Source organism: Callionymus lyra, chromosome 19, assembly GCF_982586985.1.
Source record: "Callionymus lyra chromosome 19, fCalLyr1.hap1.1, whole genome shotgun sequence".
Taxonomy (NCBI): domain Eukaryota; kingdom Metazoa; phylum Chordata; class Actinopteri; order Syngnathiformes; family Callionymidae; genus Callionymus; species Callionymus lyra.
Genome location: NC_141836.1, coordinates 14,156,511 through 14,299,122, shown reverse-complemented (window position 1 = coordinate 14,299,122; position 142,612 = coordinate 14,156,511). Strand labels below are relative to the sequence as shown.

The 142,612-nt window shown below is 42.5% G+C and overlaps 8 protein-coding genes across 14 annotated transcripts; 3 read left to right on the top strand and 5 right to left on the bottom strand.

Moving 5' to 3' along the window:
* Positions 1–11,514: 11,514 nt before the first annotated feature.
* On the bottom strand, positions 11,515–19,810 carry slc6a1a (solute carrier family 6 member 1a). Its single transcript, XM_087781414.1, has 15 exons — positions 19,566–19,810; positions 18,549–18,886; positions 18,339–18,470; positions 18,164–18,264; positions 17,470–17,579; positions 17,244–17,376; positions 16,603–16,737; positions 16,414–16,517; positions 16,062–16,186; positions 15,870–15,982; positions 15,295–15,426; positions 15,115–15,217; positions 14,825–14,925; positions 14,539–14,706; positions 11,515–13,816 (listed from the first exon to the last, which is right to left on the bottom strand). Exons 2-15 carry the CDS (start codon positions 18,778–18,780, stop codon positions 13,388–13,390), a joined length of 2,118 nt encoding a protein of 705 aa, XP_087637540.1. The 5' UTR covers positions 18,781–18,886; positions 19,566–19,810; the 3' UTR covers positions 11,515–13,387.
* A 39,919-nt stretch (positions 19,811–59,729) lies between these two features.
* On the top strand, positions 59,730–68,124 carry tnnc1a (troponin C type 1a (slow)). The gene is made up of 8 exons (XM_087781415.1): positions 59,730–59,782; positions 62,094–62,152; positions 63,368–63,657; positions 64,284–64,314; positions 64,380–64,526; positions 65,136–65,250; positions 67,046–67,182; positions 67,248–68,124. The coding sequence occupies exons 3-8, from the start codon at positions 63,634–63,636 to the stop codon at positions 67,277–67,279; spliced, it is 486 nt and encodes a 161-aa protein (XP_087637541.1). The 5' UTR covers positions 59,730–59,782; positions 62,094–62,152; positions 63,368–63,633; the 3' UTR covers positions 67,280–68,124.
* A 5,450-nt stretch (positions 68,125–73,574) lies between these two features.
* Positions 73,575–77,608, bottom strand: LOC148059631 (dual specificity protein phosphatase 7-like). The gene is made up of 3 exons (XM_087781413.1): positions 76,957–77,608; positions 76,024–76,452; positions 73,575–74,670 (listed from the first exon to the last, which is right to left on the bottom strand). Exons 1-3 carry the CDS (start codon positions 77,333–77,335, stop codon positions 74,357–74,359), a joined length of 1,122 nt encoding a protein of 373 aa, XP_087637539.1. The 5' UTR covers positions 77,336–77,608; the 3' UTR covers positions 73,575–74,356.
* A 2,148-nt stretch (positions 77,609–79,756) lies between these two features.
* On the bottom strand, positions 79,757–83,390 carry LOC148059630 (5-aminolevulinate synthase, non-specific, mitochondrial-like). 2 transcript variants are annotated; one of them, XM_087782378.1, is made up of 12 exons: positions 83,301–83,390; positions 83,194–83,238; positions 82,962–83,125; positions 82,769–82,891; positions 82,611–82,691; positions 82,322–82,532; positions 82,061–82,245; positions 81,811–81,990; positions 80,889–81,053; positions 80,549–80,817; positions 80,312–80,474; positions 79,757–80,250 (listed from the first exon to the last, which is right to left on the bottom strand). In XM_087782378.1, the coding sequence occupies exons 1-12, from the start codon at positions 83,327–83,329 to the stop codon at positions 80,102–80,104; spliced, it is 1,764 nt and encodes a 587-aa protein (XP_087638504.1). In that variant the 5' UTR covers positions 83,330–83,390; the 3' UTR covers positions 79,757–80,101. The 2 variants fall into 2 exon arrangements, with proteins under 2 accessions (XP_087638504.1, XP_087638505.1); XM_087782379.1 differs by having other exon boundaries at positions 82,769–82,907; positions 83,194–83,367.
* A 58-nt stretch (positions 83,391–83,448) lies between these two features.
* On the bottom strand, positions 83,449–112,569 carry spo11 (SPO11 initiator of meiotic double stranded breaks). Of its 4 annotated transcripts, none has more exons than XM_087782384.1 (14): positions 112,440–112,569; positions 88,734–88,818; positions 88,056–88,169; positions 87,525–87,613; positions 87,151–87,217; positions 86,956–87,064; positions 86,228–86,314; positions 85,971–86,007; positions 85,793–85,902; positions 85,605–85,704; positions 85,250–85,287; positions 84,728–84,804; positions 84,297–84,408; positions 83,449–84,139 (listed from the first exon to the last, which is right to left on the bottom strand). In XM_087782384.1, the coding sequence occupies exons 2-14, from the start codon at positions 88,760–88,762 to the stop codon at positions 84,020–84,022; spliced, it is 1,089 nt and encodes a 362-aa protein (XP_087638510.1). In that variant the 5' UTR covers positions 88,763–88,818; positions 112,440–112,569; the 3' UTR covers positions 83,449–84,019. The 4 variants fall into 4 exon arrangements, with proteins under 4 accessions (XP_087638510.1, XP_087638507.1, XP_087638508.1 ...); XM_087782381.1 differs by having other exon boundaries at positions 88,734–88,881; positions 112,440–112,559; XM_087782382.1 differs by having other exon boundaries at positions 88,734–88,842; positions 112,440–112,493.
* Positions 94,571–117,654, top strand: bmp7b (bone morphogenetic protein 7b). Its single transcript, XM_087782380.1, has 7 exons — positions 94,571–95,319; positions 110,411–110,603; positions 112,430–112,578; positions 113,772–113,975; positions 115,710–115,786; positions 115,973–116,083; positions 116,794–117,654. The coding sequence occupies exons 1-7, from the start codon at positions 94,938–94,940 to the stop codon at positions 116,941–116,943; spliced, it is 1,266 nt and encodes a 421-aa protein (XP_087638506.1). The 5' UTR covers positions 94,571–94,937; the 3' UTR covers positions 116,944–117,654.
* A 1,225-nt stretch (positions 117,655–118,879) lies between these two features.
* irf10 (interferon regulatory factor 10) lies at positions 118,880–122,037 on the top strand. 2 transcript variants are annotated; one of them, XM_087781096.1, is made up of 8 exons: positions 118,880–119,241; positions 119,447–119,636; positions 119,718–119,761; positions 119,839–119,863; positions 119,939–120,031; positions 120,096–120,482; positions 120,562–120,680; positions 121,467–122,037. In XM_087781096.1, the coding sequence occupies exons 1-8, from the start codon at positions 119,077–119,079 to the stop codon at positions 121,554–121,556; spliced, it is 1,113 nt and encodes a 370-aa protein (XP_087637222.1). In that variant the 5' UTR covers positions 118,880–119,076; the 3' UTR covers positions 121,557–122,037. The 2 variants fall into 2 exon arrangements, with proteins under 2 accessions (XP_087637222.1, XP_087637223.1); XM_087781097.1 differs by having other exon boundaries at positions 121,445–122,037.
* A 117-nt stretch (positions 122,038–122,154) lies between these two features.
* LOC148059626 (uncharacterized) lies at positions 122,155–139,149 on the bottom strand. Of its 2 annotated transcripts, none has more exons than XM_087781094.1 (3): positions 138,960–139,149; positions 123,817–125,463; positions 122,155–123,539 (listed from the first exon to the last, which is right to left on the bottom strand). In XM_087781094.1, the coding sequence occupies exons 2-3, from the start codon at positions 125,302–125,304 to the stop codon at positions 123,120–123,122; spliced, it is 1,908 nt and encodes a 635-aa protein (XP_087637220.1). In that variant the 5' UTR covers positions 125,305–125,463; positions 138,960–139,149; the 3' UTR covers positions 122,155–123,119. The 2 variants fall into 2 exon arrangements, with proteins under 2 accessions (XP_087637220.1, XP_087637221.1); XM_087781095.1 differs by lacking the exon at positions 138,960–139,149 and adding an exon at positions 128,339–128,741.
* Between the last annotated feature and the right edge of the window lie 3,463 nt (positions 139,150–142,612).

Below are 142,612 nucleotides of genomic sequence, written 5' to 3'. Positions count from 1 at the left end.
ACTTTTATTGCGCTTGTGCTACTACATTTTTGCCACCATGACATTGTGCCGTTGAGCAATGATCCATATATAAAAATAACATAGAGGCTTGAAAAGGTATTGGATTATATTAATAAATAAAGGTAATTTATGATCATCTTATATTGTGTTATCTCTAACAATTTTTTTTTTTCTACTTTTGGTTTTGTGTTAAGGGGTCGAGTGAAAACTACACGGGAACTCGACGTTGAAGCACTTTTCACACAGTAATGGGAGTGAATTATGCTGCCGAGGTTCGAGTCGGAAAAGTTGACCTGCGGTGAATGTTGGTGGAGCGATGACCAATCGGAGCGCAGACTTTCCATTAACCTATGATGTCGTGTGAGAGGAAATCCATTTGAATCATGGATGGAGGATCTGACTGTCACAGTTTTAGCCAACAATGTTGTTACCACTAGCTTTAGGGTGTAAGTTACAGAAACGTTTGGGGATTTTTGATTTGAATGACTTTTTTTGTAGTTGAAGGTGTAGAATCTTCTTGTCTGGATAGTGAGTTGAGGCGGTTCTGTGTACGTTGTCGAGATAAAACTGTCTTTTTCTTGGATGAAAGTGCATATTCATTTAAGCCTGAGCAAAGCATCATAAGTTGACCTCCCACCACTAGATGGCAGTGTTTCAAAAAACCAGTGCGGAGATGAAAAATTGTCTGAAATGAGTCGGTGATGATGGATCTCTTTAGTTTACAATTGTTTTTTTTAGTCCTGTTTTTAACTTGAGTTGAAACCCCTTAAACTGACTGTTTTATCTTGATCTTTAAAGTATATACTTAATTGAATATTGTTTTGATTGTTTAAGCGCTTTGTGACCCTGGTCTGGAAAAGCGCTATACAAATATAAATCACTTACTTACTTACTATCACCAAGAACGATATAAAAAGACAAAAATCAAAAGTGCGTTGAAAATAAATCTACTAAACGATCATTATTTTCCATTAATCCTTGGCCTCGCAAAAGCCACCAGGGCAAATGATTTGTGTTTAATTTAAATATTTTTGGGCAGCGAACATGGAATTCTTTAGCCCGCGGGTCACGTCTCATTACAGGGCCCGGTCCAGGCCCCCGGGATTACAGCCCGCTCGACTGGGCCGCCTTAATAAGGAAGGTGACTGAGCACCAATTTGTGCGGCAATATTTCCTTCCTTACAAATCCAAAACATGGCCCCCACTCGCCTGTCTACCCCACCACCACCCCCTCTTTTTTTGCCACCCCCCCACCCAACCCAACAGCACCACCGCCACCACTACTCCCCCTGTGTGTTTGGCAGTCACACAGTCGGCCATGTGTGTGCTGAAGACGTTACATAATGGCCCCCTTTCACTGCACTCCAGATCAAAGAGAAACAATCCAGCACGGAAAAAAAAATTGCTCCTTTTACTGATTTATTCCTCTTCCACCATCCATTGTTATATCAGCGTTCAGCACCCAGAGACTCCAGTACAGTAGTCGGCCTTATTACCCGCTCCCGCATTCCCCCTTTTATGCTGGAAAAACCAAACACGGCAAATGGGAACCATCAGAGGTTCACTGAGCGAGGGAGGGGGAAAAAGAAAAAAAAAAAAAGAACGTAGTTTTGATAAAGAAGCTTCAGGCGCCTCCGTTTTTTTTTTTGAAGTGTCTCGGCTCGCTCGCACACGTGTTGCAAAAACTCTGAGGGGGGAAGATTTCTCGAGTGTAGAAATCAAAAGACGGAGGAATTCAAGTCGCTGCCGCCCGTGACATTCGTCCTTTTTTTTTTTCTATAAGCAATGGGGAGAGAAGTGTCATCACAATCGTGATGCAGTTATGATGAAATCATTTTTCTGGAAGGGCTTCCGCTCCCAAAAGTAGCTCCACTTTTTTTCCTCCGAGTGTCTTCATTATTCTGCTGCTTCCTCACTCCCGAGTACACTTGCTGGACTCGAACGAGCGAGAAAAAAAAAAATGGGCCTTTAAATTTCAAGAATGACTTTTATGAAGTGAGACTGGACTGGAGTTAAATATATTTAACAATAAAGACTGAAGGCAACTCACTTGTGAATATAATAAGAACGTAATATCAAAAGTGTCGAACTATAGCATTTATCTCAAGAGTCCTTACAGTTTAAATAACACTATATAATAGAAAAAAACATCGATACAGCAATACATCGCAATTTCTTTTTCTTGACGCCATTGTATCGATATTTGACAGCACTCTATTCATTTAATGAAATATATATATATGTCAGAGTTGGAACTTCAAGCTGTACTAGTAGAGATTGGAATCCTACTACTGAACTGGGTTCTGAATATTGTAATTCCAATCTGTACTAGTAGGATTCCAGATCCTACTGGATTCCAATCTGTACTGTGACATACGTATATGCATTTATAAAAATAAAGCTGTATATTTTTTTGGGCTCATGTTTTAAATTCCCGAGCGTTTATTAATTTTCGTGTTGCAATTAATCCACCAGCCTCTAGATGGCAGCAGTAATTATGCCTATGCCGCAGCTAAAGATAAAAAACAAAATCCTTTGAAATCTCGATGACTAAGGACGAGAGGATGCAGTCGACTCAAGCAGCTTTTAAAGCTTATATTTGGATTTATTTTGTTTTCAAAACAAATGAAAGCAGTTACGATTTAGATAAGTAAAGTATATTCTTGTTCCCACAGTATCACTATCTTGTCGTTCTGTGATGTGTATCGCCTGATTCTTGCCAATAACCGATCTAGACAGTAGTGTAGAAGGTGCTCTTTTTCCAGAATCATCTTTATTTCTTTTATAATATAAATTTGACTGTACCTCATCCAGAACATGACTAACATACACAAAGTTAAGAAAACATGACAAAAAGAGAACGCACAGTAAATCGGGGAGATATGAAAATCTGACAATCCAAAGTGACTACTAGTTATGGAGTTGGACAGTTATTTGATTTTAAAAGTATGACCAAATCTACTGGTGAAATTTAAACTTTATTTACCTAATCTCATCTCCTTAATTGACATCTTACCTCGTTTTTTTAAATGAACGAAAAACTCAGAATCCTGTTTGACCTTTAGAATTATAATACTGACACCTGCCACACAAGGAATTGACCACCTTAAGTTCAAACCTTTGACCTGAATATATTATCCATTGTATTGCTTTTCATACCAGCTCCTTGTGTTCTCTCTTCACAAAAATTACATCTGTTTTTTTAATGTAACATTAATAATATCACATTTTTTAAATACATTTGCTGAGTTTAATTTGGATTGTTTTCCTTTACGATATTAGAACGTTCATGTGAGATGATAGCGGCTTAAAAAAAGTAACAAAATGAAGGTTTAAAAAAAAAAAAAAAGTGTGGATACTGGTAGGCAAAAATTAATTTTACTTGTTCATAAAAAAACCCTGCAGTAATGAACAAGTTCTCTCTTTTGGATGCTAAAAAGTCCGGTTGTGGGCGTGAAATGTATTATTTTGAAAAGACCTTTGGAACGTTTGTGTCGATGTCACGTCAGTGCCAGTTCCTCTGAATCGGGGCATGCTTAGGAAGTCGCTATGTTTATTGTATTTTATTCTTTTAAAGCATGGCTGGACTCAAATTTAAAGACGTTGTTGTTTCTTAGTTCAGTGTTCAAATACTTAACTTAAACAAGAAATGTGTTTCACATTGACTTTATATGACTCTTTATCTTGTGACACCTTTTATTGACTTGAATTCTGTATTAGTTTCCAGTTATTTAAGTATTTAAAGCCTAGAATTCTAAAGGGGTTAATATAATGCATGCCACAGACTCGGCGGCGAATCTGCCAAAAGCTTCTTCCTCCAAAGATCTTGTGCAGGTAACAGATAAGTCGCGTGTGGTCTGCAGCTGCATTATGGACCTGAGGTGGTCCTGTAGGTAGCATGTTCATTCCATTATGCATGCAGCCTGTGAGGAACGCTTTCATTCCCTCGTAGGAGACACGATCAACGCGGGGCCCTTATCTCAGACCCCGCAGTGATGGGAAGTGGATCACTGGTCCGTAGCACCCTAGCGACGGGGTTATCTCCAGCTCTCAGCTCCGGGAGGGGTGTGAGGAGGTTCATGCTTGCAGGGGTGCAGAGAGAGAAAAAGTGCTGCTTCGGCAAAGCAAAAAAAAAAAAAAAAAAAATCAAAGTAGGTTTTTGGTGCCGAAACCGTTATCACACCTGACAGTGTCTGCTTGGGAATCCAGCGGTGCACGCGGACTACGTGAGCGGCTGGTCATCTGTGCACGGGGTGATCCGGTGTGACGTGTCACACGCCACATTAGGCCGCGCCAGAGGATGTGTTTGACACGCCGCCGCGTCCCCAGATGGGCTTCACAGTTCAGGGCTCCCGTGCACACCGCCTTGTTCCGGCGTGTGCGTCTGAGGAACGGGTCAACTGTGGGATTTTGTTGAATAGAATTAAACTTCGGTTTATTTCTAAAGATGACAGTTTCTTTATTTAATCTACCAAATGTATTATTAAATCTGGCATTTTTATGCAGTTCCATTTTGGAGGAAACGTAGGTGAGCTAATGCTAGTAACAACAACCAACAGTGAAACTTTGCGACTAATGTGTTGATTTAAGTGCGTCCTAAATAGATGTTGGACTCTATTGTATCATCAGTGTCTGTTTGAACAAAACTCTTTTCATTTAAATATTTACATTAGAAAATGTGCTTAAGCTCCGCCCACTGAAGACACTGTGTTTCCTGGAGATTAAATCTTGTTTATCATAACCATGACCACCCTGCTGTGATTGGTCAAGTATTGAAGTTAGTGACCGCGCATAATCAATCCCGGAAGTCTCCACCTCCAAGGGACTCGTTGTATAAACAAAGCGGGGGGTGATTAGAGCTGGCTGGAGGAGTGAAGCCATTAACACGTCATGATGGACTCTCGTAAACTCCTGTTTTACTGGATTTCAGATGACGAATAACTTTATAAAGTAATAAGTTCAAAACATGGTCATGATGAGGAATATACTGCATCTTGGAGATCAGGACTTCAACATTTGAAACCTCAGGAGAGTTGGGTTTTGACATTAAATACACTTTGATTAACCACCAGTATATTAAGTACCTTAATAATCATATCCAACAAAATGTTGTTGCCCTAACGAAGTGACTGAAAACAACGGAAATTCCAGTAAACGTTTTAGCTTAATTGCTAAAAAGATGCATTTTGGTCCAAAACCCCCAAAATAAAATATCTTAACTTTTCAAAAATGTATCCCTTTTAACCAAATAAGGGCAACGTTGTCTGTCTTTTTATGGTTGGGATTGTATATCAATGTTGATGGAGAATTGGAAGCTCAACATTATTTTTATATCTGGATGGGTCAATTAAGGCACTTTTTCTCTGTTTAACACCATTAGAATGTCATGTTAAAAGTTGGCAGTATTTTATTTCACACATCTGTAGCTCTACCTCAGTCATTCTACATGGATCAAGAAGAAATACAACTCTAAATGTGCTTACCCTGACTAGAAGTAGTGGAGAAGGTGTAACTCTGAGGGAACAAATGGTTGCCCATGAATCAGGATTTTGTATTTTGTTTGCTATAATCTAAAGATGGACTATTGTAGATGATGTTTTCTTCAAATATTTGCAACACTTCATGATGGCCACAAATCAACTCAAACATTGGAGTGTGTTCTTAGTGTGTGTGTGACGGCGCGTGCAGCCAAATGTTGACTTAATTATTTTTGGCAGATAACGGTATGCAAATGTGACCGAGTGACCTCTGCACGTGCCTGGCGTGTATTATCATCACTGATGTGACATTTTCACTCTCACAGTTTCACCCTCCGCTGCACAATATGACTGTGCAAAATGAGACGCAGATATTCAAAGTGGCTGAGACGCATAAACAAACCCCCTCTGCTCTGCGAGGACAGACCCGGTCTGAAGGCACATAAGAATGCAGTTTACTTTTTTTTTTATGACTCACTTATAAACACTTTTTTTTTTTTTTTTTTGGAAGCACTTGTCATATGTTAAGTAGCTCATCCAGTCCCTCCGTTGCTTATGATTAAGAGGTCCGGGCCCTTCAGGACACACTCGGGACTCGCGGCGGCGCTGAATCATGGCTGTGATGTGGTGCTCGCTTTCCATTCTGATCCGTCAGGCAGGTTCAGGATCCGTGCTCGGTTCCTCACAAAAGCACGACAGGCTGCTCGCTTCGGAACCCTTCGTTCGGGTCAGTCGCCTTGTCTCTACTCTTAATCCACGGAGCGTGAAACCCAGACGGGTACACCTCTCAGCCGACTGTGTCGAGGAACTTCACGATCGTAGAAACGTCCTTCTGTCTCTTAAAGAAAAAAAAGGGTGTTCTGTTAACTTTTAAAGGTGGGGTAGATGTTCTTCAAAACGCTCAAAAATTCAACCGCATCTCTTCAGAATGTTCGGTTAAAACTACTCCTCCAGGGCTCCAGGAAACTTTTCCTTGTGGTTCTGTTACACTTTTTTGAATCGATGTTTCAGTTGTGAAGTGCTGTCACTTCACGCCAACGATTGTGACTCGTAAGATTTTACATCTTTCCTCGGTTCATAAATTGAATGCCTGTATAATTTCTCCTACATTTTCCATAGATATTCGTAGCAGTGTTTGTTACTTTGTTGTGACATATTTTGGTTGTAAGTCCTCTTAAAACCTCTTCCACCTTGACCTACCCTCACCACGGTGTTTAAGTATTTGATATAAGAGACAAATTATGTCAACACTTGTATAGAGACTTTATATTTAATTATTTTAGTCAAGGAAGACAAACTCGGAGATAGTTAAGATAATCGAAGACGTATCGCATTCAGACTCCTACTTTCTTGTAAATATACATCTTGTTTGGCCCATGAATTTGTCTGTGGAAATACTTTGGCTCCCTTTGTGATCGTTTCCACACACATGGCTTAGAAAATGAAGGTTTTATTCAATTTATTGTAGACGTCGATGTCAGGTGCAACTAGGTACGTTTGTTACGACAAAATGAACGATAAAAGTAGCTCAGATTTATTGAAGCGCTCATATCTAGAAATATCTTTAATGTTTTTATTGATATTTAGGTTATTCAATCATTAGCTATAACTTTGTAATGACAAACAGTGCTTTGATGCTTGTTTTCGGTATGTTATTCACATGATGCACACATGACTTACTACTGCAAAACCATTGATTGAAGAAAACTGTTTTATCCTCCTTTATTTCATACACAAACCCAATTGATTTTCTCTCTCTTATTACTATACATCATCTTCTTCAGTCGTCGTCCATATATGAAGTATAAACTTAAACAGATTGTTCAAGTGTACGAAAAAGGAAAACATGTACGATGTTATTAAAACTTCCAAATATATCAAAGCTGATGTCGAGCCGAAAGAAAGTCTTTAAAAGATAAAAATCCTTCTGAATATTGAGGGAAAATCAAAATTATAAACCGAACTAGCAAGAGTTTGTTAAAAATGGATCAAATCATGTGTTTATGTTACGAAGTGAAATGGTAAAGATAAGCTACAATACTATTGCATAATTATTTTTAAATAAAGAAATAAAATAAATATAGAGAAACATGTCGATTTCTTGTTAAGTTTCTTTACTTAAAAAACATTTTTAGGGACAAATAAAACCAAGAAAATGAGAAAATAATTTAGTTGTTTATTGGGAAAATGCTAGTTATCCATAATAAAGTATTCCTAGTTTACTCTAACCTAACAAGGGCCACATAAAATCATTCAAAGGGCCACATGTGGCACGCTCCCTTGATCTACTCTAGATATTGTCAATCACCTGAAGGTATAAAGGAGCGTAAATTAAAAAAATATAAAATATCAGCTGAATAAGAGCGACGGGATGCAGAACATAATTTTCGTCTACAGATCACTGTTGGAGCCATTTATTTGTCATCTGTCGTACGCTATCAGGAGAAATGTTCCAGCATGTGGAGCACCGGGTCTTCCAGCCTTGGGGCCCGGAGCGAGACCATTAGAAGAGCATCAGTGTCCCGCTCGCTCCTTCCATCGTAACAGCAGATGATGCTAAATATAGCCTTTTCCAATATCCCTCTATGGTCTTTGAAATAGTTTGGTTCCGTTTTTATCCGGTATTGCTCAGTGTTATGAATGGCGGCTCTATGTAGGATCATCCCGTATGTGTATAGTACTCTTTACTCTGAAAAGACATATTTGGTTTACCAAATATAACTCTTAATATGATTTTGGGGCGCTAATTGTTACAATACATAACGGTATTAACATTCACACAATTGAGATCCTGTTTTCTTCTGACCTAAACTTTGTGTCGCTTCTCCTCCCACAAATTGTATCCAATTTGAACCGTTTTATCAATTCAGCTTGTTTCCAAAATAAGGGTTATCTTGCTTTCTTTTATCTCTTCCACTCTTTCTTTTATTCCTCTTTTTCTATCCCATTCATTTTAATGGAGAAAATCTTCAACTCATGTTTCAACTCCTTCCACTTTGAACTACTTCTACTTTTACTACCAATTCCACTACTACTTCTAATACAGTGGTTCTTAACCTTGTCGGAGGTACCAAACCCCACCAGTTTTATATGCGCATCCACCGAACCCCTCTTAGTGTTCCTTTAGTTTTTCCGGTGCTAGACTAGAGTTGCGCAACTTGGCGTTGCAAACCATTCAGACAGGGCGCTCACTACAATCAGTTCCGTGATACATGTGAATCCATGTTGTACATATTCGTCCGACCACTTTCTTCTTATGTCCGACATAGTTAGTGTGGATTAAAATATTAAAAAGGAAATCACATGACGTACTACCACGACAGTCGCACGTTGACTACTAAGCGCACTAAATTCCCCTCGGCACTGATTGGCCAAGCAGTGTAGTGTGTCATAACAAATTTACACCATAATTCTGGTGCTTTTCAGAACCTCCGCGGCGGTGGCTCTGCCGAACCCCTTAGATCGACTCACCAAACCCCTAGGGTTTAATCGAACCCAGGTTAAGAACCACTGTTCTAATACTACTACTACTTTTACTTTTACTACTAATTCTACTAGTACTTTTACGTTCCTACTTATTTTTTTAAGACTAATTCTACTTCTTCTACCAAACTACCAATTCCACTAAAACTTCCTCTACTACTTCTACTTTTACTACTAATTCTACTACTACTTTTACTTTTCTACTACTTCTATTTTTACTACTAATTCTACTTCTTCTACTTTAACTAGTAATTCCACTAATACTTCCACTACTACTTCTACTACTAATACTACAACTACTTCTACTTTTACTACTAATTCTACTACTACTTTTACTTTTCTACTACTTCTATTTTTAGCTGCCAATTTCCACTAGTAATCAATATTGTCCAAGTTGAGACTATTTTCGACTGATTCTTTAGATGGTATAGTCAGGAAAAGGTAGTGGAAAACAGCCCCACCTAGAATATTTCTCACCAGCCGCCCCTGGTTTTGAATATGGTTTAACCTCTGTGCACGTGGTGTGAACTTAGCCGGAATATTCGCTGTGTCATAAAAGCACACCGGGATCGATGTAGGTTTTAAAAACCGACTTGCATGAACCGTGTACCAGCGGCAGTGCGGCGTGTGACCCTTTAAATGTGAACTAGTAAACAAGTGAATTTCCATCAGGCATTCAGGAGCAGGGAAAAAAAATGGAGCCCGATTAGCATATATGCAGAGCGAGTGTGCGTGCCTGACTTCCTCCCTGCTGGAAATAGCCGAGCACACAACATTCCCTGATTACATTGATATGTAGATTCATGCATCTGCAAAGATTAGTTATTCATTAATGTATTTGCTTTGAATCCTCGGGTGAGCGTACCTCAGACAGAAGTCTGGGCCAAACCGTCACCAATGATCACACAAAATGTACATCAAAAAATACGTAGGATCGCTGACCCACGACGGCATAAAAAACGAACGTCGGTCGGTCGGGCGGGAATAAAAAAAAAAGTACAAACGTAATTATCCGGGCGTTTCATCTACAGTTTCTCGGGCTCTAAGTGGAATATGAGGATTAATGGTTGCAGCCGGTGTGAGTTTATAAGCTGTGCTGTTCTGTCATCCTTTCATAAAAGCATCATGGATCACCAGCTAGTGTCCTCTCCTACGGCCACACCGCCAGCACTTTCCTCTTTTAAAAATAGGCTCGCGACAGCCACTGCCAACGAATGCAAAAACACCAAGCGATGTCCCCTCGCTCAGATCTGGACTTGAAACAGAACCGGGGCGTCCAGAGACTCTGGGGGTGGGAGGAAAAAAAAAAAATCACTATCATCACTCTTTGATCGCTATTTATGTCAATTTTCTGAGTCAGCGATGATGCAAATGGATACTTTCATTGATGCAGATTTATTTCTCATTCTGGTTGGAAATTCCAAAATCAGGTCACGCAGTTTGATACAGGATTCTATGGAGCGCTGGGATGTCAGCAAGTGTTGGTCACTGGAGACGGCATGCGAGGGAATAGAGTGTGGGGGGGGGGGGGAGTTAAGAAATGGGTCATCTTTATTAACAGAAAACAATGATTTAAATGTGGAGGTATTTGAAAAAAGTGTGGCCCTTTAAAATGGTTGGATAGAGATGTATATTTATTTATATTGATACATTGAATTTAGGGCTTTTTGTATTGTAGGTTGTTTTTTTTTTTTTTTGCTTGACCCTAACCACGGCAACCACGTGGTCCCTTTTGGTGAATTAATGTCTCGCCCCCCGGGTTCCGGACTAATAGAGATCTCGTGGAGAAAAAAATGATGATTTATAGCCGAACCTGGACGTGAGACATCAGTTTGCTATTGTCACGACGGCGCCCGGGTTTTCATGGGTAATGATGCTAAATGACACCGCCGGGGAAATAGGGAGGCTCGCTCGTCATCCATCAGGTGCTAGTTGGTGTATTGGGCGGCCATCGTTCGGACATTACTCAAGCGGCGGCTCCGTCCCCCAACCCTCGCCGACTCCATCCCTCTCTCTCTCTCTCTCGCTCTTTCTCGCTTTCTCGTGCAATTCGCCACGAGCTACAAAAGGGGAACATCTCATTCTTTTCTGTACGGCGAGTCATTGTGGTGGTGTCAGCTGGTGCCGTCTCCTTTATCACACTGGAAGCTAATGGAAGCAGCGACTGTGGGAGGTGGAGGAGGGGGTCGGTGGGGGGGGGGTAGAAAACACACAAGAGTGGAAGGGTAGATGAGGCGGGTGGAGGCCCCGGGGCAAAAAGCTGTTTTGTGGTGATGTTTTTCTTGCTCGTCGAGGCCTCTCAGTCTCGGGCGACTGTTTCTGACACTCCATAAAAAAAAATTCCCGACGTCTTCCCCGAGTCCAATTAACCTGCGTTTATCTTTCCAATCCTGTTAGTTTTTTTTAATATCTGATGGCGTGTCCTCAAATGTAATTATCTTCCTCTGGATGGAGACCGTCAGGGATTAGAACCGACGCCCCAATCACGGCAGAAGAAGAACTCCGGATTCGAGAGTAACCTAATTTTCTCCGAGGATGAAGGAAGAAGGCTTGCTTTATATTTTCTATAACTCTTTATTTTTTTTCAGGGTCTTTTTCTCTTTGTATAACATAACAATCGTGCTTTTTATCATAGGACACCATTTAAATACATATCATGTTTATATTATGTTTTACATTAGGCAGTGAGACAGTTAGAAATATACAAAACAAAATTGCTTTACTAGACATAGTTTCTATTTTTAATATCAATATCTTTCATTTTTCATCGCGTTTCTGTAAGATATGTGCTTTAGCTTCTGTGGTCAAAATATTATTGCAGAAAACAGCAACTTTTCCATTTTTTCAACATTTAGACATTAACTTCCAATGTGTTACAGACATTCACGGTTACATGTTTTACACAGTACAGTTTTACAACAAAGTTCCAGAGAAAACTGCGGTAGAGTAACTTTATACAAAATTTCACAGAACATGAACCATTTTCGCTCCCTTTGTGTTGCTTTTTTTTTCTCTTTTTTTAACTCTCAACCCTCAAGTAAACATGTTTTCCGTCCGACCCGATGCCTTTGTCACAGTAGCTGCCATAGAAGCAAACTAACATTGTCCTAACACGCCATGGCAAACGTCTGGAGAAATTAAAGCTCTGTGCTTTTTTTTTTTTTCTTTCTTTCCTTTTCTTTCCTTCCACATGTAAAGCAAAGACAACGGAAAAACAGGGAGTGGACATCTCTGCTCAAACGGCCCACACGTGTACACCACATATGTATTGCTGGATACATATCGATCAAACTATGATTGATCGTGAACACACAAGAATGACGTAAACACAGAGTTGGTCCAGCTCTTTTTTAGTCGTAGCTTATAATCTACTCTCCTGTCCAGTCATGTAAACAGACTATGGCTAAAGTTGGCGTAAGGCCTTCTTCCCGAATCCATAGAATTCCTTTTTTTTTTCTTGTGCGTAAACAGGATTGACTGTCAGCGATAGTCGACGTTTTGGGAATGAATTCTCAAAAAACCTGTGCTTTTAGTTGTTGTACGTCTTCGTACTCTGTGCTTCGCCAACCGACACGTGATGCTGCATCCAGCTCTAGGGTCAGAACCCCGTCCTCGCCTCGTCTTTTTTTTAAGGGTCGATTATTGTTTTTTTTCGTCGTAGTCACGCACACACAAATATGTAAACGAGCAACAAGCCAGAATGTGAAACGAACCTTTACAGGCATAGTTTTTGCTTTTGTCTGAATATTGATTTTGGTCCCCCATCACAACACATATATAGTATAAAACATCCAAAAAATAACTTCTAAAAATGTCTCCATCACATAAAAGATTTCTTTTTTTTTTTTTTTTCCTTAAATACTCTGGAATAAATGTAAGGGAAAAATAACAGTCTCTCTCACGCACACAAAATCTTTAGCGACTGCTCCAGATTTCCTAGACTTCGGCATTGTGCTTTATCGGAGCCCCCCCCCCACCCCCCATGTTCCAGTGTGGCCTCACAGAGTGCAACGTTTGGAAAAAAGACAACTGTGTGAGGTTTAGTAAACATCCACAATTAAAAATTGACGTCATCCCTCACGCTTTTTTCTATGTCAATTTTTGTTCACTACTTAATCTACTATATTCACACGGTATTGACTTGATTCATGAAGATATTTAACTAGTCTAGATCGTTTTTTCTTTTTTTTTTCACAGTAATACACAGTATGTTTACACCTTTTTTTTTTTTGAATTTCAGATTGAATTTGTGAACAGTCTCTACTTGGGACGCAAACTAATGATACGACTTTTGTCGTCTTGGCAGGAAATTAAACGCGTTTGGATCACATGTGGCCCCTGGAGGTAGGTTGAATCAATTGAAATCTCGAAAGTCCTTTTTGAATGTTCTCTTTTTTTTTTTTGCTCCATGAGGGTTCGTCAGTTGTCTACACGTTGGCCTCCACATTGGTCAGGTTTGAGGTCGGACTCGTCGGGTTAGGGGGACTGATGGGCTCCGTCGGGCTCACCGGGTTCGGAGGGGGGCTGGTCGGGCTGACCGTCGTGGTGATGTTCGCCGCACTCGCCGTGGTGGTGATGGTGGTGATGGTGGTGGCGATGGTGGGACTAGTTACTGGGTTCACCGGGCTCGCGGCCGTTGCGGCGGCGGCGGCGACGGTCACTGCTGGCGCCGGGTTAGCCGGGCTCACGGGGCTGGCTGAGTTAACCGGCGCCGGGCTGGTCGGGCTGGCGGGGTTGGCGGGCGCTGGGTTGGTCGGGCTAGCCAGGTTAGCGGCGTTGGTCTCCACCTGCTGCTCGGGTCCATTCACCTGAGATCGCTTCACCACGGCAGGAGGCTGGAACATTATCCGCAGGCGCTGCAAGAAGACGGCAAAAGGGTAAGTCCTGGGATGGTTTTTGGTGCAACAAATGTGATGTTAAGTACATACTGAAGTACCTCAACTAGGATGTCTATTATCCTTGCTACTAGATGTCGCCAACATTTACTAGTTTAGTCATTTACTTTATGCTTTATACTATAACTTTGGTTGGTTTTAACTTTACTGTTGTCTCAATCTCAATTGGGCGGGCTTCCATTTCTTATCTTTATGTTTCACTTTGAATTGGTTTTTGAAAATACAAAATGCGAAATTTGACCATTTTTGTTTAACTTATTTTTCTTTCATCTTAAGTTTATAGTCAGTTATGCAGACGGTAACATTTAATACAGTGATGAGTTTATAACCCTAACCATATGTCTTGCATAAGTGTACGAGTCATCACTAGAGGACTGCAAAAAACATCATCCAATGGGCCATAAATGATCTGGTGGCTGCAAGTTTTTGAGCAAAGCCTAATCAAAGTGATCACCGATACAAACCTCATATAATTGGTTGGATTAGTTGACATTTGCTTGCATTAACGACATGTTTTTAGCACAATAGTTTCTTTAACAAAGAGTAGGGACTTGCAGAAACCCATTTTATTCTCTCTCCATCGCTAATAAAGTGATGACCAGGATGTGAACATATGACCTTCTTCTATTGTTCGCTAACACTCGTGTCGTTGAAAAGAAACAAGTGTCTGTCGTGTGACTTGCCTCTTTGAAAGTGCCCTTGAGTCCTAGATACATGTAGACCATGTACCCCGGTATGAGGACCATAGAGGACAGAGCCATGAGCCATCCAACTCCCTGACCCCAGCTCGGAAATACGTAGTCTCCCATTGTGAGAGGAACCATTTGTACGGCGCTGAACAGGAACACGCCCTGCGGGAGACACAAGCAGCGTTACACATCCTGACATCTCCGACTCCAGGCGGCGCCGGCGAGCGTCATTGATGGTCATGTAGTGTCGCGTGTCGTGGCTTGAGACGGTTGCACTCACAGCTACAATAAGAGGGGTGAAGACCACCCAGCACAGCTTCCACCATAGACAGGGCTTGTAGCCGATCATCTCCTCGATGTTCTCGTAGAACTTGTTCACACCTGCCACACAAATGTGCACAGTCACAAGGATTCAAAAAAGGCAATGGTATCGGTCATGAGGATGAAGATGTCTAGGAATTGAACCGGACAGGGTGTGATGTCAACCGTTATCTGGACAACGGGGTATGAGCGTGGAGAGAGATGGATACATGTACAATCTATCTTGGGTGGAACAGGAATGATACACACCGTAGAACCAGGATATGGAGATGCATTCAAAGAACACCAAGAACAGCAGACACATTCCACTGGCAGAGTAGTAGTCGAACAGTTTGAACACATAGATTCCACCCTGGTTACAAAAAATTCAATCAGTACAACAAACATGGACGGCGTGACAAAAAAACGAGCTGGAAGAGTCGCTGTTACCTGCGTGATGTTTGACAGCCCGATCACATAGGACACCAGGCAGACGGCCGCGATGAAGATCTCTCGTCTGCCCCTGAGAGCTCTGGGAAACTCGTCCACCAGAGCAGTGATGAAGCCCTCAACGGTGCAGAACTGAAGGACGGAATCGCAGACAGGATTTAGCAATCAAGTGGGGCGCCACAGGAGTCTGTCTTTGGCTCAGAACCGCTTTATATTTCCTTTTTAATTAACCAATTCTTTCGAATCCAATCTTTAAATCAACCCTTTCTGTGTGTGGAAACTATTTCCCAATGGAAATGGTTTATTAATTTGGTAAAATATGGTGTTGTGTTTCCTCAGCGCAGGTGTTTCAGCCACAGCGAAGATAAACGGAGACACACAGACAGAACCTGTGGGCGCACCGAGGCGACAGAGTTGCTTTAAAACAAGCGGACAGCTAATGTCAAAGCTCGGCCACATCTGTCCACAAGGAGCAAATTGCCCGCTTATCATGCACGACGCGGCGGGGCGAAGCTAGAAGATAGCTCCTCACATTAAAATATTTAGGTCAGCCCTGTGAGCGAGAGCCCTCTTACCTGGCTGTCTATCCCCAGCATGAGCAGCATGGAGAAGAAGAGGATGGCCCAGAGAGGGGAAACCGGCAACTGGGTTACGGCCTCCGGGTACGCCAGGAAAGCCAAGCCGGGACCTGGATCGGGGAAGGGTCAGCGCAGGCGTGTTACGTCTTTTAAACACTCTTTTTTTTTAAACACTTACGCAAAGTTTACCTGAAGCTGCGACGTCCTTGATGTCTTTCTTGGTCACGTGGGACATGAAGCCGACGATGGAGAAGATGACGAAGCCGGCGAACATGCTGGTGCACGAGTTGATGCAGCAGACGATGATGGAGTCCCTGGATGGAGGATATAATGATAAAACATAAAAAAACAGGCCGTAAATGCTGCTTCTTTTATTCCGTCTCAACGTGACCCAGAATTACGGCACTTCACTCTCCACGCAATCAGTTCCCCCCTCTGTTCATATTCTTCCCTTTGATTTTCTATTATCCCGCAGCACATTATAGAACCTCTCAGCAACCCTCCGCTCAATGGAAAAGCTCTCGTTTTTTTTTTTTCTTACCTGTACACATTATTATGGAACGTGTTGTAGCTGCCCAGTGCTATAAGCGACCCCAGACCCAAACCATAGGAGAAGAAGATCTGCGTGGCAGCATCCAGCCACACCTGATGGAGGAAACACACACACAAAGGTTCGAAGGCAGCGGTGGTTTTAAGAACGCTTGACTGAAAAAAAAACAAACACTCTAACCTCTGATTCTTTCAGCTTCTCAAAATCGGGCGTGATGTAGAAGAGGATCCCGTCGATGGCGCCGGGCAGAGTGACGCCGCGGCAGAAGAGGATGAACAGCATGAAGTAGGGATACGTGGCTGAGAAGTAAACCACCTGCAAAAAGGAATCGCAGGTAAGCGTCAAAGAACCTTACGGAAGAACTCCTCTCTGTCCTCCATTTTGACCTCCCCACCTTTTCATTCTCACAAATACTTTTGGAATTAAAGATATTTTTTCATTGCAACAGTCGCGGTGCCGTGTAGGGACCAGATATTTTATTTGCCATGGTCACATGACCAGCAGGATTCGAGGGACCACAAGGGAGGTGGAAGCGCTGCAGATTGTTCGCCTCCTATCTTGAATCCACACTCTCCCTCTATAGATACCGCCAGGAGCAGCGGGAATTAATGGCTCCACAGAGGAGCCGCGGCGGGATTAGAGAACGCCACCATTTGATGTCACTTCTCCCCCTTTTTTTTTTTTTTCAAAATCAATCCGGCCAGACTGGAATCTGAATGATTGATGGTGTGAGACGCATGAATATCTCTGCCCCATTAACCTGCTGACCCCCCCCCCCCCACACCCCCCAATTCGTCTTTTTCTAAAGAGACTCCGCTCACCTTCCCCGTCCAGGCCACTCCCTTCCAGATGCAGAAGTACACAAGGACCCAAGCGATGGCCAGCGTGATCGCCAGTGGCACTCGGATCTGGCCTGGTTTTTCCAAGCCATCGGTCATTTCATGCATATTGCGTCTGAAAGGCAGAGGAGGCAACATGAGTGCGGCTGCGTGGAAATGCGTATAGATTCTTTTTTTTTTTTTTAAAGGAAATGGTGGACTGGCTTACTCCCAAAACTCCACCACAGAGCTGGTGAGGTTGGTGGTGTCCACGATGGAGTGGTTTGTGTAACATTTCTCCGTGTTCCAGGGGTTGTTGCAAGAACTCCACGGAAGTTCCTGTAAGGAAGACGTTTCATGTGGATTTTGAACAACAACAAAAAACGTAAAATTAACTTTTTTTTAATTGTATAATCATATTGTCTTTATCTATAAAAGTAGCTCTGAGTGGGTCGGATGGCCTACTTTCTTAGATTAGCTTTATTTAAAATAACTATTTAAGCTTTAATATTTATCAATACTATTTACTTTATTTTCTTTTCAATTAAACCACCTATGATTATTATTGTTTTCAATTGCGGAAAGCTCTGCATCTCGTCTTAAAATTACCTACTTTAGACAGAGCAAGGCCATTAACTTCCTGGTTTTGGGGCCTATTTTTTGTTCACTATTAAAATAATTTGCTTTAAATTTGACTTTATTTCGTCAAGTGTGTCCAGGCCAAAGTAAGAACTCACAGCAACCTCTTTTTTTTAGAAACAAATTTTCTATAAATTTATGTTTTTGAACCAATTACGGCCTTTGTCGGGGGTTTGCCTGTTGGGAGAGCCTGCCCTGCACGCAGCTAACATCTCAAGGCGAGCGTTGGATTTGGAGGACCTTGACCCCTGAACTAGCTAAAGAAGCAATCACCAGGTACTCACGGTCGTGAAGGAGTTGTACAGGTAGTAAATAGCCCAGGAGATGATGACAATGTAGTAAATGTTGAGCCAGAAGGAGAGGACGGCTGCAGCCAGGCCTACACCTGTGTTGACCCGACGACAACAACACGTCAGCCCTCGAGCACCGAAACCAATTCAACCGGTGACAGAGATTTACCTTTAAACACCGGGGCCAACTTCCAAACACCAAGGCCTCCGATGGAGGTGTACTGACCAAGAGAGCATTCCAGTAGGAACAAGGGCATCCCAGCAAATATGAGGGTCAAAAAATAGGGGATCAGGAAGGCTCCTGAACACAAGGAAGAATTTTAAAATAATCCAATAGCATTAAGATATAAACAGTCTTTTTTTAAAACATTTTTTTTACCTCCACCATTTTTGCCACACAGGTATGGAAACCTCCACACGTTCCCAAGTCCAATTGCGTAACCCACGCACGACAGGAGGAAATCGAACTTGCCCCCCCACGTCTCCCTATCCGGCAGATCCTTCTGCTGCTTCTCGGGCTTCACGTCCAGCGACTTGGGCTTCTCGCTGTTGACGGCCACCTCGTTCAGCTCCGTGACTTGTCCGTCCGTCTTGGTCCCGTTCGTCGCCATGTCTCTGGGTCTGGCAGAGGTCCTGGCAGTCGAACGGCAGGCTTCAGCACCGGTCCACGTAGACAGCAGCTTCGCGGATTTCACGCCAAACGTCTGGAGACGAAGCCTGTGACACGCGCACACACACACGCACGCGCACGCACTTCAGTCGTCGTTAACCTCAAAATGGTGAAGCAGGAGTAACGGGGGGGTCGAGCTCTTCTCTATTGGGTTTTTTTTTTTGGACTAATATTTACATTCCGGTGCGTAAAGACGAGCACAAACGACGCTCTGTGGAGGAAGAAAATAATTGTCATTCATGATGCGTCCAATCCCCCCCCCTTTCCCAAAAAAACAAAACAACCAAAAAAACAGATCAAAGCTCTCGCCAAAAACACGACAGATTTGCGCCTGAAATAACGGTTTTTATTCCCCTTCACATGACGCAAAGGTTACTCCCGAAACGTCGCTTTTTTCCCTTTATTTAAAAAAAAAAAAGGATGAAGTTGAATCGACCGCGTGCATCAATTAACACCTGCAGATTTCCACGCACACGCGCTCAAAAGAGAAAGGGATGACACGCAGACAAAGGGATGCCCGATGCGTAAAAAAACCCCGTGGATTTGACACGCCGATCGCGGATCGATATCTGCCTTCTAATTGGCTCAGGTTTATCATTGCAATTGGATTAACCCCTTCATCCGGGGCGCGCGCGCGCTCGTGCGCAGGCAGAAGAGAATGCAAAAAAAACGCACGCACGCACAAGACGTCGGGCTGTCATTCGGATCAAAAAAACTCTTACTCACAATCAGTCTGAGGTCCGAATCTGCGAGCGAGGTATCCGTAGATCCCTCCTGCGTACGAAGTTGTAAACTCCCGATATGTCTTGCAACATCCACAGATTTTACTTCCATTAAAAGACTTAAGAGGGACCATGCAGCGTCAGATACGTGTCCGAGCGGGAGCTGTCCAGCGGGCAGTGCTGAAGAGGAGGAGGAAGAGGAGGAAGAGGAGGAGGAGGAGGAGGAGGCTTCGGAAGAATCAACACGGAGCGGCAGCCGCTTTCGCCTTTGCGCGACTGTCTAACATCAACAACCAGAGAAGACTCAACTCCCATCCACACAAGCCTCAATGTCATCTCAAAGTCGCCCCCCCACCCTCCTTACATCCCACCCCTTCCTCCTCCTCATCATCATCGTCATCTTCATCCACAGGCTGCGCCGTTTTTATAATTTCCATGAAACAAACACAATCCAGACAACTTTTGGAGCCACACTTTATAGTAATCACCGTCTTTTTATTCCATATTTTCCATGGAACAGCAGGGCTGGGGATAAGCGTCTTTATTCCCCGAGCATGTCTGCAAATAGTGATAAAGGAGTGGGTCAATAAAAGGCGGTCGCACTGGCTCAGGGGTTCCACTTGAGCCTGTCAGTCATCCAAAGACGCTCCATCGTTTTTCCCAAATGAGGGGGCTGATGTGAGGGAGAGGGTCTCCAGCAACGTATGAAAGTGTTGTCTTTCACCTGCTCGTCCTGGAATTACATTCTTCTTCCCTCTTCTCTTTTCAGACGCTCCTCAGTTTTCCCCCGGCACACCGGTGAGTACTTTGACTTTTGTTGGGAACGACGGGGTGGAAGCGCCCGCTCACTCCTGTCAGCTGACCGGCGCCACCATGTTGAACCGTCATGTCTTTGCATGTGCCATGTGTTGCCGGAGGAACGGACTTGTCTTTTGAAAGGAATCTGGTCTGAGACACGTTGGAAGACAAAGTGTGATTTTATTCGGATGATGTTTTAAGGACTGAAATGACTGTAAATGTACTTTTATTTTAGGAAGAAACTGTGTTTAAAATCTATATTGAATCAGATCAATTCGGTTTAAAATAAAAATAAATATAAGATCTTCAAAAAAGAACTATTATGTATCGAATAACATTATAACTTAGTGGTTTGAAAGAAACTTTAAGTGGGAATGTTATCTACTTAAAACAATTTCACACAGCATCTTTACTCATTTATTTTATTTTAGTTAAATGTATAGCCTGATTTAAAAAGAGGTTCGCTTTGGTTATCTTTTCTCTGATGTGGTCGTCACGCCGGGGTGGTGGTTATCGGTGGTTTTGTTTACTCTTTGTTGGTGGTTATCGTGCTGCGGTGGTGGTTTTTGTGTTTACCTCTGTGGTCACTCTAAGGTGGGGGTTTGGTTCAATTACTTGTGGTGGTTGTTTATCAGGATATGATGGTTGCTGTCTCACCACAGTGGTTGTTGTTCTTACATCAGGGTTGTGGTGGTTGTTCTTAAACTTGGTAGTAGCGCGGATGTGGAGCTTGTGTTTGCTCTGATGTGGTGCTTGTGTTTGCACTGATGTGGTGGTTGTCTTTGCACTGATGTGGTGGTTGCATTTGCTCTGATGTGGTGGTTGAATTTGCACTGATGTGGTGGTTGTCTTTGCACTGATGTGGTGGTTGTCTTTGCTCTGATGTGGTGTTTGTCTTTGCTCTCATGTGGTGGTTGAATTTGCACTGATGTGGCATTTGTGTTTGCTCTGATGTGGTGGTTGAATTTGCACTGATGTGGTGGTTGTGTTTGCTCTGATGTGGTGGTTGAATTTGCACTGATGTGGTGGTTGTCTTTGCACTGATGTGGTGGTTGTGTTTGCTCCGGTGTGGTGGTTGAATTTGCACTGATGTGGTGGTTGTCTTTGCTCTCATGTGGTGGTTGAATTTGCACTGATGTGGTATTTGTTTGCTCTGATGTGGTGGTTGAATTTGCACTGATGTGGTGGTTGTGTTTGCTCTGATGTGGTGGTTGAATTTGCACTGATGTGGTGGTTGTGTTTGCTCTGATGTGGTGCTTGTGTTTGCTCTGATGTGGTGGTTGAATTTGCACTGATGTGGTGGTTGAATTTGCACTGATGTGGTGGTTTTCTTTGCACTGATGTGGTGGTTGTCTTTGCTCTGATGTGGTGGTTGTCTTTTCTCTGATGTGGTGGTTGTCTTTGCTCTGATGTGGTGGTTGAATTTGCACTGATGTGGTGGGTGTCTTTGCACTGATGTGGTGGTTGTGTTTGCTCTGATGTGGTGGTTGAATTTGCACTGATGTGGTGGTTGTCTTTGCACTGATGTGGTGGTTGTCTTTGCTCTGATGTGGTGGTTGTCTTTGCTCTGATGTGGTGGTTGTCTTTGCTCTCATGTGGTGGTTTAATTTGCACTGATGTGGTATTTGTGTTTGCTCTGATGTGGTGGTTGAATTTGCACTGGTGTGGTGGTTGAATTTGCACTGATGTGGTGGTTGTCTTTCCTCTCATGTGGTCGTTGAATTTGCACTGATGTGGTGGTTGTGTTTGCTCTGATGTGGTGGTTGAATTTGCACTGATGTGGTGGTTGTGTTTGCTCTGATGTGGTGGTTGAATTTGCACTGATGTGGTGGTTGTCTTTGCACTGATGTGGTGGTTGTGTTTGCTCCGGTGTGGTGGTTGAATTTGCACTGATGTGGTGGTTGTCTTTGCTCTCATGTGGTGGTTGAATTTGCACTGATGTGGTATTTGTTTGCTCTGATGTGGTGGTTGAATTTGCACTGATGTGGTGGTTGTGTTTGCTCTGATGTGGTGGTTGAATTTGCACTGATGTGGTGCTTGTGTTTGCTCTGATGTGGTGCTTGTGTTTGACTGATGTGGTGGTTGAATTTGCACTGATGTGGTGGTTGAATTTGCACTGATGTGGTGGTTGTCTTTGCACTGATGTGGTGGTTGTCTTTGCTCTGATGTGGTGGTTGTCTTTGCTCTGATGTGGTGGTTGAATTTGCACTGATGTGGTGGGTGTCTTTGCACTGATGTGGTGGTTGTGTTTGCTCTGATGTGGTGGTTGAATTTGCTCTGATGTGGTGGTTGTCTTTGCATTGATGTGGTGGTTGAATTTGCTCTGATGTGGTGGTTGTCTTCGCTCTGATGTGGAGCTTGAATTTGCACTGATGTGGTGCTTGTGTTTGCTCTGATGTGGTGGTTGAATTTGCACTGATGTGGTGCTTGTGTTTGCTCTGATGTGGTGCTTGTGTTTGCTCTGATGTGGTGGTTGAATTTGCACTGATGTGGTGGTTGAATTTGCACTGATGTGGTGGTTGAATTTGCACTGATGTGGTATGGGTTTGCTCTGATGTGGTGGTATTGTTTGCTCTGATGTGGTGGTTGTCTTTGCACTTATGTGGTGGTTGAATTTGCTCTGATGTGGTGGTTGAATTTGCTCTGATGTGGTGGTTGAATTTGCTCTGATGTGGTGGTTGTCTTTGCATTGATGTGGTGGTTGAATTTGCTCTGATGTGGTGGTTGTCTTTGCTCTGATGTGGTGGTTGAGTTTGCACTGATGTGGTATTTGTGTTTGCTCTGATGTGGTGGTTGTCTTTGCACTGATGTGGTGGTTGAATTTGCACTGATGTGGTGGTTGAATTTGCACTGATGTGGTGGTTGAATTTGCACTGATGTGGTGCTTGAATTTGCACTGATGTGGTGGTTGTCTTTGCACTGATGTGGTGCTTGTGTTTGCTCTGATGTGGTGGTTGAATTTGCACTGATGTGGTGGTTGAATTTGCACTGATGTGGTGGTTGAATTTGCTCTGATGTGGTGGTTGAATTTGCACTGATGTGGTGGTTGTCTTTTCTCTGATGTGGTGGTTGAATTTGCACTGATGTGGTGGTTGAATTTGCACTGATGTGGTGGTTGTCTTTGCACTGATGTGGTATTTGCTCTGATGTGGTGGTTGAATTTGCTCTGATGTGGTGGTTGTCTTTGCTATTGTGTGGTTGTTGAATTTGCACTGATGTGGTATGTGTGTTTGCTCTGATGTGGTGGTTGTGTTTGCTCTGATGTGGTGGTTGTCTTTGCACTGATGTGGTGGTTGAATTTGCACTTATGTGGTATTTGTGTTTGCTCTGATTTGGTGGTTGTGTTTGCTCTGATGTGGTGGTTGAATTTGCACTGATGTGGTGGTTGTCTTTGCACTGATGTGGTGGTTGAATTTGCACTAATGTGGTGGTTGTGTTGGCTCTGATGTGGTGGTTGAATTTGCACTGATATGGTGGTTGTCTTTGCACTGATGTGGTGGTTGTGTTTGCTCTGATGTGGTGGTTGTCTTTGCACTGATGTGGTGGTTGAATTTGCTCTGATGTGGTGGTTGTCTTTGCTCTAATGTGGTGGTTGAATTTGCACTTATGTGGTGGTTGAATTTGCACTGATGTGGTGGTTGAATTTGCACTGATGTGGTGGTTGAATTTGCACTGATGTGGTGGTTGAATTTGCACTGATGTGGTGGTTGTCTTTGCACTGATGTGGTGTTTGCTCTGATGTGGTGTTTGCTCTGATGTGGTGGTTGTCTTTGCTATCATGTGGTGGTTGAATTTGCACTGATGTGGTATTTGTGTTTGCTCTGATGTGGTGGTTGTGTTTGCTCTGATGTGGTGGTTGTCTTTGCACTGATGTGGTGGTTGAATTTGCGTTGATGTGGTGGTTGAATTTGCTCTGATGTGGTGGTTAAATTTGCACTGATGTGGTGGTTAAATTTGCACTGATGTGGTGGTTGTCTTTGCACTGATGTGGTTGTTGTCTTTGCTCTGATGTGGTTGTTGTCTTTGCTCTGATGTGGTGGTTGTCTTTGCTCTGATGTGGTGGTTGAATTTGCACTGATGTGGTGGGTGTCTTTGCACTGATGTGGTGGTTGTGTTGGCTCTGATTAGGTGGTTGAATTTGCACTGATATGGTGGTTGTCTTTGCACTGATGTGGTGGTTGTGTTTGCTCTGATGTGGTGGTTGTCTTTGCACTGATGTGGTGGTTGAATTTGCTCTGATGTGGTGGTTGTCTTTGCTCTAATGTGGTGGTTGAATTTGCACTTATGTGGTATTTGTGTTTGCTCTGATGTGGTGGTTGAATTTGCACTGATGTGGTGGTTGTGTTTGCTCTGATGTGGTGGTTGAATTTGCACTGATGTGGTGGTTGTCTTTGCACTGATGTGGTGGTTGTGTTTGCTCTGGTGTGGTGGTTGAATTTGCACTGATGTGGTGGTTGTCTTTGCTCATATGGTGGTTGAATTTGCACTGATGTGGTGGTTGAATTTGCACTGATGTGGTGGTTGAATTTGCACTGATGTGGTGGTTGTCTTTGCACTGATGTGGTGGTTGTCTTTGCTCTGATGTGGTGGTTGTCTTTGCTTTGATGTGGTGGTTGAATTTGCACTGATGTGGTGGGTGTGTTTGCTCTGATGTGGTGGTTGAATTTGCACTGATGTGGTGGTTGAATTTGCACTGATATGGTGGTTATCTTTGCACTGATGTGGTGGTTGAATTTGCTCTGATGTGGTGGTTGAATTTGCTCTGATGTGGTGGTTGTCTTTGCACTGATGTGGTGGTTGAATTTGCTCTGATGTGGTGGTTGTCTTTGCTCTCATGTGGTGGTTGAATTTGCACTGATGTGGTGGTTGTGTTTGCTCTGATGTGGTGGTTGAATTTGCTCTGATGTGGTGGTTGTCTTTGCACTGATGTGGTGGTTGAATTTGCACTGATGTGGTGGTTGTCTTTGCACTGATGTGGTGGTTGTCTTTGCTCTGATGTGGTGGTTGTCTTTGCTTTGATGTGGTGGTTGAATTTGCACTGATGTGGTGGGTGTGTTTGCTCTGATGTGGTGGTTGAATTTGCACTGATGTGGTGGTTGTCTTTGCACTGATGTGGTGGTTGTCTTTGCTCTGATGTGGTGGTTGAATTTGCTCTGATGTGGTGGTTGTCTTTGCTCTAATGTGGTGGTTGAATTTGCACTTATGTGGTGGTTGAATTTGCACTGATGTGGTGGTTGAATTTGCACTGATGTGGTGGTTGAATTTGCACTGATGTGGTGGTTGTCTTTGCACTGATGTGGTGGTTGAATTTGCTCTGATGTGGTGGTTGTCTTTGCTCTAATGTGGTGGTTGAATTTGCACTTATGTGGTATTTGTGTTTGCTCTGATGTGGTGGTTGAATTTGCACTGATGTGGTGGTTGTGTTTGCTCTGATGTGGTGGTTGAATTTGCACTGATGTGGTGGTTGTCTTTGCACTGATGTGGTGGTTGTGTTTGCTCTGGTGTGGTGGTTGAATTTGCACTGATGTGGTGGTTGTCTTTGCTCATATGGTGGTTGAATTTGCACTGATGTGGTGGTTGAATTTGCACTGATGTGGTGGTTGAATTTGCACTGATGTGGTGGTTGTCTTTGCACTGATGTGGTGGTTGTCTTTGCTCTGATGTGGTGGTTGTCTTTGCTTTGATGTGGTGGTTGAATTTGCACTGATGTGGTGGGTGTGTTTGCTCTGATGTGGTGGTTGAATTTGCACTGATGTGGTGGTTGAATTTGCACTGATATGGTGGTTATCTTTGCACTGATGTGGTGGTTGAATTTGCTCTGATGTGGTGGTTGAATTTGCTCTGATGTGGTGGTTGTCTTTGCACTGATGTGGTGGTTGAATTTGCTCTGATGTGGTGGTTGTCTTTGCTCTCATGTGGTGGTTGAATTTGCACTGATGTGGTGGTTGTGTTTGCTCTGATGTGGTGGTTGAATTTGCTCTGATGTGGTGGTTGTCTTTGCACTGATGTGGTGGTTGAATTTGCACTGATGTGGTGGTTGAATTTGCACTGATGTGGTGGTTGTCTTTGCACTGATGTGGTGGTTGTCTTTGCTCTGATGTGGTGGTTGCCTTTGCTTTGATGTGGTGGTTGAATTTGCACTGATGTGGTGGGTGTGTTTGCTCTGATGTGGTGGTTGAATTTGCACTGATGTGGTGGTTGTCTTTGCACTGATGTGGTGGTTGTCTTTGCTCTGATGTGGTGGTTGAATTTGCACTGATGTGGTGGTTGAATTTGCACTTATGTGGAGCTTGAATTTGCACTGATGTGGTGCTTGTGTTTGCTCTGATGTGGTGGTTGAATTTGCACTGATGTGGTGCTTGTGTTTGCTCTGATGTGGTGCTTGTGTTTGCTCTGATGTGGTGGTTGAATTTGCACTGATGTGGTGGTTGAATTTGCACTGATGTGGTGGTTGAATTTGCACTGATGTGGTATGGGTTTGCTCTGATGTGGTGGTATTGTTTGCTCTGATGTGGTGGTTGTCTTTGCACTTATGTGGTGGTTGAATTTGCTCTGATGTGGTGGTTGAATTTGCTCTGATGTGGTGGTTGTCTTTGCATTGATGTGGTGGTTGAATTTGCTCTGATGTGGTGGTTGTCTTTGCTCTGATGTGGTGGTTGAGTTTGCACTGATGTGGTATTTGTGTTTGCTCTGATGTGGTGGTTGTCTTTGCACTGATGTGGTGGTTGTCTTTGCTCTGATGTGGTGGTTGAATTTGCACTGATGTGGTGGTTGAATTTGCACTGATGTGGTGGTTGAATTTGCACTGATGTGGTGCTTGAATTTGCACTGATGTGGTGGTTGTCTTTGCACTGATGTGGTGCTTGTGTTTGCTCTGATGTGGTGGTTGAATTTGCACTGATGTGGTGGTTGAATTTGCACTGATGTGGTGGTTGAATTTGCTCTGATGTGGTGGTTGAATTTGCACTGATGTGGTGGTTGTCTTTTCTCTGATGTGGTGGTTGAATTTGCACTGATGTGGTGGTTGAATTTGCACTGATGTGGTGGTTGTCTTTGCACTGATGTGGTGTTTGCTCTGATGTGGTGGTTGAATTTGCTCTGATGTGGTGGTTGTCTTTGCTATTGTGTGGTTGTTGAATTTGCACTGATGTGGTATGTGTGTTTGCTCTGATGTGGTGGTTGTGTTTGCTCTGATGTGGTGGTTGTCTTTGCACTGATGTGGTGGTTGAATTTGCACTTATGTGGTATTTGTGTTTGCTCTGATTTGTTGGTTGTGTTTGCTCTGATGTGGTGGTTGAATTTGCACTGATGTGGTGGTTGTCTTTGCACTGATGTGGTGGTTGAATTTGCACTGATGTGGTGGTTGTGTTGGCTCTGATGTGGTGGTTGAATTTGCACTGATATGGTGGTTGTCTTTGCACTGATGTGGTGGTTGTGTTTGCTCTGATGTGGTGGTTGTCTTTGCACTGATGTGGTGGTTGAATTTGCTCTGATGTGGTGGTTGTCTTTGCTCTAATGTGGTGGTTGAATTTGCACTTATGTGGTGGTTGAATTTGCACTGATGTGGTGGTTGAATTTGCACTGATGTGGTGGTTGAATTTGCACTGATGTGGTGGTTGAATTTGCACTGATGTGGTGGTTGTCTTTGCACTGATGTGGTGTTTGCTCTGATGTGGTGTTTGCTCTGATGTGGTGGTTGTCTTTGCTATCATGTGGTGGTTGAATTTGCACTGATGTGGTATTTGTGTTTGCTCTGATGTGGTGGTTGTGTTTGCTCTGATGTGGTGGTTGTCTTTGCACTGATGTGGTGGTTGAATTTGCGTTGATGTGGTGGTTGAATTTGCTCTGATGTGGTGGTTAAATTTGCACTGATGTGGTGGTTAAATTTGCACTGATGTGGTGGTTGTCTTTGCACTGATGTGGTTGTTGTCTTTGCTCTGATGTGGTTGTTGTCTTTGCTCTGATGTGGTGGTTGTCTTTGCTCTGATGTGGTGGTTGAATTTGCACTGATGTGGTGGGTGTCTTTGCACTGATGTGGTGGTTGTGTTGGCTCTGAATAGGTGGTTGAATTTGCACTGATATGGTGGTTGTCTTTGCACTGATGTGGTGGTTGTGTTTGCTCTGATGTGGTGGTTGGTTGAATTTGCTCTGATGTGGTGGTTGTCTTTGCTCTAATGTGGTGGTTGAATTTGCACTTATGTGGTATTTGTGTTTGCTCTGATGTGGTGGTTGAATTTGCACTGATGTGGTGGTTGTGTTTGCTCTGATGTGGTGGTTGAATTTGCACTGATGTGGTGGTTGTCTTTGCACTGATGTGGTGGTTGTGTTTGCTCTGGTGTGGTGGTTGAATTTGCACTGATGTGGTGGTTGTCTTTGCTCATATGGTGGTTGAATTTGCACTGATGTGGTGGTTGAATTTGCACTGATGTGGTGGTTGAATTTGCACTGATGTGGTGGTTGTCTTTGCACTGATGTGGTGGTTGTCTTTGCTCTGATGTGGTGGTTGTCTTTGGTTTGATGTGGTGGTTGAATTTGCACTGATGTGGTGGGTGTGTTTGCTCTGATGTGGTGGTTGAATTTGCACTGATGTGGTGGTTGAATTTGCACTGATATGGTGGTTATCTTTGCACTGATGTGGTGGTTGAATTTGCTCTGATGTGGTGGTTGAATTTGCTCTGATGTGGTGGTTGTCTTTGCACTGATGTGGTGGTTGAATTTGCTCTGATGTGGTGGTTGTCTTTGCTCTCATGTGGTGGTTGAATTTGCACTGATGTGGTGGTTGTGTTTGCTCTGATGTGGTGGTTGAATTTGCTCTGATGTGGTGGTTGTCTTTGCACTGATGTGGTGGTTGAATTTGCACTGATGTGGTGGTTGAATTTGCACTGATGTGGTGGTTGTCTTTGCACTGATGTGGTGGTTGTCTTTGCTCTGATGTGGTGGTTGTCTTTGCTTTGATGTGGTGGTTGAATTTGCACTGATGTGGTGGGTGTGTTTGCTCTGATGTGGTGGTTGAATTTGCACTGATATGGTGGTTATCTTTGCACTGATGTGGTGGTTGAATTTGCTCTGATGTGGTGGTTGAATTTGCTCTGATGTGGTGGTTGTCTTTGCACTGATGTGGTGGTTGAATTTGCTCTGATGTGGTGGTTGTCTTTGCTCTCATGTGGTGGTTGAATTTGCACTGATGTGGTGGTTGTTTGCTCTGATGTGGTGGTTGAATTTGCTCTGATGTGGTGGTTGTCTTTGCTCTCATGTGGTGGTTGAATTTGCTCTCATGTGGTGGTTGAATTTGCACTGATGTGGTGGTTGTGTTTGCTCTGATGTGGTATTTGTGTTTGCTCTGATGTGGTGGTTGAATTTGCACTGATGTGGTGGTTGTGTTTGCTCTGATGTGGTGGTTGTGTTTGCTCTGATGTGGTGGTTGAATTTGCACTGATGTGGTGGTTGTCTTTGCACTGATGTGGTGGTTGAATTTGCTCTGATGTGGTGGTTGTCTTTGCACTGATGTGGTGGTTGAATTTGCTCTGATGTGGTGGTTGTCTTTGCTCTCATGTGGTGGTTGAATTTGCACTGATGTGGTATTTGTGTTTGCTCTGATGTGGTATTTGTGTTTGCTCTGATGTGGTGGTTGTGTTTGCTCTGGTGTGGTGGTTGAATTTGCACTGATGTGGTGGTTGTCTTTGCTCTCATGTGGTGGTTGAATTTGCACTGATGTGGTATTTGTGTTTGCTCTGATGTGGTGGTTGAATTTGCACTGACGTGGTGGTTGTGTTTGCTCTGATGTGGTGGTTGAATTTGCACTGATGTGGTGGTTGTGTTTGCTCTGATGTGGTGGTTGTGTTTGCTCTGATGTGGTGGTTGAATTTGCACTGATGTGGTGCTTGTGTTTGCTCTGATGTGGTGCTTGTGTTTTCTCTGATGTCGTGGTTGAATTTGCTCTGATGTGGTGGTTGTCTTTGCATTGATGTGGTGGTTGAATTTGCTCTGATGTGGTGGTTGTGTTTGCTCTGATGTGGTGGTTGAGTTTGCACTGATGTGGTGGTTGTCTTTGCTCTGATGTGGTGGTTGAATTTGCACTGATGTGGTGGTTGAATTTGCACTTATGTGGTGGTTGAATTTGCACTGATGTGGTGGTTGTGTTTGCTCTGATGTGGTGGTTGTCTTTGCACTGATGTGGTGGTTGAATTTGCTCTGATGTGGTGGTGAATTTGCTCTGATGTGGTGGTTGAATTTGCTCTGATGTGGTGGTTGAATTTGCACTGATGTGGTTTTTGTGTTTGCTCTGATGTGGTGGTTGAATTTGCACTGATGTGGTGGTTGAATTTGCACTTATGTGGTGGTTGAATTTGCACTGATGTGGTGGTTGTGTTTGCTCTGATGTGGTGGTTGTCTTTGCACTGATGTGGTGGTGTGGTGGTTGAATTTGCTCTGATGTGGTGGTGAATTTGCTCTGATGTGGTGGTTGAATTTGCACTGATGTGGTATTTGTGTTTGCTCTGATGTGGTGGTTGAATTTGCACTGATGTGGTGGTTGTGTTTGCTCTAATGTGGTGGTTGAATTTGCACTGATGTGTTTGTTGTTTTTGCTCTGGTGTGGTGGTTGTCTTTGCTCTCATGTGGTGGTTTAATTTGCACTGATGTGGTGGTTGAATTTGCACTGATGTGGTGGTTGAATTTGCACTGATGTGGTGGTTGTCTTTGCACTGATGTGGTGGTTGTCTTTGCACTGATGTGGTGGTTGTCTTTGCTCTGATGTGGTGGTTGTCTTTGCTCTGATGTGGTGGTTGTCTTTGCTCTGATGTGGTGGTTGAATTTGCACTGATGTGGTGGTTGTCTTTGCACTGATGTGGTGGTTGTCTTTGCTCTGATGTGGTGGTTGTCTTTGCTCTGATGTGGTGGTTGAATTTGCACTGATGTGGTGGGTGTCTTTGCACTGATGTGGTGGTTGTGTTTGCTCTGATGTGGTGGTTGAATTTGCACTGATGTGGTGGTTGAATTTGCACTGATGTGGTGGTTGTCTTTGCACTGATGTGGTGGTTGAATTTGCACTGATGTGGTGGTTGAATTTGCTCTGATGTGGTGGTTGTCTTTGCTCTCATGTGGTGGTTGAATTTGCACTGATGTGGTATTTGTGTTTGCACTGATGTGGTATTTGTGTTTGCTCTGATGTGGTATTTGTGTTTGCTCTGATGTGGTGGTTGAATTTGCACTGATGTGGTGGTTGTGTTTGCTCTGATGTGGTGGTTGTGTTTGCTCTGATGTGGTGGTTGTGTTTGCTCTGATGTGGTGGTTGAATTTGCACTGATGTGGTGGTTGTCTTTGCACTGATGTGGTGGTTGTGTTTGCTCTGGTGTGGTGGTTGAATTTGCACTGATGTGGTGGTTGTCTTTGCACTGATGTCGTGGTTGTGTTTGCTCTGGTGTGGTGGTTGAATTTGCACTGATGTGGTGGTTGTCTTTGCACTGATGTGGTATTTGTGTTTGCTCTGATGTGGTGGTTGCATTTGCACTGATGTGGTGCTTGTGTTTGCTCTGATGTGGTGCTTGTGTTTGCTCTGATGTCGTGGTTGAATTTGCTCTGATCTGGTGGTTGTCTTTGCATTGATGTGGTGGTTGAATTTGCTCTGATGTGGTGGTTGTCTTTGCACTGATGTGGTGGTTGTGTTTGCACTGATGTGGTGGTTTTCTTTACATTGATGTGGTGGTTGTCTTTGCACTGATGTAGTGGCTGTCTTTGTACTGATTTGGTGGTTGAATTGGCTCTGATGTGGTGGTTGAATTTGCTCTGATGTGCTGGTAGAATTTTCTCTGTGGTGGTTGTGTTTGCTCTGATGTGGTGGTTGTCTTTGCACTGATGTAGTGGCTGTCTTTGTACTGATTTGGTGGTTGAATTTGCTCTGATGTGGTGGTTGAATTTGCTCTGATGTGGTGGTTGAATTTGCTCTGATGTGGTGGTTGTCTTTGCATTGATGTGGTGGTTGAATTTGCTCTGATGTGGTGGTTGTCTTTGCTCTCATGTGGTGGTTGAATTTGCACTGATGTGGTATTTGTGTTTGCTCTGATGTGGTATTTGTGTTTGCTCTGATGTGGTGGTTGTCTTTGCACTGATGTGGTGGTTGAATTTGCACTGATGTGGTGGTTGAATTTGCTCTGATGTGGTGGTTGTCTTTGCTCTCATGTGGTGGTTGAATTTGCACTGATGTGGTATTTGTGTTTGCTCTGATGTGGTATTTGTGTTTGCTCTGATGTGGTGGTTGAATTTGCACTGATGTGGTGGTTGTGTTTGCTCTGATGTGGTGGTTGTGTTTGCTCTGATGTGGTGGTTGAATTTGCACTGATGTGGTATTTGTGTTTGCTCTGATGTGGTATTTGTGTTTGCTCTGATGTGGTGGTTGAATTTGCACTGATGTGGTGGTTGTGTTTGCTCTGATGTGGTGGTTGTGTTTGCTCTGATGTGGTGGTTGTGTTTGCTCTGATGTGGTGGTTGAATTTGCACTGATGTGGTGGTTGTCTTTGCACTGATGTCGTGGTTGTGTTTGCTCTGGTGTGGTGGTTGAATTTGCACTGATGTGGTGGTTGTCTTTGCACTGATGTGGTATTTGTGTTTGCTCTGATGTGGTGGTTGAATTTGCACTGATGTGGTGTTTGTGTTTGCTCTGATGTGGTGGTTGAATTTGCACTGATGTGGTGGTTGTGTTTGCTCTGATGTGGTGGTTGTGTTTGCTCTGATGTGGTGGTTGCATTTGCACTGATGTGGTGCTTGTGTTTGCTCTGATGTGGTGCTTGTGTTTTCTCTGATGTCGTGGTTGAATTTGCTCTGATGTGGTGGTTGTCTTTGCACTGATGTGGTGGTTGTGTTTGCACTGATGTGGTGGTTTTCTTTACATTGATGTGGTGGTTGTCTTTGCACTGATGTAGTGGCTGTCTTTGTACTGATTTGGTGGTTGAATTGGCTCTGATGTGGTGGTTGAATTTGCTCTGATGTGCTGGTAGAATTTTCTCTGTGGTGGTTGTTTGCTCTGATGGGGTGGTTGTGTTTGCTCTGATGTGGTGGTTGAATTTGCTCTGATGTGGTGGTTGTGTTTGCTCTGATGTGGTGGTTGTGTTTGCTCTGATGTGGTGGTTGTGTTTGCTCTGATTTGGTGGTTGTGTTTGAACTGATGTGCTGGTTTGTGTTTGAACTGATGTGCTGGTTTGTGTTTGAACTGATGTGCTGGTTTGTGTTTGAACTGATGTGGTGGTTTGTGTTGCACTGATGTGGTGGTTGTGTTTGTTCTGATGTGGTGGTTGTGTTTGTTCTGATGTGGTGGTTGTGTTTGCTCTGATGTGGTGGTTGTGTTTGCTCTGATGTGGTGGTTGTGTTTGCTCTGATGTGGTGGTTGTGTTTGCTCTAATGTGGTGGTTGTGTTTGCTCTGATGTGGTGGTTGTGTTTGCTCTAATGTGGTGGTTGTGTTTTCTCTAATGTGGTGGTTGTGTTTGCTCTGATGTGGTGGCTGTCTTTGTTCTGATGTGGTGGTTGTCTTTGTTCTGATGTGCTGGTTGTCTTTTCTCTGATGTGCTGGTTGTCCTTTCTCTGATGTGCTGGTTGTCTTTGCTCTGATGTGGCGGTTGTCTTTGCTCTGATGTGGCGGTTGTGTTTGCACTGATGTGGCGGTTGTGTTTGCACTGATGTGGCGGTTTATGTTTGCACTGATGTGGTGGTTGTGTTTGCTCTGATGTGGTGATCAAACAAGGCTTTTGTTTTTTTACTCTGTGTTTACTTTTAGGAAGTGATTGTTTTCAAACCAGGTTGGTGGTTGTTTTCACTTTGATGTGGTTGTCAAACCACAGGGATAGTGTTTATTTTCACACTGTGTTGATATTTGTGGCTACCAGGGTAATAGTTGTTGTCACACTTGGGGATGGGTGGTGATCTTTCTATAGTGTCGGTCATGTTTGTTCTTCAGTGGTGTTGGGCTCACTCTGATGTGGTCACACTGTTCACAACAAGTTGTTTTTAAAATATGTGGTTGTCTTCGCGCTGAGGTTGATCGTGTTGGTTGTGTTCACAATAAGGTAGTGGTTTTGTTCATCTGTTCTCTTTTGGTGGTTATCGCAGTTGGGTGGAGTTTTTTTTTTAGTTGTTTTCACACTGGGTTAGTGGATTTGTCACACTGGGGTGGTGGTTGGAGTCGCACTGGGGAGGTGGTTGGAGTCGCACTGTGGGGGTGGTTGGAGTCACATTGGGGTAGTGGTTGTAGTCACACTGTGGTTGTGGTTGTATTCAAACTGGGGTGGTGGATTTTGTCACACTGGGGTGGTGGTTGTAGTCACACTGGGGTTGTGGTTGTTGTCACACTGGGGTGGTGGATTTTGTCACACTGGGGTTGTGGTTGTAATCACACTGGGGTAGTGGTTGTTGTCACACTGGGGTGTTGGATTTTGTCACACTGGGGTGTTGGATTTTGTCACACTGGGGTGGTGGCTGTAGTCACACTGGGGTGGTGGTTGTAGTCACACTGGGGTGGTGGTTGTAGTCACAGTGGGGTGGTGGATTTGTCACAGTGGGGTGGTGGCTGTAGTCACACTGGGGTGGTGGTTGTAGTCACAGTGGGGTGGTGGTTGTAGCCACAGTGGGGTGGTGGTTGGAGCCGCACTGGGGTGGTGGTTGGAGCCACACTGGGGTGGTTGGAGTCACACTGGGGGGGGGGTTTAGTTGTTTTCACACTGGGTTAGTGGATTTGTCACACTGGGGTGGTGGTTGGAGTCGCACTGGGGAGGTGGTTGGAGTCGCACTGTGGGGGTGGTTGGAGTCACACTGGGGGGGTGGTTGTTTTCACACTGGGGTAGTGGTTGTAGTCACACTGGGGTTGTGGTTGTACTCAAACTGGGGTGGTGGATTTTGTCACACTGGGGTGGTGGTTGTAGTCACACTGGGGTTGTGGTTGTTGTCACACTGGGGTGGTGGATTTTGTCACACTGGGGTTGTGGTTGTAATCACACTGGGGTAGTGGTTGTTGTCACACTGGGGTGTTGGATTTTGTCACACTGTGGTGGTGGCTGTAGTCACACTGGGGTGGTGGTTGTAGTCACACTGGGGTGGTGGTTGTAGTCACAGTGGGGTGGTGGATTTGTCACAGTGGGGTGGTGGTTGGATTTGCACTGGGGGGGTGGTTGGAGTCGCACTGGGGAGGTGGTTGGAGTCGCACTGTGGGTATGGTTGGAGTCACACTGGGGGGTTGGTTGTTTTCACACTGGGGTATTGGTTGTAGTCACACTGGGGTTGTGGTTGTTGTCACACTGGGGTTGTGGTTGTACTCAAACTGGGGTAGTAGCTTTTGTCACACTGGGGTGGTGGATTTTGTCAGACTGGGGTGGTGGATTTTGTCACACTGGGGTGGTGTTTTTTGTCACAGTGGGGTGGTGGATTTTGTCACACTGGGGAAGAAGTTGTAGTCACACTGGGGTGGTGGTTGTTGTCACACTGGGGTGGTGGATTTTGTCACACTGGGGTAGTGGATTTGTCACAGTGGGGTGTTGGTTGGAGTCGCACTGGGGGGGTATTTGTAGTCACACTGGGGTTGTGGTTGTTGTCACACTGGGGTTGTTGTTGTACTCAGACTGGGGTAGAAGCTGTTGTCACACTGGGGTGGTGGATTTTGTCACACTGGGGTGGTGGTTGTTGTCACACTGGGGTGGTGGTTGTTGTCACACTGGGGTGGTGGTTGTTGTCACACTGGGGTAGTAGTTGTTGTCACACTGGGGTGGTGGATTTTGTCACACTGGGGTAGTAGTTGTAGTCACACTGGTGGGGTGGTTGCTTTCACACTGGGGTAGTGGATTTGTCACACTGGGGTGGTGGTTGTAGTCACACTGGGGTTGTGGTTGTACTCACAATGGGGTAGTAGTTGTTGTCACACTGGGATGGTGGATTTTGTCACACTGGGGTGGTGGATTTTGTCACACTGGGGTGGTGGTTGTTGTCACACTGGGGTGGTGGTTGTTGTCACACTGGGGTGGTGGTTGTTGTCACACTGGGGTGGTGGATTTTGTCACACTGGGGTAGTAGTTGTTGTCACACTGGGGTGGTGGATTTTGTTACACTGGGGTGGTGGATTTTGTCACATTGGGGTGGTGGTTGTTGTCACACTGGGATGGTGGATTTTGTCACACTGGGATGGTGGATTTTGTCACACTGGGGTTGTGGATTTTGTCACACTGGGGTGGTGGTTGTTGTCACACTGGGGTGGTGGTTGTTGTCACACTGGGGTGGTGGTTGTTGTCACACTGGGGTAGTAGTTGTTGTCACACTGGGGTGGTGGATTTTGTCACACTGGGGTAGTAGTTGTAGTCACACTGGGGTAGTAGTTGTTGTCACACTGGGGTGGTGGATTTTGTCACACTGGGGTAGTAGTTGTAGTCACACTGGGGGGGTGGTTGTTTTCACACTGGGGTAGTGGATTTGTCACACGGGGGTGGTGGTTGTAGTCACACTGGGGTTGTGGTTGTACTTACACTGGGGTAGTAGTTGATGTCACACCGGGGTGGTGGTTGTAGTCACACTGGGGTTGTGGTTGTTTTCACACTGGGGTAGTGGATTTGTCACACGGGGGTGGTGGTTGTAGTCACACTGGGGGGGTGGTTGCTTTCACACTGGGGTAGTGGATTTGTCACACGGGGGTGGTGGTTGTAGTCACACTGGGGTTGTGGTTGTACTTACACTGGGGTAGTAGTTGTTGTCACACTGGGGTGGTGGTTGTCCAGTCACACTGGGGTTGTGGTTGTTTTCATACTGGGGTAGTGGATTTGTCACACTGGGGGGGGGGGGGGTTGTTTTCACACTGGGTAGTGGATTTGTCACACTGGGGGGGGGAGTGGTGGTTTTCACACTGGGGTAGTGGATGTGTCACACTGGGGTAGTAGTTGTTGTCACACTGGGGTGGTGGTTGTAGTCACACTGGGGTAGTGGATTTGTTACACTGGGGTGGTGGCTGTAGGCACACTGAGGTTGGGGTGGTAATCACACTGGGGTAGTAGTTGTCACACTGGGGTGGTGGATTTTTTCACACTGGGGTGGTGGTTGTTGTCACACTGGGGTAGTAGTTGTTGTCACACTGGGGTGGTGGATTTTGTCACACTGGGGTAGTAGTTGTTGTCACACTGGGGTGGTGGTTGTAGTCAAACTGGGGTGGTGGTTGTTGTCACACTGGGGTGGTGCTTGGAGTCGCACTGGGGTGGTGGTTGGAGTCGCACTGAGGTGAAGGTTGGAGTCGCACTGGGGTGGTGGCTTTTGTCACACTGGGGTAGTAGTTGTTGTCACACTGGGGTAGTAGTTGTCACACTGGGGTAATGGATTTTGTCACACTGGGGTAGTAGATGTTGTCACACTGTGGTGGTGGTTGTAGTCACAGTGGGCTGGTGGTTGTAGTCACACTGGGGTGGTGGTTGTAGTCACAGTGGGGTGGTGGTTGGAGTCGCACTGGGGGGGTAGTTGGAGTCACACAGGGGTAGTGGATTTGTCACACTGGGGTGGTGGCTGTAGGCACACTGAGGTTGGGGTGGTAATCACACTGGGGTAGTAGTTGTCACACTGGGGTGGTGGATTTTTTCACACTGGGTTGGTGGATTTTGTCACACTGGGTTGGTGGATTTTGTCACACTGGGGTTTTGGTTGTACTCGCACTGGGGTTCCGATTGTACTCACACTGGGGTTGTGGTTGTTGTCACACTGAGGTGGTGGATTTTGTCACACTGGGCTGGTGGATTTTGTCACACTGGGGTGGTGGTTGTTGTCACACTGGGGTAGTAGTTGTTGTCACACTGGGGTGGTGGATTTTGTCACACTGGGGTAGTAGTTGTAGTCACACTGGGGTGGTGGTTGTTGTCACACTGGGGTAGTAGTTGTTGTCACACTGGGGTGGTGGATTTTGTCACACTGGGGTAGTAGTTGTAGTCACACTGGGGGGTGGTTGTAGTCACACTGGGGTTGTGGTTGTACTCACACTGGGGTAGTAGTTGTTGTCACACTGGGGTGGTGGTTGTAGTCACACTGGGGGGGTGGTTGCTTTCACACTGGGGTAGTGGATTTGTCACACGGGGGTGGTGGTTGTAGTCACACTGGGGTTGTGGTTGTACTTACACTGGGGTAGTAGTTGTTGTCACACTGGGCTGGTGGATTTTGTCACACTGGGGTGGTGGTTGTTGTCACACTGGGGTAGTTGTTGTCACACTGGAGTGGTGGATTTTGTCACACTGGAGTGGTGGATTTTGTCACACCGGGGTAGTAGTTGTTGTCACACTGGGGTGTGGTGGTTGTAGTCACAGTGGGGTGGTGGTTGTAGTCACACTGGGGTGGTGGTTGGAGTCGCACTGGGGTGGTGGTTGGAGTCGCCTGAGGTGAAGATTGGAGTCGCACTGGGGGGGTGGTTTTTTTCACACTGGGGTAGTGGATTTGTCACACTGGGGTGGTGGTTGTAGTCACAGTGGGGTGGTGGTTGGAGTCGCACTGGGGAGGTGGTTGGAGTCACACTGGGGTAGTGGATTTGTCACACTGGGGTTGTGGTTGTTGTCACACTGGGGTGGTGGCTGTAGGCACACTGAGGTTGGGGTTGTAATCACACTGGGGTAGTAGTTGTCACACTGGGCTGGTGGATTTTGTCACACTAGCTCCTGCAATAATTGCCAAAAACAGTCGTTTTAACGACTACTTGTCCGGATATTATGCTCATATCACTTAAGATATGTCTCAAGCATCTCGGATCTATGATCGTGATGCTCTTTTCAACATCAGAGAGTCGATGGAGGACTTCACTCGCGACCGTTACCAACGTCCGGTGAACGTGTTTCCGGCTCCGCTTCTCATCGACTCGGACTCTGTGGAATATCGTTTGATCTCTCGAGTACCGGGCGATTTCCACAAGGGATCGAGTCGGGCTGGAGTACAGGTCAGGATGAGACGTGCAGTTGCGATCGCTCGGAACAACTCTGACGTCATCGAACGTCATCGATGTTTGATCGACATCCCGCTCACTGTGTGTGACGACACATCAGCGCTGCCGTCTGTCCAGACCTCAACGAAAGGTGGTAAGATTTTTTCATTTCCTCTCTTTAATTCGACTTTTACAACCGAGTTGAACTTCAGTGACAGCTGGTACCCACGTGACCGCTGTTCGCTTCAAAAGATCCCGCTCTGCGCGCCTGTCAGTGACGCGGCGTCGTCAGTGACGTCATCGGTGCTGAATGTGGGACTTCTTAATGTTCGCTCCATTACTAATAAATCCTTTATTCTTAATGATCTTTTCACAAGAGTTAATTTGGATTTATTATGTCTTTCTGAGACTTGGCAGAGAGAGGAAGAGTTTATTCATCTGAACGAACTCTGTCCAGTAGGGAGCGCTGTCCTGGGGAAGCCTCGCCTCTCTGGTCGTGGAGGAGGTCTTGCTACTGTTTTTAGGGAGAGTTGTTCTTGCAAAGTGATTCAAACACAGGAATTCACTTCTTTTGAGTCTCAGATGATCTTGGTTGGTTCTACAAGACCTTTCTATTGTGTGTCAATCTACCGTCCGCCTGGTCCTGCGGCGGTGTTCTTGAAAGACTTTAGTGACTTCTTATCTTCCATTATTCAGATGGAATCTGTTCTTATTCTTGGAGACTTTAATCTTCATGTTGATGACGTCACATCTTGTTCTGCTAAAGAACTTTTAACTTTAACTGAAGCCTTTAATTTTGAGCAACATGTTTCTGAACCCACTCATCAAAAAGGCCACATTTTAGACTTAGTTTTTACTCTTGGCCTGAACATTTCTAATGTATCTGTACATGATGTCCATCTGAGTGATCATTCTCTTGTCTTGTTCAACCTGGACTTCATCCCTGAACCTAAGCCTTTGAACGTCAGGTCTCAGAGGCGTGTCATCTCAGCCGATACTGCAGACAGTTTTTCTGCTATGTTTGACCGTCTTTCCTTTGATGACTGTCCAGATGTGGACAGTTTGATTCACTGTTACACTGATCATTGTGTTGAAATACTGGATCAAGTGGCACCTGTTAAATCGAACTTGAAAATTCAGAAAAAACGGTGCCCTTGGACAAATGAAGATCTCCTGAGTCTGAAGAGACTTTGTCGAATGACTGAGCGTCTCTGGAAGTCTACTAAACTTGAGGTGCACAGACTTCACCTCAGGGATCTGTTGACTTCTTACAATGAGATGGTAGAAACTGCTAGATCTGATTACATCAGAAAACTGGTAGCAGCAAATAGGAAAAACCCCAAATTTTGTTTGACACGATTAATTCTCTCGTGTCTCCTGCTCCTCAAATCACGCCGGTCTTCTGTGAAGCTGACAGCAATGCATTGTTGAGATTTTTCATTGACAAAATTAAATTGATCAAAGAGAAAATCTCTCCCCCTTTGTTGGGAACCCCTACTGTCTCTGAGCCCATCTCCTCCTCTTGGTCATCCTTCACTGCTGTATCTTTGGGTGATATTTCAGCACTAGTGAACAAGATGAAACCCTCCTCTTGCTCAGATGACGTCCTTCCTTGTAGGCTTTTTATCAAAGTATTTGATGTAATTGGCCCCTGGGTTACCAATATGGTGAACCTCTCCCTTTCCACAGGGGTTTTTCCCAATGCATTTAAACATGCCATTGTGGAGCCTCTGCTCAAAAAAACAGGCTTAGACCCAACTGACCTCAGTAATTTCAGGCCTATTTCTAAGCTCCCTTTCTTGTCCAAGATCTTGGAGAAGGTGGTGGCCGAGCAGCTGTCTTTGTTCTTGGATCAGAGCGACATCCATGAGAAGTTTCAGTCTGGCTTCCGTAAACATCACTCTACGGAGACAGCTTTACTGAAAGTGTCCAGTGACATCATGATGTCGGCTGACTCGGGTAAATTCACTGTTCTGGTTCTCTTGGATCTGTCGTCAGCCTTTGACACAGTTGATCACCAGATCCTGCTGAGAAGACTAAGGAATGAAGTGGGACTGTCTGGGTCTGTGTTAGAATGGTTCTCATCTTACCTTTCTGGGCGCAGTTTTAGTGTATCTGCCAATCAAATGAGGTCTGAATCGGCAGATCTGTTGTGTGGAGTCCCTCAAGGTTCTGTTCTGGGTCCTTTATTGTTTTTGCTGTACTTGATTCCCCTTGGTAAAATCATTCAGAGATTTCCAGATGTTTCTTATCACATTTTTGCTGATGACATCCAGCTCTACTGCTCTTTTGACCCAACTGAGCCCCAAAGGCTGAACAGCTTAGTCAATTGTTTGCTAGAAATCAAACAATGGCTGAGTGAAAACACTTTACAGCTTAATGTGGACAAAACTGAAACTCTGGTGATTGCTCCTGATGATACGATTCCAGGGTTGAGTCAGTACTTGGGTGACTTAGGTCAGTCTGTCAAACTGAGCCTGAGAAACCTGGGTGTTGTATTTGATAAAGACATGTCTCTTGTTCAATACTGTAGAAAACTGACCAGAAACTGTTTCCTTCAACTGAGAAAAATCTCTAAACTTAGGAAAATGTTGTCACAACATGATCTGGAGCTTGTAATCCATGCGTTTGTTTCTTCTCGTCTGGACTATTGTAACAGTTTGTTTTCATGTCTTAACAAGAAGGAGCTGTCTCGTCTGCAGTTGATTCAGAACTCTGCAGCGAGAATTCTGACCCGCTCTAGTAGAAGAACTCACATTTCTCCGGTCCTTAAAACTCTTCACTGGCTTCCAGTTTCTTTCAGGATCAACTTTAAAATTCTGGTTCTTACTTTCAGAGCTATTCATGGTCAGGCTCCTCCTTACATCACTGATCTGATCCAGCCTTACACCCCAGCTCGGTCTCTGAGGTCTGTGGATCAGAATCTACTTATGGTTCCACGCACACGGCTCAGGACCAGAGGAGAGAAATCTTTTCAGGCTGTTGCTCCTAAGCTTTGGAACAATCTTCCTCTCTCTTTGCGCTTGATGGAGTCTACTGACTCCTTTAAGAAACATCTTAAGACGTTTCTATTTGTTCAGGCTTTTCCTTGAATTTCTCGAACTCCTGTGTTGTTCTCGGTGTTGTCTTGATCTTTGAAGTATGTACTGTTTTGAGTATTGTTTTGATTGTTAAAGCGCTTTGTGACCCTGGTCTCGAAAAGCGCTATATAAATATATATTACTTACTTACTTACTTACACTGGGTTGGTGGATTTTGTCACACTGGGGTTGTGGTTGTACTCGCACTGGGGTTGCGATTGTACTCACACTGGGGTTGTGGTTGTTGTCACACTGAGGTGGTGGATTTTGTCACACTGGGCTGGTGGATTTTGTCACACTGGGGTGGTGGTTGTTGTCACACTGGGGTAGTGGTTTTTGTCACATTGGGGTGGTGGTTGTTGTCACACTGGCGTAGTAGTTGTTGTCACACTGGGGTTGTGGATTTTGTCACACTGGGGTAGTAGTTGTAGTCACACTGGGGGGGTGGTTGTTTTCACACTGGGGTAGTGGATTTGTCACACTGGGGTGGTGGTTGTAGTCACACTGGGGTTGTGGTTGTTGTCACACTGGGGTGGTGGCTGTAGTCACACTGAGGTTGGGGTTGTAATCACACTGGTGTAATAGTTGTCACACTGGGGTGGTGGATTTTGTCACACTGGGGTGGTGGCTGTAGTCACAGTGTGGTGGTTGTCTTTTCCCTGGTGTGCTGCTTGTGTTTGTTCTGATGTGGTGGTTGTTTGCTCTGATCTGGTGGTTGTGTTTGCTCTCATGTAGTGGTTGTGTTTGCTCTGATTTGGTGGTTGTGTTTGCTCTGATGTGGTGGTTGTGTTTGTTCTGATGTGGTGGTTGTGTTTGCTCTGATTTGGTGGTTGAATTTGCTCTGATGTGGTGGTTGTGTTTGCTCTGATGTGGTGGTTGAATTTGCACTGATGTGGTGGTCGTGTTTACTCTGATGTGGTGGTTGTCTTTGCTCTGATTTGGTGGTTGTTTACTCTGATGTGGTGGTTGAATTTGCACTGATGTGGTGGTCGTGTTTACTCTGATGTGGTGGGTTGAATTTGCACTGATGTGGTGGTCGTGTTTACTCTGATGTGGTGGTTGAATTTGCACTGATGTGGTGGTCGTGTTTACTCTGATGTGGTGGTTGAATTTGCACTGATGTGGTGGTTGAATTTGCACTGATGTGGTGGTCGTGTTTACTCTGATGTGGTGGTTGAATTTGCACTGATGTGGTGGTCGTGTTTACTCTGATGTGGTGGTTGTCTTTGCTCTGATTTGGTGGTTGTCTTTGCTCTGATGTGGTGGTTGAATTTGCACTGATGTGGTGGTCGTGTTTTCTCTGATGTGGTGGTTGAATTTGCACTGATGTGGTGGTCGTGTTTACTCTGATGTGGTGGTTGTCTTTGCTCTGATTTGGTGGTTGTGTTTGCTCTGATGTGGTGGTTGTCTTTGCTCTGATTTGGTGGTTGTGTTTGCTCTGATTTGGTGGTTGTGTTTGCTCTGTTGTTGTCTCACCAAGGTGTTGGTTTTAGTCACTCAGGGTGGTGGTTGTTCCCTCCCCAGCACTGGTTGTGTTCCCTCCCCAGCACTGGTTGTGTTCCCTCCCCAGCACTGGTTGTGTTCCCTCTCACTGGCGTAAACTGCTGGAAGAGGTCCAGGCCCAGAGTGCAGCAGCGTTTAGACTACAGCGCGCTCGTTCACAGGCTGCGAGGGCAGCAGATGGCAGAACCAATGAGGGGTGAACTAACCTAGTAAATGATAGCGGCTCATGAAACGCAGCATTTAAAAGCCCATCTGGGTTTACATCCCGGCGGACACGGCGTGTGAAACCTGACACATATTTACACACTTGCTGGTGGAGTGTGCCGGGGCACGTCCGACCGACGGGTGACATGTTCCCTCGGCCGGCCCCGACCTCCTCACCCCGCTTCTGACCGGCTCGCTGCCCTCACCACCGCCTTTCCTCGGCCTCCTAATTCGAGGCGTAGACATGGCATTTGTCCGCTCGTCAGTGCTGTCGCCGCTCCATTAGGCCGGGCCTCCGTCATGTAATGGCTTTTAAAGAAGGGGGTTGAGATGGAAGCCGGGGTCCTCCTCCTCTTTACCGACCCACTGGCCGTAAAATCTTCCTAACGTGCCGCTGGCTGCTCCTTGCATCACTCTGTTTATACCAGTGTAGTCGCAGCACCTCACTTCTCAGGCCCAATTATCGTCCGAGCTGCAGGCAGAGAAAAAAACACTCGGGTCACTAGTTTCCCCAAAATTCCTCCAGAACTTGTGTCAGGGAAGATCAATCGATAACAGAGCGACGCATTTAAATGATCGTGATTTATTGTGAGAAATGGAGACTCTGTGACCTGAAGTTTAAGGACAGGCTTCGCCTCATTATGATGATCAGTATGTTAATGATAAACCAACAACATATTTTATTCATCGTCTCACCAAACTTGTTTTTCTGCCTTCATCCCGTGTTTTCCTCCAGGAGATTTAAAAGAAAAAGTCACTTTTAATGTTACAATTTTAGACAAAATGCTTATTTAAAAAATGTATATATAAAAATTATATTATTGATTCAGTAATATACTATTTTTATTTTATTAAAGAAAAAAAACAGCAAAAAAAAGTGTATTTTATTTTGGAAATACATATTTTAAACAATACAATTGTGTATCACATTTTTAGACAAAGATTTTTTTTTTTAACATAAGCTTAATATTTTTAAATAAATTTAATAATCTACTTTTTAGAAATGGAGGGAAAGTAATATTAGTTAAACTGAAGTACTGTTTGTTTGTTTGAACACGTTTTATTTTCTAAAGAAGAAGAAAAAAATCAAATAAACAGCAAAAGAAAATAACTTTATAAAAAATGTTTTTTAATACATCAAATGAATTGATTAAAAAACATATCTTGCTAGAAATAGATAGAGAATGAAGAAATTAATATTATTTATACAGAAAAACCATTTTTTGTATGAGTATAATATTGAACCTCTTCATTTATTAAAGAAAAATGTCAAATTTACAGTCAAACAAAATGATGAATTTTGTTGAATTTTAATTTGAAAATACTTTTACATGTTCTTTTCAACATCCTTGTTTTTCTGCCATCTTTTCTTTTCCGATGAGATTTAAAAGAAAAGGTCAAGTTGCCTTTTTAACACGTAAATGTTTTATATTTAGATACATTCAGTTAATTGATTTTAAAAATATGTATTTTTAGAAAATCGCTGGAGATTGGCGGAATTAATATTATTTTTTAAAGAAAAAGACCTCTTATTTTGACTAGATATTTAACCCATTTTAGTTTATTATTATTATTTTCTGGCCTCATCCCCTGTTTTTCTCGAGGAGATTTAATAGAAAAAAAATTAAACTGAAAATATTTATATTTTAATGTGAGCTTAATATTTTAAATTAATTGATTTTAAATAAATATATTTAACAAATGGAGGGAAATTAATATTGTTTGGTCAATAATACAGGTTTCTGTTTAGATATATATTCGATTTTTATTATTTTAATTTAATAAAGAAGAAATTCATATAAACTCTGGGGGGGAAAAAAAAAGATTCATTTTATTAAAAAAGTTAATTTAATTGAATGAAATTCCAGACTAGAGTGTGACCCCCTCACACCTACCTGTGTGACCCCAGAGGTCCGTGCACCTCCTCGTCTTCAAGGCTCCTCGCTCCGGCTCGTCTCCACAGTATCGTTTGTTTACAATGACCTAAATTTGCTGTGAAGTGAAAGCCTCAGCAGCTCTGTCTCATCCCCCTCTTCCTCTTCTCCCTCTCACGCGTCAATTCCAGGAGAATCCAGCTGAGCAGACATTTTTTTTGTGTGTTCTGTTGGTACCAAACATCTCGAGCCAGACTCTGTTTCCAAGTGAATCATCTGGTGGATCCGTCCACCTTCCTGGAGGGACGGACTATAGACAGAAGTTCCCACGTCCTTCTCCCTATGCTAGGACTGAGACGCGAGCTGGTGTTCGGGAGTGGGTCTAGCAAGAACACATGACCTCCATGATAAACCAGTATGGGGGCACTAAATCGCTTCAAATTTTGTGCACGTGTTGCTAGGCAACAGCATAATCGCTCTCCGGCACTCTTGCCTTCTCCGGCGCTCTACTGGGATCGCTGCTCTGCCATCGTTGAAAATGGTTAATTAACTTCTACACAAAGTCCATAAATGGAGCAGATTAGGCTTCTGAGGGTTAAAATGGCCGCTCTAGGATATCAGCAGACGCTTTGGATTAAAACATTCCCTGAAAAGAACGCGTTCTAACGCTCGTCTCGTTTCATTATGAAACCATTACGAAATACAAATGTGTGCTCGGTGACCCCTCACCGGATCATAGGTCAAGTCATTAATTTATATTTTCATTCATGCCTTTTTTTCTCTCGTTCGAGTTCAACATCATCTGTGACTCACCGGCACCTGAAGAAGAGCCACATGAGTCATTTTTATTTCTCCGAATTTTCCAGACAGCATATGGAAAATGATTTCATAAAATCATCATATTTATTAATGTATTTATGTTTGTATTCTGTGATTCTGAGGCATGTGTTTTAGGGACATTTATAGCGTCTAGTGAGTGGATTTTTCTTTTCCATCTGGAACCTTGTTGTTCTCGATCCCTAGTTTAAAATCTTTAATATTGAGCTATTTCATAGTAAAGGAAAGTCAGTTTTATATTAACTGCAAAGTGGTATTTACATTTAACTCTTTAAACTGGTAGATTTGTTTGAGGTGGTGTGCTTACAATCTACAAAATCATCTTCATAGAAAAAAAATTAAAAAAAATGTAATGAGATATAAACGTGTTACAAAGGTGGTACAATTGAACCTTGTCTGCAACAAGCTCTGGTATTTCCCGTAAGTAGAACATTGAGTTTAAAAATTAACATAATCATTTAAAATGCATCTTTATAAACAGTCTTTTTAAATGTTTTTGTATATATATTTCTACCTTATTTAGAAACTAATCTTAGTAAATCATTCGTAAGAATTAGCCAAAATGTAGTTTACGTATTAGCTCAATATTATGAAAAAGAAAAGAAGATGTTACTGAGTGGTGGTGGTTGTTCTTACACTTTGTGTTGGTGGTTGTTTTTGCACCGGGGTGGTGGTTGTTGTCACACGGGGTTGGTGGTTGTCACATAGGTGGTGTTTTTTGTCACATTGGGGTGGTGGTTGTCACATGGGTTGGATGTAGTTGTCACACAGGTGGTGTTTTTTGTCACACCCGGGGTGGTGGTTGTTTTCACACGGGGTTGGTGGTTGTCACACAGGTGGTGTTTTTTGTCACACCCGGGGTGGTGGTTGTTTTCACACCCGGGGTGGTGGTTGTTTTCACACCGGCGGTGGTGGTTGGTCGTTAAACCTAAATAAATGCGACCTAAGCACAAGTCGTTCTATAAATCTTAGACATCCCTAGGTTAAGTGTTGGTTCGATTCCCACTCCCTCACCACAAACTGAGTGGGACATGGAGAGCCAAGTGATTAGGTTTTAGCGTGTTTGTCCTCAATATGTATGCTAAATACGCCCGGAGCACAGCTCCACTATGAAATTTCTGTGGTGGAGTGAATAGAGGAAGTGCCTCTCAAACCCTCTGTTGGGTTAGTCTTGGGTTCGATTCCCACTCACTCCACCAACAAAAAAACTAACTGAGGTAAGATTTTAACGTGTTTGTCCTCAATATGTATGATAAATACGCCCGGAGCACAATTCAAAATATGAAAGTTCTGTGGTGGAGTGGATCGAGCAAGTCCCTCTGAGACCCTTTCGGTGGGTTAGTCATGGGTTCAATTCCCACTCACTCCATCACAAACTGAGTGGGACATGGAGAGCCAAGTGGTTGCATTTTAACATGTTTGTCCTCAATATGTATGCTAAATACGCCCGGAGCACAGGTCCAAATGTGAAAGTTCTGTGGTGGAGTGAATAGAGCAAGTGCCTCTGAGACCCGTTCGGTTGGGTTAGTCATGGGTTCGATTCCCGCTCACTCCATCACTAACTGAAACAAACTGAGTGGGACATGAGGAGCCAAGTGGTTAAATTTTAACGTGTTTGTCCTCAATATGTATGCTAAATACGCCCGGAGCGCAGGTCCAAATGTGAAAGTTCTGTGGTGGAGTGAATAGAGCAAGTGGCTCTGAGACCCGTTCGGTTGGGTTAGTCGTGGGTTCGAGTCCCGCTCACTCCATCAATAACTGAAACAAAATGTGTGGGACATGGAGAGCCCAGTGATGCGTGAAGCCCCTGGAAAAAGTTACCTGGTGGAGTGACAAGAGCAAGTTGCTCTGAGACCCGTTCGGTTGGGTTAGTCGTGGGTTCGAGTCCCACTCACTCCATCAAAGAACTGTGTGGGACATGGAGAGCCCAGTGATGCGTGAAGCCCCCCGGAAAAAGTGACCTGGTGGAGTGACAAGAGCAAGTTGCTCTGAGACCCGTTCGTTTGGGTTAGTCGTGGGTTCGAGTCCCACTCACTCCATCAACGAACTGTGTGGGACATGGAGAGCCCCGTGATGCGTGAAGCCCCCCGGAAAAAGTGACCTGGTGGAGTGACAAGAGCAAGTTGCTCTGAGACCCGTTCGTTTGGGTTCGTTTGGGTTAGTCGTGGGTTCGAGTCCCACTCACTCCATCAACGAACTGTGTGGGACATGGAGAGCCCCGTGATGCGTGAAGCCCCCCGGAAAAAGTGACCTGGTGGAGTGACAAGAGCAAGTTGCTCTGAGACCCGTTCGTTTGGGTTCGTTTGGGTTAGTCGTGGGTTCGAGTCCCACTCACTCCATCAACGAACTGTGTGGGACATGGAGAGCCCCGTGATGCGTGAAGCCCCCCGGAAAAAGTGACCTGGTGGAGTGACAAGAGCAAGTTGCTCTGAGACCCGTTCGGTTGGGTTAGTCGTGGGTTCGAGTCCCACTCACTCCATCAACGAACTGTGTGGGACATGGAGAGCCCAGTGATGCGTGAAGCCCCCCGGAAAAAGTGACCTGGTGGAGTGACAAGAGCAAGTTGCTCTGAGACCCGTTGAGTGACTAGAGCAAGTGGAGTGACTCGAACATGGAGTGATGCGTGGTGAGTGGTGGAGTGACTAGAGCAAGTGGTTAGTCGAGTAACCCAACCGGGAGTTCCTTCAAGTCCGTTATGGGACGAAGTGATGTTGGTAGTTCAACGGCTTCACGCATCACTGGGTGTTCGTTGATAGGTCTCGAACTATTGCTCCAGTCACTACACCAGGTCGGTTGGGTTACTCCGCTAACCACTTGCTCTAGTCACTCCACCAGGTCACTTTTTCCAGGGGGCTTCAAGCATCACTGGGCTCTCCATGTCCCACACAGTTTGTTTCAGTTACTGATGGAGTGAGTCTCGAACCCACGACTAACCCAACCGAACGGGTCTCAGAGCCATTTGCTCTAGTCACTCCACCAGGTAACTTTTTCCAGGGGGCTTCACGCATCACTGGGCTCTCCATGTCCCACACAGTTCTTTGATGGAGTGAGTGGGACTCGAACCCACGACTAACCCAACCGAACGGGTCTCAGAGCCATTTGCTCTAGTCACTCCACCAGGTAACTTTTTCCGGGGGGCTTCACACATCACTGGGCTCTCCATGTCCCACACATTTTGTTTCAGTTATTGATGGAGTGAGTGGGACTCGAACCCACGACTAACCCAACCGAACGGGTCTCAGAGCCATTTGCTCTTGTCACTCCACCAGGTCACTTTTTCCGGGGGGCTTCACGCATCACTGGGCTCTCCATGTCCCACACATTTTGTTTCAGTTATTGATGGAGTGAGTGGGACTCGAACCCACGACTAACCCAACCGAACGGGTCTCAGAGCCACATGCTCTAGTCACTCCACCAGGTAACTTTTTCCGGGGGGCTTCACGCATCACTGGGCTCTCCATGTCCCACACAGTTCTTTGATGGAGTGAGTGGGACTCGAACCCACGACTAACCCAACCGAACGGGTCTCAGAGCCACTTGCTCTATTCACTCCTCCACAGAACTTTCACATTTGAACCTGTGCTCCGGGCGTATTTAGCATACATATTGAGGACAAACACGTCAAAATTTAACCACTTGGCTCTCCATGTCCCACTCAGTTTATTTCAGTTAGTGATGGAGTGAGTGGGACTCGAACCCACGACTAACCCAACCGAACGGGTCTCAGAGCCACTTGCTCTATACACTCCTCCACAGAACTTTCACATTTGGACCTGTGCTCCGGGCGTATTTAGCAGACATATTGAGGACAAACACGTTAAAATCTTACCTCAGTTGGTAGTGGAGGGAGACGGAATTGAACCCATGACTAACACAAGCGAAAGGGTTTCAGAGGCACCTGCTCTATTCACTCCACCAGAGAACTTTGACCTTTGGACCTGTGCTCCGGGCATATTTATCATACATATTGAGGCCAAACACGTTAAAATCTTACCTCAGTTCGTTGGTGGTGGAGGGAACGGGAATCGAACCCATGACTACCCAAATCGAAAGCGTTTGAGAGGCACTTGCTCTATTCTCTACACCATAGAACTTTGACATTTGGACCTGTGCTCCGGGCGTATTTAGCATACATACTGAGGACAAACTAAAATCTTAACTCTAGGCTCCCCATGTCCCACTCAGTTTGTTTTAGTTAGTGTTGGAGGGAATAGGAACAGAGAACCTCCCCATTTGGACATGTGCTCTGCACACATTTATAATAAACAAAGAGGAAAAACTATTTAAAAATTGTTTAGGTAGTTTTGTCCTCTAACACACGAGACAGGACTTGATCTCACTAAACTTTTGGCATGCTGTGTTCAAGTCCAAGAAATTAACCACTGCACCACAACCTCCTCACATTTGGGCTTGTACTCCCACCACATTTATAACACACATTTGGGATCAATACTTAAGAAATTTTCAATTTAAGTCGAATAAGCTGAAATGACCAAAGTGGGACTTTTGTTTTTGTTTCTCATATGTCTTGATCCAAACAAAACGTGCTGCCAGCAGGTGTCGGTGATAGTGTTCCTACAGCTGGTTGCAACCATCGTTAAAAAGTAGTAGAAGAAGCCGTCGCGTCACACACTATCTGTGGAGAATTTGCACACTAGTTAGTACGTACACTATTCCAGTGAACTAAGACAAGTATGCGATTTGAGACACAGCACTAGTGAGGTGCTTTATAATGATTAATACTTCAAGTTCTTTTATTGACAAATATACAATTATGCAAGACTCAGACAGACCCACGATGCAAAAAATGAAGTAGACAATTGTGTTGCAGGACTAGCCGCTCGAAAGCACTTTATGAAGATGGGAGTGAGTGCAATCGTCCGATCTGTAGTCATTGTACCTGGAGGGGGACGACTTCTTCGGGACTGGGATGATGGCTTTGAGGCAAGTGGGGACAACAGATTGTCTCAGTGAGGAGTTGAAGATGTCGGTTACAACATCTGTGAGCTCGTCGGCACAGTCCTTCAGGACACGACCAGGAATGTTGTCAGGTTTGTGCGTCTGTTGTCACACCGGGGTGGTGGTTGTGGTCACACCGGGGTGGTGGTTGTGGTCACACCGGGGTGGTGGTTGTGGTCACACCGGGGTGGTGGTTGCTGTCACACCCGGGGTGGTGGTTGTTGTCACACCCGGGGTGGTGGTTGCTGTCACACCCGGGGTGGTGGTTGCTGTCACACCCGGGGTGGTGGTTGCTGTCACACCCGGGGTGGTGGTTGCTGTCTCACCCGGGGTGGTGGTTGCTGTCTCACCCGGGGTGGTGGTTGCTGTCACACCCGGGGTGTTGGTTGCTGTCACATAGGGGTGGAGGTTGTTGTCACACCGGGGTGGTGGTTCTTGTCACACCCGGGGTGGTGGTTGCTGTCACATAGGGGTGGAGGTTGTTGTCACACCCGGGGTGGTGGTTGTTGTCACACCCGGGGTGGTGGTTGTTGTCACACCCGGGTTGGAGGTTGTTGTCACATAGGGTTGGAGGTTGTTCTCACATAGGGGTGGTAGTTGCTGTCACACCTGGGGTGGTGGTTCTTGTCACACCGGAGTGGTGGTTGCTGTCACACCCGGGGTGGTGGTTGCTGTCACACCAGGATTGGTGGTTGTTGCCAGACCTGGATTGGTGGTTGGTCGACAGAGACAAACCTCCATTTGATGCTAGGTAGCTACAAGCTACTTGCTAACATACACAAACGGGTACAATGGGAATCTTGCATGTTGGCAAATATTTAATAAAAATGTCTTATTATATGTATACGTCGTTCTTCCATTCAATTTTCTGAGCGCCCCCTGGAGGCTACCACTGGTGTAGTCCATCTTTTATCTGTCGTATCAGGACTTTATTTTAATCCAAAAGATTGTATAGATTTGTGTTTCTGTTCAACATTCTATGATTTATCAAAGATGTATCGGTATTTTCTGTTGTTGTCGGTTGTACTTTGATTAAAATGAATCCTCGAACTGTAACCAGGTGATGTCGGGGGGGCGGGGGGGCTACGAGAGACGAGGGGTCCGTCACTCTGGAGTCATGAGCTGCTCGAATGCGAAAGCTTTTGACTGGAGTCTGCAATCCTTCCTCGCCACGCTGCCTCTGCTAATCCCCTCCATTCAAGCGTGTCACTATGGAAACTGACTCGACGTCTCACCCCCGACTCCTGAAGTTGTGCCATGCAGCCGCGCCGACACCGGTGTCGTGCCGCGGAATGTGGTTCTGGCTCAGACCACACGCCTCCCCGGCCGCGACGGCTATTATCAACCGCCGTTAGCTTGCGTTAACGTAAGGAAAAGCATGTGGAGGAGGATATATATAGTGTATTACTACCTATACTTTTCTGCTGCGATACTGCAGGAGAATCTTCGTCATGCTTAGATCGGTGAGAGCGCGTGGCCCAGACAATAATACTTGTTGGACGAAAATTCCCGTAGCTAAGCTCCGTCCAATCAGAGAAGCACATTTGCATCCGACGCCATTTTTAATCCTCGTCCCAAACGGTTCCTTTAGCTCGAGTCGGGATGGTTCGGTGACTGCTAATTATCAAGCGCCGAGTCATTTTGTGAACCTGCTGCGAAAAGAAATCTTCTTTAACGTGAAATAGAAAATCCTACATGACTTGTTTTAGCGCTTTCCCCCCAAAATAATCAAAATATCGTGGAAAAGAAACGGAGAAACATAGAGGCCGATACTACCTTAAGATAACACTGTAACTGCTTGTCCAAAAATATTTGACAACTAAAGAAAATGTATAAATGTTATAGAATCCTTGCAGTAACTCACTATTTTAAACTATGTAGCATGCTAGCAGGAAAAAATACTTTTTAATTTTTAACGTATCTTGGTTCGAGCGTTTCTCGAGCTTTTCATATTAACAAGATAATTCAGTTCCTTTTTTTAAACTGATACTGTAAAGCTTGTCCCTGATCGGCTGCAGTCCTTGTCCTGGTGTATTATTCCCTTAAAATAGCTGTAATCCTTATCAGTTCATTTTTCCTCTCATGTGAGATAATTCCTAATAGACGGCGTTGATTTTACTATTAAGTAGCACAAGGATAAAGACAGTTCATGACTCAGAGGATGTGATGTAACTAGTTTTTTCTTCTGCTTCCTGATTGGCTGACGGCGCTATCGTGCGGCAGGACTTTTTTTTTTTTTTAGACAAAAACGCTTATTTTTTAAAATGCATTTATTTAGTGCATTTTTAGAAAATCATCTTTTGAGAAATGAAAAGAAAATGAAGAAATGAATATAATTAGGAGAAAAAGGTCTTATTATTGATTAGATATTTAACCCGTTTTAAGAAGAAGAAAAAATCAAATGAACATTAAAAGAAATGAAAACACATTTTGGAAATACTTTCACATACTTTATTCACCAAACGTTTTTTCTATGCCATAATTTCCTGTTCTTTTTGATTAGATTTAAAAAGAAAAGTCACTATTATAACGTCACATTTGACAAAAAAAATACATTAGCTTCATATTTTAAAAATTAATTTAATAATCTAACTTTTAAGAAATGGAAAAATAAAATAATGGATTGATTATTATTGATTCGATATTGAATCAGATTTACTGTATTTAATAAAAAGAAAAATAATCAAATAAATAGCATTTAATTGTCGCGTCAATACATATATATATTCTTCAATTGTATTTTGAAGTTACTTTCACATATTTAATTCATCAAACATGTTTTTCTCCCATTTGAGATTAAAAAAAAGTTTTATCGTCACATTTTATAGACAAAAACCCCCATAATATATCAAATTAATTGATTGGATTCAAGTCTATCGTCTCCTCTTCCTCTAATCTGGTTCCAACCCGTCTGATGATCACAGATGCATTGATAGAGTCCATTACAGCTCTAGAACATTCTTTGTGGCTCAGTTACACTAACAAACCCATGACCTCAAGCTCCAGGGTCTCAGCCTAGTGGGGGTCATCGGTGTTGTTAGTCGAACGGAGCCACCAAAAAAGAAGTGCAGAATTATTGGACCATCAATGCATCTCATCACCCAGACGTGCATGACGGACACATAGGTTCGAGTCCCCATGTGAGCCATAGCGCCTGATCTACGACTACATAATGTACACGTGTTTAATGAAACCCTTTACAGCGGCTCACCCGGGAGCTAATAAACCAATAAAACGAATAAAACTCCTCCGTCCGAGCGTCTCCTGGCTCGCGCTCTGCTGAAATAAATAAATAATGCAGCCGATCAAAGATTCATGAGCAATTTGTTCTTACAAACCCACATCAGCAGGGGGGGGTGTTGTTGGACCAACCTGGCTGGGTGGACGAGTCCTACTGTCGCGCAGGGAGGAAGAACATCTGTATCGACGCCCTCGCGCCTGATTTAACAAGACAAGTTTTGGGGGGGATTCAAGTTTGTTCTGCAGCAGCCAGGATTTCCTCGGCGTCACAACACGTTAAAGCGTGAACACATGTACTTGCCGTGTTTATCTCGACTCCCCACGTAACTGCCGAAGGAGCTCGATGGCGCTAGTTAACCTTTGTAACGTGTTAGCTGAGCCGTGTTCATGCTAACGGTGGCGGCGGTCGGTTTCAGGGCGACGCGTTCTAACGGAGGAAGTGAAGGAAAAAGCATGAGCCAGAGATGAAGTCGCTTCGTTGCCTCGTCGGGAAACTCTGACCTTTCGCTACTTCCTCCAGGGCGACGCTGTGCGTTCACGTGACCGTCCCTCGTCACCGTCGAATCATAGCGCTCCAGCCGAGCAGAGGGAGCCCCCGGGGGGCGCCGGACCACGTCGGTCGCGGGTCTGAAACGGAAAAAGGCGTTTTAGGGAAATGGCTTTTTAGCGCGATGACGTGCAGGAACACGTGTGGTCACCTCATGCACAGTCATGAAGGCAATCTCTCAGCAGTGAGAGGTTTTCTCTCACATCAGAAGCTGCTTCCACATCAGAGAATATAGGAAAAAAAAACTTTCAGAGACAATTTCACTTTGAACATTTGATTTGGTCGTAATGTTTGAGTCTTATGTTTAGATTATGACCGGCGACCACTACATTATGACCGGTACATTATGACCGACGACCACTACATTATGACCGGTACATTATGACCGGCGACCACTACATTATGACCGGTACATTATGACCGGCGACCACTACATTATGACCGGCGACCAGTACATTATGACCGGCGACCACTACATTATGACCGGTACATTATGACCGGCGACCACTACATTATGACCGGCGACCACTACATTATGACCGGTACATTATGACCGGCGACCACTACATAATGACCGGCGACCACTACATTATGACCGGTACATTATGACCGGCGACCACTACATAATGACCGGCGACCACTACATTATGACCGGTACATTATGACCGGCGACCACTACATTATGACCGGCGACCAGTACATTATGACCGGTACATTATGACCACCGACCACTACATTATGACCGGCGACCACTACATTATGACCACCGACCACTACATTATGACCGGCGACCAGTACATTATGACCGGCGACCAGTACATTATGATCGGCGACCAGTACATTATGATCAGCGACCACTACATTATGACCGGTACATTATGACCGGCGACCAGTACATTATGACCGGCGACCAGTACATTATGACCGGCGTCCACTACATTATGACCGGCGACCACTACATTATGACAGGCGACCACTACATTATGACAGGCGACCACTACATTATGACCACCGACCAGTACATTATGACCACCGACCAGTACATTATGACCACCGACCAGTACATTATGACCACCGACCATTACATTATGACCACCAACCACTACATTATGATCGTCGACCAGTACATTATAACCGGCGACCAGTACATTATGACCGGCGACCAGTACATTATGACCGGCGACCACTAGATTTTGACCGGCGACCACTACATTATGACCACCGACCATTACATTATGACCACCGACCAGTACATTATGACCACCGACCACTACATTATGACCACCGACCATTACATTATGACCACCAACCACTACATTATGATCGTCGACCAGTACATTATAACCGGCGACCACTAGATTTTGACCGGCGACCACTACATGTGGTGATGAAACTTCATGAAACAGCATCATTATTTTCAGAGGCCACTACATCAGTCTCGTCACTATTTTTTCTCTGTTTGGAACAACTGTTCTGACACATCATTTTTAAACTGATGGCGCCACCTACTGACCTCTAAACAACATGACACCGTTTCATGAATCTTCATCAGACCATCACTCTGGCCACATTATGACCAGTGACCGCTGCATTATGACCAGTGACCACTACATTATGACCAGAAACTGAAACATAAGCAGAGAGCACAGAAACCAGACATTTATAGTTTTAAAGATTTTTTCAACAGAGACGACTCAATAGTGGCTCCAAATAAAAAGCATAAGTAAAAACTAAAACCCTCCCCCCCAATAACAGGCACAAGAAATACAGAGGGTGGTGCACCCACTAACCTGGTGTTTCTAGTCAGCAGGACTACGTGAGTGGAGATGTAGACCTCATGGTTCATCTGTTCCTGTGTGTGGAGATAAACAAGTAAGACTCAAACGTTGATGATTGAAGAAGAACAAAGAATCAATAAATTGAACTTTAACAAACTTCTGTGAAATTTGGGGAAGGGTCCATCATGTTATGGGTTAGGTTAGGTAGAACTTTATTGATCCCTCAGGAGGTCTCCCCTCGTGAAATAGTTTTTTTCCAATAAGACACAGCAATACAGCAATTATTCATAAAAGTAAAAATAATTATGGGGGGGTGGCTGGCACAGGGACTGGAAACCTTGGTAAAGTTGAGGGCCACGAGGATTCCTCTCAGTATCTGCAGATTCTTGACAGGAATGTTCAAGAGTTGAAGCTACGCCGGGGTTGGATTTTTCAGCAGGACAATGATCCTAAGCACTGTTCGAAATCCAATCCAATCCAAAAAGACCACCAGCCAGACCTCAGGTCCGTGGCTATAGGAGGCGTCTACAGGCTGTTCTTGCAGCAAAAGTAATAAATAAATTTAATATTATTATTATTTAGCATCCAATTTCAGACTAGATCTCTGCTGATTTACTTCCTTCTATCGATCGCGTCAATCATCCCTCTGTCAGCACCTTCAGGGAAGAGTTCCAACATCCACCTCTGGGGGGCGCATGATCGAACCAAATACTCTCCATTACATTGTTGTGAACTCGATTACGATCCACTCTCAGGTGCTTCTCCTGTTACTTGCTGAGTCAGCGGCGTCTGAACGTCTGCGGCCGATCTTTGATTCCTTCACACTTTTGAAATATTGATTAAAAGAAAGTCTTGTTAATGTGTGTAATTATGCTCCGACAATACACACTCGAGAGATGCTGAACTTCATCTTTTAAATACCTAACGCGGAAGAAAAATACATTTGGAATTAATCCCTAAATTAACATTCACTTGTAAGAGACCATCAATAAAAGGACAATGAAAAAAGTGAAAAATACCAAAGACAGTGTAGTTTTATCAATAAATAATACAAATAATTTAAATAATGTCACATCCTTATTATGTGAGCTCTTTCTAAACGTAAAAGTATTTACAGTACTTACGAGGGAAGCTTCATGAAGCAGTGTCATTACTTTTTGTGGCCACTAGATGGTGGTGTATGCACTATTTTACTCTGTTTTGATCAACAGATGTGTCAAAACAAATGTTCTTAATATTAAAATTTGGATAATAAATGCTATCTTATCTTAGTTTAATTATTTTAACAGACGATGATACGATACGTACAACGATACATGTGTGAAGATACAATATATTGCGATACTGTAGGAACAACGATCCATCCATCCATCCATCCATCCATCTACTTTGGCACGAGGAAATTACAAATGTTGCAAACTAGTGGTCAGAGGTTTAATTGCGCAACACATATTTTTAAATGCTGTGAATATTTGATTGTTAATTGTTAAATAAAACGTCAAATATAACTTAAATTAAAATGAAATGTTATTTAAAATAAAAATTGAGATAGTGCTATTGAATAATGATATCGGATATAAAAAAAATTGCGGTATATCGTTACCTTACCTTACCTTACCTTATATCATTATTATGTGCAGTGCTGATGAACACAACACAGTGCTGATGTCCCTAATAAAATTAATAATAATAATAATAATTAAGTATTAACAAGAACTCTTTCTACCCGTCTGCTGTCTGGATCATAAATATTATTGAATTAAATGTAATGCATTTTCTTTTCTTTTTATCCATTAAGTTTCATTACTTGTATGTAATTTTATGTTGCTGCCACAATCTTTTTTAAATACTGACTTCAACCTCTGGGGGCGCTTTTTATTTAAAAATAGAAGCTTTAAGTCACAACAGAAACTTTTCTAACTTTTACAACGATAGAAATAATTAAGGAATGATATTTCACTCGCATTGTATTTCAAAGTTTTTTTTAATGTTTCTGTTTGAACTATACCTCTCTGGCCACGTAATATCTGCTCAAGGGCCACAAATGGCCCCCGGGCCAGGGAACACAGGACGCGCTACATCGATTGTTTAGCGTCTGCAGTTTAAAGTCAGATCTTCCACTAGGGAGCGACCACCATCGGTTCGATTCCCTCGGAGCTTCACCAAAAAGCGCCTTGAAGCAGCTGAAAGTGCTGCAGTGACTCACGACGTCCGAACAAACTTCCCGGGGCTGCCGCCAGAGCCTGAGACAACATTTGCTTGAACGAAACACTTGACAGTTGACGTGAGGGGGAGAAAAATCTACTTAAAAGCAGGAATTCACTCCCAGGAAGCCTCTGGCAACACACACACACACACATACACACACACACGCCAGATCCTGCAAATTAATTATTGAAAGAGTTGTTGTCTTACGTGTTTGTTTCTTCTTTTGTTGCTGCACTTCAGGAAGCGTCTGCCGGTGGAAGGAATCAGAGCAGCTCTTCAGAGAAGGTGTGAGTCAAACAAACCACACGTGTCGTCGCTCAGATGTTTGGAAGATAAATATATGTCTAAGTAAACAAACATATGCAAGTTATGTAGGACACGAAAACAGACAAAAATGCTACAATCTCAGACATATATCCCTTTTATTTCGACCCTTAATTTTTTTAGTTTTATTACCGTTTTTGTCGTTAAAATTAAGTAAATATCCAAAAATTTTTTGCATCCGTTTTTATTTACATGCTGTTTATTTAGTAAGTTTGAAGTTTTGACTCACTTTAAACCATAGCTACTCATAACAGAGTTAGCTAAATACTTGCCGCTAACTATCAAACACTTGCCGGCGCCAAGGTCCAAAGCAATTTGATCAATTCTCTTTATTAAGTGAAGTTCTCTGTTGTCTTAACCCTTGTGTCATCTCTGGGTCAAGGTGACCCGGAGGCCCTAAAACAAACTTATTGGTTATTGGTATCGCTCGGGTCAACAAGTTTGGGCCACCGGGTCATCTTGACCCCAGAAATAAAACATCTTTATAATATCCTAAACATGGAAGTGTTACGGGGTGAATATAGCAGAGTTCTCTGAGGAGAACGAATTGAAGCTTAAAGATTCTCCAGATTGCTACAAGCGTCGCCGTTGGGAATGTCTCGTGTCTCTAGGGAGGAAAGCCATCGAGTTGCTGATGAACGCCGAAATGTTGTTTGTTTTTTTTGCTTCATCGCTATGCCTCGGAGTGATAGCGCTGTGTGTAGTGCAGGCGAGCATCTACAGGATGTTCTCTGGTCTCCATGCGTGTCAGCAGGAGATCACAGTTGAGAGGAGATGATTGATGACTGCTGCGAGTTCTCATACGAGAGCCTGGAGACGCCGTCGCTTTGAAACCCGGGAATTAACTCCGGCCCGTATTTAATCGTCACGGCTATGAACCCCCGACTGTTACATCGACTAGTTTAACACCTAATGGTTTAAACCCGGAGATGAAGGTGTTTCCAGGTCAAGATTGGTCACCAAAATATTAAATACTTTTGACCCACTCCGAACTATACGGCCAAAAAGAGGAAATTGATCAAATCAAATTGGTTTGAATTGCAAGGGTTTCAGTGAGGTCCTTTTAAAGTAATGGTGTCCCTGTAATCACCTGACGTGCTTTAAGGGGACACACACACACACAGGATGGGCCAAAAAAAGAGCTCCATACATTCTAATGAACAAACGGATTACTCTGAAAATAATCTCAACCCTTAGTAGACATAAGGGCGAGTAAAAAAGGAGTGAAATCACGTTAAACTTATTTTTACAATGACATTTAACAAGACTTTTGTTCAAAACATGTTTTACATTTCAAATCTATGGGGAAAAATTGACAAAATGCATTTTGAAACGATCAGAGATGTGAAGCGAAAACCTGACACCGAGGCTCGAGTTCGTTCTCGTGAACGACGCGACCATCGTCAACATGACCTCCTCACCACGTCCACGAGGCAAGAGAATGGGAAAATAATAATAGTGCCTCTGAGGACAGAATGTGGCGTCGGGGAGGGAGGTGGAAGGAGGTGGAAGGAGGTGGAGGGAGGTGGAGGGGGGACATAGCCCCGCTCATCTCCTCTCGTTTTCTCCCCGCTACTACCCAGCAGAGTTTCTATGGCAACCCCTCAAAAAGCGGTGTGCGTTGAATTGTGGATTTTAGATGCGGCGTCTGATTGCGCCATGTGTGGAGGAGATGGAGGGTCTGATGGAGGGTCTGATGGAGGGTCTGTCGTCTGTGAGAGGAAATTGGGGGAGAGCTCCAGTGAAACAGCAACTCCATATGCATCTTCAGAGTGTGTGTGTGTGTGTGTGTGTGTGAGTCAAGTGCTCGTCTCTGAGGATGCGCCAGAGAGAAACGGCATCAAAGTCTTCCTCCGTGTACAATTCAATTGAAACGTGTGCGCGAGTGTTTGGTTTGGTTTGACCCAGATTTCCTCACCTACCCCGCTGTTGATAAATTGGATATATCCGGAGGCAGCCTTGCGCAACTGTTTGATGACGTGGAAATGTGGCGAAGGGCGCCCTCTGCTGCACCGACGTGGACGCTGCACACAGCTGTGAAGGACGATCAGGGAAATGAATAAAAACACATAACTATTAACATGGATAACACACTAATACATGTACAGCTCATTGTTTCCATATTTGCTGAAAACAAATCATTATATTTTATAGACGCTTTATTTTATTTATTTATTTATTTTAGCATGAAGAAATCTAAACATTTTCAGATTTTCCAGGTGTTTATTTTCAAATTATTTTAACCACATTTCATTTTCCTTATCCCGTCTAGATCCACAAGAGACTTGGAGTAGAGCTGCTGCCAGCCTTCTTTGTCACCGGGAGAATGAGGTGAGTAAGAAATGTCAAACAGATGCTTAACTTTTAAATAAATCAATACGATTTAGTTTCATATTTTAAGTACATTATTTATGATACATCACTATGATTATGTTTATAATGGTGTCAATGAGTCTTTTCTGACTAATTAAGTAATAGTTTATTATCATAATCTTCAAAGAGTTTTGCACCATTTTGGGGGAAAGGTACAGTTGATAAACAATTACAATCAATTTTAATGTTGAAACTTTTTTTCACCTGGAATATTATTTAGCATTATAAATTAACATGAACTTTTCCTGTAAGTAAGTAAGTTAGTAATTTATATTTAGAGATATTTTCCAGACCAGGGTCACAAAGCACTTAAACAATCAAAACAATACCCAATAAAATATATAATAAAAAGGTCAAGATAACACAGAACAACACAGGAGTCTCAGAAAATCAGGGTGAATAATATATACATTTAATAAAATATTGGAAAAAAAATGTACTCACCTCCAGCAAATAAACACAATAATGAATATACTAGTTTTTCTTTTAGTTTTAGCTTTTTGATTTTTATATTAGCTTTCCTATTGTCTTCCTTTTTCCTTTAAACTTTATTTGCCATATAACACACTTCTATACTATTTATTATTACATTTTTTTTCTCATCAGATTCGAGTGTTCACTTAATAAAAATATAAAATAAAATTCTAACTAATTTTCAGATTCTAGATTTTAAATTCACATTAAGTTTTCCAACTAGTATAGAATATTGTAAAATATTAGAATCATTTTTACACACCTCTAATAAAGTAACTATAATTATTAATATTCTTATAATTTTATTTTATAATGCTACGTTTACTTTTTTTTGTTACTTTAATTCATCAAAAACCGTACATAAATACTTCTTTATTCAAGTGCATTTTTGTTTCTCCTTCCGTCGGCCAGAATCTCCCAGAAGTGAGTACAGAAGTATATATTTAGTGATGAAGGAAGTGCACACGCTCTTATTGTGGCACATACCTGAACATGAATAACAGCAGCCCTCCTCACACCTACGCCTGACTCTTTCCTACCAGAGCAGCTGGCTGTATCCACACACACACACACACACACACACACACACACACACACACGGGTCTGAAAGAATGTTGAGTGTCTCCATAACCCCCCTCCCTGAAGATTAGGCCTCATCATGCCTGACCCCCCTCTCTCTCTCATCATTCCTTCCCAAAGTATTCCCCACAAGAGCTGCCGCATTTTTATCTGAGCCCGGTGATTGCACCAGATTTGACACACAAATGACACACATACACAGACACACACACGCCGAGGGGTGGCCGGGCGGCCCCGGGGAGGGACCAGCAGAGCCAGTGCGCCCGTGGGCTCGTGGCTCGCTATAAAACCTCCCGGGGACGAGGCCAGAGTCCTGCTCCGAAGCCCGGACGGAACCCACTTCCCCCCGCCGAGCCAGAGGACGCCACCGGCAGCAGACGAGCAACATGAACGACATCTACAAGGCAGCGGTACGTCCTCCACCTTCACCTCCATCTTCACTTTCAGAGAGAAAGTTAAATGTTTGATGTGAATAATGAGGTTTTGACTAAAAACTTAAAAGTCAGAGGAGCCTTGACCCCGACCCATGACAGCTCCTACTTCAGAGCTGATAGGAACCAGTGGACTCCATCGTCTCCATCACCAAAGCTAATTTTGGATCATCTCCGTGCTCCTCTGGTGCCAGTGAGGGGCTTCAGGTCCAGATACCACCCCACACCCCCCGACCCCTCATCCCTCCACCACCTCCTGAATTCCTGCATTATCTCTGAGGCCTGTTGTCTGAGCTCCCCGAGCGCAGCTGACCCCCTTAAAACGACTTGTAAGGAATGCATATGGTTTGTTTTGGATGGAGTTCTTCTCTCCATCATAAACGTATATAGCGGCCGACAGACCATAACTCTTACGTAAGCAGCTGTCTCCTGCGCTCACTCGTGCTAGCTTTCCCCAGGATTACGCTCCTATTGTTGAGTCAGATCCGCGGCGAGGGGTCCCTGATCCAGGGGCCGTTTATTTTTAACTCCTTCGAAAATTCGTCGTGGATAGAATTCGGGGTTTTTTAAGGGGGTGAATTAATGGCGTCTGTGGCTCCTCGCAGGTGGAGCAGCTCACGGACGAGCAGAAGAATGGTGAGTCCTTCTTCGTCTGTAAATGAAGTTAGGGTCTCAGTGTCATTAAAGGGGTCGCGTTGCAGAGTTCAAGGCCGCGTTCGACATCTTCGTCCAGGACGCGGAGGACGGCTGCATCAGCACCAAGGAGCTGGGGAAGGTGATGAGGATGTTGGGTCAGAACCCGACCCCCGAGGAGCTGCAGGAGATGATCGACGAGGTGGATGAAGACGGTAAGAGAAAAATCCTCAATAGGACTTAACCAAGGAATGCTCCTCCCATGATGCAACACTAATAGACTCAGGGACTCACTCATTCCTCGTGCTATTAGACTGTATAATTCTGTACAAGTGAAGTGAAAAGATGATTCTATTCCATGTTAATCTTTGTATCCTTTATTTGATCTATTTTGTTTAACTTTGTTCTTTTTATTGCCCTTTGTTCTTGTTTTGATGAATCCATTTTCTGCTGTGAGCTGGAAACCCAATTTCAAGAAGGATTAATAAAGTCTATCCATCTCTCTATCCATCCATCCGTCTATCTATCCATCCATCCAACTATATATCTATCTATCTATCCAACTATCCATCCATCCAACTTTCCATCTATCCATCTATCTATCTATCAATCCAACTATCCATCCATCCAACTATCTATCATCCAACTTTCCATCTATCCAACTATCCATCATCCAACTATCTATAAATCCATCCATCCAACCATCCATCCAACTATCATCTATATATCCATCCAACTATCCATCTACCTATCCATCTATCCATCTATCCATCCAACTTATCCATCTATCCAACTATCCATCCATCCATCCATCTATCTTCCAGGGAGCGGCACAGTGGACTTCGACGAGTTCCTGGTGATGATGGTGAGGTGCATGAAGGACGACAGCAAGGGCAAATCCGAGGAGGAACTGGCCGAGTTGTTTCGCATGTTTGATAAGTGAGTGTTGGTGAACGTTCGCCGAGAACATAAAAGGAGCAACATTTTAACTTCCCTCCTCGCGGCGTTGCGGGCGGTCACAGTACATTTCCTGCGAGCATTTTACGCGCCCTGACAAAACGCCAAAAAAAAACCTCAGGAGCTTCACTCCCGACGTTAATCCTCTGTGACAGCAGACAAATTTAAACTGTCACTCAGACTATTCCAGACACCTCGTCAGAACACCCGCGAGAAAACGCTGCATCGCTCACCACTTCATCGGGAGAAACGCAACAACTAACAAATGGAAAACATTCCGTAAACATAAAATACCAATATTACAAAATACGACGCATGGCGTCACGAGGGGGATGGCTGTGTGCGATTTAACACAAAATACCAAGGTCAGATATCAACACAAACATTGTCTAACACATAACAAAGGGCGTCAAAAAAATGTCATCATGTTATTTCAGGGTCAAGGTGACCCGATGACCCGGCAAAAAAATATGTTCACCTTGACCCAGAGACAACACAAGGGATACCACAAACATCTTTTTTCCCCCGGGCCTTTGGGTCACCTTGACCTAGAGACAACACAAGAGTTAAATGACATTGACTGCAACAAATGGTATCACGGGGGGGATGGTTGCAGGTCATTTAAGGGTTAAATTGGGGTTAATAGGGTTAAACATAATATCGACACAAATATTATAGGCTGTGTCACAAAGGGCGTCACAGTTGGGATGATCGCATGTGATTTTAATTCAAAAGTATAGGAATCAATATGACAACGGCACAAATTTCGGTCCTCTCTGCCACAAATGGCGTCACAGTTGGGATGGTGGCATGTGGTTTTAATTTAAAAGACGAGGGTTGAATAACGCATAGAAATAAACAGTGGCGGCTCTGCAACAAACGGCGTCATAGGTGGGATGGTCGCATTTTAATTCAAAAGAATAGGATTAAATACGACACCGACACATTGACCCACAGACACACAAGGGATACTACAAATGTCTGATTTCGGGCCGCAGAGTCACCTTGAGCACAGACACACAAATGTCTGTTTTTGGGCCACAGGGTCACCTTGACCAACAGACACACAAGGGATACTACACAAATGTCTGATTTCGGGCCACAGGGTCACCTTGACCCAGAGGCAACAAAAGGGATACCTCAAACACAATTGTCTTCAGGGAACCGGGTCACCGAGACCCAGAGATAACCCAAAGGTTAAATATCACTTCGACACAAATATTGTCCGCTCTGTAACAAATGGCGTCACAGGTTGTTTTTGGAGATTTTAACTCTACAAATGGCATCAAAAGTGGGATCGTCGTGTACAATTCTAACCCGAAACAATAGCGTCAGATATCATTCATTGTCTAGCCTGTAACATTTGGCGTCACAAGTAGGATGCTCATATATGAGAGGCCGGGGGTTTGAGATCCATATGTTCATTATATGCAAGAGCTTGTGGAGACTATTCTCTAGTCAACGTGACAAAAGGGCGACAGGATTGTAACGCGAGGCCTTCGGTGGCGCACAGAAGGATCGACAGGACAGATTGAACCTCTGTGCGAGGGACCCGGGAGATGGCGGAGCGAGGGTCTGACGGCAACACTGCGATTAAGAAGTCTAGATGGTGTTAGGTGATGAATGACCGAGCTTCCCTGTGGGGACGCAGGAATGCGTCGGGTGCCTCTTGTGCACCGATATAACGGGAGCTCGCCGTGTCGCGTCGAGAAGCTAGCGAGAGGAAAATGTCAAAGTACGGACGATTCATTCTCACCCCTTTTTTGCGACGACGCAGAAACGCAGACGGCTACATCGACCTGGAGGAGCTGAAGGCCATGCTGGAGTCGACAGGGGAGCCCATCACCGAGGACGACATCGAGGAGCTGATGAAAGACGGCGACAAGAACAACGACGGCAAGATCGACTACGACGGTGAGTGCGTTTTATCTTCTATTTCAAGGTCAGGAAAACTCAACTGCCCATTTCTCTTTTCGCAGAGTTTTTGGAGTTCATGAAAGGAGTCGAGTAACCCGAGTAGAATTTTCGTAATCGTCCGTGACTTGACTCTTGGAACGACGACTTCCCGAACGACTTTGCAAGACGCTGACGATCGTCCTCGTCTCCCTCCAGCCTCTTGCATCGTCGCAAAATAGTCGTCTTATGTAAATTTTTATCCACATCTTCGCTGCACGACACGGGACAAAAAAAAATCTGGTTCGATCAAAACACACATTATCAGCTGACCACGTGCACGTGAGGATGTGTGCACGGCTCTCAGGACTTTTGATTCCTCAGCCAGAGTGCCTCCATTTTTTTTAAACCTGAACTGTGCGTAAAAGTTTAAGCAATGTTCCAGTTTTTATTATTTGTACTTATTTTAAGAGCCAGACAGTGCAGTAAATCAGAAACATGTTTTGTTTTTTTTCTTTACGACCTCATTCATTGCCGGTCATAAGATTTAACAAGCTGGTCACTAAACACAAGCACATAAAAACCCGCAGACGATTCCACAAATACTCCGGCTGTCGGTCCTCTATAGTCTTTCCTACCTAGAGTTTTGATTTACCGTTGATAATTTGTTTCTGCAGCGGCTCTTGTCTGCGGCACGTCAACTATGCGCCTGGTTGCTGTGAGCGTATCTGGTTACTTCCTTTGTTGGGGCTGCAGCTATTTATGTCTAATCATGTTAGTTACCATGTTAGGTGATGCGGATTGACCGACATCTGTGGACAATCAGATGCCGTTGTCCAAATAAAGAAGTCTGTTCCACGACAAAGAACCGACGCGTCCACTGTGTTCTATTTGTGCAGCTGCAGGCTAACTTTGAAAACCACGTCCGTTTTTACCGAATTAAATAAATGGACAACAATTGAATACAGAATGGCGTTGTGTTGTTTCAAGATATGGCCACCAGATGTCGTCAGATTTCGATTAAACTCACATGCTACAACATTGATGATTTAGATTAAATAAACTGGACTTTTTTTTATTGATTTATCGATTTGTTTCTATAGCAAACTAAAATGCTAAATACTCAAATCATTTTAATAAAATACTCGGATTTGTCAAATGCGATTTTTAATAAAAATAACCTATTCTAATAACAATAGTTGAAAGTTAAGAACATTAAACTTTTGTTATGAATAAAAAAATCAAATTAAAGTATAATATTTGATTTTAGATTATTCCAAATGTGCATAGAACCTTAATTAAGTTGCCAAGAGAAGACAAAGTGTATTTTTTTTTCTTAAGCACTTTCAGTTTTGGTCTGGTGCCGTGTTTACGACAAACATTTGACTCTAGTTTCAAAGGGAAAACCTAAAAAAGATAAAAGCAAAGCCAGGCAACACAACAATAGAATCAGTGCTTACTTAGGGAAGGATCCAATAGCTTAAACTTGAGGCAGATTAAGAGCTTAAAAAGACGATCTAATGTACGAAATATTTTCCCCTCATTGACTTTAATAGATTGTTTATAACGTCAGATTCTTTGATTTATTCTCATTAAAGGTTCTTAATTTAGAGCACATTCAAGAATTCATTTGCCCTCAATATTTGTGATCCAATGCACCACACTACCCCCCCCCCCCCCCCCCTCCACCACCTCCACCCACCAGCAGCCAGCGAATGTGTGAATGAATCCTGGGTGTGGCGCACCAGCAGAAAGTTGGGTGGAGAAGTGACGCAGTTACGCAACCCAGAGCTGATGACTCATGCTCTGCTGCTATTAACACAAACACACACTCACACACACACACACTGCGGTTTAAAAGCCACCTTGGGTTATGAGGATTTCAGGGACACATAAGCCGTCGCCACACGTCGCAGCACGCCCTGCCACACGATCAATAGATTCTGAGTCACGGCGATAGTAAAACCCCACGTTTATAAATCATTACACTCGCCTACCCTAACCTTTCCCCCTGCTCCCAGTAATGGGGGGGTGTGGGGGGGGGCATTAAATCGAAGTGACATGGATCACGGCAGAGAGTGTAAGAAAGTCTGAAAGGCATGAACTCATAGCATCTTCTCTGCCGCCCACGAAGAAGGATTGGAAGCCAAACACGCCTTTGGGTCGGAGAAGATTCCTGTTTTTCTTGCTTGGCTCCGTCACGCGGTGGATCAGGAGTTGAACCCAATCGTAGTCGAAAAATATTTCATTGTTAAAAAGAAAAAAAGGAGTGTCATGGGAGTTTTAATCATGACGTCGAGGGCTGGATATTGTTTTCTGGCAGACCAGATGTCATAAATGTTAATAAAAGTGTAGTAGAATCTTAATAGTAGTTCATTTACTTAGCAAATCTGTCCTTGAGCAAGACTTGATTCGTTGATGCTAACAGGCTCATGGTTGGCGTCCACGGCTGCTCTGGACAATCGAGCGGGAAGGAAGACAAATACAAAATCTCGACGGGAACAGACGGAATATTGTGTCGCGAAGGCTCTGTCCCACTTGTGTTGCGGAGAACACTGAAGGAACTGTTCGCGCCGGGGACTGCATGACCGTAAAAAAGCCCACGGAGAAAAAAAGAAAGCGAGACTAACAAACCCAGAATTCCACACTAAGTCTTCGTTGATTTGGTGAATGAATGATGGCGATTGTTTTTGTTTGCCGCACCACCGGAGGGTTCGTCTATTTTTACCGCGTTCGGAGATGAAGCTTCGAGTGTTGAATTGTGGGAGAAATACACGGCTAGGATCGATTCATCGAACGCAGAGTTCCCCTTTTTATTGTTTTAGAGGTTCATAGCGACCTTGGGATTCACAGGATTCCAGTAAATCGTACACTTTTGGTAAAACAACGTATCGGTTTCTGATTCATCATCAAGTTATTGAACACATATCGTAAAAGATAAATCAGTTCTTTGTTTAAGCCATTTTTCTTTCAGCATTTCAAACATTCACTCGTCATTTTAACCCCAATAATTTGACCTATTTTATCAATTATATGACCTCAAAGTGTAGAGCTGTTGGATCTTTTCTTTTAAAAGGGAGAATCATTTATGTTAAAGTATCGTAACGTTTCAATCTGGTGCCCAGTATTGGAATAAAAAAATTAAAATCGTACTGGTAGCTTTGTTTTTCTCAGAGAAGATAAGAGAAGAAATGAAAAATATACATCGAGAACGATAAATACGTGTTTGGAATAAAGCACTAGTCAAGAAAACTACGTCCTACATCCACCTTTCAAATACAAACAAAAACATTGCTCTGCAAATATCAACTATTCTTCCTACAAAAGTAGCAAAACCGTGTATAAGAACCATTTGTAAATTATATATACATGTAGGAAAAGTACAATATGAGGTCAAATAAGTTAAATGTTGTGGTTGTCAAGGGTAAAAAAGACTTGCATTGAAGGAACAACAAATAAAAAATGTGATTTGTAAATCATAACTAACACAGTCAGTTCAACCCTCAACCTCTTCTATCAACATATAAATCAACCATTTTGGATTTTTGTGCCGGCACAGCAGGCCAGTGATCTCATAATCAAGATCACTGCTGTCAGATGGTCGGTCTCTGCGTCACACACCAGTTCACCGTCTCATTCAACAACTCTGTAAGTGGCATATGTTGGTGTGTGTAACGGGCAGATGGAGCCGCCTCCTGAACACTGGGTCGACAGCTGACCCTCGTGTTGACGTATATCGCTTCTTCGCCGCGGATTAAAACCACAAACCGGGATCAACCCGTTCCTGTGCGGCGAGCTCGGGCTCGGCTGTACATTCGCCGGATGGTGAAATTTGGCCACAAGACGAGACTTCTGGTGTTAACAGATGGTCACTAATATTCCATGTGGCTCCGCTTTAGACATGACCCAGTATTCTCGCGGCCAAAAAAGCCTCACACTGGCGCTCCACGGAACATGCATGGCTCCGGGAGAGATTGAGCGGGACTTTAACGGGTCCAGAGACGACGGGTCACGACGACAGACGTCTGATTTATTTAGGTTTCGTGACAACAAACTCTCGCTCTTCTGTAAATGTCAACTAGAAAACAGACGCCTACACAACAAGACCCTTTTTTTTTAACTTCTTAAGCCACTTTTTCTATCATTAGAAGGCCGAAAAGTTTTTTTGATCATTCTATTCTTGACCGATATCATGGCTTATGGACTAATACGCTTCACTCTGTTTACCTGGAGGTTTTCTATATATTTATTTAATCCATAAGAGGAAAAAAGTTCCAACATTTAAAGGAATAAGGGTAAAGAAAATTGGCTGAAGACATTTAAAACCTGTATTTAATCAGAATTATTTAATTGTTTTTATTTATTTTTTGACGCAGAAGCAACTGAATAATAGAAGATAAACCTGGTTCATTTAGAAATATAGAGGGCAACATAAAAACGTATATTAATATTAAGATAGTAAAATGAATGAATGAAGTAAAATATGGGGATAAATATATATATTAAGAAATTAACAGAATAATCCAAAAATCTTTAATAGATAAATATGAAGATTGCTATGAATAATAATAACTATTGAAATTGATGTTTAAATTTGTAATTTCCTCAATAAATCAATTTCAAATTATTTGGAGTGAATTAAGTTTAAACATACCAAAATTGTCGAATTAAAGCCAAAAACTAAACACATTTTCTACCCGAACGTTGCCCTGGCATCAGTTACCAGTTATGTAGTAACGTAGTTTATTTATATTTATTTAGTAACGTTAAAAACGAACCGTCAATAAACGAAAAAGGCAATAAAAGGTTTCCTCTGACAGAGCAGACAGCCCGGCTCTGAAGACTCCACCGGTGATGTCATCGCCCTTTTCCCTGACATGATGTCATAGACAGCCGTTGCCAAATATAGAGATTAGGATTATGCTTCTCAACCCCAAACATCTGCTGTACATGGTTAAATCACCAAAATCAAAAAATAATGTCAGCAAACATCGATGCTGCGCCAACAAAGCCTCCAGCAGACTTTAATATAAATGCAAATATAGAGTTTTTAAATTAAAATGAAGTTTTAACAGCAGCAGGTGAAATTTATCAAAGTGACCGACAGTAATCCAGCAGTGACACACACTGCTATGACGGCATCCTCCTGTCCTCAGCCGAATGAAATTTAATAATGATCAAGATTGAAATTCGAGGATCATCACGTCAAAAGAAAAGTACTCCTCAAACTGCAATATTAAATGATTACGTTTATTTTCTCTCTAAAAACATATTTTCTGGTTAGGATTATGGGCCATTTACAAAAGAAATGAAAAAAATAACAAGAAATAAACAACATTTTAAGTGCTTGAATGAACTGTATTCATCTAGATAAAGTCATGTAGTATCTTTAATATATCTACGTCACCTCCATTATTATTGGTCAGATAAACTAAAGATGCATTTATTTACAGTATTATTAACAAAATAAGATGTCGACTGAGAGTTTTCTCTCGGGGCCTTTGATACAAATCTCTCAATCCGTGTCGTCCCGACCTCACACCTCGATTCCAAATGATAAAAGACCAATTTGCTCAGACACCTGTGAAGTCAGTGCCAGCAGGTAATGGAGGAAACTCCCGCATAAACACACACACACACACACACACACACATCAGAAACCATCATCGCTGCTTCTGATTTATCGCAGGGTTGTGATTACCCACAATGCAGCGCTGCAGTCTGCTGCTGCTAATCACAGGTTCGCCCTGCAGGTATGTGGACACCCAGGTTCAGTCACGCTGGGAGAATCCATCACTCGACAGCTTTTATTATCACAACCGAGAGTTGTTGCCGGGCAGGTCCCGTCGCGTTTGTTCAAAGTGTCAGAACGCGGCGGTTGTAGAATTTTTTTTAAAACATGATGGTGCTTAAAAAAAAGTATATTAAATGGAATATAGTGATTTTATACATTTTTAAAGATATACTTTCATAGGAGCAGCTAATAAATCTACTTTTTAAAACACTTATTTTAACTTATGCAAGTACTACGAGTCAGTACACGTCCTACATTCATACTAACCTTACTCAAAGGATCTTCAGCTGCTCTTTGCGTCTCAAAATTCTATGGACGTAGATGAAGTTTGACGCTTCCTTCAACTTCCTGCTGTAGAAGACGAGGATGTTTCCTAGAAAAGAAACACATTTTCTCATATGTAAAAGTCACTAAACTTGTAAAAAGTTGTTTTTACTTTACCTTAAACCAGTGAAGGCTATAAAGGAAGATCAACATATTACACAAATGCAGACAAATAATCATATTTAGTGACATCTGGACCGGACAGGAAGCAACACCTGAAAACCTAAAGCCCTCTGGCTCGACTCTCCCGGGCCTGTGAATCAAACGACAGCAAAAATAACTCCAGGAAGCGGCAGTCAAGTAAAAATATATTTCTTGTATAAACTTGTACAGAATACCTTGGACATTTAGTTCGACATGTATAAAGGTCAAGAGAGAGAGAAACGACATTGCATCCAATCGGGAACACAACAACTTTTAACAAACCAGCCTCCAGGTTTCATTCGAGAGGCTGCGGCGACAACAGAAAAAGTCCCTGAAAAAGTCACCGGGGCGAGTCAAGAAACGGAAACTTCTTCACGTTTGATTCCCTCTTGTTTTTTCGATGGATTCCGTCGCTCCGGTGCGAGAATGGCAAACGTTGATCATCGGTAAATAAGTCGACCAAAAGTTAGGGTTTGGTCAGAGGCCTCCGCTAGAGGACTATTAAGTTACATCCAACTTACGCAAAAAAAACAATATAGAAATGACTCCAATTTCAACTCTCTTTAAGAAAATCATCATCACAAAAGATTCCAGTTTGTAGGAAATTTTTTAGAGATCGGAGAATCAAGAGCAGCATCCAGTTACAGGCGATTGAATGAATCGATTTTTTGGCACATATTGATACGTCTGTGCCTGATGTTGGGATCCACAGGGCGATGGGCGACTTATTGACATCTGCTCGAGGAACATCGACACGTTCGATTGGTCCCCAGAGGACATACTGATCGCCCGACTATTCCTTTGAGGCCCTCGAGGCGATCGTAAAGAGCTGCGAGAGAACAGTCGAGCATCATGGCTGACCGTGAGAGCGTAAAATACACCCTCCGTGAGGAGATTAAGGCAAAACTGCAGGTGAAGAAGCTGGGATTAGTCTCATGTCGACTCGAGAGTGTCCAGCTGGAAGACGTTGTGATTGGTCGGTGTGGTGAAGAAAAGCTGCTCGTTGGTGGTGGCGGTGCGGTTGTCACACGGGCTCCGCAGCCCCAGCGTCCGCTCGAAGTCCAACAGCTGACCCATGAAGTTAAAGTTCGGGGAGATGTTGGATTTTTTCCTCTTGACGAAGTCGTAGGCGTCGTTGAGTGAGAGGTTGAGTCTCTGCATCAGGTACGCCACGGTGACCGTGACGGAGCGACTGATGCCGGCCAGACAGTGGACCAGGATGCCGCACTGTTTGGATCGGGCCTCGTCTGAGAATCAGAAATAACATAAGAGGTGAGGAATCTTCACGAAAATTCATTGACAAGAAGGGAAATTACTTCATAAATTAAATTTAAAAACCTGCTCTGCATCTTCTAGATACGCATCAACAGATTAAGAGGAGAGATGAAGGATTGTGGGAGAAATCATGCAACAGACTTGCTAAAGACACCGATTTCCAGAAGAGTTTCCTCGTTGCTTGTTTTGACAAGAGTAACTTCCGTTTAGTTATAACTCAACTCGTGACGCAACACTCTGGCACAAACCCTGTAGTGGAAGCAACGTTTCCTTTCTCGTAAAACATCTGCCACGTCTTGAGAAATGAATGAATCAGAGGTGCAATGGTTCGGCCGAGGAGAACAACATCTGATAAAGACGGAGATTGGAGGATTATGCGTCAACAAGCTTTGTTCAGAAGGTCAATTCAATTATAAATGAGCTCCTTCGGATCCAAGAACTTCCCTTTTATGCTGCCGTTACAGAAATGAAGATACAGTCGGTCTTATTGTCTGGTGAGATTTCATGAAAGCTGGTCCCTTTTATGCAGTATGTCAAAGATATTAACTTTTTCATAAGACATCAACACAATCAACAGGTTTTTTTCTTTTGTTTTAATACTTTTTCATCAATACATTATTATTATTCATTAGTTTTTTATTTTAATTGCATCATTCCCCTATGGATAAGTAATCTAGTATACATGTATTTTCAATGTGTGTTACTTTAAATGTGTGTATACATGTTTAAAATTGTTATTATTTTTCAAGCCTTGAATGTAAAGAGGGAGGGATGAGGTTGGATTTCCATGATTATGGAAAAGGTTTCTAACATGGGTGGAGGGTGGAATCTTTCTTTGTATTTCACTTTTTGTCCTTATAAAACAATAAAAATAAGTTTTAAAAAAGTGCTCCTTCAACTTGTTGCATGTCGGTCAGACTTTAGATGAAAGTTTTGTTCTTAATGTTCAATCAAAGTACGAGCTAATAATCAAAACATTTTGCCCCCCCACTAAAATATTATTTTTTTCAGTATAATCTCCTGAACAAAATTGACTAAATGTGACTCAACAGGTGTTTTATACCAATAATGACAAGGATTTTGGCGAACAAAAACATTTTCAAATGGTTCTGATCATAGTTCCCATTTAAATTCTGATACTGATAAATGATTATGATGATCAACAACTTTATAATGTTGGAAAACAAAGTTTATCATAAAAGTAAAGGTGCTCAAAATATTGCCCCAGGCTTTTTTTTTTGTTTAACAAATAAAGTGTCTGTGCTTGAAGGCAGGAAAAGTGCGACACATCCATGTTAAACGAGGCCACTTATCGTCCGACTCACCTATAAATGATATGGCCTCTGGGAAGAACTGGGAGAGATTCTGGCTCCAGTGGTCTGAAATGGGGATCTGTTTGTACCTGAAGTGTCCATCGTGCTCAAACATGTTCGGGAGGTTGGGTGTGACGTTGAGAATGTACTTGATGTTGTGTTGGCCGAGCATATCGAGGTTTGTGGAGTCTTTGGCGGAGCCCAGGTACAGGTAGGGGAGGATCTGCACCGGGAAGGCGGGCTGGTTGCTTGGCAGGGGGCTCTCGTCGGACTCGGTGGCGCTGCTTGGCTCGCGGTCCGACTCGCCGTCGGAGCAGTCCGAGCTGATCCGCAGGTTTCCGAATCCGAGGAATGACAGAGGAGGGGATGAGCTCGGGCAAGAACTGTCAAGGAGCGTCTCGCAGTGTTCTGGGAATTCCGTGTGGAACTTCACGAAGCCGCCTACACACGGAAACAAAACAACAGTCATTCATAAAGTGAACATTTCTACAACAACAATAGTAGTAGCCAGGATTGTCTCATCATGGTTGATGCTTTTATATTCATGGGAGCGAACATGAGGGGGGAAAAAAAGTTGTAGAATTTCAACACACTTGTAACTTTAGATGTAGAAGTTTGATTTTATATAAACATTTGTTAATATAGCTTAGTAATGCTAGAACCTATTAGTTGCGTCTACAGGTTGTCGTACTACAAGTTTCCCCGATAACTTCTTTAATGTTTTGCAGATTTAATAATAAAAAAAATAAACGCAGTCATTCATAACTTTGTAGAATCCAACCCGGAACTAAACAAAACGAGCGTAAAGTTTACAACTCTGAAGCTAAGTTAGCCGCGGCTAACAACAAACCTAAGCAAACGACTAGCTTAGCAATGCTACCACCACAGCGCCACAAACATAAAACACAACTTTACTTTAATTTAATTCGTTTTAAAACAACTCACCTTCAAGATAATACGCTTTACAACCTTCTTCCCGGAGCTTGTGCAGCAGCAGCCCCAGCACGGTGGACGGTGTCGCCCCGGTGTCGGTCCAGGCGGCGGTGCTCTCGTCGTACAGCACCACCGTGTCCGTCAGACACCGACCCACGAACTTCTCCTTGTCCTCGTGGTTGGGGATGATGGTGCGGATGGGCACGTTGCCCTTCCTGAAGCGCCGCAGCATGAGTCCCGGGATGGCCAGGTTGATGGCGGACTCGATGTGGGACGACTCGTAGAGCTCGTGCGGGCGGCAGTCCAGCAGCAGCGGGCACGAGCCGCCGCCGCCGGACTCCAGCGCCACTTGCAGCCACTCCACGCTTTTCCCCGCCGTCACATGAGACATGTCGAGCTGGATGAGATCTATTGACCGACACTTCCTACATCATCCACGAGCCCAAAAAAAACTACTGCCCTCTCAAGAAACACCATTTCCTCTGCCTCACATTCCCTCCTCGTGTTCCATGGAAGTCCCCAAAAGTCGAGCCTCCAGAGATCCGAGTTTTAAAGCTTAAATAAACGGTTATTTTCAAAAGGTAGGAATGTGGTTTTGAACTTCCTCCACATCCTACCACATTCTCGCGTCGACACATGGGAGGGTTTTTTTTTTTTTTCTTCCTCTCCTTGCTTCAGTTGACAGAGCAGTGGGAGGAGTTTGATTCCCATCATTTAAAGTCACAGCAGGAAGAAGAAAAAAAAAGTTTCACATCAATGGGAATGTTTTAGTCATCTGCACGCTGTTTTTCTCATTCATTTGTGGGCAAATAAATGGGGACTTTTTTTTTGTTTGAGTTCCCCCCGAGCGAGATCTCTACAAAATTCAACCACTTCTGAGTCGACTCCAAATAACAACCCCATTCACAAGTATCAAGTTCACTTTTACAGTTTTCAAATCACGTCAAGTCGCCTTTTTAACGGTCAAGTACTTCAAATTAAATCCGGTCATTTTGGTCAAACTTGAATTCAATTTTCTACTCACCCTCATGTCGACTAAAGGTTGGGATTATTTACAGAGAAATCTGTTCCTTTTTATAATTAAAGGGAAACATGTTTGTTCATTTTAATGTAGCGACTGAAGCTCAGTCGTCTTCGTCCAAAAAGACAAACTTAAAAACATCCAAATACCTTCTTGGTGCTCGCCTGTAACGTCCATCTTTTATTGAAGCCTCAACGTTAGAAATTTAGATTTTTTTTTTTCAACAAGTCTTCTATTTTAAGAAGGTTTTTTATTCACATGGGCAATGAAGAAATAGTTCAGGCTGTTGTGGAAAAACTTCTGCTACATCTTGTGAAAAGCTACACCAGGATGATTGACCTTAGAAGACAAACCAACTTCTTTGTATCCATATAAGTGTCTAACGTGACATGCCAGCTGGATTTTAAATGGAATTATATCCAAACGTTATGGTGTACAGTTGGCAACATGTTCAGAAGCAAACGAGAAATAACACCATGTCGAGCAAGTTTGTCCGTAGTGAGGCACGTTTGTCGACCTTCATCAACTTCTAAGAGACCCTCGGCGTCCGTTATCAAAATGATACATTTCTAAATGTCTAAAATGATCCAATTTCATTAAACAAGACATTCTTTACCCCCTAGAAAACAGTTTGGACACCCCTTAATGGGGAATTTCAACTTCCTTCAAGCCTAATATGTCAATCAAAACCATTTTCTATGGGATGAAACCAAGACTGAAGACAATGTTCATGTCCCTCCACGACCACTATAGCACCTTTAAAAAAAAAAAAACTATCAACAGTTGACGCTCAGAGTTGTGGTTCAGATTCTCAAGATGCTGCTCTCGATGCAGGGGGGTGTCGAGTGAGGAGGGGTGGGAGAGGAGGGAGGTGCATGTGGAGGAAGTCCAGGCATGCAGCTCATCTGTCGGCACACGTGAGTGGAGTGTGGGGGGGCGGGGGGTGCACAGATGTGCAGATGATCAGGATTAACACAGAAAGCTGGAATCTTTGTGCACTCATGCACACTGATTCCACACACAATGTTTCAGCACCTGCCTCTCACACCAGGCCGCTGCTTAATGTCGCGAGATTAGAACCGGCAACTGCACGGCCGGTGGGCCTTCCACCGTGCACGTGCCGAGGTGTGACCCGAAGCACCCGAGTGGAGCCGTGGATTATGACAGGAAGGTGAAATGTATCAACCAGTGGCGTGTGTGTGTGTACAAAGGAAGCCTCAACAGAGTAAATGAAAGTGGGAATAGACGGCAGGATTTAGCACGACGGTGCTGGGCTGCGGTTACATAACCCCCTTCAAAACGTGAGCGCATGCTAATTCTTGCAGCGTAAAGAGAAGAAACATCTTCGCTTCAGAGGATTTTTTTTCTTTTTTTTCTGCATGTCGAGTGAGGCTTTGATGGTTTTCACGCAGAGCTGGCAGGCACAGAAACAAACACCGACATGTGCAGATGCATAGTGGGAAGTGTTCAAAGGAGAGACAGATGTGAAGTGGGAGATTCGACTGCACGAGTGGGAGGAAAAGGGATATTACTCGACGTGTACAGTACAGAGCAGCAGCTATTAAGTAGCATTATATTGACTGAAGGAAATATAAGCTCTCAATGTGTACGATCTGAATGTGTAGCAGGACTTCACGAAGGTAAACACAACATCCTGGCATCCAGACAGCAGCAGCTATGAGTCACTGAAGCGGCCACATGATGTCACACAAGGAGGGGGGGGAAATAAAGAGATCAAGCTTGACCTCTTGTGGTGAAGAAAGAAATGACACTTGGTGCTTTTTTTATGAATGAATGACCAGATGACCACTAATCGCTCTTAAGCTGATTACATCAACAGCGAGACCTTAAACACAAACTGCAGTTGCATGACTCAAGAGTGATGATGTCATCATTTAAGATATTTAATCAGTTACAATTTATTGATCGAATCAGAGAAAAAACCAAAAGATACACTTTCTCCGCTTGATCTTTTCTATAACCTGTAGAGGTTTTTAAATTATTAATCATGTTTTTGGTTTAAAAATACACATTTAATCCACATTCAGATTTGATGAATCGAGATGAGCGAGAATTTAATTATGCATTTTTTCAGGAAATAAATGTGAAACGACATCCATTAACTTGACGTAAACCTCAAGCTATTGCTGGTAAAAGTGTAAAGTAAGACTTTTTTCTCTCACTCATGACGTTGACATGCAGAGGCTTCCGGCACAAACTGCATTCTGTTGAGGAACGGGGTTTCAGGTCCAAGCCCACTTCCGTCCAGGTTTGCACCAGTCGCTCTAAAGGGGAAAAAGTTAAAAGTAGTGGAAATATTATTGAGGTGGATTTTAGGGATCATACCAACAAAGTGGTCCATCATTTGGGGGGTGTGTTGTGGTGTGACGGCGACACGAAGGAGCTCGTCTCCTCTGGCTACAGTGGGGAAGTTGATCGCTTGAACATAAATGTCGTGACGCGACATCATGATGTCACAGATCTTAGTGTTCTTCTCTGCATCAGCCACCTGCCAAGGAGACACTTTTCACAGTGTTGACAACTTTACACCTTTACATCGGCCTGTGCTTCTTCTTCACATACCCGGACAGGAATGATGTGACTCGGGCAGTGGACCACCGTGAGACCCGAGTCCATCAGCAGCTGCCGCAGCAACTTGACATTTCTCTGGTGTTTCTCCCTCAGGACTCGGCCCTCTTCACTTTTTAAGACTCTCACAGACTCTCGAGCGCCTGCCAGCAGCATAGGAGGCAGTGAAGTGGTGAAAATAAAGCCCGCAGCATAGGAGCGAACGAGATCCACGAGGACGCCGGTGCCCGCGATGTACCCGCCCACGCAACCGAAGGCCTTGCCTGGAAACATTAAAGCATGTCAGACATGGTTTGTGTAGAGCCGTGTGAACGAGGAGACGCATTTAACTGACCGAGGGTGCCAGACACAACATCAATCTTGTTCATCACTCCGTCTCTCTCTCCGATTCCGCCGCCTCTGGGCCCGTACAAGCCCACGGCATGAACCTCATCCACAAAAGTGAGGGCTCCAAACCGGTGGGCCACATCGCACATCTGCTCCAGTGGACACACTGCCCCTGTGAGGAGAAGGATAGGTATTACAACTTGCAATACTAAAACGTAAACATTTTGTTCCTGCAAGGAACATGTAAACAATAATTGTACACTATAAGTTGAGTCAATAGATTCATTATTGTAAATCCTACAAATAATGAATTCATATTTGAATGATAGTATTGCTTTTATAAGGGAAAAAACTAAAACAGTTTTGTAACACAACAAGACGAGTGCAAGAATGTTAGCAAAAGCCTTCTAGCGCAAGTACAAAATGAAAATTAAATTTATTTTTACTTTAAAGGGAAACTAAAGTGTGGATTAATGTGCCTCTTATATAGATTTTGGAAAATGTGCCTAAGCCCCGCCCACTTTTTCAGGAGGACCTTTTTTTTTTTTTACCATAACCATGCCCACTTTGCTGTGATTGGTCAAACATTGAGGTTTGTCATTGTGCGTCATCAATCGCAGGAGTCTCCTCTTCCAAGGGACTCGTTGTATAAACAAAGCAGGGGTGATTACAGCTGGCTGGAGGAGGAGTGAAGCCCAGTATAATGTCATATTGGACTCCACTCTTGTAAGCTCTCCTTCGCCGAGATTTCAGATGGGGGAGAAATTTATAAAGTAATAACTTCAAAACATCATCATGATGACGGTCTTACTACATCTTGTGGAGACTTAAACATTTGAATCATGTGAGTGGGAAAAGGAAAGTTGGGTTTTGTAGTTCTTTCATTTTCAGAAGTCTATACATGTGGAAAAAAAGCCTTCATTACTCACCATCCATTGAGTGCACAGTCTCAAAGGCAACGATTTTTGGAGTGGAAGGCTCAGATCTCTCAAGCAGCTCTTGCAGGTGGTCGACGTCATTGTGACGGAAGATAAACTTCTTTGCTCCACTGTTTCGGATGCCCTGAATCATCGAGGCGTGATTGCCGGCGTCAGAGTAGATTTCACAACCTGCAGCAGTAAACACATTTTTTTTTAGGTATCCAGACATAGAGAACATACTGTAGGTCAAATGTTGTACCTGGAAGCATGTTAGCCAAGGTAAACAGAGTGGAGTCATTGGCTATGAAGCAGGAAGTGAATAGCAAAGCTGCGTCTTTGCAGTGTAGGTCGGCAAGCTCGGATTCCAGATCCAGGTGGAATTTGCTTGTCCCTGAAATGTTCCTTGTTCCTCCAGAACCAGCTCCATGTTCATGCAAAGTCTCCCTTCATAGATTAACAAAAGAAAAAAACGGGATTAATAAATGACGACTTGTAGGTTCTGATCCGAAATAATAATCACATGATGGCCTCAGTGACTTTAGGATGACAGCTCATGCCCAGGTAGTCGTTGCTGCACCACACAGACACGCCTCTCTTGAAGGAATCAGAATAGTCGTGAGCCATGGGGAGCGAAGATGCTTGTCGGTTCACGGTCTTAAAGACCCTGTATGTGTGGTCCTTCTTCTTAATGTCAATCATTCTCTGGAATAGGTCGTCATACTGAAAGGAAACTGATGGAAAAGCATGTAAGAAATTGAAAAATTCAATTATTTAATAATCTTAATTTATTGTAAGACCAGTCTTCTTACCAGCAGGTAGATTCTCTTTAAGAAAAGATACTGTGTCTTCTTGTTTCTTCACGTTGTCCTTTGTTGACAAATTCAGCCTTTCTGCATGTTTTTATAGAGGTTGCCAGAGTTCAACTCAACCAACAAACCACCTGCGATACTCAAATATAGTTTCTTACCTCCATCAAAAGTCTCTGAAATGTCATCCTGAAGCTCCATGCAGGCCTGAGTCACCAGCCTCTTTGTGTTTGGTGACATCTCAGCAGCCAGGAACGGACATTTTGATGGTGGTGCGCTACATCCTGTAGACAGTTTAGGCTTTAAAAAACATTGAGTTCTACTTAATTCCTTATATCCATTCTTCATTTTTACCTTCTTTTCTTTTAGAGGCTAAAAGATCCACAGGTTTGGAGACCATTTGCATCAATATAGGGCACTTTTGGGCTGATGCCAGCGGTGGCCTTGTAGATAAAAGGCATTTTGGAAACAAATTGCTGAAAGGACACTGAACAAGCAGTGAGTTGGTCCCACTTAACCTGAAATGTATAAATTAAACACATTAAATATGAGTTGTTGCAAATTAAATGCATTCTAAAATATTTACCTGAAGAAATCCAAATGTTCTTTAATATAACAGAAGAAAAATCCCCTGCGAAACATAATAAGGTCCACAACTGTCAACAGAGAAGATGTTCGGGTCAGCACTCTCACCTCGCGCTGCGGTCAGCTGTCCATGACATGAGCCGTAGAAGGCCTTTTGTTCACTTCAGACTCAGGAGGAGGAGCAACAAAAGAAACAAGTAGAATGGATTGACACATATGTTCTCGTCACAAATCACAAATACTCACACACAGCCACTTTTCTTGAAGAAGGAAAGTTTAATTTGAGATATTAAACATCACAAATTAATATCTAAATATTGTACTTTTGTAATATGTGTGTATGTTGATCGTACGAACAAATGGCTTTTTGAGTCTATGACTTCTAATCTAATGAAAGTTGTCAGTCAAGTTAATTAAAATAAAGAGTACAGTTGTTCTAAATAAAGCTATACGGTTTAAAATATTTAGTTCTAATTAAGGTTTTCATTTTTTTACGTATTAGTTGCAAGCAACGTTTAAAAAAAGGGTTAAAAAGTCATATTTACTTCAGGCGTTTAGAAAAACTTGCTTCAAGGGACAAAAGTAAACCATATTAACCAGATAACTTACATGACCAATCACAGGTTATTTAACGATCCAGAGGCACTGAAGTCACAATACAAAATAAATAAATTAAAGTGGTGTGCTTTAGATTTAATAAACCAAGTAATTATTTTTTCAAGAACTAGTCAGCTAAAATGAAAAGACACAACAAAAGCGTTCACATTAACTGAACTCAAAATGTTGTGATTGTGTACTTAAATGTCCACTAGATGGCAGCATTGTGGTTATATCCATCCTCCGTAGCGCAGTTTGTTGGGCAGATATATGCTGGTGAGAAATTCCGGAGCAATGGCTGCCAAAGACTGAATCTCAGCCTTGACCTTGTTTCTCTTCATCAGCTGCATCTGAGACCAGATCAAACACATCTTACAGAAACCCTTACATCACCCTCCTGACTTTGTTTTCACTAAGAGTTCAATTTCAGTGGAAGACGTTTGTTTCGTATCCAAAACCTGACTTTAATACACAAATAATGTATTTGTGTATAAACCAACAACCTACCTCATTGTGCCACTCTGGTTGTTTGGCCAGGTAGGGTCTTTGAAGAAGGCTGTTGAGTTTTCTTTCATCCGTCTTGTTAAAGGGGATCAATGCGTCATTGGGAACTCGAAGCCTTGACATAGAGAACACAAAGGTATGTTTTAACACCGATAGGGTAGGATCAAAAACGAGTATGAACTTAAGAACGACACAAAAGTCTCAGTGACCAGAGTCACACTCAGAACTTAAAGTAAACCCAGATACAGGCGACAGTTAAATATACATCACGTTAAGCTGGATGTACGGTGATACTTAAAATGAAATCCCTGGCGGGAGAATAACAAGTCCTGACGACGGCAATAGAAACCTAGAATGTTGAAATATCTCCACAATAAATTTACATTTAGATGCAGGAGCAGACAGAAGGGAAGTTGTAAATGTGGAGTCCAAACCTCTCGAGGTCAGACGGGAGGAGGCCAAGCCACATAACAACCGGGACAGTCAGGCTGTGAGCCTCAAAAGACATGGCCTGCACAGAAAACACACACAAAACATCAAGTATTGTTAAAGTAAATTCCCTATGAGGCCGAGAGCTTCGGGCTTTAAGGGGGTGGAAAACAAGAAAAGACAAACATTTTCATGAGCCGAGACCAAGACAATACGGAGAGGGAGACAGATGGTTTCCAAACACTCCGAAGCAACACACACACTTAAAACTCATTTTCTAAATAAAGAAATATGGGATGCTCAGGCGGTCGCAGGGAACAAAAACAGCCTCACAATCTTTCAAACGACAGACGCGCATTTAGGCACCTGTATGGTTTGGATTACACGACACATGTTGGCAATGAAGTGAATGAAACGGAGGATGTTTACTCAAGCACGTTCAAAGGCACAATCAGTCCGCAAACATCCCCGTGTTTAACATTACATTCAGATGCTGACATTTAACTAACAATATTAAAGGAACGCACCAGGGATCCATACTTGTAGATGCACATGATCTCCACTCCTGGGAAGAATCAGAGGGAAAAGGACACGGATGCAATCACCAACATACCACAGCAATTATCCTGAGAGATGTGTAACGGAGCCGAGAACAAAGTAAAGCATTACACATGTGCCTTGCCATGCAATGGGAAAAGAAGAAGAACGCAGGCTAATGGAAACTGAGCCACTCGGCCTGGATGAGATTACATTAAATTGAATAATGGCCCGGGCAGGCACCATGACGCACTCAGCAGGTGTCAACATCTGCCGTGTGTGCGGTGGAGACGAACAGAGTTGTAAAGTGTGAAAGTCAAAGCTGGTTAATTGAAAGATTGGTACCGTGGGGATCCGCGTCCACTAGAGCAAAGATGGGGATGTGGAGCGCGTCCCAGAGCTTTCTCACCATCAGTCTGCTGTTCACATCTGGCACGCCTTTACCCTGACGCACACAGGTACACCTGCTGAGCTCGCGAGAAAACAAGCGCTCCCACGAGACAGAGAGAGTGAGAGAGAGAGACACTACATACTGTGATCATGATGCAAGGGGAGAGTTGTGCGCAGAAGTCGTCGTCCAGCAGCCTCTGAAACGTTGCGTCCTTCTCAACCATTAGTACAAACTTTGCAGACGATACAATATCTAGGGTCTGAGTTCAAGAACACGACTCCATTCACGTGTTGATGTCAGATGTTTCTTGCAAAAGATACTCTTGATGCCGACTATATTTGACGAGACAGCCACTCCCTGTGAAACAGGTGAAACACAACATTTTTATTTTAGAAATTAATTATCAAATTAATGGTGCCTGTCCCAAATGTTGTTATGTTGAATGCTGTATAATGACAATAAAGACTCTTGAATATCATATTGTTGTTGATCCAAATAGCAATCGCATTCATTTCTGAAGTAGTCGCCTTGATAATCGGCCAAATATAAGGGCGACCTATTGTCGTTGTTGACTCACAGCTGTGGTGGAGTTGCAGTCCACTCTTGTTCCATCTTCTTCCAAGTAGCAGAGATCACCAGCGAGCAGTCCTTTGGAGGTCGCCAGCTAGTGGGAACAAACGGCCACTGACTCGATCACAAATACTACAAAACTACAAACCAATGACAAGTGTTCATCAGAAACCTTATATTTAAGTCATAGCTAGTGTGTGGCCGTGTCAAAAGAAAACATCTTAACTGTTCTTAAAGTGTTGTGAATAACATAACGTGTATTAATGTAATCATTAAGCTAAAACCGCACATAATCTTTACTAAATGAACAATCCATTTTATGTCCTGCCGTTTTAAACCCTATAACTCTCCACATGTTTAGGATTTTTACGACCAGTTTCTCCCCTCAAACATGACACAATTTGTCATTTTTGTACAATACTATCTTTAAATTAAGTAGATAATGTAAAGGTAAAGACATTTGCGTCTGTAGTTCTGGAATAGTAGTTGATAACTAAGCTACCGGAGGTCGGCATTGGACAAAACATGCAAACCCTGTGTGCATATTTTCTTTTTAATAAATATTTTTGCTTGCATGTCAAGTGTCTTACAATAGATGGGAAGTATGTTGTAAAAGCAAACAAGACATGAGTGAAATTTGGCTGAAATATATTAAACAAGCTAAAAAAATCCTGTTAATTTAGTTACTGCCATCATAGATAAGACTTTGAAATACTTATTTTTTATTGTACTCACCACACGTAGTGATCTGCGAGGAACCATCAGCATGCAGGAGGCATCATCCACTATTGTGTCCACATTTCTTTGGGAGCCAAACAGCTGTGTGTCGTTGTAATAGATGTCTCTGAAAACAAAAGCAGCAATAAAAAAGGCAAACAGCTGCGGCAGTTGATCAACACAGATTTCATCTGGCATGATAATGATCATAACCTTTTAGTTGCATATGAATTGCTCTGCACGAGCCTGTAGATGATGGAGAGAATCTTGAGAATCTGTGCTGCAGTTTAAAAAAAAAAAGTAAAAAAAGGTCAGACCAGAAACGATGCAAAACAATCAGTCAAAAGGTTGTAATGGAAACTCATGTTTTAGATTATGCTGTCTGTGCCTGACAACAATCCTTAAAAGCCTATTGCAACATTTCCCGTCTCTGCAAATTTGTCGCGAAAACATTACTTGCTTTACACATGGTCACCATAAGATGAAAAGTAAATGATTCTCAGAGCAATAAGGAAAGTGAAAATTGTCAAAACAATAAAACGTGAGCTAAAGAGAGGAAGAGAAGTGAAGTGTGAGAGTCTTCTCACCAAATTTAATGGTGCTGGCTGGTGCATCGCTCCTGATTGTGCTGACGGAACATCTTGAGATCATTTGAAGGCCGACGTTATTTTCAAATCTGCACAGAAAATGCGTAAAGAGGAAAAGAATGTCAAAGGAAATATATGACACTGCTATGTCTTTTGTACTTCTTTGCCAGATGTGGACAGTCAGAAAAAAAAAAAAAAATCCCTACGGGCTACCCGTCGGATGCCTCACTGGAACTGTTGGCACTAAAATCTGTAGTATTTTCACATTTTAAAGAGCAGAACGGGAATGTATTTGAAGCCATAGAAAGGTTTGACCCCCACAAGAAAGTTGACTTTGTTCTGAACATGAGGTTACTACCAACTCGTCACTTTCAAGCCCACGCTTTTTAGATTCTAACTCTCTCATCCCATAGCTAGCAAGGATTTCCCCCCTGTAGCTGAACCCAAACAGACAACCTTTTTAAGTTTAACACCTGATGAAAATACAAAGAGTTTAATAAAAACCTCCACCACAGGGTTCTCATAAGATACCTGACATTGGCCCATCTGGATCGGTTCGGCAACACCAGAACTGGCGCTTCGTTCTTGGAGAGACTTATTACGACTTGAAGGAAAACATCCTCGATACGATGTAGAATTTCTATGCTGTGGATGAAAAATAGAATAGCAAGCAAAGCGTGGTTTGCATTGAGTTAAAAATGAAAGCATAAAGAGTATATAAAACCGGTTTCAAGATCAGTTTTAAATACAATTTTAGAATGTTATTAAAACAAGCTTGTAACAGATATTAATATATAGACCAATACACACCTCCTTATGCTAACTGTGTGCTAACAAACTGTAAGGAAAATTAAGTAATAGATACAATTATTAGAAATTATTTTTACTGCAATACAGTTTAAATAATCATTTTTCTTAAACCACTTTATAAAAAACACATCTTAGGAATGTAACAGCTACTTATTTTGCTTTGCTAACAAGCTAACATGAGCATTTTTTTGTGTTTACTAAAACTGTGTACAATTTAAACTATATTAGCTGGTGGAACATTATATATATGATAAAATGACATTACCACACTCAATAATGCAGTAGTAAGAATAAAAGAAAGCTTTTAAACCTGTAAAAACGATTACTCTTTCGGATGCTAATTCACTGCGGCTAAGCTAACATAGCTCTGCAAACAATATATCACTTTGTGTTGTTTACCTGCTCAGTTCCTCGCTAGAGTTTGTCATGGTGTCGAGATTCTGCAGCAACACGTGGCGAAACTTGTCGATTTCATGGAAAAGTTCTGCAGAAGATTCCATATTGAAGTCTGAAGATGGTGCGACCAGCTGAGCTGAAACTAGTGAACCTCTTTACATGCGACAAAAAAAACATGATAGAAGTTTATATAATTCCAGCAACTCTAATATAAAAATAAATACAATTTCCTACAGAATAAAAATACAATATTTATCAACTAATTCGTGTTTATTTAATAATATGATGCTAGAAATAAATAGAAACATTGAAATAAAAAAACACTTTTTTTTAACTAATTCATGTTGATATAATGTTATGATCAGAATCAGAAACTTTTATTGTCAGTGTTGTAAAACACAACATGGTTCTTTTGTGATGGCAGTACAGAATAAAAGAATGAAACAAGATAAGACACAAAATAAGCAAAAGAAAAACAGAACCAAGTCCCAAAATGCCAGAAACATTTTTATAAAAAATAAATAAAAGATTTCCCTACGAAAACCAAAATACAATACAATTCAACTAATATCAACTTATTCATGTTGATAAAACGATATAATGCCATAAACACTATGAAAAAAAAAAAAAAATCAAAAATAAATACATTTGCCTACAACAGGGGTGTGAAAAACTTTAAAACATTTTTTTTTAATTTAAGTGAAAACCAGCGGGGGCCTATTAAACACAAAATGTCTGACTTCATTGAAAGAAAAATAATAGGAATTAGCATTGACACTGAGCATTGCTTTACTTTGTGTTGTTTCGACTTGACTAAAATGTTTCAGAATTTTTAAAAAAGTCCCTGGACCCGGTAACAAAAATATAATATGTCATCAACTTGTTTGTTAACATAATAACAAACACTTGTTTCCATGATCCATCGATGTTTGTTTGCTTTTTTTCTTTTTAATAGACAACCTCAAACCTAACAAGACCACAGGATTTAAAGCCTTTTCCATTACGAGCCTGCGCAGGTGTGTGGGCCTCATGTAGGAAAAGGTGGTAAGCCGTCACTGAGGTGTTGCTAAAATCCCCATTATCCCCTTTCTGCACTCAGTAATGAGATGCTTTATGTGAGCGTGAGTCGAGCGCGTTCCTAATCCAGCTCCGCTCGACAATTGCAGTCGCTTTAAAGCTTGAGAAGTGAATAGTGGACATGTCTATAAACGGAAAAATGTTTTTCCCCCAAACTTATCCAAATCCCTAAAATCACTCTGTGGTGAGGCCATAATCCTCCACGTACAATAGTTTATGAATTAGTCATAGGCAAGTTTTAGATCACTGAAGATTTGTTGGGTATATTTTGAAGTTAGTTTTACAGACTAACGTTGACCTCTTTAAAAACAGGTTGAAATTAAAATGTTTCCGTTCACGCTGGCACTAATGGGTTTACTACCGTTCAATTTATCAATGAACAGCCAAATCATTTTCCCCGACCTTTAGGAATCGCTGGCAGGCGTGCTGTGTGTGTTTACAGAGCGTGTGGGAGCCAGGATCTAAAGAGAAGATGTCGGTGCCCCTGACCCGACCCGGAATATTTCCTAATGCGCGGCTTTCCCCCCCCCCCACAAAGTACCTCTTTCCCTTGAGCGACTTTGACAAGCTGCTTCCGTAGTAACGGCTCTTAATTTCTAAGTAATTGCTATCTCTAAGTGACGAGGGACAACCTCTCGGTCAAACTGGGAACATGTGGAAGTCGGCGCGGTCCGGAGAAGCCGGGGACCCCCTGCCGTTTCTTTGGCCCGGGAGAGATTTGTGTCGAGTTGTGAGGCTATAACCCGAGGAGACAGAGTGCAACCAGTCATGTGCTTGTCTTGGGATGAGTGTTTGTACTGGGCATGGGGGGGGAAGTCAGGGGCTATAGGGTCAGATGAACGGGGGGGCTGGGGGTGGTGGTGGTGCTTGAGGGGCGGGTGCACTCGCTGCAGGTGAGGGGGATTAGCTGCAGCTAGAGGCCCAAAGAAACTAAATACAGATCTGTCAACCTAATCCTCACAAATAGAAAACAGAGCTAGGCTTCCTTAACAATCCACATAGTTCAGCACATTCACCTCTTCGTCTCCCCCCTCGCCCCCCACTTTCCACCTCAGGCTTCCTCTGGTTCTCATCAAAAAGTTTCGCCCGGGACAGTCTGGTAATGTGCCCTTAACCTAATGGCTTTTCAGACCCATATTCCCTTAAGAGGGTCCGACTGATCTCTAACAGTCCTCTTTGATTGACACGAACCTGGAGTGATGAGAGCATCGGCGAGAGAGTCTCTGGTCAACCTTTTTATCAGAGCCTCACACTCCAGTAAATGGACTGCGATAAGTGAGGAGACCCCGGTGAGTGTTGGGTCCCCCCCCCGCCCCCGAGTCAAAACATCCTGGATCAAGATAAGCTCATCCACGTCTGGCATGATTGAGGGCCCGGTGTCTGACCCAGACGTGACAACTACCATGACGGATGGCGTTTTGAATGGACTGCTGGGAGCCATGAATCAAGGATTTCCAACGGGTTTGCGCAGCGCCACCGTCTGGCAGCTGGAGGTAAACTTGAATTCAAACGGGGATGACAGAAAAGTAGATTTAAAAAATGTAACTCGATCACAGGGCCAAACCACTTTCCAATGGCTGGCTTCGAGCACACGCCCACTTTTGCATTTTGGCTGGTCCCACAGCTGTGTTTCATATGGTCTTGAGGCCCCTCGAAGTGTGAGACACCAGACGGGGGAACATTTGCAAGAGCTCAGCTCCACCTGGTTGAACTGATTTAACAGGACGTTGGTTTGTGCTCGGCTCACAGTGGGGTAACCATGAAAAGCTGGACGTGGAAAATGAAGGGGGCGGGGGGGGGGACAAAAATGAACCCCCTACCTACTCTTGTCTTGGAAGAGTGAGCTTCGACTGCTTCATTCGAGGTTCAGCTTACCTGAACTCTTCTTAAATAACCGCAGGCGCGTGCATTCGCCTGATATCGCAGAGAATAAAAATCTCACGTGAAGTAATGCAAGTGTGTGGTCTTCAGAGCCCAGCGTCGTGCTTAAACCTGTTCACTCGTGGCGGGGGGGCGGGGGGGTTTGTTTGTACAGGTTCTGCTTAGATCGCGGTGAAAGTGTTTCCGCCTTTAGCGCTGCAGGCTGAATGCCTTGAATGATAATTGAGGTTTTAACCCAAACAGCGTTCATTGGATTCCCCCATTAACTGTCTTGATCTTCTTCGGCGGCGAGTTCAAAAGATTCAAAACAGTTGCTACAGCTATAGCTTGTTTATGATTGTTTACCCAAGATATGGCATGAAAGCAGATGCTGTCATCTTTTTCCAAACACCCGGTAGAGACCCCCGAAGACGGAGTAAACTTCTAATTCCACACTGAACTTCCAAGTAACCCTATTTCTAGGAACTCATTATTTCTTGAAAATCCAATTTTAGTTTTACTTACTGGTTTAACTAGATTAAAATCCTATTTCTGCATGAGCTTTCGATATTCAAAACTGTGTTCCAGATTCGTCGCCCCCCCTCCGAACCACCACCCGCTGTCGGCAAAAGGCCCCTCAGTCAAGCTCACCCAGTTCTGCCTCTGCCAGTGCCCACTGTTTACTGGGGCTGTCACCAGGCCCATGGAAGTCTAAACAAAAGGGGGTCTGTTCCTTTTGTCCTCCCCGGGACCGTCGAGCCCCTCTCCGGGCACAAACGCAAGCTCAGGGCCCGGGGTTTGTTGGTGGAGCACCTGGGGGGTTTGACCTCGGCAACCCCCGTGGCAATCGGGGCGAGAGAGAGAAGCTTCAATGAACGGCGCATTAGAAGAAAGCAAGAGGCCAAAGAGACGGTGTCATTAAAACTGAAACCAAGAGCCTTTAAAGTGGTGCATGTTGGGAAACCCGTGTAACGTAAACACCGCCGGCCATTAGCTGATTCAATCCGAGGGCCTGGGAAGAAATGTTTACATGTCATAGGCTTCTACTCGAGGGCCATTTCAAAGAAGATACAGGAGACATTTACGGAATAAGTGAAGGGTTGGTAAGTATTCCGGCTATTTGCCGCACTAAAGAGGAATGGTATGCCTGTAAAATCAAAGTAGAAGGCAACCGAGTGTACAAGACATTTTTTTTCTCCCTTCCTTTGTTTGCAAGCCATCCTACACCCTCTGAAGTCCTTATTCCAGCTTCATAAAAATCACCTGACAAGTTCAGCCCCGAAAACATCCCTCGAACACAGACTTTAAAACTCTACTTTAAAAAGAAAAAAAAGATCTGTCGGGGATAAGGCAGGCGCATGTCTGCGCCGCTTTGAAAAATCCCTCGGCCTGTGTCCACAGGCTCACAAAAAGGTCAGAAACGCTCTGTAAGAGTGTGGTGTTTAAGAGGTGCTGGGGCCAGTGGGGCAGATGGAAGGATGAAGCAGCTGCCAAACATCTGCATCCCTGCTTGGCTGTCTGCGTTCGGTATGTTCTACGCTGCCTTTGTCACAAACTTCCTGCTTGGATAGAGGAAAAAAAAAAAAGGAGCTGGCTTTAATAAAAAAAAAAAGCTTTAAAGGTATTGGAACATTTAAGGACTATTTTCCTGGTCGTTTGTGTGGTAGAGCCTAACCCAACAATCCATTAAAATGTAAACTTGTTTTCTACTCTCCCTAATGTCGACTAAGGGTTGGGATTATTTTCATCGTTAATCATTCCTTTTTAGAGTTATAGACAAACTTAAAAACATCCAAATACTTCCATGGTTCTTGTCTGTAATGTCCATCTTGTATTGAAGTCTGGACATCAGGAATTGCTTAGAAAACAGTTAAAGCTTGATTTTAGTGGCAGATGCTGGGCCATCAACCTTAATCTTGTGCATGTTCACCGACACTTGCAATGTGTTTGAATGAAGAAAAACTTCAGACGGCAGCTGAGAGACAAACAAACTTAAAATATAGAGCAATTCCTCATGTCGAGGCTTCAATACAAGATGGACGTTACAGACGAGCAGTATGGAGGCATTTGAATGTTTTTAAGTGTCTTTTTGGACAAAGGCAACTCCGCTCCAGTCGCTACATTAAAATGAACAAACATTTTTGTCTATAACTCTAAAAAGGAACGATAAACTATGAAAATAATCCCAACTCTTAGTCGACATGAGGGTGAGTAGAAAATACATTTAAATTTTAATGGATTGTTGGGAGAGGATCTACCACACAAATGACCAGGAAAATAGTCCTTAATTGTAGACTAAGATGAAGAGATTGGAGCTCCAGTCGCTACATTAAAATGAACAAACATCTTTGTCCAATACTCTAAAAAAGTAAAAGATTACTCTGAAAATAATCCCAACCTTCAGTCGACATGAGGGGTGAGTAGAAAATAAATTAAGTTTGAATTTTATCACTTTAATTGATTGTTGGGAGAGGATCTACCACACAAATGACTAGGAAAATAGTCCTTAATTGTAGACTAAGATGAAGACGAAGAGCTCCAGTCGCTACATTAAAATGAACATATACATTTTTGTCTAAAACTCTAAAAAAGTAAAAGATGACTCAGAAAATAATCCCAACCCTTAGTCGACATAAGGGGTGAGTAGAAAATAAGTGAAGTTTGAATTTTATCACTTTAATTGAATGTTGGGAGAGGATCTACCACACAAATGACTAGGAAAATAGTCCTTAATTGTAGACTAAGATGAAGAGATCGGAGCTCCAGTCGCTACATTAAAATGAACAAACATATTTGTCTAAAACTTTGTAAAAGTAAAAGATGACTCTGAAAAATAATCCCAACCATTAGTTGCCAAATTTGAATTTTTGGCATCACTTTAACTGACTTGCCTACATGAAAAAAATGAATTGAAAAATAACTAAATAATTAACTTAATAAGCATATTGTTGCACCTCTCCAAATAGTATTTTGGAGTAAAAAAATAAAGTTCCTAGAATCCTTTGCTGTTCCATCCCTCTCTGCTCCTCCCTCGAACCGACGCACACACTTTGACACACATCCTCAGCTTCCTTCTAACACTCCTGGAGCTCGCAGGTTGTGCAGGAGGACCACGCAGCACCGCCTGAGAACTTTGACTTGATGCTCCCCTCGCATGAACCCCCCTCAAGATGAGGGCTTGTGACTAAAAACCGGGTGTCAAAAAAAAAAAAGTGGGGGATTAAAAAAAAACTCGAATCGGACCGGAGCGTAATTACGCAGCGCCTCGCCATGGCCGGTGGAGCTCTGCTGCTGGTCTGGAGCTACTGCGTCCTGGCGGACTCGGCCTTCACCAACTTCACCCTGGACAACGAGTTCCACTCGAGCTTCATCCACCGGCGGCTGAAGAGCCAGGAGCGCCGGGAGATGCAGCGGGAGATCCTGTCGATCCTCGGGCTGCCGCACCGGCCGCGGCCGCACCTCCACGGGAAGCACAACGCGGCGCCCATGTTCATGCTGGACCTTTACAACGCCATGTCCACGGAGGGCGACGACGACCGGTACTCGTACCCCTACAAGCCCGTCTTCACCACGCAGGGACCCCCGATCGCGAGCTTGCAGGACAACAACTTCCTGAACGATGCGGACATGGTCATGAGTTTCGTCAACATGGGTAGGACGCGGACTTGAGCTCCTTATTCATTTCAGATATTTTGGTTTTTACTGATTCATTGATGTCCAGAGTTAGATGATCATGTCAAGAACCTTCTTTAAAGAGCACATGTGAAGTTATTTACACCAGTAAAAAAAACTGCCAGGGCTGTCCCTGGCAATAGGTGAACTAAACAACAGAAAGTGTTACACGGATTAAGAAAACAACAACTACTTTCTATAACTATCTTATTAAATATTACATTTATTTATTTCACAAACTGTATTATTCATTTTATTATATCAAGTTAAAGTACAATTTCTGATTTATTACAATCAGAAAAGTGTATTGCTAGTGTTGTAAATACAACAAAAGGATATTTATTTTTGCGATTAAATAGTAATTGGTGATGAGTGACGTCACTTTGGCTGAGCCAAGGTCTCAAGCAGCCAAGTTCCCACACAGTTTGATGTGATTTATTCATCTGGTTTTTTGTGTGATAAAAATAGATTTTGAAAGGGGGAAAATGAATATGGTTTGGTGTAACAAAGTAATGGGAATTTTAAACTGTTCTAAATTAACTCTTTTTTTTTTAAACCAGTCAAGGAATACATCTTACTGCTATGGGATAGTAGAGATGAATATATATTGTTACTTTATTCATTTAATATTTTAATGTTTCTACGCAAAGAGGAAATTGCAGAAATTAATAATCCTGTGGAAGGGAAAATGAGTTTAGACGTTTCCAAACGGAACTGCGGAGTATCTTTTACAACGTGGGAGAGACAGATTGAACAAAGACATAAATGTTGGATAAACGCTTGGCAAGTCGTACGAGTGATAACAGCTTAGCAGTGATAGAAGCCATTCACAACCGCTCTCTCGCTCCCGATCGTTACTCTTCTAAAAAAAAAAGTCATTACGGGACCCTGAAAGATTTGTGACCTTTTGGGGATTTTAACTGAAATCAAAAACAAGTTTAGAACGGTCGCATTCCTGCAGTAGATTTTTTCAGTCAAACAGCTGTGCGGCAGCTAATGTTCAGGTGCCGGGGCTGCAGATGATGGTGCAGCCCGCCGCTAATATGTCAACCATGTGTTATCTAAAGAATGAGTAAGTCAACAGCAGGAGGGGATCAAAGTGCACTGGATCCTCCCTTCACTTTGATTCGGAGACATCCCTTTTTTTAAAACGACAGTCGACCATCCAAACACAACATTCAACCTCGTATAAACTTGTTATCCAACACTTATATTGCTGCAGAGCTTTATCTTATCGATGAAAACGCAGCAACAATAATAGGTTGTTAATGCAAGAGCAAATTTTAAAGGCGTCATCATGAGTATCACGAGGCCGTGTAAGATCCTCGTCAGGTTGTGCGATGGAGAGGGAGGTGACACCGGTTCCTGCGACTGCGACTGTGTAATTACCGCGGGAGCTGCTGCATTGTGGCTATTTTTGACAGGCCGTGACACACAGATGCATCTGACCACAGAGAACTTGAGGAGTCGAGGACTTGCCAAACTGAAGGGCCCGAGAGAGCCCGACGGAAGAGCAGGGAGAAGTTGGACCCAAAAAGAAACGCCAACAAAACACCCAGAAGAACATTTGATTTAATATGGTTAATAAAATCAAGTGTTTTCCCTCCATTATTGTTGACAATCTGGGCCGGATTATCCTCATGGCACCGGAAAACCTTTTGTCAAATTATCAAACATCGTTTCCCCCTTTTCGCTTCCGGTAATTGATGTTGTGTTTGTCTCACGTGACGCTAATGACTCAAGTCTTGGCAGCGTCACTCAAAACACGAGATAAAGCGCTGTCACATTAACCCTCACATGAGGAGTGATTGCCATCAAGTGGATTCCGATCCAAATTCCTTCCTTTGCTCGAAAACCTTTCGGGGATTAGTGTGAAGCTACAGTCTTAAGCATGAGCTGGAGTTAATGCCCGAAGAAAGAAAGAAAGAAAGATAAAGATTAAGGTAAAAAAAAAAAAAAGTTAATATGAAACATGGCACATGGACAAATATAAAAATATCTTAATAGGAAAACTAATGTGTTGATTTAAGTGTGTATTAAATAGATGTTGGACTCTATTGTACTCATTAGTGTCTGTTTGTACAAAACTCTTTTTATTTAAATATTTACATTAGAAAATGTTCTTAAGCCCCGCCCACTTAAAACATTTTGTTTTTCTGGGTTTCTCGTTAAGTATAACCACACCCACTCTGCTGTGATTGGTCAAGCATCAAGGATGGTCAACAATCCTGAAAGTCTCCAAGTGACTCGTTGTATGAACAAAGCAGGGCACGATTACAGTTGGCTGGAGGAGTGAATTATTATTACATCATAATGGACTCTGCTCTTGTAACCTCTTGTTCGTCCACATTTCAGACAGGGGAGAACTTTATAAAGAAATAAGTTCAAAACATGGTCATGATGAGGGACTTACTGCATCTTGGAGAGGACAAAAATGTACACATTTGAATAAATAATATACAAATATAGATGGATATTAAAGTAAATAAGACTAAAATAGAGGATAAAAAAATGTCAGGATATCAAACATCAAACAGCCATTGAATAAAATAAAATAACTTTTGCAATTGGATTATACAACTGTAAAACATGTGAATGTGGTAATAAATAAAAGGCACAAAAGATATTTTCCTATTTTCAGAGAAAATAATTACCCAATAAATGAGAAATCGAAAGGAGAAAAAACAAACAATGGGCTTTAACAGGTTATATTGATTACATATAGATACAAGTCAAATAGACTATGTTTTTCTTTCTAGGTCAAGAATGTACTTGTTAAAATTAGTTTGACCACAGTTTCCTCTGCCATTTGTTGACTACTGCAATAATATATTATTTACAGGGAATTTTTGAGTCGATCGTGGGCTTTTGTTCCTCACAGTTCCTCCTGATCCACCAGCAGTGGTTTCCTTGCTCTCGATCGACGCCATGCGGAGCTGATGTGTTTGTGTCTGAAGTGTGACGGAGATCAGTGGAGGTTGTTAGGGTGGGTGCAGGCTTTTGAGACAGACCCCAGGCCAGAGAGACCTCCCTCTTACTGAGTCACTTCAGTTAAAAAGCGCAGCTGTGTAAATGGCTTACGGCACACATGCAGAATGTACGAGGAAAAACACAGGTCGCCCGTGATGCTGGGTGTGTGCCGGACGTGCCGCGATAACTCTTGAATACAAACAACCTCCGTGTTGTAAACCATCCGCAGATTTCTACTCTTAGTTCTCGACCATTTTAAGTCGATGAGTGGAGTTTTGCGTCACATTAACCTCTGACTCAGACCCCACATACGCAAACTAAACTTTAAGTGTCCACTTAGCGGTCCCGGGGAACGAGTCACGTATGGGATGTTTGCCGCCCGGGGACAGAAACGGAGGCATCATCCCCACCTTTGTTTGTGTGGGAGGAAAAGTTTATGGCCGTTTACAGTAAAACAGTTGCCATCAGATATGTTAGTCACCGCTCCCCGTCTGGATGAGATGAATGTGCGGATGAGAGGGTCACTGTTTCTTATTAGTGCACTTACTGAGACCAGGTATGACGTTGGTGGCTCAGAAATACAGCAACTTCCTCAATAAAGAGGAGAAAACTGTCCACTTAAGGAAACTGTGTAAATATACATAACACCTGTCGATACCTACCACTTCCTTTTAGCTTCTTATTTAATAAGAGTAATTGTTTAGATTTGACATGAAGCTTTACAAGGTCATAAAGTAGTATTTCCATCGAAAACAGAGCAAATAAAAATCTAACAAGATGCAGCTGATGAAGAGTTGCCCACTATGACGATGCCTCAGGATTCCATTTCTTTGGTGGAGTCTTGATCATTTCCACCATCAGAGTTGCTTGGAAGTATTCATCTAAATTTTGTTTGCAAAACTTCGAATTCTTAAAGGGATGGTTCACATTTCACTTATTTTCTACTCCACTCTCATGTCGACTAAGGGTTGGGATTATTTTCAGAGTAGTCTGTTCCTTTTTAGAGTTTTAGACAAAAATGTTTGTTCATTTAAATGTAGCAACTGGAGCTCAGTTGTCTTCATCTTCATCCAAAAAGACACTTAAAAACATCCAAATACCTCAAAACTGCTCGTCTGTAACGTCCATCTTGTACTGAAACCTCGACGCGAGGAAATGTTCAGACAAAACTTAAATAATTCTGTTTCTTTTCAGTTTGTTTGTAGCGAAAGTTCCATGTCTCTCAGCTCCAACTACAAGTTCATCCTCATTAAAACACATAGCAAGTGTCAAACAATAACAATCTTAAAATATAGATTTATTTAAGTTTTTCTGGATCATTTTTCTCATGTTGAGGCTTCAATACGATGGACACGTTACAGTTTGTAATTTTAGACGAAAATGAAGACAACTGAGCTCCAGTCGCTACATAAAAATGAACAAACATCTTTGTCTAAAACTCTAAAAAGGAACAGATTACTCTGAAAACAATCTCAACCCTTAGTCGACATGAGGCAGAGTAGAAAATAGTAAGATTTGCGCGGAAATATCCCTTTAAACAAGTATTTCTATTAACTAATTATAACCAATCATTTGCTCATAAATCCAGGAAGTAGTTATACCTGCGTTACCATGGCGACGGTTACCGACCTGTCAGCTCCTTAAAAAGAGAAGCCACGCTGCCAACTTTTTTTTTTGGTGTTGTCAGGGAGGAGGCGAAAAAAGCAAGAACCTCTGACCGGTCAATGAGTTTTTAGTTTAATTCAAGGTTTGGGCATTCAGTCAGCATTGTGTCATCGGCGTACAAAGTCACAGCTGTGAGCTTGGAAGCAGTTGTGTCACACCACAGTCACGCTACTGGCACGTGTTCCAGGAGAGAGAGAAAAAAAAAGAAAAGACAAGACAGTCATTTTCAAGAAGATGACTCCAGTAATAAGGTTGTTTTTTTAAGAAAATCATATCTCGCTGTTTTTTTCCCCTCCGTCGTCGCATTCCTCCTCTCAGCAGGCTGCTCGTGGTGCTGAGGCTAATACAGATGTTTCTGTCTGTCTGCAGGCCAGAGCAGCTGTGCAAAGAGACTTTATCTTCAATACCTCCTTACTGACCTCCACGCTCATGTCTGGTCCTGTTCCACGCACCCCGACCAGATTCCCCTCCGCGACTTCCTGCACCGGCAGTATTGATTAGCAGCTCCGGCCCCGTCGCCGGGGTTTAGTTATCACGGGGTCCCGGGGGTGCGTCGCGGTGTTCAGTCTCCCACAAAGTTCTAGCCCCCCCTCACCTCCAGAGGTTCCGAAAACCTCCAATGCTCCTGGACATAAAACATTTCAACACTTTCTCAAGTTTTTGTTTCTCCCGTGTTATTCCACACCCCAGCGAACACACACGGGGACGGAGCAGATTTTTTCAATTAAAAAAACGACCACAAGACAGATGTGGAAGTGTTCATTAGGAGGGAGGCCTCGACAGCCCCACGGACGCTTTATTTGCAAACGTCTGGTGCGTTTAAAAGGTTAAAGGGCGACTAATGTGTTGATTTAAGTGCGTCTTAAATAGATGTTGGACTCTATTGTACTCATCAGTATGTGTCTGTTTGTACAAAACTCTCTTTTCATTGAAATATTGACATTAGATTTTGCCTAAGCCGCGCGCAATGAAAACACTTCATTTTTCTGGAGATTAAATCTTGTTCATAACCACACCCACTCTGCTGTGATTGGTCAAACATCGAGTTCAAGCGTCATCGCATGTCATCAATCCATGAAGTCTCCACCTCCAAGGGACTCGTTGTTTAAACAAAGCGGAGCTTGATCACAGCATTACGTCATTATGAACTCTGCTCTCGTAACCTCTTGTTCGCCGAGATAACTTGAAAACATGGTCATGATCAGGGACTTACTGCTTCTTGGAGAGAAAGACTTCAACATTTGAAACATGTGTGTGAGTCAGACAAGTTTTTCACTCTAGTCTCACTTTAAGGTTGTACGACTAGTTTACTAACTTCTGGTGCAGAGGTTAAAGTATCAGAATAACGGCAGAAAGATGGAAAAGTACGGTGCTGTGCTTACAAATGCTTTTAAACCCTTGTCAGAAAAACATTTGTTTTCGGGGGCCTCCGGGTCACCTTGACCCGGCGACGACACAAGGGTTAAGTACAAAGGGAAGACCACTCGAGCCGGGACCAAGATATCACCAAGGGTTTCAAGACAAAGACAGTCCAAGCCGAGACGAAGGACCAATAAATTAATGAATTCAATTAAACCAAGAGACCAAGAGAACATGATACTAAGACCATTTCCCGAAGATTGAAAGCGCCGAGACAAGATGGAGGGTACGAGAAGTCTATAGCTCGTGAGCAGAAACAAGGATGGCCATAGATAAACCTGCCAGTGTTGACCTTCAGAACACAACAAGAGTGCAAAACTGGTCTCGATTGAAACGGTCACTCTCTCCTCTCCTAATGCTCCTAATGAACTTTAACACCCTGAACTCATTTCATCTGATGCTCCTCAAATGAAAACCAGAGAGAAGACAGGATGTCCTCTCCTCTCCTTTATGCATTCTCTCCCGCCGCAGCACCACTGTGTGTGTGCATACATGTTTTCAAGCGAGGGACTCGGAGCCAAACACACATCCACTCCAGCTAATGCCCCAAAGGAATGTTTCTGGAGCTAATTAGTGTTATTGAGTGCATGTTTTATTGCCTTCTGCAGGACAGGGAGTGAGCAGAAACCTAGGAATGCTACAGTTCATAGAGATAATTTTGACTCTGTCAGGTCGTTTCTCATAATCCACTTCAGCGCTAGATTAAATAGGCAAGCGTAGTCAAAGCGGCGCAAGTTCAAGTGGGATTATTTTTCGGGGGAATTTAAGCCTGGTGGTTCAAGTTAGCCTGGATGTATGTTGCAGATGAAGACACTTGCTGTGCGAGATGATGAAACTCGCAGCAGGTGGGAGGTAACAATGTGGCTAGTGGTCCAAGAAGGCCCAGATGTTAGCAGCGGGTGTTTGGACGGTGCACGGGGTGATGGACGGAGCACCTTCATTTTCTAATAATGTTTCCTCACTCTTTCATAAAGGCAGTGTTTCTTGCCCATTTCTCCTGAACGTGGCTTCCATTAAATGCTGACCCGCGGCCAACAGCGCGTGTCGAACAAGAAAAAGAATGGATTCAAATAAGCCGCGGTGAAGAAGGTGCAGGGGATGGACTTGTGTTTCACTTGTTTGCTGTTTTTGGGTTATGCTGGCCTGGTCTTATCAGTGAGCTGCAGCATATAGAACTCCCGTCCATTCAAGACGGCGGGTACCAAGCAGTGAAGCTGATATAAGAGCAGATATGGGCCAGGAAAAACAAAATACAGTGCTGTGTAGAGAGGCTGAAAACAGAATTCTAACAAGAGGGAAAATAATAGATGTAACGTAACCTAAACTGTAGAGAGTGTGTCATTTATTTAGACTGAGGTAAAGTGCCTGTATTTAATCGATCCTTATGAGTGTCAGAGTGAGCATTAACAAGTGTTTTTACTTTATGTAATGGCAGTTTCAACTTAGTTTTTTTTATTTTAGGGATTCATTTAACTTGTTGTACAAAACAATTTAAAACTATTTCTGTCTTCCAAGACTTCCAATCTCCTAATTTCCAATAAATGTAAAATAAATCACCATCGTATAATGTTACTTTCATAAGACTTTGTGTTATTTATTTACTTATTATTTTATGCACTTAGATCTGGTTCACAGTCCAGCCAATAAAATATTTAACTAGAAAATCTAAAATACAATTGAGATCGTAAAAATAACTAGACTTCACAAGCTTTATATGACACTACAAAGTAAAACTGCCAAAGATTAAAGAAGATTTGTCCGTTCTCTATTTTTTGGTTCAAATGGATGAAGATATATTTATTTTTTACGCTTTATTTTTTGAACTTCAGAATGAGATACAAAATGTGCCCCTTACCTCACAAACAGTCTGCATTTTTGTGACTATATCTTAAATACAAATTTGTGCCTGTATATTGTTTGTGATCTCAATAATTTATATCCAGGATTTACTTATTTTTAATGAGGTTTTAAGTTTAAGGACCAACATATTGATATTTTGGCTGAAAAAATATAAAGACAAACACTTTAATTACATTTAAAGATTTAAAATCATGAATTTATTTTGAAAGTAATCACACAATCGAGTAAGATGCAGATCACAGGCAGAATTAATTCATTACTAGCGGTAATATATCAAAATATTGATATATTGCAATTATATAACACTATATCCATATTCGACAACGCTGCATTGATTATTAAAAATAAAATCAAAATAAGATATTATTTCCCATGTTTGGCTTGCAAATAATAATGTATGTGTTTTAGTTCGTTTTTTAATGATTTATAGTTCAATAATATGTGTTAAAATAAAGTAATTCAATTTTTTACATTTTTTAACATGCACATATTCACTGTTTGTTCATTTTTTTGGTTGCAACTAAACTTCTGACCTCTAGATGGCATCAATCATTAGGCCCCTGCCGCTAAATGAACATTGCTATCCCAGTGATGACTGAGAACGAGAGGATACACAGCAGCATCTTTTAAAGCTTGTTAACAAATGAAAAGACTAATTACTTCGCCAAGAGTCATGCGTACCTTGAATTCTACAAGTACTCGACAATACTACAAATATATCCTTGTTCCTACAGCATCTTGATATTTTGTATCGCGGCCCCTGTATCGTGATACGTCAGTATATAGGCCTCTATTCCACTAGAGTAACTTTGTCCGAGCGCAAGACTTTTTCATCAAACGGAAAATGACTCAAGATATAAAACTGTTTTGTTGAAGCCACATGACAACCTATAATAACATTACAATACAAGAGTTATAGTTGTAATATGTCGATCATGTTCTTTGAAGTAGGAACTGGATGTTTTTTTTTTTTCTGTGGACAGTGGGAACATTGAGTGTCTTGAAGGCCCAATGAGCATATTGTATGTGGATGTTCCTGAGGTCTATAATAAGAGGCGGCGAGGCTGGTCTGGGAGGGAGTGGCTCGTGTGGTCCCCAAATTAAAGAACTTTCAAAACAAGAGGACGAGGGAAAGAGTGTGTTGCGGAAACGTCGTGGCTGCGGTTGTTGTTTTATCGTGCAGCGAGGAGGAAGTGCAGCTGGTCAAAGTGGCGTGAGCTTCTCACCGCCTGGCGCTGCCTCCACAGCATCTCGTCATCCTGCCTTTTCAGCAGATTGGAGTCAATGGACTTTTGAAGATTTTCGGATGTGGTTTCTTTGTTGTGTCATTTTGGATTTTCCTTCACGGCTCACCCTTTTTTCAAAAATATATTTTGGGGTTAAATTGACGATTGTGGTCAAACAGGAAGTGGACATTCAGAGTTAATGGTTTTTAGAGTTCATCTTAGAGTAAATGTGTAACTTTATTATATTACATTACTTATTCCTCAATAATGACACTTCACAAATAAAATGAAAAAATATGATGAAAAAAATCATATCGTCTTGAAATTAATTGTAATTATAAATAACATTCATTCTTATTATTGCATTTATAACTTTTTTTCAAATAATTTATTTTATGTGTAGGTGAATTGTGCTTGAATTGATGGTATGAAAACAAAGGCCAGTCACACCCTGGAGTACAATATTGATTGGTCTGGTGAATTTCACAATACAAATAATAAAATAAATAATAATAAAATTGAAATTCGGCAGAATTTAAATGACTAGAATTGCATCTGTTTAAAGCAATAAATAACAGAAACATTTTGTAAATTTTTTACAATAATCAATTTAAATAAACTCAACAACATTACGGGTGAATAAACTATGGATTATGATGAATTAATGTGTCATATTTAAGTGTCTTTAAAGCCCTGAATATAATAGACCAATGAGGTAAATTTTAATGACAAAGCAAATGTATGGTGCCACAGGGATCCGTCCTTGGACCCATTTTGTTTGTATAACTACTGGATAAATTGATATCCCACTATAACTATTTTCATCTTAATTCAGATTTGACATTCAAGAAGTAGTTGTAGTTGCTGTGCAAACAGTGAACTTTTACTCTTCATGCCTCAGATCTATTTTGAACCCAGCAGTGAGCTATAACTGCCAAAACGGTGATGGAAGCAAACTCACGGCTCCAAGAACGTCGTAAAAGTCATCACTTCAGTTGCTGATTGAACAAACACATGTTGGTGAGCAGGATCTTAAAGGAATCAACAGAAGTTGAATTTAAATTATTGCATGAACCTTCGGAAGGAAGCCGGTTAAGTCAAAAGGTTTTTTCGAAGAAATTATGTCATTGCCATTATCTAGATTTACTTTCTGTGAAGTCACCTGGTACCCTTGGAAGTATACCCTTGTACTGTCAAATAAATAAACATTATGAGCACTTTTCTCCAGGTTTTTACTCCCCGTTTTCATTTCCGACTGTACGGAAACTGTGACTTACTCGTTCCCATTAACCACCATTAAGTCCCAGCTGTACTGGGTGAAACTGCGGTTAAATAGATGAAGAAATAACACCTAAATAAGGTCACATTTGACAGCGACACAACCCTTTAATATCTCTTACAAGGAGATCAGGTGTCAAAAATAATAGGCCCTTCAGGGATGTTGGAACTCTCAATGAGACAATGGGGTTACGGCGAGAGAATTGAGGGCAAGAGGGGGGGAAGTAGTCTGGGGATTAGGTCTTTAGAGTAGAGGAGTGAGAGTTGTACGAGGGGTGAGAGGCCCCCTGTCGTGGAGCGGAAGTGTTCCGAGCAGAACCGAAGGGTGTGATGGAGTCAAACAGACACTTGGGCTAATGTGAGCCGTCACATCTGTCTGCTGCGACTGCGAGGCCTGAGGTGTTGGAGAAGTGTCTTAGGTCTACTGGCCCAGCAGGGGGCGAGGAAGGTGGGGAGGCGGGACTAGACGGACGGATGAGAAAAAGATCAGTTTGGACTGGTTCTTTTTTAAACGCTCTGGTTGATGTTTTCGGTACAAACGCCAGGCACCTGTCTCCCCACGGTTGTTCTAATTATGGACGACAAAAGCCCGTAATGATCGTGCGAGCCCGGTTCTGACGCACATGACGGTTCAATTTCCAGTGGAAGTTCTTCAGCCACTGATCCAGACATTAGCGTTACCGGTCTTTACGACAGAAGAGTGCATGTTTGTGGTGCGTCTGCACGTTGGCTACACAGGTGGGATGATGGCTACTTACTTCCTTAAAGAGGAAGTCATAAATGCTCCCGGTTGCCCTTAACTGAGCCTCTCTCCCCGGTCTAATGACTGCCATATTGTCGTAATGACCTGTAAGACGTACGAAAGAATCAGCCGCGACACTCTGGACTTCCCTGATCCGCAGCGAGTTCATTAGGAAGGAGGAAGGAAGACGAGTATCCAGCTGTTCTCGCAAGCAAAGATGAAGCGTTTTGTTTGTTTTTTACAGTAAAATGGGAGGTTCAGCTTCTCAAAGACACTCACAGGTCTGGCTTTCCCCCAGAGGGTGTGCACCTGTGCTGGGGTGGAGGAAACGTTTGTGAAGAGAGAGAGTGAAGAGGGATGGACCGGAACCATAAATCTCAACTGAAAAATGGAGAGATGAAAGAAGTGAAACATCAGGTGTTTCAAAGTCAAAGTTGTTTAAGAGGTCGATAACATGATCCAAAGCAGTTCCAGCGTGTTTCATGTTGGCTGATCATATTGAAGCGCAAGATTCTCTCTTGTCCTGACTTGCATAACCTGGCCAGGTGAGCAGCATATTGTGTGTGTGTGTGTGTGTGATTGTTGCCAATGATCGACACATTATTCTGGGTTGATGTCAAACCCACGTCTTTATTACAATATCACTAGCAGCTGCTCCCTTCATGTCTCCGCATGTGCATCAGGAGCATAAACAGTTTTGTCTCCACTGAAGCCAGAGGGTTTTTAAAATATGTCCTGATCAAAAAGATACTGTAATTGTTGGAATTAACTTGTCGTTCTGTGGTTAGTAATGAACTTGTGCGATCAGCTGAGACACTTGAATGCGACGTTTGCATTCATGAAGATAAAACCTGAGCCATAACATAAAAGTTACTTGCCAAACGTAAGAGTTACTTGGTAAACATGGAAGTTCATTTCCAAACGTGATAGTTACTCGTCCTAAAGTGAAAGTTAATCGTCCTAACATGAACGCTACTTACCAATTACAAAGTTACTAGCCAAACGTGAAAGTTACTTGGTAAACGTGAAAGTTACTCGTCCTAACGTAAAGTTACTAGCCAAACGTGAAAGTTACTTGGTAAACATTAAAGTTACTCGTCCTAACGTTAATGCTAATTGCCTATGTGAAAGTTACTCGTCCTAACGTGTAAGTTACTAGCCAAACATGGAAGTTACCTGCCAAACGTGAAAGTTACTTGGTAAACGTTAAAGTTACTTGTCCTAACGTAAAGTTACTTGCTAAACATGGAAGTTACTTGCTAAATGTGACATTTTCTTCTCCGGACATGGAAGTTTTCTGGTCCCAACTTGAAAGTTACTGATGTAACGGTTACTAGTCCTTACGTGAGAGTTACTACTCCTTATGGGAAAGTTACTCATCCTAAAGTGAAAGTAACTCGTCCTAACTTGAGAATTACTAAGGTAAAAGTTACTCGTCTTAAAGTGAAAGTTACTTGTCCTAACGTTAAAGTTACTTATACGAATAACTTTTTTTCATGTTTTTTTCATTTCCCTTTATGATCTCCATACCTTTTAAATGTATTTAACACATTAATCAAGATTCTTATAAATACATTTAACATAAATTGTAGTATCAAGGGAATAGTTTTAATTGAATGAATAAAAATGAGTTTAAAAATAAGAATAACATTTTTTAGTTAGGTCACATTTTTCACTTTTGTCACTGGACACAAAAGGCAGAGGCTTTGTGGCGTGACCCTAATATGGACTTAATTCCAGGTTTAAATCTGTTCAATTCATGCATGAAAGATTTTGTTTCAGCTGATTCTACACAAACTTAAGTGGTAGTTCCTCTCCACTGAACATGGGCTTATTCAAGCTGACATGTTTTGCCAGTAAAATGGGTGGAGTAAACCACCAGTAATCTTATGCATAATGCCTTAAAACTGTTAAACCTCACAGTAGAATTACTGAGCTAAAGGAAACTTCTAATCCGCTTCAATACCTCAGAAGAATGGGAGTCGCAGCGAGGAGCGACGGCCCATCCCAGGCCCTTGGTTTCACAAATAGGCAATTGTGTAATGTCTTTAAACAACTGTAATTACAGAGAATAATAGAGGATGATAGAGGAAAGTCTTCAGCACAAGAAAAGGAGTTCATGCTGGGTTGAGGATGACGGATCACAAGAAATAAACACCACTCAAGTGGAGCTGGGAAACAAGCCCTAATATTTATGTATCCACGACAATATTTACTGCTTGAATAGATCTGTACTCAAATCGGGCTGACTGATCATTTATGGGACATCCCCAGATGGCCGAGGCAGTTTAATTGTAGGAATGCGGCTGCTGCCGCTGTCCCATGATCTGGGGAGGGAACTACAAAACATCTGACAGCCGAACAATCAGAGGAAGATAAATGTATCCATATTCAAGAGAAAAAAAGAGAGATCAACCTCATAAAGTAGTTGCCCCCGAAGGCCTGAAAAAAAACGTGTTTGTGGTATCCCTTGTGTTGTTTCTGGGTCAAGGTGAACGACCTCCCTTGCTTCCAGAAACACATATGCAGTGGTGGAGGTTGTTCATCTTGACCCAGAGACAACACAAGGGATACCACAAACACATTTTTTTGAGTTAACACAAGAGGTTCCCTTGGATAATAAGCCTCACTATTATGCTGTTGTGTTTGGCAGCACCTTGTCCAGGCGTGTGTCCAGATTTTGTGATAAACTGATAAACAGCTTGAAGGGCGACTAATGTGTTGATCTTGGACCTCTATTGTATCATCAGCATGTGTGTGTTCGTACATAAAACTCTCTTCATTTAAATACTTATCAGAAAATGTGCCTAAACCCACTTTTTTTGGAGATTAAATAATTTACCATAACCACACCCACTCTGCTGTGATTTGTCAATAATCATGGTATCATCATCCTGGAAGGCTTCGCCTCAAAGGGACTTGTTGTGTAAACAAATCTGGGGTGATTACAGCTGGCAGGAGGAGGAGTGAAGCCATTATTATGTCATAATGGACTACGCTCTCGTAACCTCTTGTTCGCTGGGATTTCAGACGGGGGGAGAACTTTATAAGGTAACTTCTATAAAACATGGTCATGATGAGGGACTTACTGCATCTTGGAGAGGAAGACTTTAACTTTTCTGACTCACTCACATGTTTAAATGTTGGAGTTTGACAGAAGATGCTTTTTATAATGACTCTTCTGACTTACAAGTTTTGTTCAAAATGGTCCGTTACACCTGCAAGAAGCTAATAACTCATCAATAACTGCATTGTAGAAACAATCCTGACCAGCCACCCAGACAAGGCCAAAGTATCTTGGTATAAAATAAGCAGTCAATTCCAACTTGTGGCCACAGCCTCCACTATAAAACATCATCCACCAGAGAATGTAAAATGTTAATTTCATCAAAACAGAAACCTCTGGCTGCCTGTCCCAGAAGGTCTCCACTTTCTTCATGATATATGGCCCTCACCGGCCAAGAATAAATCACCGACCGTCATCTTGTTTGCACAAGTGCGTCTGACTGACAATAATGAGTGAGGAGGTGTAAGATGAAGAACCCCCGGGACTGTAGAGTGGTGGCAGTTGTTGGAGGTCGGGTGGGTCTCACCGGTGGACCTTTGGGGGATCGCTGCAAAGATGTTATGGGGAAAGGGGTTGAACGGAGAAGGAGACCCAACTCATGAGAACCAGATGAGCAGCCGGGCTGAATGACTCTCCTGGGCTGGTGGAGAAAAAGAGAGAAGAAAGTCTCATAAAGCTGTCAGAGTCGGGCTACATCTCTCTATCATGGCTCGACCAGATGCTGCTACACCTTTTTGTGACTCATTCATGAAGTACAGAGAGCTCACGTTTACAAACAAGATACTAACCCGTCAATCTCCACCACAAATCCATCTCTAAATCATTTATTTTTCCTCTCTTGCAGTCGAGCACGACAAAGAGTTCCTGCCGGTGCGGCGGCATCACCGAGAGTTCAGATTCGATCTTTCTCGGATCCCGGAGGGCGAGGCCGTCACGGCCGCCGAGTTTCGGATGTATAAGGACTACATCCACGAACGCTATGACAACGAAACCTTCCGCATCAGCGTCTACCAGGTGTTGGAGGAACACTCGGACAGGTAATAACTCATCAATAACTGCATCAGTATGTTCAATATTTCTTAGACACGAGTTTGACTCTTCTTGTCAAATTTTAAAAGCATTTTTTTCCATCATATTCTCTTTAAAAAGCCATGTTTTTTTTTCGAGAGTCTAGTGTGTACCTAGAGGTTCCTGTTGTGCAGATGGAACAACACAGTCATTTATTCCTCTGCCAGAGACAGAGTTGGATCCATGAATGGACCAGAGCTCCGTGACACATTATCTGCCCGGTCAGAAAATAGGTCGGCGTACATGAATGGCCGCTCCAAGAACAAGGCGTTTTAGTATCCGACGCTGAAAGGCAGGAGAGAAAATCCAGAGTTCACCGTCCAACAATAGGACTGACTTGGACATGCACTATTTCACTCGCTACTTTTCACAGTTTCCTTTTTTCCTCCCGCCACAGCTGTGGTTTTATCCCCTCTCTTTGGCTCGCTGGCTCGCCCACAAAATTCCAGTTAGTGATGGACTGTGTGTAGTGTATAAATGGACCAGTCGTTTATAAAGCCATTATTGCCAATTAAGAAAATGAATCACTCCCCTGGGCCTCACCATCTGGTAGCCCCCCGCCCTCCCCTCCTGCCCCTCCTCACTTCCCCAACTTCCCTTTTTCTTACACTTGGTCAGTGTTTCAAGTCAGTTTTTTACGCCCCTGATTTCATCGTCCATTCTACAAGGGCGGTCTGCTGCCCTGTCCATCTCAGTTTACTTGGGTACTGGGACCGGTACGGATCTAGGAACCAGAACTAGTCCGTGAAACTTCTGTTACCGGGTCACACAGAAAGAAAAAAAAAGGATATTTATAATTACTGCCTAAAAGGAGTTTTATTTAGAAAACCGATTTTGAAATGACATCAGCGTTAGAATCTTGTAAAACAGAGTAAAACACAAACTCTAGAAACAAAACTTGAGTCCTCGTTCCATTGAAATAATGCTTGAACAACAAAAATGCTCCGTCATTGGTTTAAGTCTAAAAGCCAGGAGACACATACAAAACACCATCGTCGACATAGAATCAAATATACACAGATGCAAATACACAAACATCTTGTTGTAACCAGTCCTGAGATATTGCTGATTCAGCGTTTTGGTGAGATGTTTTTTTTTCATGCACTTAATTGTAGTCATTGTGCAAGTCATGCCATTATATGTATTATATTCTATATTTTTTAATCAAAACATTGTAAGTAAGTAAGAGTTATTTGTTAAACGCCTTTCTAGACCAAGCCTAGAAGGATTTCTCTCCTCTGGTTCGGAAGCGTGGTCAGGAACCACCAGTAGATTCTGATCCACAGACCTCAGAGCCCGAGCTGGGGTGTAAGGCTGGATCAGATCCCTGATGTAAGGAGGAGTCTGACCATGAATAGATCTGAAAGTAAGAACCAGAATTCTAAAAATTGATCCTGAAAGAAACTGGCAGCCAGTGAAGAGTTTTAAGGATCGGGGGAATGTGAGTTCTTCTACTAGAGCGGGTCAGAATTTTAGCTGCAGAGTTTTGTATTAACTGCAGGCGAGACAGCTCCTTCTTGTTTAGACATAGGGCATGAATATTGTTCAGACATTTAACCCAGAAAAGATTGGGAACCCCCGATTTAAAGGATGTTAGTCCTGCCACGTTTTGCACAAACAACATTTTCCCAGTGGTTTTGGTTTTGAAACTCAATGAACTGTCTTGAAACAATTCCATAAGGGTTCAAGCTAGAGAATATTAAGGAATTGGCCAAAGTGATTTCAAATATCCTGTGGAATGGTCGAGTGTAAAAGAGTTTTAATGAATTCCTGACTTTTTATTTGGCATTTACAGGGAGTCTGACCTCTTTCTCCTGGACCAGCGAGTCATCTGGGCTGCCGAGGAGGGCTGGCTGGTGTTCGACGTGACGGCGACCAGCAACCATTGGGTTCTCAACCCGGGCAGGAATCTGGGATTGCAGCTCGCTCTGGAAACAGCAAACGGTCGGCATCAGAAATATCACCAAACATCTTCTTAGGATGTAGTCGTTGATGGTGGAAAAAAAGTTACAAAACATGTTCAGGGAAATACCAAAGAAGTCGGACTCACTTAGTTGCTTAAAATGCAATGAAAAGATATATTTTATTTTATTTGTTGCAGTAAATAACTTCATGTCTTAGGTGTGATTGTTCGTAGTAGACAACATTTAGCTTTTAAATTTCTTCTTCTATGTGGACATAAATTAAATTGCAAATGTTTGCATTTCGGCTGGTGTTTAACTTTGATTGTTGTTGCTGTTTCAAAGCCATTAGAGGAAAGTTTATTTTATGGATTTCGCTTCTTCGAAAAAGCCACAAAATTCAACATTTAAACATATGAGTGAGTCAGAAAAGTTAGACATTAGATGATTTTTATAATGACTCCTCTGACTTATATTCAGCAAAAAAAAGTTTAAGTTCTAACAGAGAAAACTGGAACCGCCTTGATCTGAACCTAAAGTTCGTTTTTATCACATTTCTAATATAAAGACAGTCAGACAACGTCACTAGTCTTCTTTATCAGGTTTTGTTTCAACTTGTACGTCTTTGTATTTGACTTAAAATCGGAATTATTGTTTGATATTGAAGAAGAGTTTCTGTTATCGTCACGGATCTGTTTCTACGTGCCCTCATCCCTGCACCAGGAAAGCATCTGTGGGCCTCAGTGAAGGAGAATCACAATAGTGTGATTGAGAATTGTTCCTCAGGATGTTGGCTAAACGTGTGATGTCGTCGGAGGGAGGAGAGGCTGTTTTCATACGTAGTCGTCCTCGTTTGTATCAGCGATAAAAAGGTTACGAGAGAACAAGCAAAGACATGTCAACGGGATGTCCCGTCGCCAGGAGCTACCAGAAGTCCTGATTCACCACCAGATCTGGAACACATTCTTGTGTTTGTGAAGACGGGAGATACTCGCTCTCAGCCGCGAACACACCCACGCGGTGACTTTGAAGTTCAACGCTCCATTTGTCTCCAGTGTTTCACAAGAGAGAACAATTGCTGGCAGTGAACTTGTTAAAAGGCAAGCGTTGTCGACGCAGCAGATGTTAAGTGAGGCGGAGTAAAAACACAGCTTGAATTCAAAACCAAAAAACACCAGTAAAAGATAGACACGAGAACTTGAGCCAGATTCTCATTCTCTCTGCTGCCCCCTACAGGTGACAGCATCAACCCCCGCCTGGGAGGGTTGATTGGTCGCAATGGGCCTCAGAACAAGCAGCCGTTCATGGTCGCCTTCTTCAAAGCCACCGAGGTTCACCTGCGGAGCATTCGTTCAGCCTCCGGGGGGAACAAGCAGCGGAACCCCAACCGCTCCAAAGCCGCAAAGACCCAGGAGGCGCTGAGAGTGGCCAACATCGCAGGTAAAGAGAGCAATAGAAAAGCAGTCGAGAAAGAAAGGTTGTTAGAAAATAACAATATGGCGATTATAATTCACTTATGCGTGTGTAAAAATAAAACAATTCTATTTTTTACAATTAACATGCTAATTTTCACAGCTTTTTTCTGTTGCAATTAAATTTTCGGCCTCTAGATAGCAGCATTCGTTTTGTCTTACGCAGCTTAATGAACATTGAAATCCAGCAAGATACAGGCGATGACTGAGGACAAGGAGATGCAGCTTTTAAAGCTGATGTTTGGACATACTTTGGTTTAAAAAAAAAAACTAGTAGCGACTTCGTCAAGAGTCATGGTCTGTAAAAACACTAGAGTCAAGTACTCGACAATACTACAAACATATCCTTGGTCCTACAGTATAGCAATTGCAATACTGTGACTTACTTAAGTAAGTAAGTCACAGTATAGCAATGTATCGCAATATATAGTATCGTTGGCCTTGTATCGTGATACGAATCAATACACAGCCCTGCAAGAGACTCATTATTTTTGCACTTTACAATTTACTTTAGCGTTTTAAACTGTTATTAGGAATGACCTCATCCAAACATAAAGTAGCATAGAATACTTTTATTTAAATTTGTATTATTGCGGCCGTACTATTTTGGTCTGGGCACTTTTTACATGATGACTTTAAACACATCTTGTTATTTGTTAATGGTGAGCGAACACAGCTTCGAATGAGCGACACTTTCCAAAACGCATTACACGTTTATATTCACGAAAATACCATCTTTGTCAATCATCCACTTCCTTGTCCGAGGACCATGTGACTTTCATCTCAACGTAATGTGACAAAGCCGCTGATTGGCTGAAATGAGCTTGAATAAAACAATGCAATTGCAACTGTACAATGTGATATAAACATTCAAGTGAGTATAAAGTGAAATGTATTGATTAGTTGTAAGTTAAATAAGTGTCATGGGACATGGTTCAGCCAATCAGCTATCTCCAATGTTACATTTGATTAGATAAAAACGTTTCATACTTGTAAACGTTGAGCAGTAATATGAAGTGACATGGATGTGATGACGGCTAGAAGAGTTGCCTCCATGTGGCGTCGACAGCATTGTTGGATCTTCAAATATACATCTGCTGTTATTGTTTATTTACACACTCATAACAGAGCAGCCGGGGCCACGTTCCCCGCCAGGAGGTGAGGCAGCACAGTGCACATGTGCACCGTGCTGAGGGGCACCCGGGGCCACAACACACGGGTCCGTTTGAAGTACTTGTGCAGTACTTTTTTTTTTTAACTGCATGATGAAAAGCAGTCGTGATCATTTCCACCCACTAATGTGCCACAGAGCCCCAAAAGGTCACCCGGACATTTGGAAAAGAAGCCATAGCACAGAACGCACATTGTTGTCTTAACACATGGAATTGGACAAAATAAACAGGATGAGGAGCGAGCAGGGCGACATATTGAAACATCTGTTTTGGCCGGGCGTAAAGTTGAAGTCCAAAAAAAAAAAAAAAAAAGGCAGGATGGCCCGCTCGTTTGAAACAATTACCGAACTGCTGCTGTATCTGGAGGTGATTTCCTGCAGCCGTTGTTTAAATGCTCTTCTGTTCAAGTCTGTTATTTGTCATCGTTGCCTAATTAGGATTCTGGCTGCGCTGAACGCTCACGCTTTGTTGCCAAAATGTGCGTTTTTCATGTGTTTTTTTTTTTTTTTTTTCTTGTGCTTCTTCCTCAGAGAACAGCAGCACCGATCAGAAGCAGGCGTGCAAGAAGCATGAGCTCTACGTCAGTTTCAGAGATCTGGGATGGCAGGTAGGAAAGTGGTTCACGATTAGAGAAAGAAATTTACTGCTTGTGTGCATATAAATGGAAGTACAGTTTATCGCTGGTGACAAAAATAGATCATTAAAAAAGGAATATTGTGACATTTTAGCCTGTAACAATGAAAATTAGATACTGTGACTGGCCTAATATGGTGTCATCTTATGGTGTCTCCAGGACTGGATTATCGCCCCTGAAGGGTACGCGGCGTACTACTGCGAGGGGGAATGCTCCTTCCCGCTCAACTCCTACATGAACGCCACCAACCACGCCATAGTGCAAACCCTCGTGAGTGTCTACTCTTTTCCAGTATTTAGGAAGTGATTTTCGGTTTAGACATCGTGTTAACATGCTTGCGAAAAATATTTTACGTGTTAGCATGTTTTTTTTTTTCACGATTTATAGTTCTATAATGTGTATGCAAAATTAAATAATTCTATTTCTTACATTATTAACATGCAAATATTCACTACGCTTTTTTTTAATTTTTCTGTTGCACTTAAACTTCTGGCCACTAGATGCCATCGTCATTACGTCCTCCGCCGCTAAATGAACACTGCGATCCCGGCATGACTGGGGACGAGAGGATACAGTCGACTTCAGCAGATTTTAAAGCTGATGTTTGGACATATTTTGGTTTCTAATCAAATGAAAGCATTTTACACAGTACACAGTCAAGTACTCGACAAAACTACAAATATATCCTTGTTACTACAGTATTGCAATATATCGCATCGTTGTATATATATTATTCAGGTATATGTGATATATATATATATATATATATATATACACACACACACATTTTTACACACACATCTGTTCCATCTTACCTATATATTCAAAGCTATATACCGGTAAATACATCAACACTATCAACATTTGACAAAAAGATGCGTTTTATATAGTATCAAAAACCACAGGAAGTTCAGTTTTAACAGTACTATGATGAGTTTGAGATCTAGTATCGTCAACATCTGCTCGCTCCCTCTCCTCAGGTTCACTTCATAAACCCCCAGCAGGTCCCCAAGCCGTGCTGCGCCCCCACGCAGCTCCACGCCATCTCAGTGCTCTACTTCGACGACAGCTCCAACGTCATCCTCAAGAAATACCGCAACATGGTGGTCCGAGCTTGCGGCTGCCACTAGGCCGTCCTCATCTTCACACACACACACGCAAACACGCAAACACACACACACACTCACATTTGTGCTTTCTACTGTGTATACAAGACATTCACAGCCTTGATTGTTTATGCACGCAGTCAACAATGTCTTGTTTATTTCAGTAATTGTGGTTAGTGCTCCTCTTTTTTTTTTGTAGATTTATGAATTTTCGACCAATGTGGGTTCTAATCAAAGGAACTCGGGTGTGTACATGTTTGTGTAAATATTTGTTTTTTTAAACACTAAACCAAGAGGTGTATTTATTTCTTGAAATGTCAGTACAGTTTTCTCCTACACTTCATGTATACAATGTTCTGAAATGGGTTTTTTTTTCCATAGATTTGTTGCCAAATTTACAAGTGTACATAAAATGAAAGGTCATTTTGTAAAATACACAACAATCCGATGAACTGTTGGATGACAAGTAGTCCTGGTTGGATTTTTTTTTCTTTTTCTCTGTGCTCAAAGTTATCAGGTTTTTAATTCCTCTGCTGTCATATTTAAAACAAACGTCTATTTATTGAAAGCCGGCTAAACTGTTCCTGGTTCTATCCAAAATGTTTTACTGCTGAACTGGTACAACAATAAACTGGGAGAAAACCAAAACAGCCATCTTGAAGTATCGTGTTTTATCTGGATCAAACGCCGGACGGACACGCCAAGTCGAACGAGCTCTGCTTACATTGCACTTTCTTTTTTCTTTTTTTTTTTCGAGGGCAAATATCTTGCAGAGATTGTGGCTCCATCCTGAACCTTCTGACCCGAGATCTGCTAAGTTTAAAAAACACAAGTTTAAAAATGTGGTGATGAGTTACACGTGTGTTGCAACAGGTGAGGAGAGTTTTTTTTCGATCTGAGTGAAGTGATGTTGACATATTTGAGGCGTCTGGATGGATGTCTGCATGTCTAACATTCAGCTAAAATCCAACATGAATTAGTACTTATTCACAAATATTTTGTATCTGTAAACCAGTATGTATAATATGAACATCTATAAAAATGCTTATTAGGAAAAAATACGCATTTATTTGTTTACCCAAGTCAAAGCTAGAGCCTTTAATGTAAAATACTTTAGGAATGAACGACAATTAAAATTTACATACGGTATTTGTCGCCATCTGCTGGTCAATATGAGAAATAGCCACCTTTCCGCCATTTATTTTTGAAAAAGTAGTTAGAAAACCTTAAAATGTTTGGTAACTTGTATTAATGGGGGTTAAATTATTATTATTTTTAACGATAACATCTAACTTTAGATAGCTTTCAATAAATACGTGAATGATATCTCACGACGAAGCATGGCGTCATAAAACAAACTGATAAACTCCACTAAAGCATTTGAGAAATAGTACATAATATATAAATACACATTATATTATACAGATACTGTTGATAAGTTGTTCTCGGATGCTCTACATTCGGTTTGCATGTGGTGACATTATTTGTTTGCTATTAAAGTCTTCAAAACAGCGATGAGAAATGTAACCAATATTTCATTTTGAAACTTCTAAACTTCCGCGGATGATTATGATGATGATGATGATGATAATATGAATAATATATAAATAATAATAATAACAATAAATACCTTTAAATGAAGAGGAAACGCAGGTTGACCCACTGACCTTCACAGGTGTTGCTTTGGTTTCTCAATTAATTTGCAGCGCCAAACGATTCCTGGTCACGTGTGAGACACTTGACCAATGAGCGACACTTATTTATTTACGGAAATAATATAATATCTGACGTTGCGCGTTTTTATTTAATTCTCATTTATTTGTATTTAAATGTCTAATAGATAGATATATATTGTTTAATTTCATTTTTTTCAAGTAATGTTATAAAGTATTTCCGTCACGTGTAAAGGTAATAAAAGATGCGCGCGTAAGGAAAGCGAAACTTACTCGAGCCCCAAACTTTCACTTTCGATCTAAGAAACGCATTTTGGATTCTGGGGGTTGGATTTCTGCTCACTTAAAAATAGACTTTCTAACAGATATATGTATAGAACTGCAATATTTATTATCATTATTATTTTTTTTACTACAATAAGGACACGAGAACTTTTCATTTTATTTCATCAATATTCGAATATTCTGGACTTCACGAGTAAAGATGGACGAAAAATTGCACCTGAGGGACTGGATGGTGGCTCAGGTGGAGAGCGGACTTTTTGAAGGTCTTCTTTGGGAGGACGAAGGCAAAACCATGTTCAGGATTCCTTGGAAACACGCGGCTAAGAAGGAATACAAGGAGTCAGAGGACGCGGCTTTGTTCAAGGTCAGACCTGTCAATCACACTTTTTAAATGATTAATTTAATGTTATTCTCTTCATCAAGAACAGGGGGGAGGTAAATGTAAGCAGACACATGTCTAAGGTCTAACTTAACCTATGCATATTTTTGAATTGTGGGAGGAAATCAGAGTTTCTCAGTGAAAACCTATACACGAAGAAAATAAGGAAACATGTTTTTCAATCTCTCAGGCCTGGGCTGTGTACAAGGGGAAGCACAGAGAGGGCAGAGATCAAGCTAACCCGAGCATGTGGAAGACCAGGCTCCGCTGTGCACTTAACAAAAGCCTCGATTTCCGAGAGGTCCCTGAACGCAACCAGCTGGACATCACAGAACCGTATAAGGTCTATAGAATCCTGTGGGAAGACGACAGTAGAAACGGTAAAAATCTGTCGCATACTTTATGGAGTCATAAAGCTGAGTGTGTCATTTTGTCATTATGTCACGGTTCTACGATTTCAGTCCATGACGTGTGTGAGCCGAGATCAGTTGGTACGAAAAAACAGGTGAGCGAGACTTAAATGGCTTTTTCTATTTTTAAAAAAATAATTAAATTCATGTGTTTTTCTTGCCCCCATGTCAGGATGCGTTGTCCCCAATCTCCCTGAGTAGGAACACTTCACTTTCAATTTCACCGAATGATAAAATAATGAGGTAATAAACAGTAATGATGTGTATCACAGACAGTTCTGACCTGCTGAGGGAGCACCTGTACTGCAACTCACGTGGAAGCAACTCTCAAAGTCCACCTCTGACCTTGACGTCCGCCGTCTCAGGTGAGCCCCCGACACCCTAAAAGAAAAAACACCACATCCCAGAATACTAATCCCATGACTCCAGACTTCAGGATGCAGGTGACATTGCTGTACCGCGGCGTGAGCGTGGCCCAGGTCACCACCAGCAGCCCGGACGGCTGCTTCATCCTGCAGGGGTGCCCGGTCGTGGGCAACGAGGAGATCTACGGACGCTGCACCGCGCAGCAGATCTCCTTCCCTCTGCCCGACCACCATCCGATGACCCCCGACACCAGGGACGCCATGGGCCTGCTCCTGGGCCACCTGAGGAAGGGGGTCCTGGTGTGGGTCGCCCCGGAAGGGGTGTTCATCAAACGCTTCTGCCAGGTCCGGGTCTACTGGAGCGGCCCCGCCGCCAAACACGCCGACACACCCAACAAACTGGACAGAGGGAAGACGTTCAAACTGCTGGACACGCCCACATTTATCACAGGTCATTCAACATTTGCTAATGAAGTATAAAATATCACTGAGATTACTGAGTTATGTAAATATATGTCATTCCTCTGCAGAGCTGCAGAACTTCTCCCGCGGCAATGGTCCTCCTCCGTCTTTTGAGATCGACCTTTGCTTCGGAGAGGAGTATCCAGATCCCAAAATGGCACGAAACAGGAAGCTCATCATGGCACGGGTGAGTCACACTTTTCTTTTGCAAAGATTGTTGTTCTATAAACCGTAAAATACTCTTTCGTATGCATCAGAATGACAAAAACACATGTTTTAACACGATGCAATGAAAACTATATGAGAAGATCTCAACAATAATCACAATCAAAAATGCTTGAATCAGTGAAGACATAATGCTTTTAAAATAAGAAGCTACAAAATAGAGAAAATGAATGTAAGAATATATAAATACACTTAATTATTATTATTTTGGTTCAAAATACAGTGTTGATATTCAGCAGCACAGTATTGTTTATTATTAACAGTTAATATGTCAATATTCAATTGTTTGAATTCAGTAAACGTATGTGAAGCATTCGTGTTTATTATGATAGGACAGTTTTCCTACAAAATAAATTATTTTTAAAGAAACCAAAAGTGTTGGTTCACTTTCTACGTGAACTAGTTCAAAAGTTCAGTTCACCTATTTTCAAATGAGCTAGTTTAGTTCATAGTTTATAAGACAAATTGTGGAATACAGTGTACAGATGATACATGAAATAAATATAAATTCAGTTTACATTAGACAACCTTATTGAACCTGAAATGTCCTTTTTCTAACTGTTTTGCTTCGTAATAAAGTAGCATTTTAACTTAAATCCGTCTTGAACGTCCAGTTCACGCTGAATTCAACTCGAAAAATGATAGAAACAAGTCATTTTTATCAACCGAATAAGTTTTATGAATCGTAAAACTGACGTCCTGAGTAGTACCTTTAATCGCCAGTAGATGTCCTTCCTGTGTCTTGCAGGTGGTCCCCATGTTTGCAGAAGACCTGCTGAGGAGGATCAACTTAGGTGACAGCAGGAACGAGAGAAGATCATCGACTCATATGGAATAACCTACACCTGAGTGAACACTTGGACATTAACTTGGTCTTGGAGGAAATATATGTCGGAGCTGTAGAGGAGCATTATAGGATCGTTAGGAACGACGAGGGAAATTTAAAGTTCAGTTCTTCCTAATGACTTTTGTCTTTTAAGTGATGTGTGTTGTAATGTATTGAATTTACCTTATTAATCCTCACTTATTATTCCCATGGAAACTTTTTCATCGACATCCACAAGCTCAGAGAAGCCATAAAAATAAACAAATTTATTTATTTTAAATTGGCTGAATGAAAGATGATGATCAGCCACTTTTTTTTGGTTTGTAAGTAAATAAAATTGGCATTAAGGATAAAAATAACAATGTTTACTAAAAAGGTAAAAACAAATGTATTACATGTTTTATTTAATCACCATAAATCGTATATTATTTCAATTTTCGTGTCCTGATGCATTTCATGTAATAAGTCGAAATAAAACAATACTGCAAATGTACATTATTTACATAAATCAACACATTTAATCTATAAAGCTTTTTTTTTTTCATTTATTTCTAGCGAACATCGTGTAACATTCACAACTTTTAAAAATATACATTATTTTTTTCCGTAGCTACCACATTTAAGAGAGAGAGAGAGAGACAGAAAAAAAAAATGAACACATCATTTTCTTTTTTCCAAATAAAAAGAAACTAAAGTGAAAGAGTGTGCTGAAAAAGGAGATACCCGTATCTTGAGTTTTTAAAATACTTTCATCGTTTTTCCCTGCTTCTCGGACATTTACAGTACATTTTAATAAAATAAAAACTGGGAAGAGAAGCGAACAGTAAACACAGGAGTCAAGAAGGTTCACAAAGCATCATGTTCCAACATGTTATTAGCAGAATTGTTCTCCTGAACTTCGTCCCTTGTTGGAAAAAATCACCACGAGTGTCGCGTCCGGTAGTGAGATAATGTTAACGACACATTGGAGGGTAATGCTTTGCCCGACAACAGGGCGACGTGACTCCCAGTGTTAGGATTTAAAGAAGGCAAAGATCTGCTTGTACACATTCAGCTCGCCTGCCCAGGCCCGACATGTAGACATTGGCTCAGAAGCAAAAAACAAAAAATGTATTGCAAACGTTTGCATGAAATCTTTTTAGCATATTTACTGTACACATGTACTATATATATATATATATATAGTCAATCTTTGTTCTCATATTTAAAGATAGACTCATTTATCTGCACTGTTTCAATAGTGTTGAGAATACTCTTGAAATCAATACCCTGCAGAAAAACACTGTCAGTAAGTTGTGAGACAATCGTTACAAAAACAGTGGACACAGACAAGTGCTTGATTGTCTTACTGATATCTTCAGCTGCTGCTCACCTCCACTTGAGGAGGTTTGAGGGGGAGTCGTTGGATAGGTTAAACTTTTTGGGCATCTGTGTGGGCACCCATGATTGCATGTTGTTATTATTCCCTCCCTGCAACCCTGCCTTGAGCTCTCCTGACACGTGCAACCGAGACAAGGAGGGTGTGTGTGTGTGTGTGTGTGCTTAAGTGTGTGCGTAAGTGTGCAAAGTTTTTTTCTACTGCCACTTCATCAGCTTGGAGCCATGAGGTAAATCCAGGAGGCTTTTGTCGGTTGGTGGCAGAGGGTCCGGAGCGGACCAGCGGCGTTTGCGGGGCCGGGTCGGTATCTCCTGAGGGTCCGCCGCCGGCGGCGGCAGCGCGGTTGCGGGCGGGTTCGAGGGGAGGGGCGGCGGAGGGGGCGGCGGGGGCATCTCCACCCGCCCGGACTCCGCCGCGGTCCTGGGTTGTTTGTTGCGGGGGGCCCGCGGGCCACGTGTCCGATGGTTGGGGGTCGGGGTGAGGACGAGGCAGACGTCGCCCTCGCAGAGCTGGCGGCAGGAAAGGCCGTACAGGTCCGAGGTTCTCCGGGGGGAGCAGGACGACCAGCCTTTCTGTTGCACAAAAAACGGGTACTCCACCAACACTTTGAGTAACTCCTGGAAAGAGAAGCAACGTAAGTGGACATTATACCCAAAGAGACTACCATCTACTTAGTTATACTGAAGTATTGAAACTGTTTTTCAACTTTTACTCGTTCAAAACATCAGACCAAACGTCCTCACGGTCTCCTTAAGGGAGATTGTTATGTCGTCTGCATAGATTGGATTACAAAGAGGATTCATTTTGATCTTCGCGCGATGCTATCGATCGATGCTTCGCGCGGAATCGGATCCCTTCGCTCCTCAAGAGGACCCGTGTAATGAATCAACTGACCTGAGTGTTGCGGTCTGTGAGGTGGACTTGAAGGTGGCTGAACCCCTGAGCGCCGCCGGGGGAAATGAGCAGCACGGTGCAGGTGCTGAGGTGGATTTCGGGAGACGTGTCGGCGCTCCTGAGGAAGTCCTCGGTCTTCATCTCCTCGACGCACTTTAACAGACCGCTGGCTAGTTCGATGAGAGACCCCTTCGTGAAGTTCGGTAGGAGCGCCGGGGGAGACGGATCGTTCGCCGGCGGGGAGGCGTGGTCTTTATCCCGTTTAAGAATCCGCTCCTTACCTCGCTCCCTTTGAAGAACGATTTCTCTTTCCTGACGTTCGTCTCTTTCCCTTTGCGACCGACTTTGGCTATTCCGCAGACTCAAGGCGGACTGCACGGAGTTCCTCTGAAGCCTCGGATCTGACTCCATTTGAACAACATTGTAGGGAGACGTTCCTGAGGGACAGTAGGGTGGATAAGGGTGTATCCGGGGGTTCGGAGGTTCAACGGATCCCAAAGAGTAGTAAATGTGGGCCTCGGCTAGTTGTGTACCCGTAGGGTCCAACAGTTCCCCAGCGTCTGATCTTGCATCTCTTCCGGTGAGCGGCAAGACCGTGGGGAGCTGATTGGAGCATGTCTTAAGTAATCCATGATGTCTATTCAGCTGTGAGGAATGTGACTGCGGGGCCTCCTGAGCTTGAGAATCGGACAAAAATGTTCCTACAGACTGGACGCGGGACGCAAGATCGTCCTGATGTCTCCTCGCCCCGTTACTGTGAGTGCCTGAGTCCAACCTGGTCGTAATGCTATCGCCTCCATATTTGTCGGAGATCAAGGGCCTGGTGGATGAGGCAGTCCTGCTGCCCGAGCCGTCCAGTCCGTTGTGTCTTTTGCCCAGATACCTGTGCGAGTATTCGACCAGTCCGGGGTCTTGAGAGTAAAGCGAGGTATGACCCAAGAAGTACGAAGGAGAAAAGTGGGACAGGGCGTAGTCACGCCGGCCACTGCTGATGTAAGACAACATGTCTCTAGAATCTGCTGGAAAGGGGGTTTTGAACGACGAGGTGGAGGACGGGGGTGGCGGCGGCGGTAAAGAGAGGGACCCTTCGCCTCGAAGCCATCTGGAAGAGAGAGAGAGGGGTGAGGAAAACGCATCTTCCCTCCATGCGGGGGAGGCGGGCCCTCTACGCTCGCCGGCATGCCCTTGAAAGATGGGAAGGGAGACCGAGGAGTTGTAGCTCATGTGCCATGGCAGAGGTGTGGGTGCAGCCAGGGGTGCAGGTGCCGGTAGAGGAGGGGGACTATGCAGAAGATGTGTATTTGGAGTTGGCAAAGCTCTATGCTTGTCACCGAGGCCGGGTCCTCCCTCCCCTCGCCCTGCGATGGACCGACTCCGGAGAGGCACTGGCGGCTTGAATTCATGCAGAGGGAGCTCCGACGAGCCTTGCCGAGACTCCCTTTTCTTCGGGGGGAGGCACTCTTTGTTGCGGTCAGGGCTGGGATTCATGGGTGGGCTCCAGCAGCACTGGGGGGCCCCCTGTGATTGGGTGTTAGCTAGGTCACATGGGCTTCGCGGGAAAATGGGTGGCACGGGCAGAGAGCGCGGTCGCTACACGGCATCACTGTCGGATCACGGACGAGTCTCTCGTGATGAAGCACCTCTGACCTGGAGAGGAAGAGAAACAGGGAAATGGTCATAGGTTTTGGGAAAGACCTGACAAGTTGTCAAAAAAAGGGTACTTCGTGGTAGGAAGGACGCTACGAAAAAGTAGCATTAGTTCATCCGTATTACCGTGGAGGGGATAAGTCCTAGCACGATGGGGAAAGTTTTTGCAAAAAGTACTCTCAATCGTGGTCACGTGATCGCCAGTCAGACCAAGAGAAGGAAACTGCACAAACGGCACTCTCGGTGGAAGTTACAAATCAGGTATTACCTCCGCGCTTTGGTGCCAAAGTAACTGGTTTCATTCAAACATACGACTCCCACACGTTGGCTAAAAATACTCCTTGATGCCAACATGGAGGAAGTGTGAAAACACACACACACTCACAGGGCCGAGAAGCAAAGGGAACGTCTTCATCTGCCAAACTCCCGGGGGTGGGGGGGGGGGGGGATGATTGAAATATGCAGATGTGTCTCATTGTACCCGCTCCACGAGCCACCTCCACATCACCGACGGCTTTTTTGTTTTCTGAATCAGCTTACTAGCAGCTCCCGCTACGACACACACACCCTTCAGTGTCTCAGACACACACACACACTCCCTCAGGCATCTGCATCTGTGATAGTCAAAGCTGGACCCGAAAAGCTGACGGAGACACGGCCCGATCTCACCGGTTGCTTGCACTCGATTTCACGTCGCAGGAGGGACCGTCCAGGGTCGCAGGTGTGTTTATTTGTTGTGTTTTTTTGCGTGTCAGGGATTAGCAGCCCCGTTTCATTCAGTGTGAAGTGAGGGGGAGTTCTGCTAATTAACCTGCAACTGGTTTCAGGAGTTCCTTTTGAAGTGGCGGCTGCTACACTGACACCCCATCTCTTCCTACAACACCCCCCCACCCCCCACCTTAGCGTGCCCCCCCCCCCGCTGCAGCCACAACAAGTAGCGTGCCAAGTATGGTGCCGCCGCCGCCGCTCAGCCCCGCGCTCGCCCCGAGTCTGTCTCAAAAAGCCTTTACAAAACTACCTGCTGTCTCGGCATCCATCACCCCGTCGCCATGGCAACTGTGTCCACGCACACACTGAGTCGGCTGCAGGGGTTAGATGAGGATACTCCACAGAGAGGCGGATAAACTGTTGCTCATACGAGCCACCCGCTCCAAATACAGAATGAGTGTTAGAGAAGCGCAAGCTGTTGGCGCATCTGAGTGGAACACCGAAAAAACTAGGAGGTGAGAAAAAGAGATGTTGGGAGGTTACCGTGGGATAATGATGAAATGATTAACTCGGAGTAGTCTGGAGCAGCAGCAGAACCCAAGCAACTAGGTTTAAGAGGCCAACATTTGTGGAAACCGGGGCCATTTGCAGCCGAGAGATCATATCTACAGCCCTGATTTTTATGAAACCAATACAATGTCAGATGGTTACAAAATAAAGATCATCACATTAAATTTTATCATCGACATCACTCTGATCACATAGTTAATATGGAAAACTATTTTTGACTCACCCAAATTCACACTGAAATCACACCAAACATTAACCAATATAAATATAAATTAAATTCAGGTAAGTTTATTATTTTTTACATAATAATAATTCAATATATTAATATAATAATAATTTATATTGTCCAAAAACATGTAGGAAACATCCATCCTTTTCTGATAAAATAGATTCAATAATTAAATCTTTAAATTGACTTTTCATTTCCAAATTTTGAAATGAAATGATGAGAAAATGTGATAGTGAAAAAGAGGCAGCCGACAATAATGTGTCGACTTTGCAATAGTTATACAACTTCTGTACCTCCAATTCAACACATTTATACATCAATACATCAATATACATCAATCAGTACACCTTAATTCATGCACCAATTAATGTACTTTAAAACAACATAAATACAAATGTTACATCACTCAATATTTCACTAAAGCTCGACTTATTCTAGCTGAAAATTCCCCTTTAATCGCTTTAAAATACATGCTTTGCTAAAAGTCCCAAACATTTTTTTTAAAAATTTAAATAGATGAATTTAAATAATCACATTTTCCTCCGTGATTTATCTCTTACAGTAAGAATATAAGATGCTATGCAAACTGTTTAAAACAGAAATAAATTAAATTAACAAAAAATTACAAGCAATACGGATTCAAAATTACTATTTCTTATTTTGTGTTATCTTATTTATATTTTACTGAAACAACCAAAAAAATCCTATGATGTTTTTACAACACTGGCAATAAAAGTATTTGATTATAATGATTATCATTATAAGTATGAATGTGAAAAAATTAAAAGTGTGTTGATTAGCCAAAAACTAAAATTATATTTTATTTTAACATGAAGTGTTTTTTTTTTTACAAGTACAGCTAGTACAATAGTTGCTATAATTAGTTATCTAAAAACAGACTATGACTACTGTCATAATTCACACAACAATGTGACAGAGAATGAGTCATTTTATTAAAAAGCAAAAAAAAACAGGAGTGAGCATGACTCTCAATAAAAACCCTCTGTCTCTAAATATCTCGTCCTCAAATGACTCCTTTTTTTTTTTTTGTCCTTGTTTGTTTTGCCTTCTGACAGCATTTCAACGACTTGATTCCAACCTGCCAGAAAGCGCGAGCTAACAAAGAGCACAATTGTGTTTGTGGAGGAGTTTGCAGAGAAATGTCTTCTGACTGAACAACTCCTACACCGCTCAGACTCGCACAAAGAGCCGGAGAATTTCAACACACGCATGACGCTTCTCACTGTCACACGTCATGATTCTCTCGTTTTTTTTGGCCTGAAAAGTGCTCACTTTTTTTCTCAACTTTTATCCCCGATTAAACCTGCAGAGAGAGTGAGACTCGAACAATGTCCTGAAGTGACTGACCTTTGGTCCCTGTCCAGCCACAGTCCCAGGGATGTTGGTCATTCATAATCCGGTCGGTACCCACTCTATACTCTAGTAGACCACCGGTGTTCTACCCCCGCACCGACCAAGCGCCTCCAGCTACACCATGTGTCTGAGAAACAACAGTGGCGAGCCCACCAAAGTGTGGGAAAGAAACAAGTCGCAATCCTCCTTTGTCTGTGTACGAGAGTGTGTGTGTGTGCGTGTGTGTGTGTGTGCAGAGAAGCTGAGGAAATGAGTAATATCGAGCAGTGAGAAACATGTCTGCTATGCACAGCCACACAGGCCAGTTGCTTTTGCCGCCCACTTGCCTCGATCACACACACACACACACACACACACACACACACACACACACACACACACACACACACTCACACTCACACACACACTCACACACACACACAAGTGCCTTCATATCTGTACACACTTGTGAAGGATGTATAGATACTATATGAGCTGCAATATGGCGACTCTTTGTTGGCCTCTCTTGTGACTGGCAGAGGTCAGAGAATGAAAGAGGGATCAGGGATGTAGTGGAGGGTCCCACACGTTTTGGTGACTCAAAACCCAGATGCAATCGTTCTCGTTCAGGATGTGCAGACATTTAAGCAGACGCACAACAACGCTCGCACAAGGTCACAGGTAAAATATCGTGACTTCAGAAACAACAGCTTTTGAATTGGGTATTTTTTTTGTATTTAATCAACAATAAACTGTATTCAACTGTATTTATATTTAAACCTGTAGTTTTGTCAAAATTATAACTCAGATAATGCTGATTCATCAAAAATATGTTTTAAGACTAAGAGGCTGAAGTAGTCGCAACCATACGTTGTACTACTTTGTTAATCCCTTAAACCATGCAAACAGAGTCTTGCATTGACCAACAGTAAATTGGAGCTTAACCTTGAGCGTCTCATCTTCAGTGGCGTGGAAAGCTAAAGACCTGAAAAGGTGACACTGTGGGTTCAAGTGTTTGATCGAACCAGAGGCTCCATGTTTGTGTTGAACTGATTGAAACAGTATCTGAAACAACGTTTATTTGGACCTGGAAAAGTTAAAAGCTATAATGTTTTTTTATTTATTTAAAGATAATAACAATAATAAGTATTCTAAATGTAAACATTGTAATACATATATTTTATTATCCAACAATCTATATAATATTATTCTATTTTGAAATGCTTGTGTTGAAATGCTTTATTTAGAAACTTTTTTTGGTGTCTTTGGACTTAAAAACGTTAAAAACTTATATATAATATATTTTTCATTAAAAAACATCTAAATAAAGAAATGTAAATACATATAAACATATATCATTATACTTTATATCTTTATGATTATATTAAATGATAAAATATGTATACCTCATTATAAAATATAAACTTATTTAAAAATAAACATATATATATATATATATATATATATATATTTATATATATATAAATAATTATATTGAAGATTTTTGAAGTGCTTGTGTTGATTATATATCTTTAGGATTATATTAAATAATAAGATACATATCACATTTATATATTAGAAAATATTATATAAAAATAAAAATAATATCTATCTATAAATATACTGTGTATATATATTTGTGTTGAACTGCTTTATTGAGCAACTTTTTATGGTATATTGAAAATAACTAGCGTTTATATTGACTTGAAAATGTTAAAAAACGTGATATATATATATACCTGTATATATATATATATATATATATATATTTATATATATATACTGTATATATTTATTTATTCATACACACATAAACACACACATATTTTTAAAATGAAATTGAAACTTGATATTTTAAACGACCCAATTTACACAAATATTTATAAAAAAAACTAAAACTATTTACGGTATTGACCTTTTTATTTAAAATGAATTAAAACATGTATTATCATTTCATTTAAAATCAAAAAGTTAATACTGTGAATATTTTTTGGTTTGTTTATAAATATTCGTGTCAATCGCGTCGTTTAAAATATCAAGTTTCAATATTATTCACGTGTCCTTTTCGAGCGTCAAATGAAATGCAACAAGTCATAGTTGTGTAAAAACATCTCCTCATCAAAGTTTACTATTATTTGACGTGTATAGAGATGACTGTGTCGCTCGATCTCGCTCACGCACACTTTGATATTTGAGCACACAAAACTGCTGTCACTCATTTAGGGAACCGCTGCATGTACACACTTTCCGCACACCTACACACACACACACACACCTACACACACACAAGGGCCAATCTCAGACAAGTAAGGTCAGATGAGTCAGACGTGGAACCATCACGGTGGAGGAGAAACCGGGGTCAAACCCTGATGTGAACAAACGCTCCCGAGGTTTGCTGATTTTTTAATAACTCTCCCTTTTTTCCCCTCTCTTCCTCTCCTTTAGGCCCCGGGATCAGGTGTCCGATCACGTTCCCGGGGCCTCGGCGAGGGACCCGGTGATGGACGTCTGAGGCAGCAGATTTTTTTTGGGCGTTTGTGCTGACGCCGGCGGATCGGAGGAGAGTTTTTGAAAGGGCATGGCGGGTGAATGGGCTGAAGAAAGTTTGGGAGTGAGTACTATTAGTGCGGAGGCTTTACTCCAGGAAGAACCATGTAAGCTGATCAACGGCGCTGGCCCGGGAGACCGCGGCGAGATAAAGAGCCATGTCATTTTCAACCTCCTCCTCCTCCTCCTCCTCCTCGGAGGAAGAAGAAGTCAGGAGATTAGCGACAGGTAGAGAGAGACTGGAGAGTGACGGCGTATTGCCGGGTTAATCCCTAACTGGTACGTCCTGAGGAGGGCTTAGTATAGTTCTGGGAGGAAATCCCCCAGTGCGGTGGGACTTTATCCTCCGGGGTATAAATAGGGCAACGATGACTCCCTTAAGATGGCTTTTTACGCAGCATCGGTTAAAAATATGTCTTCGCCAAAAACAGCGGCCAGTCAGCAGAAGCGAGAAGAATTCCAGGTTCTCCTGCTACAGCGCGCCCCCCCCTAAAAATACCCGCAGACACGAGGCGCACTTACTCGCGGGGGGGGTCAGAGGTCGCGCGCAACAAGTGGAACAGTTAGCAGGTACTCCACTTAAACCATGCGTCTGACATTTTCACAAGTGGGCGCCATGTTGTTGTCATTCATTGACATTTAAGTGTCGAGTTTCATTTCTGCACTTTTTTTTTTCTCGACACTCTCGGGCTGATAATGTGGCTCTTATGAGACATCTACCCTCCCTGAATTTCAAACCGCAAAGGTTCTGATATGTTTTTCGACTCAGCGTGACATTCATTTCAGAGCCGGTTTAATGATAATGTGTCTCTGTTTAAATCACCATGACTTGAAACGCTCGTCATTTCGCCCACCTTTGAGACCTTTGAAGTGACTAGTAATGCATTGTAAGTGCATGAATGAGTTTTAAAATAGATATATTCGGTGAACAAAACTACCGCTTCTTTGTATTCCTAGCCTAGCTTGTGGTACTCAGACATGATTCCACTGAAACCTGCATGTTTTGGTTGCAATACGGACAATAATAATAACATTCTAATTTTAAAGAATTCAGAAGTACAGGAAGATGCTTTGTTACTGGTTGGTAAATTAAACATTAGAAAGACTTGAGCTAGCAATGCAAATGACTAGCTAGAAAGTATTCCATTAAAAAACAACTACAATTTAATCGTAGTAGTCTCACTATCCATCAAGTGTTACATGTTGGCAAGATATTTTCATTTTACAGAAAAATTAAAATAAAACGTTGTTGAAAATACCAGCTTGTGACCCAGGCTCCGGCCATACTGTGGCGTTTTCCATTGACTGTAAACATGTGACTTTTATGGGACTCCATCAAGCGCATAAAGATTTGATAAAAACAACAACATGATTTTTGAATGAATATATAGATGCTAATTCTATGTGCAACTGGTAAAAATGACAAGAACGTGGAGATGTATATTTAGGACGACATAAATGCTCACGCTAAACTGCTCAAGTTATCAGATGAAAGTAACATTTAACCAAAAGTCCTGATAATAATTTCACCAGGATGTGAACAGCCAAAAGATTTGGCAGGGATTCCTTTTTTGGGCGTGAGAACTCATTCTTAATACGAAAAATCTTGTCAGGTTAACAAGATAACACAAATATAAATATATATATATATATATATATATATATATATTTATATTGAAAACAAAAAGTATGTAAATATAAAAAGTGTATAGTCAAGTTCATACTCGCCTGCAGTTAATACAACTATTCAGCGAGAATTCTGACCTGCTCTAGTAGAAGAACTCACATTTCCCTGATCCTTAAAACTCTTCACAGGCTGCCAGTTTCTTTCAGGATCAACTTTAAAATTCTGGTTCTTACTTTCAGATCTATTCATGGTCAGACTCCTCCTTACATCAGTGATCTGATCCAGCCTTACACCCCAGCTCGGGCTCTGAGGTCTGTGGATCAGAATCTACTGATGGTTCCTGAACACACTTCAGGACCAGAGGAGAGAAATCCTTCCAGACTGTTGCACCTAAGCTTTGGAAAGATCTTCCTCTCCCTCTGTGTTTGATGATCTACTGACTCCTTCAAGAAACATCTTAAGACACTTTTTTGTGCAGGATTTTCCCTGATTTTCTGGAACTCCTGTGTTTGTCTTATGTGTCTTGGCCTTTTAAAGTATATATTTTAACTGTGTATATTTTTGATTGTTAAAGCACTTTGTGACCCTGGTCTAGAAAGGCGCTTTACAAATAAAATGTACTTACTAAACTGAAACTGAAACTTACTTGATTACTGTATATATACAGTATATACAGTATATATAGCGCAGTATGGAGATAAATGACAACATCAAAGACACAATAAAAACAAAAGGAACCACCGCTGTTACTACTTCACTACTTGCAATAAAAGTTTAATTGATTGATCATTATCTATGGCTTTTTTATTGCTGGGGTCACATGACCTCTCTTCAGATATACAGCTATTCTTTCTTTCTTTCGATACGTCTTTTGACTCATCTACTGTCTTACTTTATTTATCTATCCATCCATCTATCTATCTATCTATCTATCTATCTATCTATCTATCTATCTATCCATCTATCCATCTGATACGACAAGAACTCTAAGACAGAAAACCGCTAGTCTGGTCAAAACTTGGCTCATGTTCTACTGGAAGAGGTGAGCAATAGCTTCATGATTCTAGCAAAAGTTTAAGGGGTACATGGTGGAAAGTGCAAGAATGACTGGACGGAGTTTTACGCATTGAATTTAGAAAGTAGGAAAGAGACTAAATCACAGCCCCAACTGATTCATAGGCACTTTGAGTTCACTTTTGAAGATATGGTGATTTCAGTACACTCAATAATATATAAATGTAGCAGAAATATAGTATGTAGGAAAATGTGAAATAGAAACATATGAAACAAACAAACAAACAAAAAAAAAAGTTTCCCATTTGTTCCTCCTTTAACCTCTGAAGGAAAGATTGACCAAAGAAACTAGATGAAAACAGCTGAAAATCGTTGTATAACAGTTGAAAATCGTTGTATAACAGTTGAAAATTGTTCGATTACAGATGAAAATTGTTTGATTGCATTTCATAATTGGTTGATTACAGTTGAAAACGTTTGATTGTCAACATAAAATGTTTATAATAGCGTAATAAGCGATGTTAAGGGCAAGCTGACATTGAAAAGTTGATTTGAATCAAAGATCTTTATGTCAATTGTGACTTTTGCAGTTAAAACATATGATCAATACATGTTCAACTGCATTAAAGGTATATAAAAAACAACAACTCCTTACACTAAATGCATTGGAGAAATAAAAAGAACTACTAAAATATTACACCGTAAACACAGGACCCATAATGCACAGCAACAGCCCGAGCTGTTTCTGAAAATAAACGTGTTTTTGGCGCCCCCCGTGGTGAGCTTTGACAATTGAATTGTTTGTGCGACAGATTTCTCAAAGTACATCTATTCAAGGATGCTTTCATCAAGGGGTTTAGGTGGCAACAGTTTAAGAATCCCATTGTGTTTGTGAGGAAAAGGATTTGTCGTCGTTGGCACTTCTCCACAAGTCATACTGGGATCCTCACAGTTAACTGGTTGAGCTGAATAAATGTCGGCGAGCGAATGCATTGAAGAGACAATGGCGGCGTCTTTCTTTTCGGCAAATGAAGCAGCCATTCATTTAGAGTGACTGTCTAGACGAACCTCACAGACTCTGTCTGTGTTACTTTTTATTTTTACTGGTATTCAAGGCGAAACTATACATTTCCAATTTCACATTTTCTCTGCGAGAAAAAAAGAACTTCTCTCAGACGACGTTTAGACAACAGAGGAAACTGGAGGTGCTGAAGTGCGTGTTCCACAGGAAAGAGTGGGCTTTAATAAAGTGTGTTCTGAAGGTGGTCTCTGAGTCTCACTTTCTTTTCATTACGCTTTAAATGTACTTGTTGCACTCGAGGTCATCTTCTTAACCAACGCTCAAATTGAAGTTGGGCCCTCAAAACCTGGCTACTGAATGCAAATTGATGTTAGCCAATCAGAGCCCAGAATACTGAACAGCATGCTCTGATCGGCCAATAATGTCTTCAGGGATGAGTTCTTCTTTTTATAATAATGATAAGGAATATTTGGTGCATACACCTAAACCAGAAATTCCACTACTTTTCCTTTTTTTTGTATTACTTTGGCACATTTTTAATTAAACTAAAAACGAAAAACGAAAAACTAAAACGTTATCTTGTATTCACTTTAAAGTTAAGTGTTTCAGATACATTAAAAGAAGCTACAATGACAGCTAGGGTTATGGGGGACGATACATTGTATCGCAATAAATTGCGATACGCTAGGAACAAGGATATATTTGTAGTATTGTCCGAGTACTTGACTTTACAGGTCACATGACCAAAATCACCAAAATATGTCCAAACATCAGCTTTGAAAGCTGCTTGAGTCGACTGTATCCTCTCGTCCTCAGTCATATCACTGTTCCACTAGCTGCGGAGGTTGTAATGGGTGCCGCCATCTAGCGGCTGGAAGTCTCATCGCGACACAAAATGAACAAACGCCTTGAATATTTGAAAATAATTGTGAATAGAAAATGAAATATGTAAAGCATAAAAGAACTGTGGGAAACGAACAAAGCACCGCCATCCAAGCAAGTTTTAACATCATTCAGGCGCTTTCTTTTAATCAATGACCTCGTATGTGACACACATTTGTCGGTCTATTTATTTTTTAACACCGTCTCTCGTCGCTCCTTTCAACCTACAGTCTGCGCGATTGCAAATGAATGGTTGAGTGATGTCTCGCAGTCAAGTCGATAGAAGCGTTGAAAGCGTCTGAGTCTATTAATACATTGCTGTCTGATCTCCACAAAGGTTCCAAGGATTTCCAGGAGTGACCCCGTCTCAATTCACCAACAAAAGCCTCTGAACCGAGTAGAAAACAACACAAAAAAAAGGAGAGGAATGCAGTAGCGCTCCGACTTCAGGGACAGATTCTGGACGCTATTGATGCTATTTTTCACGGAGCGTCTCGGATTTTTTTGCAGAGTTGTTTGTAAGCCGATACCGCGTTTCGTGCATCTTGACGAAGCACTTTTACTTGCACCCTCTCAACCGTGGCTGTGGTGGGTGTGCGCGGTGGGCGTCGGGGTCTAGAGGTGACTGACCTTCGTTGTAGAAGTGTGGAGGTGGAGGAGGAGAACGCGGCGCTCCAGCCACCGAGGGCGGCAGATAGCAATCTTCAGAAGGGCTAAAGAGTAAAGACGGCATAATCAAGCAGCCTCGCCGAATAAATGAGATCCTTGACACGGCGTTTCTCCGCCTCTCACGTAAACGCGGATCCAGTTCGACGGTTTGCCAGTGGGACGCTCCACCTGGCAGGTGCGTCTGTCGCCCTAAAGACGTCTGGCACTGACTCACGGGTATCCAGGCAGCTGCCTCCGTGTGGGATTACTCATCACACTTCTGGCTGTGATCCCCGCTCGCTTCCCAACTCATGATCCACAGCTCGACTTCAACAAGTACTTCCAGTGCCACAGAGGTCTCCACCTCCAAGGGACTCATTGTACGAACAAAGTGGGGCGTGATTACAGCTGGCTGGAGGAGGAGCGAAGCCATTATTATGTCATATGACTCCGCTCTCGTAACCTCTTGTTTGCTGAGATTTCAGACGTGGGAGAACTTTATAAGTTCAAAACTTGGTCATGATGAAGGACTAACTGTATCAGTGAAAAAAACAATAAAAAAACAAATAAATTGAGAGATAATATACCTTTTATACCAAATCTAAAACATTGCTTATAGACTTGTTTTGGTCAAAGTGTGGCCCCGGGTGAAGCGTGGGGTGTGAAGTTATAGCGGCTCACGCAAGGTCAGGTTAAGTAGAATTTATCATCATAATAAACTAAAAGAAAAAGAATCAAAAGATGCCTAGAAATAATGTGCTTCTGTATAATTTGAAATAATATAAAAACTGCAAGAAAAATGAAATTATATACAAATATACATATAATTTTAACTTAAAAAAAAAAAAATGTCTACACACTTATTGATATCTTTACTAAAAGTATTTTTTTTAACTTTCCCATTCATTTTATTTTTATTTGATTATTCTTTTGTTTTTTTAATTTATTTATTTGTCATCACTATATAAAAAAATAAATAAAATCCTGTGTTGTGTTTAAAACGCTTGTGTTTGTATCATTTTTTTTTAAAACTATTTTTTAAAGTGCTTCTAAATATTAAATAATTAAATGATCTAGCAAAGATCCCTAAATGCACTTGAGCACACTTCAAGTTAAAGTGCATGTTTTGGTTTCCATATACCCTTTAGTTTTTAAAACTTAAATATCTTTAAATTAAATCCATTTATATTTACTTTTATTTACTGCCTTCCTCATCCTTAATATTTCGACTTGTAATTAATAATGTATCCACTTTCCCCTTCTAATTGTGCAGGTTTATATATATATAATATTAAACACGTTAATGTATATTTTTTAATAATCAAAAAACGTTTGATTAAGAAAATATAAAACTTGAAATCATCAAATATTTGCATCTAAAATAGGAGTAAAAAAGGATAAATAAGTAAGTTTTAAATGTAAATATTTTGGCAACACTAAACCATAATGAATACATGCTAATGCACATAAAGACAAGCCGTCAATCAATGGTGAAAATGTCCATTTCCTACGCTCCATTCTCGCCGAGACATTGGGCTCTCGCTCTGAAAATGTTGATAGTGAAATAATTGAGAGCGTTTCTTCTCACTCATCTGTCTTGCCGAGCCTCACACCCTCGGTGTGTGATGGTGCTGTAGTAGTGTGAGGAGCAAGGGTGTGTGTGTCTCAGCACAGAAGGTAGGTGGAGAGGCATGAAGGCGCTCCGTGATTATGATAGGTGATAGATTATATAACGCACAGATTGCATAAGGGGAAATTATTTCAGCTGCAGATATGGCTTCGATATGTGGTCGTGGGCGCATGTATACAAATGTACTGCTCATTTGTTCTTTAAAAAAAAAAAATGGTGTGGGTGTTAAAGTGTGTTTTGGGATCTTTGCTCCATCATCTGTGTACATTGTGTGAGCTCTAAAGGGGTCAAGTTGAAAAAACACACATTGACAGATTGAAGAAAGTTGCTGCCGAGTGACTCTGTCAATGATGACATCCTGCCTGGATGTGTTGTGTATGAAGTCATGAGTACTGTAGAGCCTCGCTGTGCCACTGTGCTCCATGCATGAGTGTGCTCCTGTAAAAATAGACTTCTTAAAGGGCCAGGAGCAAACGTTTTTTCCCCACAAGAGACAGAGCTCAGATCCTCGGGGCTGTGACAACTCCAAGAAACATGGGATGATGAACACATGCTACGACTCGAGCCGGCGTTTTTTACAAACGCCCCGGTGTAATAAAACAAGACGCACTCGTTCGTACAGCTGCAACAGCCAGGAGAAAAAAAGGAGGAGAGAAAAAAAACAAAACAAAACAAGCCATTGAAAATTGTCTCACAAAGATCTGCTGGATGACATCAGCGCTGAAATAAGTTATGTTTACAAGGATGAACACGTCACTTGTCTGCGAACCGGGTGAACCTGCGATGCTTGCTACATGATGCCACGTGAAAGATGCACCTCTGGAGTCGCATGGGATTGATTGGAAAAAATTAATAAAAAAAAGAGCCCACTTTGATTGACAGCGCCCCCCGCCTCCCCCCCCAAAAAAAGAAAAAAGTTTGACAACAAAAACGAAAGTCGACAAAGTTGCTTCCTTTTTGTTCCATTTGGTCAATTTTCTCCTGACTCGACAACCGCACCCTCATCACTCACATGTGTCCTTCCCGCTCTAAACTACCCAGCACATCCCCCCCTTTCCTTTTTGCCTCCCCCGCGACCCCCTCACCCGGTCTATCTCTGGACCAGGGCTATTTCAGCGCACACTTCTAAATCGGAAAGTCCTGATGAGCCCTAAACCTGAGTGATACACACACACACACACACACGTTTGAATTGTTGCCTTGGTCACACTTGTCATTCATGGAAGTTGAACACACACACACACACACACAAACAGGAGCCACATACCTCAATGAGTGTGTTCCCAGAGCCGGCACTAGACGGTTGACTCATTGGATCGGGGCAGCAGCAACAGCGGACGGAATATCCAGTGTTGAGACTGCGAGTCTCTCTTCCTCCTCCCTTACATCCTAGTCCTGCCTCTCCTCCTTCTCTCTAAATGCTTCTTTGCTCTCTCTCTCCTGCTGAAAAAAAAAAAAAAAACGCTCTCTCACTCGCTTGATCTCCCCCCCTCCTTCCCTTCCTCCCTTTTTTTTTCTTGCCTCTAACTGACACACTTCAGCACACCGAGTAAGTCACACTCACGACAACTTTTTCCTAATATGCCTCTAAAGGAGGAGAGTATAATTAGACGGTGGTTAAACGCGGTCATCGTGGGAGCGTCGGCGTGTTTGGCCGGCGGCCCCTTGGAGCTTCACTCGTTGACCTCGGAGCCGCAGACCAGGTCCAAAAGCCCTTGTGCTATTTGCTGCAACACCTCAGCCTCTTAGCCTATCAGCCAATCAGAGGGATGAAGGCGAAGGTGTGCTCGGACGTACTATAGGTGACTGAGCTAAACATAAGCCGTTGACCTGCTCCAGCAGGTGCAGGAGGACACACACACACACACACACACATATGGGTCGGGATCAACACAAAGACACGTCTCAAACATGGAGGTACCAGAACCTCTGGTGCAGTGAAGCGATAAGTCATATGCTCTTTATACTGGAATGCTCCAATTTTTTTCATCACATGCCTGGTGTAAAAAAACCCTGGAGGGACGATTCCTTATCTCACCGCGCTAAATACAGATTGGGGGAGAGGGAGAAAAAAAAGAAAGCACAGTGAAGCTAAACTGTAAGCAATTACAGATGATAATTATTCAAATATTCACCATTTAATTATCTTTTACCTCGTGTGAACTGCTCCCGCACTTGGGTGGTTCAATCGAGTTCAGGAAGTTACAAATGAATGGAATATTTTTTTCCGGAATATTAATTTGCTTCTTATTTTTGGGGAATTGGGTTCAAATGGGATGTGTCGTCGGTGAGCAGCAGCGATGAAAGGTGGTTGAAGGCTACAGGTAGTGGTGGCCTTGTTAAAAAAAAAAAAAAGTGCTGACTCAGCAGACGTGAACAAAAACAGAAGTGCCACTATATTTGGTGCTTTGCGCAGAATAAAAAAAACATTAGTGCAGATTCTGGATAATTCATGTTTGAAATATTAAACCCGTTGAGTGCGCAGACCTCTTACAAGCAGCTCATTTACACCTATTTTTTGGGTTATTAATTTATTGACCTAATATTATTGCTCAATTGATTTTAACTACATAAATAACACATTTTTTTGCATTTGAAATACCAACAACAATAGCAAAAAATAGTTTTAGCAACAAGTATAAATGGACAAAGATTAACTTCCCTATGTAAAGAAACTGACAAATCCTTCAACATATTTGTGGATCCAGATGGTAATAACAGTAGACGATTGGTCTCGAAAAGCGCTATATAAATAAATATTACTTACTTACTTACTTACTATTCATATATTTAGTTTTATTTTCTTACCAAAATGACAAACAAGAAATTATAATTTGACCAAAAATAAATCGGTAATCAGTGTAAATAAATCGAACATATTTTCAGAGTGTAGTCATATCAACAAAAAGTGAGTAAAAGCTTCCTCCATAAATATTCATAAAGTGTCTGAATATAAGATTATCAGCTCTAACAACGACACCATGATATTCTGAAATCAACGAGGATGTGACCTCGGTGGAAGTTATCGTATGAGCTTGATCTTGCAATCGTCCTGTGGTCGTGTTAGAACTGGAGAAAGATTGTTGATCGGTATTGTTCATTTATAAATACACTTTAATGATACTCCTTGGCAGAGGTATTTGCTGTCCAAGTGTTTGTCTACATTTTTGTGAGTTTTCCTCAAGATAACATACTGGTTCATTTTATGTTCTGGGCAAATTCTAGCCTCCGAAAACCCCAATGAGACACCATCTTGCTAGCTGAGAGAGCCAACCACTGAAACAACTTTCATCAACATCTACAACACCACTTGCTTCCAACAACACCCCAGCATCCACAAGCCCCCATAAACCACAGTACTTACTGGGACTAAATATGTATTCTCACCTGGTGTCTGAGTCCACTAACACCCCACCTCAAGTTCTCTGAATTCTCTCGAGCTAGCGGTGGAAAAATGAAAAGAACAACTTGAACTTCAAAGTTCACTTAACACTTGTTCTCCGTTCTGAACCATCTGTGATCTTAAAAAAAATACAACTCAAATAGAATCAAATACAAGTGGTTTCTCTCGCATTTCGAGATGAGTATTTTCAATAGTAATAAGACAGGAAAATAAATGATATCAAATGTCAACACTTGTTCCATTGTGAGCAAACAGTTTCTGTTTGACTGAAACTAGAAGCCTGACTAAGATACCCCGATCCAGAGATCACATGGTGTGTTTGTGTGTTTTCACATGCGTCTCTGGCCCCAGTGATCGCTGTGCACCACTCAGGATAAACATTCGAGTATCATTTCCTCAGTCTTTCTATCAGTCTGATTTTCACTTCTGCTTTCTCACAGCGAGTCCCATCGACAACACACAGTGGGAAGTCTTTTTTTAACCTAACCATCGTAGACGGATGGCATCGTATTGTCGGTCATAGGTTTACTCTGGGGTGACTTTCGGCTTCATGACATTAGGGTTTTATGAGGTGAAAACAACTCGGCGAGCGACAGTTGGATTAGACACACTCATGTTTACTGACCCCGTGACTCCTGACTCCACTTCATGTGCCAAATAATTACACAATTCTTCACATCTCGTGCTTCAAATGTCGTTTCTTTTCAGGAGAATGATGAAATATTCAAATTCTATTGTATATTTTTGCTGGCTCTTCTTAGAGCGCCTCCTGCTGGAAAGGACGCCTCCAGTCAACTTAGGCTTTGATTGAACAAAAGACAAAAACATTTCACGGTTATGTTACATAAAGTCTATTTATTATCCTTTGAATTATCTTTTAAGACAATTCTCTACAGCACTTGTTGTCATTAAATGATATTATATTATATTAATTATTAATACTATAGAGCAACTCATGCGAAAACTTAACTTTACTGACTTACTCACAGTCCCCCGTCTAAAATCTGGGCGAACAAGAGGTTACGAGAGCGGAGTCGGTTATGTCGTAATAATGGCTTAACTCCTCCTCCAGCCAGCTGTATTTACTTGCCGCTTTGTTTATACAACGAGTCCCTTGGAGGTGGAGACTTCAGTGACAAACCTTAACGCTTGACTAATCACAGCAGAGTGGGCGTGGTTATGGTAAACAAGATTTCACGTCCAGAAAAAAAACAAGCTATTTCTGTGGGCGGGGCTTATTTTGTAATGTAGATGTATTAATTTTAAAGAGAGTTTTGTACAAACACACACATACTGATGAGTACAATAGAGGTACAATATCTATTTAAGATACACTTAAATCAACACTTTAATAAAAAACATGAAGATAATAAAGAATATTCAGTTAAAAAGTATCACACATAAATGGAGATAAACATCCAATCGCATGACAATAAGAGACAAACCTTTGATCCCTAAACAATATAATCCAAGCAAACCGACGTTCAAACATTTGTATAATTTACGATCACAATCCT

Coding starts and splice junctions, on each gene's coding strand:
- slc6a1a (XM_087781414.1), bottom strand. CDS start 18,780: ATGGCGACGAACGGGACCAAGACGGACGGACAAGTCACGGAGCTGAAC. Junction 18,471..18,548: donor GTGTGGCAAAAATGGTGGAG/GTAAAAAAAATG, acceptor CCTTGTGTTCAG/GAGCCTTCCTGATCCCCTAT. Junction 18,265..18,338: donor GTTGGCCCCGGTGTTTAAAG/GTAAATCTCTGT, acceptor GGGTCAACACAG/GTGTAGGCCTGGCTGCAGCC.
- tnnc1a (XM_087781415.1), top strand. CDS start 63,634: ATGAACGACATCTACAAGGCAGCG. Junction 63,658..64,283: donor ACGACATCTACAAGGCAGCG/GTACGTCCTCCA, acceptor GGCTCCTCGCAG/GTGGAGCAGCTCACGGACGA. Junction 65,251..67,045: donor TTGTTTCGCATGTTTGATAA/GTGAGTGTTGGT, acceptor GCGACGACGCAG/AAACGCAGACGGCTACATCG.
- LOC148059631 (XM_087781413.1), bottom strand. CDS start 77,335: ATGTCTCATGTGACGGCGGGGAAAAGCGTGGAGTGGCTGCAAGTGGCG. Junction 76,453..76,956: donor TAAAGCGTATTATCTTGAAG/GTGAGTTGTTTT, acceptor TTCCGTGTGTAG/GCGGCTTCGTGAAGTTCCAC. Junction 74,671..76,023: donor AGAGGCCATATCATTTATAG/GTGAGTCGGACG, acceptor TCTGATTCTCAG/ACGAGGCCCGATCCAAACAG.
- LOC148059630 (XM_087782378.1), bottom strand. CDS start 83,329: ATGTCATGGACAGCTGACCGCAGCGCGAG. Junction 83,239..83,300: donor ACAGCTGACCGCAGCGCGAG/GTGAGAGTGCTG, acceptor TATGTTTCGCAG/GGGATTTTTCTTCTGTTATA. Junction 82,533..82,610: donor TAAAGAGAATCTACCTGCTG/GTAAGAAGACTG, acceptor CTTTTCCATCAG/TTTCCTTTCAGTATGACGAC.
- spo11 (XM_087782381.1), bottom strand. CDS start 88,834: ATGGAATCTTCTGCAGAACTTTTCCATGAAATCGACAAGTTTCGCCAC. Junction 86,315..86,955: donor CTCGCAGATCACTACGTGTG/GTGAGTACAATA, acceptor TGTTCCCACTAG/CTGGCGACCTCCAAAGGACT. Junction 84,140..84,296: donor AACCAGAGTGGCACAATGAG/GTAGGTTGTTGG, acceptor ATCTGGTCTCAG/ATGCAGCTGATGAAGAGAAA.
- bmp7b (XM_087782380.1), top strand. CDS start 94,938: ATGGCCGGTGGAGCTCTGCTGCTGGTCTGGAGCTACTGCGTCCTGGCG. Junction 113,976..115,709: donor GAGAGTGGCCAACATCGCAG/GTAAAGAGAGCA, acceptor CTTCTTCCTCAG/AGAACAGCAGCACCGATCAG. Junction 115,787..115,972: donor TCAGAGATCTGGGATGGCAG/GTAGGAAAGTGG, acceptor TGGTGTCTCCAG/GACTGGATTATCGCCCCTGA.
- irf10 (XM_087781096.1), top strand. CDS start 119,077: ATGGACGAAAAATTGCACCTGAGGGACTGGATGGTGGCTCAGGTGGAG. Junction 119,242..119,446: donor AGGACGCGGCTTTGTTCAAG/GTCAGACCTGTC, acceptor TCAATCTCTCAG/GCCTGGGCTGTGTACAAGGG. Junction 120,483..120,561: donor CACGCCCACATTTATCACAG/GTCATTCAACAT, acceptor ATTCCTCTGCAG/AGCTGCAGAACTTCTCCCGC.
- LOC148059626 (XM_087781094.1), bottom strand. CDS start 125,304: ATGAATCCCAGCCCTGACCGCAACAAAGAGTGCCTCCCCCCGAAGAAA. Junction 123,540..123,816: donor TCACAGACCGCAACACTCAG/GTCAGTTGATTC, acceptor TTCTCTTTCCAG/GAGTTACTCAAAGTGTTGGT.